This window comes from Petromyzon marinus, chromosome 70 (genome assembly GCF_048934315.1).
Source record: "Petromyzon marinus isolate PM22_M1 ecotype Great Lakes invasive population chromosome 70, UKy_Petmar_22M1.pri1.0, whole genome shotgun sequence".
Lineage (NCBI taxonomy): Eukaryota > Metazoa > Chordata > Hyperoartia > Petromyzontiformes > Petromyzontidae > Petromyzon > Petromyzon marinus.
Genome location: NC_133736.1, coordinates 2,517,570 through 2,661,748, shown reverse-complemented (window position 1 = coordinate 2,661,748; position 144,179 = coordinate 2,517,570). Strand labels below are relative to the sequence as shown.

The 144,179-nt window shown below is 50.0% G+C and overlaps 2 protein-coding genes across 2 annotated transcripts; both read right to left on the bottom strand.

The window, feature by feature from the left end:
• Window positions 1-7,005: 7,005 nt before the first annotated feature.
• LOC116957130 (cytoplasmic protein NCK2-like) lies at window positions 7,006-25,673 on the bottom strand. Its single transcript, XM_076055251.1, has 3 exons — window positions 25,167-25,673; window positions 17,287-17,586; window positions 7,006-13,744 (listed from the first exon to the last, which is right to left on the bottom strand). Exons 1-3 carry the CDS (start codon window positions 25,671-25,673, stop codon window positions 13,547-13,549), a joined length of 1,005 nt encoding a protein of 334 aa, XP_075911366.1. The 3' UTR covers window positions 7,006-13,546.
• Window positions 25,674-33,472: 7,799 nt separating this feature from the next.
• LOC116957165 (sodium- and chloride-dependent neutral and basic amino acid transporter B(0+)-like) lies at window positions 33,473-125,340 on the bottom strand. The gene is made up of 14 exons (XM_076055182.1): window positions 124,193-125,340; window positions 121,266-121,428; window positions 83,352-83,483; window positions 76,089-76,234; window positions 68,671-68,747; window positions 66,212-66,344; window positions 62,230-62,370; window positions 61,277-61,505; window positions 56,398-56,523; window positions 50,749-50,867; window positions 50,393-50,492; window positions 46,400-46,509; window positions 41,977-42,144; window positions 33,473-38,653 (listed from the first exon to the last, which is right to left on the bottom strand). The coding sequence occupies exons 1-14, from the start codon at window positions 124,268-124,270 to the stop codon at window positions 38,375-38,377; spliced, it is 2,001 nt and encodes a 666-aa protein (XP_075911297.1). The 5' UTR covers window positions 124,271-125,340; the 3' UTR covers window positions 33,473-38,374.
• Between the last annotated feature and the right edge of the window lie 18,839 nt (window positions 125,341-144,179).

Below are 144,179 nucleotides of genomic sequence, written 5' to 3'. Positions count from 1 at the left end.
GTCATTACCTCTCGTGGCCACCAGTCCCTTCACACTCACAACTGACTCCCCTGTCATTACCTCCCGTAGCCACCAGTCCCTTCACACTCACAACTGACTCCCCTGTCATTACCTACTGTGGTCACCAGTCCCTACACACTCACAGCTGACTCCCCTGTCATTACCTCTCGTGGCCACCAGTCCCTTCACACTCACAACTGACTCCCGTGTCATTACCTCCTGTGGCCACCAGTCCCTTCGTACTCACAGCTGACTCCCCTGTCATTACCTCCCGTGGCCACCAGTCTCTTCGCACTCACAACTGACTCCCCTGTCATTACCTGTGGCCACCAGTCCCTTCGCACTCACAGCTGACTCCCCTGTCATTACCTCCTGTGGCCACCAGTCCCTTCACACTCACAGCTGACTCCCCTGTCATTACCTCCCGTGGCCACCAGTCCCTTCGCACTCGCAACTGACTCCCCTGTCATTACCTCCCGTGGCCACCAGTCTCTTCGAACTCACAACTGACTCCCCTGTCATTACCTCCCTTGGCCACCAGTCCCTTCGCACTCACAGCTGACTCCCCTGTCATTACCTCTCGTAGCCACCAGTCCCTTCGCACTCACAACTGACTCCCCTGTCATTACCTCCCGTGGCCACCAGTCCCTTCGCACTCACAGCTGACTCCCCCGTCATTACCTCCCATAGCGACCAGTCCCTTCGCACTCGCAACTGACTCCCCTGTCATTACCTCCCGTGGCCACCAGTCCCTTCGCACTCACAGCTGACTCCCCCGTCATTACCTCCCATAGCGACCAGTCCCTTCGCACTCACAGCTGACTCCCCTGTTATCACCTCCCGTAGCCACCAGTCCCTTCACACTCACAACTGATACCCCTGTCATTCCCGTGGCCACCAGTCGATTAGTACTGTTGGCTGACTCCCCTGTCATTACCTCCTGTGGCCACTAGTCCACTCACAGTGCACGTCAGCTCTACTGTCAAATGCATTAATAAATATTTCCTGTACATTCCAGAATATTTACTGATACTAATAACAGCCTGTTGTTAACAACAGCATGCTAACAACAGCCTGTTGTTAACAGGAGAATGGTCGGTAAGTGAACACATTGGGCTTTGGAGGCACTACGTCACTATACACTACACTATACAATATACTACACACTACACTATACACTACACTATACACTACAATACTATACACTACACTACTATACACTACACTACTATACACTACACTACTATACACTACACTACTATACACTACACTACTATACACTACACGACTATATACTACAATACAGTACACTACTATCCACTGCACTACTATACGCTAGAAACTACTATACACTACGCTGGTATACACTACAATACAGTACACTACTATCCACTACACTACTATGCTACTATCCACTTCGCTGCTATACACTACTATACACTACACTACTATACACTACACTACCATACACTACATTACTATACACTACTATACACTACACACTACACTACTATACACTACACTACTATGCACTATATACACTACTGTACACTACACAACTCTACTATACACACGACACTACAATACACTACACTCCTATAGACTACACTATACAACGCTACTAAGCACTGCTACTATACACTACACAGCGCTACTATACACTTCACTACAATACACTAAACTATTCACTACACACGGGGCCCTATGGAGGCCCGTCGTCGCCTAGCGAGTCTTCACGAGCGGGGGGCTTCTCCTGCACGGCACACGAGTGGGGCCCTTGCCGTGGTGATGGGTCGGAGGTCGCGGTGATGGGTCGGAGGTCGCGGTGATGGGTCGGAGGTCGCGGTGATGGGGTCGCGGCATCACCGCAAGGCGGACGAGCGAGGCGGCTGACGAAGAGCTGAGCGGAGTGGAGTGGGAACGGCGAGCGAGCGTGGTGGTAGCGACGAGGAGGGTTGAAGAGGTGGAGTGGGAACAGCGAGCGTGGTGGTGGTGGTGACGAGGTTTGCGGAGCGAATCCGGTGCTGCGCTCAATCATCGCCGTGATGCCCCCAAACTTTGACAGCTGTCCGTGCGCCCATCACCGCGGGTTTGAATGAAGGATGCCAGCCGCAGGACGAATTAAAACCGCGCTTTTTCTCAACGGCTTTGCTTAAATTGATTCCCTCTGTTTGTCGTAATCAAATCTTGTAATCGAAATTTCGTCCACTTCCCGTCGTCCAACCAATTCCGCAATTTTGCACAGGTACCCAGATCCGGTGACAATGCACGCCTGCATCGAAATCGGCATCAATTCATCAATTAATTCGCTACTTTAAAGCAATTTACAGTTTGTATGGATGCCTTTTTATTTACATATATATTTGTGTGCAGGTCAAAAGCGCTGCGGTCCCTTGACTGTGGAATCGTCTCGCACAAAACGCAGGCGCCGCGTGTCTCGGGCGCCATTGATTTGCTTCTCGACCGCGAGTTAAGCGGAGTTTTGATTTAAAGCTTTCGTGACTGCAGGGATTCATAGTCTTGGTTCTTTCGGTAAAGTCACCACCGCGTAGAAGGGAAACAATAGATGGGCTCGTCCATCTGAACAAACTGCCAAATCGCTCTCCGTGGTGCTAACGGTAGAAAAAAAACCCGCCACTTTTTTCAAATTGTTCTTGCCGTGGTTTTCACACCTGATGAGTGCTTCTTGTGTTGCAGTCGAAACGTCGTGAGAATTGTATTGTTTTATATTTTTTCATTATTATTTTGTTGTTTCCCTTCTACGTGTTGGTGACTTTACCGAAAGAACCAAGAACATTAAACGAAGTTGTTAATAAAACCGTTGTTTAATTTAAAAAAACTTGTTTTATTCTTAACTCTTTCGGTAAAGTCACGTTGAAGGGAAACAATAAAATAATAAAATATTTATTTTATATATATTTGATTATTTTATTGTTTCCCTTCAACGTGACTTTACCGAAAGAGCTAAGAATATGAATTACTGCAGTCACGAAAGCTTTAAATTTAATTTAAAAAAAAAAAACTTTTTAAACGAGTTTCTTTTTCAACGGTTTTATTTAACTTCACTCGCGTTTGCCGCGGTCAAATCTTGTAATCAAAAGTTAGACTACTTCCTGTTCTTTGGTTCTTTCGGCTAAAGTCACGGAGGTAGAAAAATAAAACGAAATCAAAAAAATAATTTCGATTTAAAGCTTTCGTGACTGCAATGATTCATCTTCTTTGGTTCTTTCGGTAAAGTCACGTAGAATGAGAATAAAATAATAAATTGATAAAATAACACAATATTATTTTATTTTATCAATTTATTATTTTGTTCTCATTCTACGTGACTTTACCGAAAGAACCAAAGAAGAAAAAATAATTCATCACGACGTTGCGAACGCAGCACAAGCGGTACATCCTCAGGCGGGGGAAAAAAATAATAATTATTATCCGGTAGTGGAACCGTTGAACTCCACATTTCGCACACGCACTCAGATCCGGTGACAATGCATGCAATGTATCAACATCGGCGTCAATTAATCAATCAGTTGGCTCCTTTAAAGCAATTCACATTTCGTATGGACGGCTCATTAATTTAACATTGTGTGTAGGTCAAAAAAACGCCGTGTCTCTTGTGATCATGATGTCGTCCGCTTCCCATTGTCTAATCGAGTCATTTACTTTTTAGTGCACTTTAAAATAAGAAATATTTAAAAGGACTTAAAAAAAACACGCGTTTATGAAATGCACTAGTAATGGAAGAATTCCAAGAAGTGGGCCACGAAGCTCGCCATAACGTAAGGGGGACCGTGGGCAATTTTCAGCCAACGTCAGTTGAGCGTGGACAATTAGACCCAAGTAGAAACATAACATGTAAAAGTAAATAATGTTTAAAAAATATATATTTTTTACAAGAATTTCTTTTTTTTAATGAAAGAATTTAGCATTGTCATCAGTATGACATCAGTATACCAAGACTAGCAGTCGATACCAACTTGGAAAGTGGGTTTAAATTGAGTTACAATATTTGAGGATACAACAACAACAACAGCCATAGTGAGTTAATAGAAAGCGTGTAATAATAATAAAACCGTTATATCCTTAGCTCTTTCGGTAAAGTCACGTTGAAGGGAAACAATAAAATAATAAAATATATATAAAACAAAAAATCTCACGACGTTTCGACCATAACACAAACGGTCGTCATCAGGTGTGTCAGTTCGCATTAATTTATTTATTTTTAAACGGTGTATTTATTTATAAAAAAAAACGTTAGCGCCACGCGCAGCGATTTGGCAGTTTATTTAGAAGGACGAGTCCATCTATGTTCTGAAAAGAGGAGGGGGGAAACGAAAAAATTAATGCATGCTGTCTGAAAGCCACTGTAAGCGTGAACAATCAATTAAGACCTGAAATGGTTAATCAAATCTTTCCAATGATTGCTAAGCCAGAATCCATCTTCTCGGTTGAAATTGTCTGTGCTTGTATATGTGGATAGCCTCATGAACGAATCTCTCATGGTAGCCAGATGGCTTACAAAGAACTTATTTTCCAAGACAGAAGTTTTTTGTAGCAATCATTGGAAAGATTTGATTAACCATTTCAGGTCTTAATTGATTGTTCACGCTTACAGTGGCTTTCAGACAGCATACATTACATTTTTTCGTCTCCCCCTCCTCTTTTCAGAACATAGATGGACTAGTCCTTCTAAATAAACTGCCAAATCGCTGCGCGTGGCGCTAACGTTTTTTTTTATAAATAAGTAAGTACACCGTTTAAAAATAGATAAATTAATGCAAACCGACACACCTGATGACGACCGTTTGTGTTATGGTCAAAACGTCCTGAGAATTTGTATTGTTTTATATATATATTTTATTATTTTATTGTTTCCCCTCAACGTGACTTTACCGAAAGAGCTAAGAATATCAATTACTGCAGTCACGAAAGCTTTAAATCAAAATAAACCTGTTGTTTTTAAGACAAACTTTAAGGAGTTTATTGTTATAGAAATAGGTTGTACCCTTTTAACTGGCACAAAAAAACTGACACCTTTATTCAAGGCATCATGTTTGCAATAACCACAACACAAGCAGTCAAAATGCAAACAAAAGAGACAACTCTGATAATAATATTGGCACTGTCCTTGAATTTGATTGGTCCACACCCGAGACGGCTTTCTTTAGAGCCCCTTAGTCTCCACCGGTGTTGGACCAGAAGACGCCAAAAGGCGTACAACTCAAAAACAGCGCACTATCAGAGTATTGAGGGCTGGGGTGAGCATTTACATTATGAGACCTCCTTTGCCGGTAACAAGATATAGAAATAGGTTTTACCCTTTTAACTTCTTTAACGAAGTGCGTAGGGGCCCCGCTGAGCTGTCGCTTAGCTTTTATTTTGCAGAAGCCACCTGCCTGCCCCCTCCCCAAAGACAAAGATACCCCGTGTAGCCTCAGCAGACTGCAGGGGCAAGTGCTGTTAGCGAGCAGCACCTATGAAGGCCGGGACGGCACACGAGGTGGTGGGTGGACCAGCAACTACGCCCGGCCGCCTTTGTCTCTCCCCAGTGGCGATGTTTACTGAACACCTCACCAGGTTACTGATTTTGAGGCTGAGTCGACCTAGGGGAGGCCCGGGACCGGTTCAGATAATCGTCACCGGTGGTGGCAGTGAGCGGGAATCGAACCCGGGTCGCCGGGTTTCATAGCACAGCGTAGCGCTAACCACGATACTACCGCTCCCCACGAACACACAGACACACAGACACATACACACACACAGCCACACAAACACACAGCCACACAGACACACAGACACACACAGACACACAGCCACATAGACACACACAGCCACATAGACACACACAGACAGCCACATAGACATACACACACACAGACAACAACAACCGCCATTCGCCACGAAGTGGCGGTGACGTCACCACGACGCTTGTGCCAGGCCATGTGCACCTTGATGCCACGTGAAGTGTCGAACGCCCGCTGGCAGGAGGTCACGGGGCAGACCCAGGTGGGTCGACTGACTGAGATGACTGGCTGGTGCACCACCTGTGCCCCCTACTGTGCCAACCTGCTGTGCTTTAGCCACCGGGTGCTCCGCTCGTTGTTGTGAGCGTCGCTCCTCCGCCTTCCGTTGTTGTTGGAGGGCGACTGCCTCCAACTGCCCAGTAGCGTCCTTCACGAGCCTCCTCCACAGAGGCCGATCTTGACACCGCTGGTATCAGTCATCGGCACACACAGACACTCACACATAGCCACACACAGCCACACACAGCCACACACACAAATGATGAAGCTCACCGAAGTTGGCTTAACCAAGTACCCTGATGATGAGAGAGACACTCAAACTCCAATAATACAGCAGCAGGCATCGTCAGGGTCAGGATCGAACCAACGACCTCCTGCATACCAGGCGAGGTAGTTAATATATCCTGGCCACTGTGATGATGAGAGAGAGACACTCAAACTCCAATAATACAGCAGCAGGCATCGTCAGGGTCAGGATCGAACCCACGACCTCCTGTATAGCAGGCCAGGTAGTTAACATCTCCTAGCCACCGTGATGATGATGAGAGAGAGAGACGCAAACTCCAAATATACAGCAGCAGGCATCGTCAGGGTCGGGATCGAACCCACGACCTTCTGTATAGCAGGCGAGGTAGTTAACATCAAGACCGCGATCCGTATCCCAATAGACCGTTGCATGGTTAAATGAAGGCAAAGTGATTTAAAGCTTTCGTGACTGCAGTGATTCATATTCTTGGTTCTTTCGGTAAATATATATATTATTTTATTGTTTCCCTTCGACGTGACTTTACCGAAAGAACCAAGAATATGAAGGCAAAGTGGTCTTGGACTTTAACGTAACAAAAATCTGTTATTAATTGTTTTTTTATTAAATGTCCATAACAATTCACGAGACACTCGGTCAACGTCGCAGACGCCTCGCAAATGAACGAAGCACATCCATAACACGAGTGGTGTTTATGTATATTTTATTTTTGGGAGGGGGAGGGGGGTGTTAGATTGAGTAAATATAAATGTGTGTCGTTAAGCCCGCCACCACTCAATTAGTAACGGGGTTCGTCACGGGAACAGAACGTAGCCAATTCGTTACTAGCACAACACTAGTGTAGTGTATAGTAGTGTATTGTATAGTGGTGTAGTGTATAGTAGTGTAGTGTATAGTAGTGTATAGTGTAGTGTATAGAAGTGTAGTGTATAGTGGTGTAGTGTTTAGTAGTGTAGTGTATAGTAGTGTAGTGTATAGTAGTGTATAGTAGTGTAGTGTATAGTGGTGTAGTGTATAGTAGTGTAGTGTATAGTAGTGTATAGTGTAGTGTATAGAAGTGTAGTGTATAGTGGTGTAGTGTATAGTAGTGTAGTGTATAGTAGTGTAGTGTATAGTAGTGTAGTGTATAGTAGTGTAGTGTATAGTAGTGTAGTGTATAGTAGTGTATAGTGTAGTGTATAGTAGTGTAGTGTATAGTAGTGTGTAGTGTAGTATATAGTGTAGTGTATAGTAGTTTATAGTGTAGTGTATAGTGTAGTGTATAGTAGTGTAGTGTATAGTGTAGTGTATAGTGTAGTGTATAGTAGTGTCGTGTATAGTAGTGTGTAGTGTAGTATATAGTGTAGTGTATAGTAGTGTATAGTGTAGTGTATAGTGTCGTAGTGTATAGTAATGTATAGTGTAGTGTATAGTGTAGTATAGTAGTTCAGCACACCGGTTGTGTTGGAGAGCAAATCAACAACACTTACAATCCGAGCTACGACGTTTCGCCAGTCATTACAATCGGCATCACCGGCCGACCTGTTGGTTTGACGACACAATTGTACAAATTATTTGGGTCTTTCGCTAAAATCACGTAGATAGAACAATAAAATAACACAAGTGAAAAGTAAAAAAATATAAAAAATATCACGTTTCGATAGCAAAACAAGCAATCGTCATCAGGAGAACACACACACTATACAATGCCTTATACACTGCACTACTATACACTACACTACTATACACTACACTATACATTGCATTATACACCACTACTATACACTACTATACACTGCATTATAAACTGCACTACTATACACTACACTACTATACACTACTATACACTACACTACTATACACTACACTATACACTGCATTATACACGACACTACTATACACTACACTACTATGCACTACACTATACACTACACTACTATACACTACACTACTATACACTACTATACACTACACTATACATTGCATTATACACTACACTACTATACACTACACTACTATGCACGACACTACTATACACTACACTATACACTACACTACTATACACTACACTACAATATACACTACATTACTATACACTACACTATACACTGCATTATACACTACACTACTATACACTACACTACTATACGCTACACTATACACTACACTATACACTGCATTATACACTACACTACTATACACTACATTATACACTGCATTATACACTGCACTACTATACACTACACTACTATACGCTACACTATACACTACACTATACACTGCATTATACACTACACTACTATACACTACATTATACACTGCATTATACACTGCACTACTATACACTACACTACTATACACTACACTATACACTGCATTATACACTACACTACTATACACTACACTACTATACACTACACTACTATAGACTACACTATACACTGCACTATACACTACACTACTATACACAACACTACTATACACTACACTATACACTGCATTATACACTACACTACTATACACTACACTACTATACACTACACTATACACTGCATTATACATTACACTACTATACACTACACTACTATACACTACATTATACACTGCATTATACACTACACTACTATACACTACACTATACACTGCATTATACACTACACTACTATACACTACACTACTATACACTACACTACTATAGACTACACTATACACTGCATTATACACTACACTACTGACACTACACTGCTATACACTACACTATACACTACACTACTATCCACTACACTACTATACACTACACTACTATAGACTACACTATACACTGCATTATACACTACTACACTACACTACTCACACTAAACTACTATACACTATACATTACTATACACTTCACTACTATAGACTACACTATACACTGCATTATACACTACACTACTATACACTACACTATACACTACTATACACTACACTACTATACTACGCTATACACTACACGACTACACTATACACGAGTGCTGTACTAGTATACTACACTATACACTACACTATACACTACACTATACACTACACTACACACTACACTATACACTACACTATACACTACACTACTATATACTACACTATACACTACACTACTATACTACGCTATACACTACACTATACACTACACTACTATACACTACACTATACACTACACTACTATACACTACGCTATACACTACACTACTATACTACGCTATACACTACACGACTACACTATACACTACACTACTATACACTATACACTACGCTATACACTACACTATACACTACGCTATACACTACACTGCTATACAACGCTATACACTACACGACTATATACTACGCTATACACTACACTATACACTGCACTATATACTACACTACTATACACTACACTATTATACACTACACTATACACTACACTATACTACTATATACTACACTATACACTACACTATTATACTACGCTATACACTACACGACTACACTATACACTACACTACTATATACTATACACTACACTATACACTACACTACTATACACTACACTATACACGACACTATACACTACTATACTACGCTATACACTACACGACTACACTATACACTACACTACTATACACTATGCACTACACTATACACTATACTACTATACACTACACTATACACTACACTACTATACACTGCACTATACACTACACTATACACTACACTATACACTACACTATACTACTATAAACTATACACTACACTATACACTACACTACTATACACTACACTACTATACACTACACTACTATACACTACACTATACACTACTATACACTACTATACTACGCTATACACTACACGACTACACTATACACGAGTGCTGTACTACTATACTACACTATACACTACTATACACTACACTATACACTACACTATACACTACACTATACACTACTATACACTACACTATACACTACTATACACTACACTATACACTACACTACTATACACTACACTATACACTACTATACACTACACTACTATACACTACACTATACACTACACTATACACTACACTATACACGGGTGCTGTACTAGTAACGAATTGGCTACGTTCCGTTTACGTGACAAACCCCGGGTGGTGGCGGGTTTAACGACACAGCGTTTGTTATTTTTACGCGATCTAACCACCAAACACCCCCCTCTGTTATGGATGACATTGATCGCAAAACGCCCTACTCTGTGTTAACCTGACACACCACAGTTAGACACGAATTCGACACTATAAACAACATGAATCTCGCTCGACAACGTTGTGCTTCGAGCACTCCCGGCTCCCGCCCTGGGAACGTGGAATGTCCACCAGCAGCTGGGAGCGCCTCGCGTTTGCTCGTGTGCACCGGGAGACTTTGGAATCCGTGTTATTTATTTTTTTATTCGCAAATGAAAATACAAAAAAAACAAAATCACTCGAGCATTCTTCTTGAGAGATAATTTTCATGACCCAACAATCATCATCATCATCACCATTGGAACCTCCTTTGCCAGTAGCGAAATTTGAGAATTGTTTTTTGACCCTTTTTATCTTGCAACAAAACTGACACCTTTTTTTCCAATTTTAAAGGACAGTGCCAATACATTTTCAGAGTTGTGTTTTTTGTTTGCATTCCGACCGCAGGTATTGTGGTCAATGCAAACATGACTCCTTGTAAAATAAAGGTGTCAGTTTGTTGCCAGATAAAAGGGTAAAAAATACAATTAACAATCATCATCAGCAGCAGCTGCAGTCACCATATCACTCTCATTAATCTCATCAATCTCATCAATATCATCACTGGTATCAGCATCATCAGCTGCAGTCACCATATCAATCTCATCAATATCATCATCAGCTGCAGTCACCATATCACTCTCATCAATCTCATCAATATCATCTCTGCTATCATCATCAGCTGCAGTCACCAAATCACTCTCATCAATCTCATCAATATCATCTCTGCTATCATCATCAGATGCAGTCACCATATCACTCTCATTAATCTCATCAATATCATCTCTGCTATCATCATCAGCTGCAGTCAACATATCAATGTCATCAATATCATCAATATCATCATCAGCTGCAGTCACCATATCACTCTCATCACTCTCATCAATATCATCACTGGTATCAGCATCATCAGCTGCAGTCACCATATCACTCTCATCAATATCATCAATATCATCACAGCTATCATCATCAGCTGCAGTCACCATATCACTCTCATCAATCTCATCAATATCATCTCTTGTATCATCATCATCATCAGCTGCAGTCAAAATATCACTCTCATAAATATCATCAATATCACAGCTATCATCATCAGCTGCAGTCACCATATCGCTCTCATCAATCTCATCAATATCATCACTGGTATCAGCATCATCAGCTACAGTCACCATATATATGTGTCTGTGTATAGGCGCTGCTATTCGCTACTACTAACAGCACTTGCCCCAATAGTCTGCTAGAGGCTACACGGGGGATCTTTGTCTGTGTATAGGCGCTGCTACTCGCTACTACTAACAGCACTTGTCCCTGCAGTCTGTTAGAGACTACACGGGGGATCTTTGTCTGTGTATGGGTGCTGCTGCTACTCGCTACTACTAACAGCACTTGCCCCAACAGTCTGCTAGAGGCTACACGGGGGATCTTTGTCTGTGTATAGGCGCTGCTGCTACTTGCTACTACTAACAGCACTTGCCCCTGCAGTCTGCTAGAGGCTACACGGGGTATCTTTGTCTGTGTATAGGTGCTGCTACTCGCTACTACTAACAGCACTTGCCCCAGTAGTCTGCTAGAGGCTACACGGGGGATCTTTGTCTTTGTTTCCCTTTGACGACAGCGGTCCAACTTTGGCCGGCATTCGTTTTCCAGCCCCGTCTCTCCCTCTTCAAAACAGCCGTCTATCGCCTGAACCAACACGCGGCGAAGCTACCGCCCAGGGGCTTGCTATCACGCGCTGCTGGGACGCGGGAGACCTCAACGTCGCCGGGAAATCATCGCTAGCAAGCGTCACCCCACGCCCTGTACCCATCGCCCAATGTCAGTCCATTCATTGGCACCCCGAGAGACACCGTGCATCAATGCCACCGACTGCCCTTGGTTCGAAATTCTCAGTGACGAAGCTACCGCCCAGGGGCTTGCTATCACGCGCAGCTGGGACGCGGGAGACTTAACGTCGCCGGGAAATCATCGCTAGCAAGCGTCACCCCACGCCCCGGTACCCATCGCCCAGCGTCAGTCCATTCATTGGCACCCCGAGAGACACCGTGCATCAATGCCACCGACTGCCCTCGGTTCGAAATTCTCAAGTGACGAAGCTACCGCCCAGGGGCTTGCTATCACGCGCTGCTGGGACGCGGGAGACCTCAACGTCGCCGGGAAATCATCGCTAGCAAGCGTCACCCCACGCCCTGTACCCATCGCCCAATGTCAGTCCATTCATTGGCACCCCGAGAGACACCGTGCATCAATGCCACCGACTGCCCTCGGTTGGAAATTCTCAGTGACGAAGCAACTGCCCAGGGGCTTGCTATCACGCGCTGCTGGGACGCGGGAGACCTCAACGTCGCCGGGAAATCATCGCTAGCAAGCGTCACCCCACGCCCTGTACCCATCGCCCAATGTCAGTCCATTCATTGGCACCCCGAGAGACACCGTGCATCAATGCCACCGACTGCCCTTGGTTCGAAATTCTCAGTGACGAAGCTACCGCCCAGGGGCTTGCTATCACGCGCAGCTGGGACGCGGGAGACTTAACGTCGCCGGGAAATCATCGCTAGCAAGCGTCACCCCACGCCCCGGTACCCATCGCCCAGCGTCAGTCCATTCATTGGCACCCCGAGAGACACCGTGCATCAATGCCACCGACTGCCCTCGGTTCGAAATTCTCAAGTGACGAAGCTACCGCCCAGGGGCTTGCTATCACGCGCTGCTGGGACGCGGGAGACCTCAACGTCGCCGGGAAATCATCGCTAGCAAGCGTCACCCCACGCCCTGTACCCATCGCCCAATGTCAGTCCATTCATTGGCACCCCGAGAGACACCGTGCATCAATGCCACCGACTGCCCTCGGTTGGAAATTCTCAGTGACGAAGCAACTGCCCAGGGGCTTGCTATCACGCGCTGCTGGGACGCGGGAGACCTCAACGCCGCCGTGGAAATCATCGCTAGCAGGCGTCACCCCACGCCCCGTACCCATCGCCCAGCGTCAGTCGACGAGCATCACGGTAGCGGCCTGACGAGGTAGAACCTCTCGCCGCCGCCGCCCGTGAAGATGGGGGCGGCCCTGCCGTAGTGCTCGACGAGAGCGTCCATGGAGCCGAAGAGGCGCTGCCCGACGCCGAAGACGCCCCCCGCCGTGCCCACCCTGAAGTGGCGATTCCTGCCCGCCGCCCTCACAGACAGCGACAGGTCGCTGGGCTGGGGAGGGTGGGGAGGGAGGAGGGGGAGAGGTGGGGGGACAGGAGGGGAGGGAGGAGGGGGTGGGGGGATGAGAGGGGAGGGGCAGTGATTACCTCCTGGGCATCAGTGAAACAGATCTTGACGGCTCATGGCAATTCCTCCCCTATACATCAGCATGGCAGCAGCAGAAACAGCCCCATGGTGGTGGTGGTGATGATGGTGGTGATGATGGTGGTGGTGGTGGTGATGATGGTGGTGGTGATGGTGGTGGTGGTGGTGGTGATGGTGGTGATGATGGTGGTGGTGATGGTGGTGGTGATGATAGTGGTGGTGATGGTGGTGATGGTGGTGGTGGTGATGGTGGTGGTGGTGGTGATGGTGGTGGTGGTGATGGTGGTGATGGTGGTGGTGATGGTGGTGGTGATGGTGGTGGTGGTGATGGTGGTGATGGTGGTGATGGTGGTGGTGGTGATGGTGGTGATGGTGGTGATGGTGGTGGTGATGGTGATGGTGGTAGTGATGGTGATGGTGGTGGTGATGGTGGTGGTGATGGTGATGGTGGTGATGGTGGTGGTGATGGTGGTGATGGTGGTGATGGTGGTGGTGATGATGGTGGTGGTGATGGTGGTGGTGATGGTGGTGATGGTGATGGTGGTGGTGATGGTGATGGTGGTGATGGTGGTGGTGATGGTGATGGTGGTGATTCACGAATGGAAACATTAAAAAGTCTCCGGCAGGAGTGGTGGTGGCGGTCTGCGACTGTGGGTCACCCAGAGCAGAGACCCAGAGAGACTCATAGAGATCCATAGACTCATAGAGACCCATAGAGATCCATAGACTCATAGAGACTCATAGAGATCCATATAGACCCACAGCCTCATAGAGACCCATAGACTCATAGAGACTCATAGAGACCCATAGACTCATAGAGACCCAGAGAGATCCATAGAGACCCATAGACTCATAGAGACCCATAGACTCATAGAGACTCATAGAGATCCATAGACTCATAGATACCCAGAGAGATCTATAGAATCATAGAGACCCATAAAGATCCATAGACTCATAGAGACCCATAGAGATCCATAGACTCATAGAGACTCATAGAGATCCATAGAGACCCATAGACTCATAGAGCCCCATAGACTCATAGAGACTCATAGAGATCCATAGACTCATAGATACCCAGAGAGATCTATAGAATCATAGAGACCCATAGAGATCCATAGGCCCATAGAGACCCATAGAGATCCATAGACTCATAGAGACTCATAGAGATCCATAGAGACCCATAGACTCATAGAGACCCATAGACTCATAGAGACCCATAGAGATCCATATACTCATAGATACCCAGAGAGATCTATAGAATCATAGAGACCCATAGAGATCCATAGACTCATAGAGACCCATAGAGATCCCTAGATCCATAGAGACCCAGAGAGATCCATGGAATCATAGATACCCAGAGAGATCCATAGAATCATAGAGACCCATAGAGATCCATAGACTCATAGCGACCCATAGAGATCCGTAGACTCATAGAGACCCACAGCGATCCATAGACTCATAGAGACCCATAGAGATCCATAGACTTATAGAGACCCAGAGAGACCCATAGACTCATAGAGACCCATAGAGATCCATAGACTCATAGAGACCCATAGAGATCCATAGACTCATAGAGACCCACAGCGATCCATAGACTCATAGAGACCCATAGAGATCCATAGACTCATAGAGATCCATAGAATCATAGAGACCCAGAGAGATCCATAGACTCATAGAGGCCCATAGAGATCCATAGACTCATAGAGACCCATATACTCATAGAGACCCATAGAGATTCATAGAGACCCATAGAGACCCATAGACTCATAAAGACCCATAGACTCATAGAGACTCATAGAGATCCATAGACTCATAGATACCCAGAGATATATAGAATCATAGAGACCCATAGAGATCCATAGACTCATAGAGACCCATAGAGATCCCTAGATTCATAGAGACCCAGAGAGATCCATGGAATCATAGATACCCAGAGAGATCCATAGAATCATAGAGACCCATAGAGATCGATAGACTCATAGCCACCCATAGAGATCCATAGACTCATAGAGACCCACAGCGATCCATAGACTCATAGAGACCCATAGAGATCCATAGACTCATAGAGATCCATAGAATCATAGAGACCCAGAGAGATCCATAGACTCATAGAGACCCATAGAGATCCATAGACTCATAGCGACCCATATACTCATAGAGACCCATAGAGATTCATAGAGACCCATAGAGACCCATAGACTCTGATTCTGTTCTGATAATGCACGGAGCTATGAACCCCAGGCGATCCAAGTTCGATTCCCGCTCACGGCCAACACCAATTACGATGATTCAGAGCCTCTCCTGGGCCTCCCCTGCCGAGGCCGGCTCGAACTCAAATAATTGGTGCGGAGTGGACTGGGGAGACAAAGGCGGTCGGGCGCGGCTCTGGCAAACCCCACCCAACAACAACCGCCATTCGCGTGGTGACGTCACCACGCTCAGTGCTTCTGAGAGGGCCACCGTGAAAGCCGAGTCCTCCCACAACCCTCCACCTCCGACCACATTCATCGCAATCACAATCATCAACAACATTGATTCCAATGAGCTGCACAGCTCTTTGTTGTTGTTGTTGTTGTCGTCCAGAGACCAGCTCGCACCAACAACAACCGGCATTCGCCACTTAGGTGGCGGTGACTTCACCCACGGCGCCTGTGCCAGGCTAGGTGCACGTTGAGGCCACGTGAAGTGTCGAACGCCCGCTGGCAGGTCACGGGGCAGACCAAGGTGCCACGGGTCGACTGACTGAGATGAGTGGCCGATGCACCACCTGTGCCCCCTACTGTGGCAACTTGCTGTGATTTAGCCACCCGGCACTCCGCTCGTTGTTGTGAGCGTTGCTCCTCCGCCCTCCGTTGTTGTTAGAGGGCGACTACCTCCAACTGCTCAATAGCGTCCTTCACGAGCCTCCTCCACAGAGGCCGATCTTGACACTGCTGGTACCAGTCATCGTCAACTCCACTCAGCTCCACGTCCTCCTGCACCACCATCTCTTCTCTAGCCCGTGCCGCGCCCGTTTAGCCCCCTCGATCCGACTGAACAAAAGCTGTTTAGTAATGCAGTGGCTGGGCATGCGGGCTACCTGACCCAGCCAACGCAGCCTTGCACGCCGGAGGAGCTCACCGATGGGACCTTGCCCAGACCTTTCGAGAATTTGTGAGCTCCTCACACAATCCAGCCTGCAGGTTAAACCCAGAATGGATCGTAGGCAGTCCAGCCCAAATGTTTCTAACCGACGAAGATGTTCCATTAAGGGGGTCCACGTTTCGCAAGCGTAGAGAAGGGAGGGGCATGACCGTGGCCGAGAAGACCTGAAGCTTCGTGCGGAGCGACAGACCCCAGGTAGCTTCCGCGCAGATGACAGAGAAAGAAAGAGAGAGAGAGATAGAGAGACGAGACAGAGAGACGAGACAGAGAGAGGGACAAGACCGAGACGCCAGTCGCATGCCCACCGAGGACTCCGAGTTGCGGACGACAAAGTCTCCGTTCTCCCCCCGCTCGTTCAGCGCTGCCTCCGCCATGTGGCGACTCATGGAGGCCCGGTACCACGGCCGGCCCGGGAATCGGCTGACGGCACCCCGCGGGGGCGGCTGCTGCTGCTGCCGCCGCTGCTGTAGCTGCTGGTGGTGGTGCTGGTGGTTGTGGGTCCGCCCGGCATCCGTGCCATTGTGGGGGTCCCCGTGGAAGTGCGGCACCGCCGATTGTGTCGCCGATAGCAACCGTGTGGGGCCGGCGGAGGCGTCCCAGCCACCCTACCCACACACACACACACAAACATCGACTTACACAACAACAGCAACAACAACAGCCGCCATTCGCCACTAAGTGGCGGTGACGTCACCACGACGCTTGTGCCAGGCCATGTGCACCTTGAGGCCACACACACACACACGTACCCACACACCCACCCTAACCACCCACACACCCACACCCACCCTAACCACACGTTACCCACCCACACCCATCCACACCCACCCTACCCACACCCTACCCACCCAACCCACACCCTACCCATCCTACCCACATGTTACCCACCCACACCCACCCACACCCACCCTACCCACACCCTACCCACCCTACCCACACCCTACTCATCCTACCCACACGTTACCCACCCACACCCACCCACCCACACCCACCCTACCCACACCCTACCCACAGGATTGCCAGACAGGGTGAAGTACGGCGGCTGGTTACACCACCTGGGCCGCTCCAGTAACCGCGAGGGGCCTGTCCGGGCCCACCTGAAAACCGCGCTGGCCAACGGTGCTCTGGTTAGCCGCTCGGGCTCAGGGATCAAACCCCGATTAGAACCCCGGGTGGATACCAAGCAGGCCAACGGCACCCACGGCTCGGTGGGGCGTAACGAGCCACGGTTCCAGACGGCCAACGGTACGCGGCGGAGGAGCCACTGTGGATGCCCGGCGCCTCGGGACGAACCTTTCGATCGTCTCGGTTTCCTGCCTCGCCACCGGACCGGACCCGGGGCCTTGGTTCCTGGTTAAGTGACCGCGCGGGTTCACCGGGCGTGCAACAGACAGTGCACGATAAACGTGTTGACGAACGGGCACCCTCCGGGGAAGCTGTGGCCGTCGCACCGCCACACTGCACGCCCGAAGCCCCTGGGCGGTTGGGCAATAATTATCGAGCGGGGGGCAGGCCTACGCAGCTCGAAGCTCCAAGTCACGACCCAGGTGACCAAGGACGGCAGCTGTTGGAAGGTCGCCCATGCGTTTGCAGCTGTGACTGAGCAGCCCACAAGGATCCGCTCTGTTCACCCCAGATGGGGGAAGGGGGCTCGAGAAGTTGTCCTAAACATACCCTGCCCAGCAACACCCTGTCTGGCTTACGGCGACCAGAGGGGGCGTCAATAATCGCGGTCGAAGCAGAAATAAATTCAACCTGAACATTCTTCTTTGGTTCTTTCGGTAAAGTCACCACCACGTAGAATGAGAATAAAATAATGAATTGATAAAATAAAATAACACAATAATATTCTCACGACGTTTCGGCCACAACACAAGCGGCCTTCATCTTCAGCGGCCTACGTTTCGGCCTATTGTGGCCGAAACGTCGTGAGAATATTATTGTGTTATTTTATTTTATCAATTTATTATTTTATTCTCATTCTACGTGGTGGTGAATTTACCGAAAGAACCAAAGAAGATGAATCATTGCAGTCACGAGAGCTTTAAATCGAAATTTAACCTGAACATTGGTCCGTGGAATGAGCTTCCAATTGGTATCCATGAGTGTTTTATGACCCTACGCCTGAAATTCGCAATGGACAACGTGTCCATCGACAGCTTAAGTGAGCTCCCAATTGGTATCCATGAGTGTTTTATGACTATACGCCTGAAACTCGCAATGGACAACGTGTCCATCGACAGCTTAAGTGAGCTTCCAGTTGGTATCCACGAGTGTTTTATGACCCTACGCCTGAAACTCGCAATGGACAACGTGTCCATCGACAGCTTAAGTGAGCTTCCAATTGGTATCCATGAGTGTTTCATGACCCTACGCCTGAAACTCGCAAAAGACCAACATGTCCATCGACAGCTTAAGTGAGCTTCCAATTGGTATCCACGAGTGTTTTATGACCCTACGCCTGAAACTCGCAATGGACAACGTGTCCATCGACAGCTTAAGTGAGCTTCCAATTGGTATCCATGAGTGTTTTATGACCCTACGCCTGAAACTCGCAATGGACCAATATGCGACCATCATCGGTGCCTCCACACCAACGCTGCAACTCTGAAGAAGACACCAAGGCGACCTACTATAGCCAACTCAACCAAATCCTTCAGAGTTCGCCAAAAACTGACAAGCCGATTCTCCTCGGCGACTTCAAATGCAAGAGTTGGGAGAGACAATCGAATGTGGAAGGGTGTCATTGGTAAAGAGGGAGTTGGAAAGTCAAACTCCAATGGTCACCTTCTTCTTACAACCTGCTCTGAGCATGCCCTGACAATCACCAACAACCCTATTCGGGCAGAAGAATAAGCCTTAATACCTCCTGGTGCCACCCTCGATCACACCAATGGCATTTACTGGACTAACGTGATTGTCAGGAAGCTTGACAGCACAGATGTCCGCATCACTCGTGCCACGATCAATGCAGACGATTGCTGGACTGACCACAGACTAATTAGATCAGTGATAACTCTCAAACTAAACCACAAACACATCAGCCGACCGAAACTACAGAGGAAAAGACTCAATATAACCAGAGTAAAAAACCCAGCAGTACAGGCCCGACTGAAAGAGCGACTAGCTCAAAGACTCGGCACCAACCAACGCTTCAGGAAATGTTCATGAGTACTGGACACAACCGAAGACGGCGGTTATAACCAGGATGTGGAAACACCGTTGGCCACACGAGACGGAAAAAAAAACTGTGACTGGTTTTGATGACAACAGCCAGGAAATCACAGGCCTCATTGCCAAGACGCGAAAAATCATTCATCGCCTGGCAACAACACAAACAACTTGATTTGGTGCTTTCGTGACTGCAGGAATTACTCTTTGTTTTTTTCGGTAAAGTCACGGTAGAAATAAGAAATAATAATGAAATAAAGTTACATAATAGCATACGACGTTTCGATGGCAACGCAAGTAATCATCATCAGGTATAGAAGAGCTAAATTTAAGAGAGAGAGAGGAAACAAAGAGAGATGGAGAAGCACATCAAATTGAAACAAGATTTAGTAAAATTTTGGAAACAATATAATGCAGCACAGAGGGTCGGTCAAAACACAATTTACGCAAGGTCTGGCTGATTAAGTTATTTCAAAGATTGCTAAATTATAGGTTTCATCAATGCCGTCTCGGGAAAACACTAAACATCACCCTGGGGGAAAAAAAGACGAACTAATATCGGTGTCCTGGAGCGATCTAACTCATCCAGCACAGAGGCCATCATCATGAAGCATCAACTCAGATGGGGCGGGTCACCTCGTGAGGATGAACGACTCGAGGCTTCCAAGGCAAATCTTCCATTCCCAGCTCAGCGATGGATCACGTTGCGGAGGTCAAAGGGATGCCACGACAACCTGAACATGCACCCCAAGCGAAGCCACACACATTCCAAACAGCTGGCGGATCTGTGTGGCTTCGTGATGGACCATCACAGGAGGGCCAAAATCAACGATGGGACCCAGCATTTTGAGGTGGAACGAAGAGAGTTGAAGGCCAGGAGAAGAGGACGCCGCGAGGCGACACGCACCGGGGACAGTGGCAGCAGTGAGTGGGAGCTCCAGGATGGACCATTCCTTGCCACCTGCTGCGTCAAGATCTGCGGGTCACGGATTGGCCCGCTCAGCCATCTCTGGACCCGAGAGATGGCGCCGATGATGGCAGGCTCGGCCGGTTGGTGGGCCCTGTTTTGTTTCGCTTCTGTCTTGTTTTGCTTGGTCACCCGTGCTGGTGAGAGGGGCCTGCTGTTCAGCACACCCGTGCTGGTGAGAGGGGCCTGCTGTTCAGCACACCCGTGCTGGTGAGAGGGGCCTGCTGTTCAGCACACCCGTGCTGGTGAGAGAAGCCTGCTGTTCAGCACAACAGCACTAGTGAGAGAGGCCTGCTGTTCAGCACAACCGTGCTGGTGAGAGGGGACTGCTGTTCAGCACATCCGTGCTGGTGAAAGGGGCCTGCTGTTCAGTACACTCGTGCTGGTGAGAGAGGCCTGCTGTTGAGGGGCCTGCAGTTCAGCACACCCGTGCTGGTGAGAGGGGACTGATGTTCAGCACACACGTGCTGGTGAGAGAGGCCTGCTGTTCAGCACACCGGTACTGGTGAGAGGGGCCTGCTGTTCAGCACACGCGTGCTGGTTAGAGGGGCCTGCTGTTCAGCACACCCGTGCTGGTGAGAAGATGGCGCCGATGATGGTAGCCTCAGCCGGTCGGTGCGCCCTGTTTTGTCTTGTTTTGTCTGTTAATTCAGTGTTTTGCCAAGATTTTCGGAGTTCCCTACCAAGAGACGAACTTTTAAACATCAGGGAAACAACTCCTGTGGATTTATTTCCCACTTTTCTGCGTCCAGCGGCAGAATAAGTGGCCATTCCAGTCAAAGCTGCGCTAGGCTTTGCTCAAGCAGCGAAACGCCACCCAAGGGGTAAACGGTCGGGGGCTCTAGTACGGCTACACAGACGCGGGTTCCGAACAGTGCTTCCGAGCTTTTTCCCTCTGCAAAGTACGTTCACTGTGCAACAAAATAGACGAACTTCAGCTACTGATGGTGAAAAATAGAGACTTTCTTTCATCCTCTGTTTTGTGCTTCACGGAGACATGGCTGTGTGATTTGATTTCGGACACTGCGCTACAACTGGCAGGATTCCATCTTGTAAGATCGGATCGTGACATAGCACTCTCCGGCAAGACGAAAGGCGGTGGTATTTGTTTTTACATTAACAGTGGCTGGTGTGTAGATGTCACAGTGATTCTGCAACATTGTTCTCCACTCCTTGAATCAATTTTTATAACCTGTAAACCCTTTCTACTCGCCTCGCGAGTTCGCGTCGCTCATTTTGGTCGTAGTTTACTTGCCGCCTTGTCCTCAGGTTAAAGAGGCCCAACGCATGCTCGCCGACCAGATTCTGAGTGTGGAGCGAGCAAATCCAGATTCGTTGGTTATCGTACTTGGCGACTTTAACAAAGGTAATCTCAGCCACGAACACCCCAAATACATACGATTCATTAAATGCCCTACCAGAGAAGGGAACACTGGATCACTGCTACACTACAGTCAGTAGAGCCTACCACGCCATCCCCCGAGCAGCACTGGGACACTCTGACCATGCCATGGTCCACCTGATTCCTGCGTTCAGGCAGAAACTAAAGCTCTGTAAACCTGCTGTGAGGACATCTAAACAGTGGACCAGTGAGGCTGTGGAAGATTTGCGGGCGTGCTTAGACTGTACTGACTGGGATATGTTCACGACTGCTACCAATAGTCTGGATGAACTCACAGAGGCTGTGACGTCGTACATCAGCTTCTGTGAGGACTGCTGTATTCCAAAACGTGCCAGGGTGAACTTCAACAACAACAAGTCCTGGTTCTCAGCAAAGCTCAGAAGGTTGAGGTTGGAGAAGGAGGAAGCGTTTAGGAGTGTTGATAGAGACAGATTCAAGGAGTCTAAGAACAGGTTTAGCAAGGTGGTGAGAGAGGCTAAACGACTTTACTCAGCGAGACTAAAACACCAGTTCTCTGCTAACGACTCCGCTTCTGTCTGGAGAGGGCTCAGGCAGATCACCAGCTACAAGCCCAGAGCCCCCCACACCACTAACGACTCATGCCTGGCCAACGACCTGAACGAGTTCTACTGCAGATTTGAAAGACAATTGGACTGTCCTGAACTACCCCTTCCCACCCAAGAGGCCCCATCCCCCGCCCATACTACAGAGATGACTCTCTCCGTTAAGGAGGGAGAAATGAATAGACTTTTCAAGAGGCAGAACCCACGCAAAGCAGCTGGGCCGGACTCACCCTCAGGCACTGCGCTGACCAGCTGTCTCCGGTGTTCACCAACATCTTTAACACCTCCCTGGAGACATGCCATGTACCAGCCTGTCTCAAGTCCTCCACCATCATCCCTGTGCCCAAAAAGCTAAGGCCAACAAAACTAAATGACTATAGACCGGTCGCCCTTACATCTGTGGTAATGAAGTCTTTTGAGCGCCTGCTCCTGGCACACCTCAAAGCCATCACAGACCCTCTCCTGGACCCCCTTCAGTTTGCCTACAGAGCCAACAGGTCTGTGGACGATGCAGTTAACATGGCCCTCCCACTTTACCCTACAGCATCTGGACGCCCCAGCATCCTACGCCAGGATCCTGTTTGTGGACTTCAGCTCTGCCTTCAACACCATCATCTCTGCCCTGCTTCAGGACAAGCTCTTCCTAGCTGAACGTGCCCGACTCCACCTGCAGGTGGATCACAGACTTCCTGTCTGACAGGAAGCAGTGCGTTAAGCTGGGAACACAAGTCTCTGATTCCAGGTCCATCAGCACCGGAACTCCTCAGGGCTGCGTCCTTTCCCCACTGATCTTTTCCCTGTACACCAACAGCTGCACCTCCAATCATCTGTCCGTCAAACTCTTGAAGTTTGCGGACGACACCACCCTCATTGGGCTGATCTCTGGTGGGGATGAGTCTGACTATAGGTGGGAAGCTGACAACCTGGTGACCTGGTGTAGCCAGAACAACTTAGAGCTAAATGCTCTAAAGACAGTTGAGATGGTTGTGGACTTCAGGAAGAATACAGCCCCACTCACCCCCATCACCCTGTTAGACTCCCCAGTCAAAATTGTAGAGTCCTTCCGCTTCCTGGGCACTATTCTCTCCCGGGACCTCAAGTGGGAACTGAACATCAGCTCCCTCACCAAGAGAGCTCAACAGAGGATGTACTTCCTACGGCAGCTGATGAAATTCAACCTGCCAAAGACAATGATGGTGCACTTCTATACAGCAATCATTGAATCCATCCTCACCTCCTCCATAACCGTCTGGTACGCTGCTGCCACTGCCAAGGACAAGAGCAGACTGCAGCGTATCATCCACACTGCTAAGAAGGTGATTGGCTGCAATCTACCAACCCTCGAGGACCTGCACACCTCGAGGACCATGAGGGGAGCGAGGAAGATTGTGGCCGATTCCACCCACCCTGGACACTCTCTGTTCCAGCTACTCCCCTCCGACAGAAGGTTGCGGTCCATCAGGACCAAAACCTCACGCCACAAAAACAGTTTCTTCCCAGCCGCTGCTGGCCTCTTCAACAAGGCCAAGGGCTTACACTGACTTTAACATTTTATCTACAAAATGACACCTTGCCATATTTACACTATGTTACCCTATTTGTATTTCTTTGTATTTTTAGATTGTATCTTATAGCTACTTTATATTAAGATTTAAGATTCATATATGTTGAATGTATGCACCTTCCTGCCAAAGTAAATTCCTTGTCTGTGCGAACTTTCATGGCGAATAAAACCCTTTCTGATTCTGATGGCCAGCCAGGGCCCACCCTCACAACACGGACGAGTGACACCTGGAGGCAAATGACTACTCGACTTCGAGGGATCCCACCCGTACCATACCCACCCACCCTACCCATCCTACCCACGCACCCTAACAACCCTACTCACCCACCCTACCCACCCACACCCACCCGACCCACCCTACCCACCCACCCTAACAACCCACCCTACCCACTCTACCCACCCTACTCACCCACCCTAACAACCCTACTCACCCACCCTACCCACCCACACCCACCCGACCCACCCTCACCCACCCACCCTAACAACCCTACTCACCCACCCTACCCACCCACACCCACCCGCACGTAGTTGCGTGGAACCATCCCCGTGGCTCCATCGGCCCTCCGGCAGTGCCACCACTCTGGGTCGTCGAGAGGCTTGTCCAGCACCTCCAGGTGCTCGCCCAGCCCAAAGCTCAGCTCCTCGCTGCTGCTGGCGCTGAACGGGTACTTGGCCAGCACCACCTCCAGCACATTTCCTCCTCCTCCTCCTCTATCGCCACCACCACTACCACCACCTCCTCTCCAACCTCCTCCTCTTCCTCCTCTATCACCACCACGACCGCCGCTCCCGGTAGCCGCGGTGCCGGTGGCTGCGGCCGCGTCGTCCGCGGCGTCCGCGGCGTCCGCCGACGCGCTGTGAGCGACGTAGTTCCCGGGGAACCATCCCGTGGCGCCGCCGGGCAGGTGGCCGCGCCACCAGCCGTCGCTGCACTTGTCCGTCACGGCGATGCGCGCACCCCTGGCCAGCGACAGCTCGTCTGGGCGGCCGGCCGTGTAGTCGTAGCGAGCCACCACCACCGCCATCACCGGCGCCGCCGCCGGTGCCTGGGACGGTGCCAGGGACGGTGCCAGGGACGGTGCCGGTGGGGAAGCCGGCGACCACGACGGCGTTGGCGTGGCCGCGGTTGATTGCGACCAATGCCGCTGCTGCTGCTGCTGATGATGATGATGCTGATGCCGATTCTGCTGCTGAGTCTGCTGCTGATGATGATGACGACGATGGCTGGGAGTAATGGACGGCATCGTGTGGCAAGGCGGCAGATTCGTGGTGCCGCTGCTGCCGCCGCCGGTGTTGCTGGTGGCGGTGACGACGGTGGCGGTGTTGTTGGTGGTGGTGCCGGTGGTGGTGGTGGTGACGGCGGTGACGGTGGCGGTGACGGCGGCGGTGACGGTGGTGTTGCTGGTGACGGTCGGTGGTAGTGTTGTTGGCGGTGTTGCTGGCGGTGGTGACGGCGGCGGTGACGGCGGCGGTGTCGTTGTTGGTGGTGGTGGTGACGGTGATTGTGGCGGTGGTGTTGTTGGTGGTGGTGACGGTGGTGGTGACGGTGATTGTGGCGGTGGTGTTGTTGGTGGTGGTGACGGCGGTGGTGACGGTGACGGTGATTGTGGCGGTGGTGTTGTTGTTGGTGGTGGTGACGGTGGTGGTGACGGTGATTGTGGCGGTGGTGTTGTTGGTGGTGGTGATGGTGGTGGTGACGGTGATTGTGGCGGTGGTGTTGTTGGTGGTGGTGACAGTGGTGGTGACGGTGATTGTGGCGGTGGTGTTGTTGGTGGTGGTGACGGCGGTGGTGACGGTGATTGTGGCGGTGGTGTTGTTGGTGGTGGTGACGGTGGTGGTGACGGTGATTGTGGCGGTGGTGTTGTTGGTGGTGGTGACAGCGGTGGTGACGGTGATTGTGGCGGTGGTGTTGTTGGTGGTGGTGACAGTGGTGGTGACGGTGATTGTGGCGGTGGTGTTGTTGGTGGTGGTGACGGCGGTGGTGACGGTGATTGTGGCGGTGGTGTTGTTGGTGGTGGTGACGGCGGTGGTGACGGTGATTGTGGCGGTGGTGTTGTTGGTGGTGGTGGTGACGGTGACGGTGATTGTGGCGGTGTTGTTGTTGGTGGTGGTGACGGTGGTGGTGACGGCGGCGGTGTCGTTGTTGGTGGTGGTGTTGACGGTGACGGTGATTGTGGCGGTGGTGTTGTTGGTGGTGGTGGTGACGGCGGCGGTGGCGCCGATGTTTGCCCCACCGCCTCCGCCGACGAGGATCGCCGCCGCGGTCAGGCAAAGTGTCCTCAGAGTCGGCCGTGGACTTTGCTCTGCCCACACTTGGGGGATCGGTGGGGGCGGTGAGTGTGGGGGGGGTTGACGATGGTCAGTGGGGGGGGGGAGGGGGCGTGGGGGAGGGTTGACGATGGTCAGTGGGGGGGGGGGGCGTAGGGGAGGGGCGCGGGGGGGGGGTAACCAAAATAACAAGAGGCGTTATCTTCTTTGGTTCTTTCGGTAAAAGTCACCACGTAGAATGAGAATAAAATAATAAATTGATAAAATAAAATAACGCAATAATATGTATTTTATCAATTTATTATTTGATTCTCATTCTACGTGGTGGTGACTTTACCGAAAGAACCAAAGAAGATGAATCCTTGCAGTCACGAAAGCTTTAAATCGAAAGAGGTGTTATCTTTTTTTTACATGGCAAGTGTAGTGTAGTGTGTAGTGTAGTGTGTACCGTAGTGTGTAGTGTAGTGTGTCGTGTGCTGTAGTGTAGTGTGTAGTGCAGGGTAATGGAGTGTGTAGTGTAGGGGAGTGTAGTGTGTAGGGTAGTGTAGTGTGTAGGGTAGTGTGTAATGTAGTGTATAGTGCAGTGTGGAGTGTGTAATGTAGGGTAGTGTATAGTGTAGTGTGGAGTGCATAATGTATACAGGTGTAGTGCGTAGTTTATAGTGTATACAAGTGTAGTGTGTAGCGTATGTGTATGGTAATGTAGTGTCGCGTGTAGTCTATGAAGTTCAACACACACAAACATAGCAAGGTTGACATCCTTGGAGAGCTCTTTGGTCTTGGCCATGGTGGAGAGTTTGGAATCTGATTGATTGATTGCTTCTGTGGACAGGTGTCTTTTATACAGGTAACAAGCTGATACTAGGAGCACTCCCTTTAAGAGTGTGCTCCTAATCTCAGCTCGTTACCTGTATAAAAGACACCTGGGAGCCAGAAATCTTTCTGATTGAGAGGGGGTCATATACTTATTTCCCTCATTAAAATGCAAATCAATTTATAACATTTTTGACATGCGTTTTTTGGATTTTGTTCTTGTTATTCTTTCACTCACCGCTCAAATAAACCTGCCATTAAAATTAAAGACTGATCATTTCTTTGTAAGTGGGCAAACGTACAAAATCAGCATGGGATCAAATACTTATTTTTCCCCCCTCACTGTACGTGCGTGTGTACGTCTACGCTGCGTTCCGCTGACAGCAACCTCGTCTGAGTCCCGTTCAGAGGCGTAAAAGTGTCTGAAGGTCGGCTTACAGAGAGCAGCGCTCAAGAAACGTCGGGAGTGGGCGGCTAATTGATCAGACGCGGCTGGTGGGTGTGGTGGTAGTGGAGGTAGTGGTCTTGGGGTAGCGGTGGTGCAGCGGTTAGCGCTACGCTTCGCTACGAAACCTGGCGACCCGGGTTCGATTCCCGCTCGCGGCCAACGCCACCGGTGACGATTATCCTGAACCGGTCCTGGGCCTCCCCCGAGGTCGATTCAGCCTCAAATGAGTAACCTGGTGCGGTGTGCAGTTAAACATCGACACTAGAGAGACAAAGGCGGTCGGGCGTGGTGCTGGCACCCCACCCCCTCGTGTGCCGTGCCGGCCTTTAGAGGTGCTCGCTAACAGCACTTGCCCCTACAGCCTGTTAAGGCTATACGGGGGGTCTTTATCTTTGGGGGTGGTGGTGGCGGGGATGGTGGTAGTGCGATGGGTCAGATACACGACTTTGCCCTGCGTCTGTCTACGACGTCTTATCAGCCTGGGCCAATTGTTGTTTTGTTTAGCAGGTGCAATGCCCCATCATCATTATCATGGTCATGTAGAAATGTATAGCAGCCGAATACTCTAAACGCGTGCTTCCACAGACTCATAGAGACCCATAGACCCACAAAGACCCATACTCAGACACCATAGACCCACTGACCCACAGATACCCATACTCACAGAGACCATAGACCCACAGAGACCCATACCCATAGGCACCATAGACCCACAAAGACCCATACTCATAGGCACCATAGACCCACTGACCCACAGATACCCATACGCACAGAGACTATAGACCTACAGAGACCCATACTCAGAGACCCATAGACCCACAGAGACCCATACTCAGAGACCCATAGACCCACAGAGACCCATACTCAGAGACCCATAGACCCACAAAGACCCACAGAGACACAGAGACCCACAGAGACCCATACTCATAGACACCATAGACCCACAGAGACCCATAGAGACCCATAGACCCACAAAGACCCATAGAGACCCATACTCATACACACCATAGACCCACAGAGACACAGAGACCCACATAGACCCATACTCATAGACACCATAGACCCACAGAGACCCATAGAGACCCATAGACCCACAAAGACCCATAGAGACCCATACTCATAGACACCATAGACCCACAGAGACACAGAGACCCACAGAGACCCATACTCATAGACACCATAGACCCACAGAGACCCATAGAGACCCATAGACCCACAAAGACCCACAGAGACCCATACTCATAGACACCATAGACCCACAGAGACACAGAGACCCACAGAGACCCATACTCATAGACACCATAGACCCACAGAAACCCATACTCAGAGACCCATAGACCGACAAAGACCCATAGACCCACAAAGACCCATAGAGACCCATACTCATAGACACCATAGACCCACAAAGACACAGAGACCCACAGAGACCCATACTCATAGACATTATAGACCCACAGAGACCCATACTCAGAGAACCATAGACCCACAAAGACCCAGAGAGACCCATAGACCCACAAAAACCCACAGAGACCCATACTCATAGACACCATAGACCCACAGAGACCCATAGAGACCCATAGACCCACAAAGACCCATAGAGACCCATACTCATAGACACCATAGACCCACAAAGACCCATAGAGACCCATAGACCCACAGAGACCCATACTCAGACACCATAGACCCACTGACCCACAGATACCCATACTCATAGACACCATAGACCCACAGAGACACAGAGACCCACAGAGACCCATACTCATAGACACCATAGACCCACAGAGACCCAAAGAGACCCATAGACCCACAAAGACCCATAGAGACCCATACTCATAGACACCATAGACCCACAGAGACACAGAGACCCACATAGACCCACACTCATAGACACCATAGACCCACAGATACCCATAGAGACCCATAGACCCACAAAGACCCATAGAGACTCATACTCATAGACACCATAGACCCACTGACCCACAGATACCCATACTCAGAGAGACCATAGACCCACAGAGACCCATACTCATAGACACCATAGACCCACAGAGACACATACTCAGAGACCCATAGACCAACAAAGACCCATAGACCCACAAAGACCCATAGAGACCCATACTCATAGACACCATAGACCCACAGAGACACAGAGACCCACAGAGACCCATACTCATAGACACCATAGACCCACAGAAACCCATACTCATAGACACCATAGACCCACAGAGACACAGAGACCCACAGAGACCCATACTCATAGACACCATAGACCCACAGAGACCCATAGAGACCCATAGACCCGCAAAGACCCATAGAGACCCATACTCATAGACACCATAGACCCACAGAGACCCACAGAGACCCATACTCATAGACACCATAGACCCACAGAGACCCTAGAGACCCATAGACCCGCAAAGATCCACAGAGACCCATACTCATAGACACCATAGACCCACAGAGACACAGAGACCCACAGAGACCCATACTCATAGACACCATAGACCCACAGAAACCCATACTCATAGACACCATAGACCCACGAAGACGCTCGAGAAAAAAAGACTTCTGGGAGACGTAGAAGTGGCCGGTCCCAGATCGGCTAGCTGGTTCGCTGCTCCCCGTGTCCGCGTTGAAGTTGAAGAAGCAACTCCGCCCACGGTGGTGAAGCCACCGCGCGTCCACCAGATCGGAGCCGCCCAGGTGGTCCTGGGCGGCTCTCCCCGGAGCTTAGCGTTGCCGGTGCTCCTTCCCCGTGCAGTTCAGAGCTGCAGTCACCTCCCATGACCAGCACAGTCAGTACCCTGGCATGCGACCGAGGTGGTTGCAGGAACCCGCGTCTACTCGCCGTCAGCTGGTGGGAGCGTTACCACGTTGACGAGGTGGATTGAGGCGTCGCCGACCTGCACCTGTGACGTCCAGGACCCCCTCCTCTTGATCACTGCCAGCTAGGCTGACGGTGTCGGGAGGTGGTGGGGGTGGAGGGGTGAAGTTTGGTAACAGCGCGGTTCTAGATTTGAAGCTTTCGTGACTGCAAGGATCCATACTCTTTGGTTCTATTGGGTAAAGTCACGTAGGTAAAAAAATAATAATAATAATAACAAAAATCACGACGTTTCGACCACAACACAAGTGGCCTTCATCAGGTGAAGGGACCAACCTGTCCGGAGGACAGCGTTGGAGTGAAAAAAGTCAAGCGCAGGTCGCCTCCTTTAAGCTGTGAGTGGGTAAACAGAAAAGACGAAAGCGATGGGTTCGACCTGCGCTTGACTTTTTTCACTCCAACGCTGTCCTCCGGACAGGTTGGTCCCTTCACCTGATGAAGGCCACTTGTGTTGTGGTCGAAGCGTCGTGATTTTTGTCGTTTTATTTTTTTTACCTACGTGACTTTACCCAATAGAACCAAGGAGATCAGCGCGGTTGCCACTCCCGAGGGAGGCGTTGCTGAAGTGGTTGAAAAACGACTCCCCAACCACCCCCTCCTCTCCACTCCGTCCTCCAGGCAGCCTCGCCGGCCCGCGGCGAGATGGGTCCTCCTCCACGAACACAACACGGAGACCTTATTCCGCTTTGCAAGGGCCTGCTGCGTAGAAGAATATTCTCAGCGTCCCCTCTGGCGCCCAATCGTGTGCAGGGAGGCGACCGGCGCTGCGTCATTGCGAGCTGGCGGCCCGCCTCGTTCCAATCAGTCACCTTGCTGATGAGGCTCCTTACCCTGGAACCTCTCCCTACGTCTCTTGATTTTGTTTATTTTTGTCTCCTCCCGCTGGAGCTACGGCAAGGATGCATCCTCTCCTCTCTCCCCCCCCAACCCGCCCCAGCTTCGCCACCTGCACCTGGACCTCCCCGCCCGGGATGTAGGGCGGCACGTTTGAGAGCACCGCCAGCCAGCGCCGCAGGGAACGGCAGCGGCAGCGGCTCCAGACGGACGCAATAGAGAGGGGTTGTTGTTGTTGTTGTTTTGGTGGGGGTTAGATCTACGTAGGTCGTTAAAAACCCGCCACCACCCAACGCAGACGACTGGTAAAGGGGTTAATAAAGAATTAAAGCTTTCGTGACTGCATAAAATTACCCATTTTTTTCTTTTTCTTCCGGTAAAGGTCACGCGTGTAGAAATGCCGTGAAAATTATATTGAAATTAATCGATCACGACGTTTCGACACGCAACACAGGCGATCCTCATCAGGCGTAAGGAACAAATCACGGAGGTAAATACAACTCTGCGGAAATTCGTGGTCCGCCAGGTTAGTGCCTTAACTGTGTTGTTGGCCTGACTGGTTGTGCTTCACTTAATGTTTTTCTTCGGTGTGTTGAATTCTCGTCTCTCATCTTCTTGTTGTATTTATCTCCGCGATTTGTTCTTTACGCCTGATGAGGGTCGCCTGTGTTGCGTGTCGAAACGTCGTGATGGATTTATTTCAATATAATTTCATGGCATTTCTACACGCGTGACCTTTACCGAAAAAAAAAAAACGAGCAGTAAAAGGGTTGTCACGTAAAACAGAACGTGCCAATTCGTCACTAGTACAGCGCTCGCGTATAGTAGTGCAGGGTGTAGTGCATGGTGTAGTGCAGTGTACTAGCACAGCACTGGTGTGCTGGAGGGCCAAGCCACAACATTTCTGCCTGTCTCCGTTTGGCGTGGTGGTGGCCGCAGCTGCCAGAGTGGCAGCGTCGATTACGGGACGATTTGTTTCTCAAGCGAGCAGGAGGATTCCGGGGTCGATCAACAACCTCCTCAGGAGGTTAAGGGCTCCGTTCACGTTGTGGTGCGTGGGGGGGGGAGGGGGCGGCTGTGGATTTAGGAGGCTTATTCATTCAACCACTCACCCACTAAAGCAGGGGTGGGCACATTTTTTGACTCGCGGGCCACAATGGGTTCTAAAATTTGACAAGAGGGCGCCGGGCCAGGAACAGATGGATGGAGTGTTTGTGTGAACTATTAATAAATGACGTGTTAAAAATCATTACATGAAAGGATTTGGCCTTTAACAGGTAGCAAAGCATTTATTTGCAAGGCAAAGTGCGCCATCTAATGGGGAAATGGGGGCATTACAGGAGAAAGGTAACATTTAATTGAATAATAATAATATTTGGACAAGTTCGACTGCACTGAACCATTCACTCACCCAGCTATTCACCTACTCACCCACTCCCTCATGCACCAACTTATCCACCCAACCAATCACCAGGACCCTATTATCCAATAGGCCACAGTCGGAACTGTGGCTAGGGGCTCCCCCTCTTCCCCCCCCCCCCCTCTCTCCTCTCCCAACTTAACAAACGGATGTCCGATTCAAGTTTCATATTTATTTATTTATTTTAGCTTGGAACAATTCGAAAAAAAGTAAAAACCGCAAATCACGACGAGGGGCAGGAGAGATTGGCTCTCATCATAATCATCAATGGAACAGCAACAACAACAACAACGGACGGTTAATCGTTTGAACAATAACAAATGTTAAATCGGCGTGCATGGTCATCCAACGCGCTTGAAAACCGGTTACAGGTGGCCCCTCCCCTCCCCCCCCAACCGCTATGACGTCACAATGCGTTCCTGGAAATGGAGAGAGAGAGAGAGAGGATCGAGCAGAAGGTGGAGAGAGCGCAGAGAGGGGGAGCTTGAAATGAACCAAAGGAGGAGCGAGAAAGAGAGGGAGTGGATTGAGGTGGAGAGAGAGAGAGAATGGGAGAAAGCATGGATTGAACCAACGGAGATGGAGCAAGAGAGAGCGAGAGAGAGTGTGGATTGAGAATACTCAACAACTAACTCTTGTTTTAAAACCCTTCTAGGTTTGCCATGGACTACCAAAGTGCCCAAGCTACGGGCAAGTACTTCACATTCAGGGGTCCCTGGAGTTGGACCAGCTGGAACACCTGGGAGGTGAGGGGCACCGAATGGACCTCGAGGAGGCCAAGCGGGGGGGGGGGGACCCACCACTCCCAAAAAAAAAAGATTGACAATATTGGAAAGGCTCCTGGAGCTAATAAAAAAAATGTCACGGGCACGCTCCGAAAGAATCCAGCCGGCCTATCGGGTCAGATTGAAGATGGGAGGGGAACATATTTTCCTGAGGAGGCGATCCATCAAAACTCGTAGCGCCCGATGGATCAGATGTGTTACAGCACGACAGAACTGGCCTTGATTTAAAAAGAAGACGGAAGCTTGTGTCGCCTCCGAAACGTCGTGATTTAATTTAGTTGTTTTTTATTTTCATTATACCTACGTGACTTTACCGAAAAAAACCCCCAAAAAGTATAAAGCATTGACAGATAACGTACTCTGGTTCTTTCGGTAAAGTCACGCAGATAGAAAAAAATACAAAAGAAAACGCGTTTTGGTCGCAACACAAGCGTCCGTCTTCAGGTGAGAAAAATGATCTGCTGTCGTGTGTCGTGGCTTTCTATTAGGCACGGGGGGGGGGGGTGGGGGTGGTTGTGGCGTGCATGGACGGGTGGGGCTGGAGAAAATAGCAAGTAAATGGACTTGGATTAGTAAAATAGTAAAATCGGACAACAGGACAACGGGTGGACGAGCAAAGATCACGGCAGTTAAAACGCGACGCGGTTTATTATTGCATCCTTCCAACGATTGCTCAGTCTGAATCCATGTTCTTGATTAAAGTTTTGTCTGCGTTGATACATCCGGACGGCTTCATGAACAAATCTCACAGTGGCCCGAGTGTTTGCAGAGCAACTTGGTCTCGGAGACAACAATGCCACGCGGTGCCCACAGCGCTGAGACAGTGATGATCCGCCACCGCCGAGGGAGGAGTTGGTTCTGCCGTGTTTAAAAACTCTGCTTTGTGTTCGCGAACCCGGTCCGAGACACGTCGCTTCGTTTCAATGCAACCGCTGCCGCGGACGCAACTCGGCTTCTAGACACCGGGAGACACTGCATGCCCGGAATCGCATCCTTCACCGATGGGATAAAAAAAAATTACGGCTTTTGCGTACCGTATTGAACCGAACTTGGATCTTGTGTTTACGATTTTGGCAATCCTTTCGGTAAACCCTGCTATGTATGGACACCGGGTCGCAGCTGGGGTCCTGGCTCTGCCACTTGGACGAGGGCAGTCACGGGCCGGTGCTCGTGCGAGGTCGGCTGGCCACCGTCCGACTTTCAGGACGTGCAAAAGTTCCTGAACGTCAATCCTGCACCGGCCAGGCGCGTCATGGCACCCTTCCTCCTGAAACAGCACAGGGGGTCTGCAGTGCTCCAAACAACTATTCTACTGGGACCTCTGCAGGGCCTCCTACCCGAGACAGCTGCCACCTTTCTACCAGGACGTGGAGCTCCCTCGCGCGGTCAGGAGGCCGGACCAGCCGCGATCGGCTGAGGATCTGGTCTTCGAACCGATTCTCACGAACCCGCAGACAAAAGCTGCCATCCACCACCACCACCACCACCATTGCCCCCCCCCCCCCGGCATGGAGAGGCGCCTTGCCAACGCGCATCTCACCAGGATCGGGGAGCAGCTGGGGCATCAGCAGCGGCTGGGACTAAGATACCAGGTGGGCCAAGCCCAGGCCCTGTGGGAAAAGGCTGCATCCCTCCTACCGCAGGGCCCTGGTGCCCAAACGACGTAGCGACAGAACGCGGCAGAACTCTGCCCCCCCCACCCCTCCCTCTTGAACGCGCTGCACCGCGTTCTGGGAGACGGTGGGGGGCAGGCTGCGGGGGGGGGGGGGGGGGGAGGGGGCATCAAGATGGCAGCCGGCCACTTTGGCAGCGGCACAGTTAGAGGGGGTCGCCGATGGAGCCCTGCCATCCTCCTCCACATATGCCAGCAGCACCACCACCACGGAGAGTCGACGGACCAAAAGACGTTGTGGTGGTGATGGCGGTATTACCGGTAGGAAACGTAGGTTGACTGGAAGCCCAACCGGGGTTAATTCTCACAGGAGGCAGGGGATTAATTGTGGATGTCTGTGGATGTCTGTCCACGTCGGAGGGGAGGGTGGGTAGGGGCGGGTAGGGAGGGGCTGGTCACCCCGTGGTGCCCTTATATGGACTGGAAGCCCAACCGGGATTAATTCTCACAGGAGGCAGGGGATTGTAACCCTGCACTGTCTGGTGCGACCTCTTTTTACACGGCAACTTTATGGCGTCGTTTTGTAATTTCCGCTCACTTTTCATTTTGCCTTCTTCTGCGCACGACCCCTAACAAGTTTGGCCTAAATATCCGTACATAATTGCTTCAAAGTTTCATACCAGCCCCCTCCGCAGGAATGTGTTACTGGTGGTGGCCGTGGCGATGGTGGTGGGATGTAGCGGCGAGCGACCGAGTGAGCCCATGACTGTGGTAGAAAATTGATTTGCGGTCGTAAAAAAATCACATTACAGAGTCTTTAAAACGTGAGAGGGAGAAGCGGATAGAGAGATGAAGAGAGGAGGGAGTGGCAGCTCGTTAAGTGTGGGTAGGGGTGGGGGTTAGAGTAACAATTCCCTTAGCCAATCAGCGACGTCCATCACCCCCCCCCCCCCACACACACACACACCTGCGAGACGTCTTAAGACATCGGCTGGGCCCTCTGTCTAACTTAATAAATTAATTACGTAATCATCAAACCGCACGCGATTCTGATATTTGATCGACGGCGACTTTGTCGGCGGACTTATTTATTTACCTCCCCCACTCCTCCTCCCTCCCTTTGCAGTGAGACTGGGTTAAACACGCGTTGACCCGAAGGGACTTAGTGCACATCTCTGTAGGATGCGTTGTGATTCCAGTTGCGTGGGGTGGAGGGGAATGGATGGCGTGCGAGGGAAGGCGATGGGAGGGAGAGCGGAAGGGAGAGGATGGTGAGAGTGGCTGAGCACGAGAGCAAGTGACTGAGCGTGCGAGTGAATGAGCATGAAAGTGAATGAGTGGATGAGCGTGCGAGTGAATGAGTGACTGAGCGTGCGAGTGAATGATGATTAAAGTGAATGAGTGAATGAGCGTGCGAGTGAATGATGATTAAAGTGAATGAGTGACTGAGCGTGCGAGTGAATGAGCATGAAAGTGAATGAGTGAATGAGCGTGTGAGTGAATGATGATTAAAGTGAATGAGTGACTGAGCGTGCGAGTGAATGATCATTAAAGTGAATGAGTGAATGAGCGTGCGAGTGAATGATCATTAAAGTGAATGAGGGCATGAGCGTGCGAGTGAATGATCATTAAAGTGAATGAGTGGATGAGCGTGCGAGTGAATGATCATTAAAGTGAATGAGTGGATGAGTGTGCGAGTGAATGATCATTAAAGTGAATGAGTGGATGAGGGTGCGATTGAATGATCATTAAAGTGAATGAGTGGATGAGCGTGCGAGTGAATGAGCATGAAAGTGAATGAGTGAATGAGCGTGCGAGTGAATGAGCATGAAAGTGAATGAGTGGATAAGCGTGCGAGTGAATGATCATTAAAGTGAATGAGTGACTGAGCGTGCGAGTGAATGAGCATGAAAGTGAATGAGTGGATGAGCGTGCGAGTGAATGAGCATGAAAGTGAATGAGTGACTGAGCGTGCGAGTGAATGATCATTAAAGTGAATGAGTGAATGAGCGTGCGAGTGAATGAGCATGAAAGTGAATGAGTGAATGAGCGTGTGAGTGAATGATGATTAAAGTGAATGAGTGAATGAGCGTGCGAGTGAATGATCATGAAAGTGGATGAGTGAATGTGCGAGTGAATGATCATTAAAGTGAATGAGTGAATGAGCGTGCGAGTGAATGATGATTAAAGTGAATGAGTGACTGAGCGTGCGAGTGAATGAGCATGAACGCGAATGAGTGAATGAGCGTGCGAGTGAATGAGCATGAAAGCGAATGAGGGAATGAGCGTGCGAGTGAATGAGCATGAAAGCGAATGAGGGAATGAGCATGCGGGTGAATGAGCAAATGACTGTGAGAGCATGAGGGTGAATGAGCGCGCGAGCAAATGAGTGTAAGAGTGAATGAGCACACGAGTGAATGAGTGAATGAGCGTGCGAGTGAATGAGCATGAAAGTGAACGAGGGGGCGAGCGAATGAGCACGCGAGTGGATGACCAAATGACTGTGAGAGCATGAGAGTGAATGAGCGCGCGAGCGAATGAGCACGCGAGCGAATGAGCGAATGAGTGCAAGAGTGAATGAGCGAGCGAGCGGACGAGTAGGCGAACGGGCGAGCGAGCGGGCGAGCGGGCGAGCGGGCGAGCGGGCGAACGAGCGGGCGGCTCATAGCGCCGTGGTGAAGCCCTCGTCCCGACTCCGCTTCGTCGGCGACGATGCAGCCGCAGCCGCTGCCGCCGGCGAGGAGGAGGAGGAGGAGACGCTCCCAGTCCGAGCCGCTCCCTTGACCCCATCGCTGGGCTCGGCGGCGGAGGAGGAGGAGGAGGAGTTGGAGTTGCCGTAGACCGGGACGGCGGTGGCGCCGAGGGGAGCGTAGCGTCCCGTGCGGTGTTCGGCAAGCCGGGGACCCCAGCCTGGCTCGCTCCTGCAGATGGCTTTCAATCGCTGACACGCACACACGAGCAAACACACAAACAAACAGATGCGAAGATCGGCCCGCATAGCCTCAAGAGACTGTTGGGGCGCCTGTGGAAGACGGCACGGCACACGAGAGGGGGTGGGTGGCCAGCGCCACGCCCGGCCGCACTTTTGCCGTCTCCACGTGGCACCAGGTGCCTAATTTGAGGCCGAGTCGACCTAGGGGGAGGCCCAGGACCGGTTCAAATGACCGCCACCGGTGTTGGCCGCGAGGGGGGAATCGAAGCCGGGTGGCCCGGTTCAACAGCGCATCGCTAACCGCCAATGGCGGAGCCAGAATTGTCAGGTGGAGGGGGAAGGTGGGCCAGCCCCTCTCCAGCAATGAAACATCAGAGGAGTTGTTAGTGAGTAAGGAGTTGTTAGCAAGGAGTTGTTAGTAAGGAGTTGTTAGTAAGTAAGGAGTTGTTAGTAAGTTGTTGGTAAGGAGTTGTTAGTAAGGAGTTGTTAGTAAGGAGTTGTTAGTAAGGAGTTGTTAGTAAGGAGTTGTTAGTAAGGAGTTGTTAGTAAGGAGTTGTTAGCGAGTAAGGAGTTGTTAGTAAGGAGTTGTTAGTAAGGAGTTGTTAGTAAGGAGTTGCTAGTAAGTAAGGAGTTGTTAGTAAGGAGTTGTTGGTAAGGAGTTGTTAGTAAGGAGGTGTTAGTAAGGAGTTGTTAGTGAGGAGTTGATAGTGAGCAAGGAGTTGTTAGTAAGGAGTTGTTAGTAAGGAGTTGTTAGTGAGCAAGGAGTTGTTGGTAAGGAGTTGTTAGTAAGGAGTTGTTAGTAAGGAGTTGTTAGCGAGTAAGAGGTTGTTAGTAAGGAGTTGTTAGTAAGGAGTTGTTAGTGAGTAAGGAGTTGTTAGTAAGGAGTTGTTAGTAATGAGTTGTTAGTGAGTAAGGAGTTGTTAGTAAGGAGTTGTTAGTAAGGAGTTGTTAGTAAGGAGTTGTTAGTAAGGAGTTGTTAGTGAGTAAGGAGTTGTTAGTAAGGAGTTGTTAGTAAGGAGTTGTTAGTGAGTAAGGAGTTGTTAGTAAGGAGTTGTTAGTGAGTAAGGAGTTGTTAGTAAGGAGTTGTTAGTAAGGAGTTATTAGTAAGGAGTTGTTAGTAAGGAGTTGTTAGTGAGTAAGGAGTTGTTAGTAAGGAGTTGTTAGTAAGGAGTTGCTAGTAAGGAGTTGTTAGTGAGTAAGGAGTTGTTAGTAAGGAGTTGTTAGTGAGTAATGAGTTGTTAGTGAGTAAGGAGTTGTTAGTAAGGAGTTATTAGTAAGGAGTTGTTAGTAAGGAGTTGTTAGTGAGTAAGGAGTTGTTAGTAAGGAGTTGTTAGCAAGGAGTTGTTAGTAAGGAGTTGTTAGCAAGGAGTTGTTAGTAAGGAGTTGCTAGTGAGTAAGGAGTTGTTAGTGAGTAAGGAGTTGTTAGTAAGGAGTTGTTAGTAAGGAGTCGTTAGTAAGGAGTTGTTAGCGAGTAAAAAGTTGTTAGTAAGGCGTTGTTAGTAAGGAGTTGTTAGTAAGGAGTTGTTAGTAAGGAGTTGTTAGTAAGGAGTTGTTAGCGAGTAAGGAGTTGTTAGTAAAGAGTTGTTAGCAAGGAGTTGTTAGTAAGGAGTTGTTAGTGAGTAAGGAGTTGTTAGTAAGGAGTTGTTAGTAAGGAGTTGCTAGTAAGGAGTTGTTAGTGAGTAAGGAGTTGTTAGTAAGTTGTTGGTAAGGAGTTGTTAGTAAGGAGTTGTTAGTAAGGAGTTGTTAGTAAGGAGTTGTTAGTAAGGAGTTGTTAGTAAGGAGTTGTTAGTAAGGAGTTGTTAGTAAGGAGTTGTTAGTAAGGAGTTGTTAGCGAGTAAGGGGTTGTTAGTAAGGAGTTGTTAGTAAGGAGTTGTTAGTAAGGAGTTGCTAGTAAGTAAGGAGTTGTTAGTAAGGAGTTGTTGGTAAGGAGTTGTTAGTAAGGAGGTGTTAGTAAGGAGTTGTTAGTGAGGAGTTGTTGGTAAGGAGTTGATAGTGAGCAAGGAGTTGTTAGTAAGGAGTTGTTAGTAAGGAGTTGTTAGTGAGCAAGGAGTTGTTAGTAAGGAGTTGTTGGTAAGGAGTTGTTAGTAAGGAGTTGTTAGTAAGGAGTTGTTAGCGAGTAAGAGGTTGTTAGTAAGGAGTTGTTAGTAAGGAGTTGTTAGTGAGTAAGGAGTTGTTAGTAAGGAGTTGTTAGTAAGGAGTTGTTAGTGAGTAAGGAGTTGTTAGTAAGGAGTTGTTAGTAATGAGTTGTTAGTGAGTAAGGAGTTGTTAGTAAGGAGTTGTTAGTAAGGAGTTGTTAGTAAGGAGTTGTTAGTAAGGAGTTGTTAGTGAGTAAGGAGTTGTTAGTAAGGAGTTGTTAGTAAGGAGTTGTTAGTGAGTAAGGAGTTGTTAGTAAGGAGTTGTTAGTGAGTAAGGAGTTGTTAGTAAGGAGTTGTTAGTAAGGAGTTGTTAGTAAGGAGTTGTTAGCGAGTAAGGAGTTGTTAGTAAGTAAGGAGTTTTTAGTATTTTATTATTTTGTTGTTTCTCTTCAACGTGACTTTACCGAAAAAACTAAGAATATGATTAAGGAGTTGTTAGTGAGTAAGGAGTTGTTAGTGAGTAAGGAGTTGTTAGTGAGTAAGGAGTTGTTAGTGAGTAAGGAGTTGTTAGTAAGTAAGGAGTTGTTAGTGAGTAAGGAGTTGTTAGTGAGTAAGGAGTTGTTAGTGAGTAAGGAGTTGTTAGTGAGTAAGGAGTTGTTAGTAAAGAGTTGTTAGTAAGTAAGGAGTTGCTAGTGAGTAAGGAGTTGTTAGTGAGTAAGGAGTTGTTAGTGAGTAAGGAGTTGTTAGTGAGTAAGGAGTTGCTAGTGAGTAAGGAGTTGTTAGTGAGTAAGGAGTTGCTAGTGAGTAAGGAGTTGTTAGTGAGTAAGGAGTTGTTAGTAAGTAAGGAGTTGTTAGTAAGGAGTTGTTAGTAAGGAGTTTTTAGTGAGTAAGGAGTTGTTAGTGAGTAAGGAGTTGTTAGTGAGTAAGGAGTTGCTAGTGAGTAAGGAGTTGTTAGTAAAACAATGAAAAAAATTCTCACGACGTTTCGACCATAACACAAACGGTCATCATCACCTGATGACGACCGTTTGTGTTATGGTCGAAACGTCGTGAGAATTTTTGTTATTGTTTTATATATATATTTTATTATTTTATTGTTTCCCTTCAACGTGACTTTACCGAAAGAGCTAAGAATATGAATCACTGCAGTCACGAAAGCTTTAAATCGAAGTTTGGTAGCTTTTGGTGCTTCTCATGTGAAAACTAAAAATCGTTAAACAATTTTTTCAGCCCCCAACCCCCCATCACTTCCTGTACCTCCCAAGGCCCCCCAGTGGCCCGTGTCATCTTCCAGGCGGCGATGACGGGGATCCACACGAGGCTGAAGGAGATCATGCACCAGCCGAGTGCCACCGACCAGCCCGGGTAGATGACGTCGCCGTAGCTGGGCGCCGTGAAGGTGACCAGCGACCACACCAGGATGGCCTGCGTGGTGATGGGATGGGTGGGAGGGAGGGGTGAGTGTTGTCTAAGGCTCCGAGAGGATTGTCGTTGGGGAATGGTGGGTCGCTTCATCGTGCGGGGGAAAGAGGCACAGTCGGTGGGTTGCTGGGTGTGTCGGTGGGCGGGCGAGTCGATGGGTGGGTGGATGGATTGGTGAGTGGGCGAGTCGATGGGTGGGTGAATTTGGTGAGTGGGTAAGCCGATGGGTGGGTGGATGAATTGGTGAGTGGGTGAGTCGATGGGTGGGTGGATGGATTGGTGGGTGGGCGAGTCGATGGGTGGGTGGATGAATTGGTGAGTTTGCGAGTCGATGGGTGGGTGGATGGATTGGTGAGTGGGTGAGACGATGGGTGGGTGGATGGATTGGTGAGTGGGCGAGTCGATGGGTGGGTGAATTTGGTGAGTGGGTAAGCCGATGGGTGGGTGGATGAATTGGTGAGTGGGCGAGTCGATGGGTGGGTGGATGAATTGGTGAGTGGGCGAGTCGATGGGTGGGTGGATGAATTGGTGAGTGGGCGAGTCGATGGGTGGGTGAATTTGGTGAGTGGGTAAGCCGATGGGTGGGTGGATGAATTGGTGAGTGGGTGAGTCGATGGGTGGGTGGATGGATTGGTGGGTGGGTGAGTCGATGGGTGGGTGGATGAATTGGTGAGTGGGCGAGTCGATGGGTGGGTGGATGGATTGATTAGTGGGCGAGTCGAAGGGTGGGTGGATGAATTGGTTAGTGGGCGAGTCGAAGGGTGGGGGGATGAATTGATTAGTGGCCGAGTCGATGGGTGGGTGAATTGGTGAGTGGGCGAGTCGATGGGTGGGTGGATGAATTGGTGAGTGGGTGAGCCGATGGTTGGGTGGGTGAGTCGATGGGTGGGTGGATGAATTGGTGAGTGGGCGAGTCGATGGGTGGGTGGATGAATTGATTAGTGGGTGAGTCGATGAGTGGGTGGATGGATTGGTGAGTGGGCGAGTCGATGGGTGGGTGGATGGATTGGTGAGTGGGTGAGTCGATGGGTGGGTGGATGGATTGGTGAGTGGGTGAGTCGATGGGTGGGTGGATGGATTGGTGAGTGGGCGAGTCGATGGGTGGGTGGATGGATTGGTGAGTGGGTGAGTCGATGGGTGGGTGGATGGATTGGTGAGTGGGTGAGTCAATGGGTGGGTGGATGGATTGGTTAGTGGGCGAGTCGATGGCTGGGTGGATGAATTGGTGAGTGGGTGAGTCGATGGGTGGGTGGATGGATTGGTGGGTGGGTGAGTCGATGGGTGGGTGGATGAATTGGTGAGTGGGCGAGTCGATGGGTGGGTGGATGGATTGATTAGTGGGCGAGTCGAAGGGTGGGTGGATGAATTGGTTAGTGGGCGAGTCGAAGGGTGGGGGGATGAATTGATTAGTGGCCGAGTCGATGGGTGGGTGAATTGGTGAGTGGGCGAGTCGATGGGTGGGTGGATGAATTGGTGAGTGGGTGAGCCGATGGTTGGGTGGGTGAGTCGATGGGTGGGTGGATGAATTGGTGAGTGGGCGAGTCGATGGGTGGGTGGATGAATTGATTAGTGGGTGAGTCGATGAGTGGGTGGATGGATTGGTGAGTGGGCGAGTCGATGGGTGGGTGGATGGATTGGTGAGTGGGTGAGTCGATGGGTGGGTGGATGGATTGGTGAGTGGGTGAGTCGATGGGTGGGTGGATGGATTGGTGAGTGGGCGAGTCGATGGGTGGGTGGATGGATTGGTGAGTGGGTGAGTCGATGGGTGGGTGGATGGATTGGTGAGTGGGTGAGTCAATGGGTGGGTGGATGGATTGGTTAGTGGGCGAGTCAATGGGTGGGTGGATGAATTGGTTAGTGGGCGAGTCGATGGGTGGGTGGATGAATTGGTGAGTGGGCGAGTCGATGGGTGGGTGGATGAATTGGTGAGTGGGCGAGTCGATGGGTGGGTGGATGAATTGGTGAGTTGGGTGAGCCGATGGGTGGGTGGGCGAGTCGATGGCTGGGTGGATGAATTGGTTAGTGGGCGAGCCGATGGGTGGGTGGATGAATTGGTGAGTGGGCGAGTCGATGGGTGGGTGGATGAATTGATTAGTGGGTGAGTCGATGGGTGGGTGGATGGATTGGTGAGTGGGCGAGTCGATGGGTGGGTGGATGGATTGGTGAGTGGGTGAGTCGATGGGTGGGTGGATGGATTGGTGAGTGGGTGAGTCGATGGGTGGGTGGATGGATTGGTGAGTGGGCGAGTCGATGGGTGGGTGGATGGATTGGTGAGTGGGTGAGTCGATGGGTGGGTGGATGGATTGGTGAGTGGGTGAGTCGATGGGTGGGTGGATGGATTGGTTAGTGGGCGAGTCAATGGGTGGGTGGATGAATTGGTTAGTGGGCGAGTCGATGGGTGGGTGGATGAATTGGTGAGTGGGCGAGTCGATGGGTGGGTGGATGAATTGGTGAGTGGGTGAGCCGATGGTTGGGTGGGCGAGTCGATGGGTGGGTGGATGAATTGGTGAGTGGGCGAGTCGATGGGTGGGTGGATGAATTGATTAGTGGGTGAGTCGATGGGTGGGTGGATGGATTGGTGAGTGGGCGAGTCGATGGGTGGGTGGATGGATTGGTGAGTGGGTGAGTCGATGGGTGGGTGGATGGATTGGTGAGTGGGTGAGTCGATGGGTGGGTGGATGGATTGGTGAGTGGGCGAGTCGATGGGTGGGTGGATGGATTGGTGAGTGGGTGAGTCGATGGGTGGGTGGATGGATTGGTGAGTGGGTGAGTCGATGGGTGGGTGGATGGATTGGTTAGTGGGCGAGTCAATGGGTGGGTGGATGAATTGGTTAGTGGGCGAGTCGATGGGTGGGTGGATGAATTGGTGAGTGGGCGAGTCGATGGGTGGGTGGATGAATTGGTGAGTTGGGTGAGCCGATGGGTGGGTGGGCGAGTCGATGGGTGGGTGGATGAATTGGTTAGTGGGCGAGCCGATGGGTGGGTGGATGAATTGGTGAGTGGGCGAGTCGATGGGTGGGTGGATGAATTGATTAGTGGGTGAGTCGATGGGTGGGTGGATGGATTGGTGAGTGGGCGAGTCGATGGGTGGGTGGATGGATTGGTGAGTGGGTGAGTCGATGGGTGGGTGGATGGATTGGTGGGTGGGTGAGTCGATGGGTGGGTGGATGGATTGGTGAGTGGGCGAGTCGATGGGTGGGTGGATGGATTGGTGAGTGGGTGAGTCGATGGGTGGGTGGATGGATTGGTGAGTGGGTGAGTCGATGGGTGGGTGGATGGATTGGTTAGTGGGCGAGTCAATGGGTGGGTGGATGAATTGGTTAGTGGGCGAGTCGATGGGTGGGTGGATGAATTGGTGAGTGGGCGAGTCGATGGGTGGGTGGATGAATTGGTGAGTGGGCGAGTCGATGGGTGGGTGGATGGATTGGTGAGTGGGTGAGCCGATGGGTGGGTGGGCGAGTCGATGGGTGGGTGGATGAATTGGTTAGTGGGTGAGTCGATGGGTGGGTGGGCCAGTCGATGGGTGGGTGGATGAATTGGTGAGTGGGCGAGTCGATGGGTGGGTGGATGAATTTGTTAGTGGGCCAGTCGGTGGGCAAGTTAGAGGGTGGGCGAGTCGGTAAGTGGGTGGGTCGGTGGGCAAGTTGGTGGGTACCTCTCTGGGTGGATGCATGTGCTGTGTGCACGTGTGTGTTGTGTTGTGTGCGTTGTGTTGTGTGCACGTGTGTGTTGTGTTGTGTGCACGTGTGTTGTGTTGTGTGCACGTGTGTGTTGTGTTGTGTTGTGTGCACGTGTGTTGTGTTGTGTGCACGTGTGTGTTGTGTTGTGTGCGTTGTGTTGTGTTGTGTGCACGTGTGTGTTGTGTTGTGTGCACGTGTGTGTGTGTGTTGTGTTGTGTGCACGTGTGCGTTGTGTTATGTGCACGTGTGCGTTGTGTTGTGTGCGTTGTGTTGTGTGCACGTGTGCGTTGTGTGCACGTGTGTGTTGTGTTGTGTGCACGTGTGTGTTGTGTTGTGTGCACGTGTGCGTTGTGTGTGTTGTGTTGTGTGCACGTGTGCGTTGTGTTGTGTGCACGTGTGCGTTGTGTTGTGTGTGTTGTGTGCACGTGTGTGTTGTGTTGTGTGCACGTGTGTGTTGTGTGTGTTGTGTTGTGTGCACGTGTGCGTTGTGTGCACGTGTGCGTTGTGTTGTGTTGTGTGCACGTGTGCGTTGTGTGCACGTGTGCGTTGTGCGACGAGCGCCGTGCCGTTGGACGTACGATGAGCAGCAGGGGCGAGATGACGAACCAGCAGGCGCGCCACCAGAGCCAGAAGAGGAACGACTTCTTGCCGATCATCATCTCGATGTCGCTGATGAATCTATTCCCTCCTGGAGGGAGGGGAGTGGGGGGGGGGGAGATTTGGGGCAGCGGTGGTGACGGGAGTCAAGGGTGGGGGGGGTCTCATCTGGTGATGTGTCGCCATGACGACAACAATGACGGCGACGTTAAGTGACAATGATGCAGCTCCTCGCCACCCACCAACAGGTAAAAGGGAGTGAGATGGAACAAATGGAGATTAGTCCACACACGGGCAGAAGGGAGCGAGATGGAACAGATGGAGATTAGTCCACACTGCTGTAGGAGGGAGCGAGATGGAACAGATGGAGATTAGTCCACACACGCTCTGCTGTAGGAGCGAGCGAGATGGAACAGATGGAGATTAGTCCACACTGCTGTAGGAGGGAGCGAGATGGAACAGATTGAGATTGGTCCACACTGCTGTAGGAGGGAGCGAGATGGCACAGATGGAGATTAGTCCACACACTCTCTGCTGTAGGATGGAGCGAGATTGAACAGATGGAGATTAGTCCACACACGCTCTGCTGTAGGAGGGAGCGAGATGGAACAGATGGAGATTAGTCCACACACGCTCTGCTGTAGGAGCGAGCGAGATGGAACAGATGGAGATTAGTCCACACACTCTCTGCTGTAGGAGGGAGCGAGATGGAACAGATGGAGATTAGTCCACACTGCTGTAGGAGGGAACGAGAAGGAACAGATGGAGATTAATCCACACTGCTGTAGGAGGGAGCGAGATGGAACAGATTGAGATTGGTCCACAATGCTGTAGGAGGGAGTGAGAAGGAACAGATGGAAATTAGTCCACACTGCTGTAGTAGGTAGCGAGATGGAACAGATGGAGATTAGTCCACACTGCTGTAGGAGGGAGCGAGATGGAACAGATGGAGATTAGTCCACACTGCTGTAGGAGGGAGCGAGATGAAACAGATGGAGATCAGTCCACACACTCTCTGCTGTAGTAGGTAGCAAGATGGAACAGATGGAGATCAGTCCACACACTCTCTGCTGGAGTAGGTAGCGAGATGGAACAGATGGAAATCAGTCCACACTGCTGTCGTTGGTAGCGAGATGGAACAGATGGAGATTAGTCCACACTGCTGTAGTAGGTAGCGAGATGGAACAGATGGAGATCAGTCCACACTAGCTGTAGTTGGTAGCGAGATGGAACAGATGGAGATTAGTCCACCTTGGTAGCGAGATGGAACAGATGGAGATTAGTCCACACTGCTGTAGTAGGGAGCGAGATGGAACAGATGGAGATCAGTCCACACTAGCTGTAGTTGGTAGCGAGATGGAACAGATGGAGATCAGTCCACACTGCTGTAGTAGGTAGCAAGATGGAACAGATGGAGTTTAGTCCACACACTCTCTGCTGTAGGAGGGAGCGAGATGGAACAGATGGAGATCAGTCCACACTGCTGTAGTAGGTAGCGAGATGGAACAGATGGAGATTAGTCCACACTGCTGTAGTTGGTAGCGAGATGGAACAGATGGAGATTAGTCCACACACACTGCTGTAGTAGGTAGCGAGATGGAACAGATGGAGATTAGTCCACACTGCTGTAGTAGGTAGCGAGATGGAACAGATGGAGATCAGTCCACACTGCTGTACTTGGTAGCGAGATGGAACAGATGGAGATTAGTCCACACTGCTGTAGTAGGGAGCGAGATGGAACAGATGGAGATCAGTCCACACTAGCTGTAGTAGGTAGCGAGATGGAACAGATGGAGATCAGTCCACACTAGCTGTAGTTGGTAGCGAGATGGAACAGATGGAGATCAGTCCACACTAGCTGTAGTTGGTAGCGAGATGGAACAGATGGAGATCAGTCCACACTGCTGTAGTTGGTAGCGAGATGGAACAGATGGAGATCAGTCCACACTAGCTGTAGTTGGTAGCGAGATGGAACAGATGGAGATTAGTCCACACTAGCTGTAGTTGGTAGCGAGATGGAACAGATGGAAATTAGTCCACACTGCTGTAGTTGGTAGCGAGATCGAACAGATGGAGATCAGTCCACACACACTGCTGTAGTAGGTAGCGAGATGGAACAGATGGAGATTAGTCCACACACACTGCTGTAGTTGGTAGCAAGATGGAACAGATGGAGATCAGTCCACACTAGCTGTAGTTGGTAGCGAGATGGAACAGATGGAGATTAGTCCACACTGCTGTAGTAGGTAGCGAGATGGAACAGATGGAGATCAGTCCACACTAGCTGTAGTTGGTGGCGAGATGGAACAGATGGAGATTAGTCCACACTGCTGTAGTAGGTAGCGAGATGGAACAGATGGAGATTAGTCCACACTGCTGTAGTTGGTAGCGAGATGGAACAGATGGAAATCAGTCCACACTAGCTGTAGTTGGTAGCGAGATGGAACAGATGGAGATTAGTCGACACTAGCTGTAGTTGGTAGCGAGATGGAACAGATGGAGATTAGTCCACACTGCTGTAGTTGGTAGTGAGATGAAACAGATGGAGATTAGTCCACACTGCTGTAGTTGGTAGCGAGATGGAACAGATGGAGATTAGTCCACACTGCTGTAGTTGGTAGCGAGATGGAACAGATGGAGATTAGTCCACACTGCTGTAGTTGGTAGCGAGATGGAACAGATGGAGATCAGTCCACACACACTGCTGTAGTTGGTAGCGAGATGGAACAGATGGAGATCAGTCCACACTGCTGTAGTTGGTAACGAGATGGAACAGATGGAGATTAGTCCACACTGCTGTAGTTGGTAGCGAGATGGAACAGATGGAGATTAGTCCACACTGCTGTGGGAGGGAGCGAGATGGAACAGATGGAGATCAGTCCACACTAGCTGTAGTTGGTAGCGAGATGGAACAGATGGAGATTAGTCCACACTGCTGTAGTAGGTAGCGAGATGGAACAGATGGAGATCAGTCCACACTAGCTGTAGTTGGTGGCGAGATGGAACAGATGGAGATTAGTCCACACTGCTGTAGTAGGTAGCGAGATGGAACAGATGGAGATTAGTCCACACTAGCTGTAGTTGGTAGCGAGATGGAACAGATGGAGATTAGTCCACACTGCTGTAGTAGGTAGCGAGATGGAACAGATGGAGATCAGTCCACACTGCTGTAGTTGGTAGCGAGATGGAACAGATGGAGATTAGTCCACACTGCTGTAGTTGGTAGCGAGATGGAACAGATGGAGATCAGTCCACACTGCTGTAGTAGGTAGCGAGATGGAACAGATGGAGATCATTCCACACTAGCTGTAGTTGGTAGCGAGATGGAACAGATGGAGATTAGTCCACACTGCTGTAGTAGGTAGCGAGATGGAACAGATGGAGATCAGTCCACACTAGCTGTACTTGGTAGCGAGATGGAACAGATGGAGATTAGACCACACTGCTGTAGTTGGTAGCGACATGGAACAGATGGAGATCAGTCCACACTAGCTGTAGTTGGTAGCGAGATGGAACAGATGGAGATCAGTCCACACACACTGCTGTAGTTGGTAGCGAGATGGAACAGATGGAGATCAGTCCACACTAGCTGTAGTAGGTAGCGAGATGGAACAGATGGAGATTAGTCCACACTGCTGTAGTTGGTAGCGAGATGGAACAGATGGAGATCAGTCCACACTGCTGTAGTTGGTAGCGAGATGGAACAGATGGAGATCAGTCCACACTCTCTCTGCTGTAGTAGGTAGCGAGATGGAACAGATGGAGATCAGTCCACACTGCTGTAGTAGGTAGCGAGATGGAACAGATGGAGATCAGTCCACACACTCTCTGCTGTAGTAGGTAGCGAGATGGAACAGATGGAGATCAGTCCACACTAGCTGTAGTTGGTAGCGAGATGGAACAGATGGAGATCAGTCCACACACACTGCTGTAGTTGGTAGCGAGATGGAACAGATGGAGATTAGACCACGCACCGTAGATCCAGTTGATGCCAATGAGCTCCAGGATGGCGGCAACGAGCAGAGCCCAGCCACTGCAGAAGTGGTCGATCAGATTCACCCAGTAGATACCAGCCTGCAGCGGGGGGGAGGCAGACACAGACAAAGGTCCCCCGTGTAGCCTGCAGCAGAGCTGCTGGGGCAAGTCCTCTCAGCGAGTAACTATTCAGGGGCCGTGCGCTGTGGCCAGCACCACGCACGGCCGCCTTTGTCTCTCCCACCCCCCCCCCCCCCCCGCAATGGCGATGTCGACTACACCACCGCTACAGGGATAGTCGCTGGAGTTGGTAGCGGGGGGCGAGTGGCGAGGGGCGGCGAGGCGAGTAGCTCACTTGAGTGGTGCAGGTGAGACCCAGGAGGAAGAGGAGGATGCAGAGTGTGAAGAGGAGTTGGAGCCGCCGCTTCCCAAACAATTTTGGGAACTCGTCCAGCAGAGCGGTGGTCACCGTCTCTGGAGTCGTGAGGGCGACAGGGCCACTGTGAGCCTCCCACGGGAGAGAGACACACAGAGAGTGACAGAGAGACACACACACACAGACAGAGAGAGAGAGACAGAGAGACACAGACAGAGAGACACACACACAGACAGAGAGAGACACACAGAGAGACAGAGAGACACACAGAGAGAGAGAGAGACACACACAGAGAGACACACACACACAGACAGACAGAGAGAGAGACAGAGAGACACACACACACAGACACAGACAGAGAGAGACACACACACAGACAGAGAGAGACACACACACAGACAGAGAGAGAGAGAGAGACAGAGAGACACACACACAGAGAGAGAGACACACACACAGACAGAGACACACACACACAGACAGACAGAGAGAGAGACAGAGAGACACAGAGAGACACACACACAGACAGAGAGACACACACACACAGGCACAGACAGAGAGACACACACACAGACAGAGAGACACACACAGACACAGAGAGACACACAGACAGACAGACACACAGACAGACAGAGAGACACACAGACAGAGAGACACACACAGACAGACAGAGAGACACACAGACAGAGAGACACACACACAGACACAGACAGAGAGACACACAAACAGAGACACACACACGCAGACAGAGAGACGCACACACGCAGACAGAGAAACACACACACGCAGGCAGAGAGACACACACACAGACAGAGAAACACACACACAGACAGAGAGACACACACACAGACAGACACACACACAGACACAGAGACACAAACACACACACAGAGACACACACACACAGACACCCACACACAACAACAACCGCCATTCGCCACCAAGTTGGCGTTGACGTCACCCCGACGCTTGTGCCAGGCCATGTGCACCTTGAGGCCACGTGAAGTGTCGAACGCCCACTGGCAGGAGGTCACGGGGCAGACCCAAGTGCCACGGGTCGACTGACTGAGATGACTGAGACGACTGGCTGATGCACCACCTGTGCCCCCTACTGCGCCAACCTGCTGTGCTTTAGCCACCCGGCGCCCCGCTCGTTGTTGTGAGCGTCGGCTCCTCCGCCCTCCGTTGTTATTGGAGGGCGACTGCCTCCAACTCACCAGCAGCGTCCTTCACGAGCCTCCTCCACAGAGGCCGATCTTGACACCGCTGGTACCAGTCATCGGCAAGTCCACTCAGCTCCACGTCCTCCTGTACCACATCACTCCATCTCTTCTCTAGCCCGTGCCGCGCCCGCTTACCCCCCTCAATCCAGCCGAACAAAAGCTGTTTCGGCATGCGGTGGCTGGGCATGCGGGCTACATGACCCAGCCATCGCAGCCTTCCCCGCCGGAGGAGCTCACCGATGGGACCTTGCCCAGATCTTTCAAGGATTTGTGAGCTCCTCACACAATCCAGTCTGATTAAGCCCAGGATGGATCGTAGGCAGGCCAGCCTAAATGTTTCTAACCGGCGAAGATGTTCCATTAGGGGGGTTCACATTTCGCAAGCGTAGAGAAGGAGGGAATGACCGTTGGCGAGAAGACCTGAAGCTTAGTGCGGAGCGACAGACCAGGTAGCTTCCACACAGCGTTACGCAACCGATGAAAAGATATTGCCGCTTGACTGATTCGGAGTGAGACCTCTGCTGTTAAACTGGAGCCGGTCATAAGCACACTGCCCAGGTATGGGAAACTCTCCACTCTCTCCACAACAGCCCCATCACCGATTGGGAGTTGTGGGGATGGAGTGTCCGATGGTACAAAATACCCAGGCAGGTGCTTAGTTTTGGTGGGGCTGATGGTAAGGCCCCACCTCTTAGTGGCACGCTCCAGTCTCAGCAGCAGCGTCTCCAACTCCTCCTCTGAATGAGCAGCTATTACCAAATCATCAGCATACATAACGTGGTTGAGCAATAGGGAGCCATCCCTTGACCACACCCGGACATCGATCAGCCTCCCATTATATCTGTACCATATGGAGATTCCCCTGGTACAGCTATTGAAGGATTCACGAACTACGTCGTCAAAATAGATGTTAAATAATGTGGGAGCCAGAGGACATCCCTGTCGCACCCCAAGGTGTACAGGGAATGGCTCTGACTCCCGGCCACATAGTTTTACCCGGGCCCGCTCACCATCATGAATGTCCTTAATGATCGTGAGCAGAGGGTCAGGTACTCCAAAAGCACGAAGAACAACCCAGAGCCCAGGCCTACTGATGGTATCATAGGCCTTGACCAGGTCAATAAAGCAGAGATGTAGGTCTTGTTGGAATTCCCTACACCTTTGGTGTAGCAGACGGACAGAAAATATGGCATCTGTGCAGGACCGCCATTTCCTGAAACCGCATTGGGGCTCCGCAAGCCTCTCCTCAGCGTGCCTGGCAAGGCAATGTTGAATAATCCTTGCCAGGACCTTTCCCGGCACACTGAGGAGTGAGACGCCCCTGTAGTTGTTACAGTCTATGCGGTCCCCCTTCTTAAAAAGGGGGACCACCAGGGCATCCTTCCAATCCTGCGGAACCCGTCCAGTGGTCCCGACTGTTGTTATGATGTCATATAGGGCAGTTTGTGCACAAACGCCGCCCTCCCTCAGCATTTCACTTGGGAGATCGTCTCTGCCCGCTGCCTTTCCTGGTCTCATACTCCGGATCGCCTTCAGTACTTCCTCAACAGATGGCACCTCAGCCAGCCACTCACAGGGGGTGACTTCTTTCAATTTTTGAGGCACTGCAGCCTCTGCAGGGTCATCCTCACTTTGTGCCACGATGTTTTCCAGGCTGAGGGATTCCTTCTCCCCCAGGACCTCACAGAAATGCACAGAAAATCTATAAACCTGTTCCTGGGGTTCTGAGATTGGATCACCATTCTTTCCCCTATTGATGGTAATAGGTGTGGTGTTGCAAGTTACCTTTTTTATGGAGATCATGAGCGATTTGTGATCGCGGGCCACTGAGGCAGACTCCATATTCTCAGCAACCTTCGACCACCAACCATCCTAGCAGCACCTCATGGCTCTCCAAACCTCTGATCGAAGGCTGTGGTAAGCCTCCTCATTCTCTGATGTGGGATGCTGTAGATGATGAGAGTGGGCCTGTCGCTTTTTCTCAGCCAGCCTGAACACCTCCTCTGTCAGCCAGGGTCTCTGGGGAGGTCTTGACGGGGCAGCTGCATGAGCCACAGTCCTAAACCTCGCCAATTTCCCTTCGACATCAGGAGGAGTGGGGGACGATGAAACCCCAGCCGAAAGTGATGATGAAATTTTCGCTTTCGACTTTCATGAGCTAGCTGAGACCATGCCACTTTTGGTTTGAACGGGGTCCTGGGTGTACACCCACCACCGGAGTGGAAGAATGGCAGGCGCATTTTACAGATGAGAAGTGGATGGTCAGTGGGCAGATCAGCTCCATGGTAGGTCCTGGTGTCAAGGACTTGGGCCCGTATCTGCTGTTCCGTCACTATGTAGTCCAGCAGATGTTCTTGCTTGGATCCGGCATGCATCCATGATGTCGTGTGGATGCGCCGATGCCAGAACAGCGTGTTGGTAATTACAAGCCCATGGGCTGCACAAAAATCTAGCAGCCTCCTACCGTTGTTATTGAGCTGATCTGGCCCATGTTTTCCAAACACTCCAGACCAGGTGCCAGCATCATGACCAACTCGGGCATTGAAGTCACCCAACAAGATGACTCTATCCCGAGGGGCCACTTTAGCCAGCACTTATGACAGGAGGTCATAGAAGGCATCTGACTCATCGGCCTTGCCTGTATCCCTCCATGGATGTTCGTCTTCAGTGGGGGCATAAGTAACCACAACCACCGCTCCTTGCTTTTGGTTGAAGGGAACTCGAGCCCAAAGTAGTCTAGGGCTTACAGCTTCCCACACCTCACCATCACGCTCCCACACCCCCTTCATTATTTTGTTCAGAAGAAGAACCACTCCCTGTTGTTTGGCAGTCTCCTGCTCTGGGTAGAGGACTGTCCACCCCTAATGGTGGCAGGAGCCAGAGCCGGTCTACCAGAGCTCATGATTACCACAGAGATCCAGGCGGTACCGGTCCACCTCCCGACAGAGGAGTAGCAGCCTCTTCTCCGCGGTGAGCATTCTAACATTCTACGTCGCCTTCTGTAAAGGCTTTTTGTTGCTTCTAGAGGAGCCCCGAGTGTAAGTATTCAGTTTCCTGGCTCCGCCAAATGGGGTTTGGCCAGGAGACGTCATAGACGCCTGTCCCGCCGGGGTCTCCGGCACAAGCGTAATACATTTTATCGTAGTTTGGTAGTAGTTAATTGAAGGTGGAGGGGTTTCCAGCCCCTCGCACAAAACCAGAGCCCCCATTTGCCCGCTGTGGTGGTTACAGAGGCCATGAAGGGAAAGGCCAATCTAAATTGGCCCTCCCCCCATGGCACTGCCCACCACAGCGTTGCCGTCCAGCCCCGCAAGGCAGAGATACACAAGATAAAAACAAAGATCCCCCATATAGCCTTAACAGACTGTAAGGTCAAGTGCTGTTAGCGAGCACCTTTGAAGGCTGGAACGGTACACGAGGGGGTGGGTGGCCAGCACCACGCTCGACCGCCTTTGTCTCCCCAGTGGCGATGTTTACACACCGCACCAGGTACTCATTTGAGGCTGAGTCGACCTAGGGGAGGCTCGGGACCGGTTCAGATAATCGTCACTGGTGTTGGCCGTGAGCGGGAATCGAACCCGGATCGCCAGGTTCATAGCACAACGTGCTAACCGCTACACTACAGCTCCCCACACACAGAGACACACACAGAGACACACACAGAGACACACACAGAGAGAGACACACACAGAGACACACACAGAGACACACACAGAGAGACACATACAGAGAGAGACACAGACACACACACAGAGACACACACAGAGACACACAGAGAGAGACACACACAGAGAGAGACACACAGAGAGAGACACACAGAGACACACACAGAGACACACACAGAGACACACACACAGAGACACAGACACAGAGAGACAGACACACATAGAGACACACACAGAGACACACACACACAGAGACACACACAGAGACACACACAGAGACACACACAGAGAGAAACACACACAGAGAGAGACACACACAGAGAGAGACACCCAGAGAGAGAGACACCCAGAGACACACACAGAAACACACACACACAGAGACACACACAAAGACACACACAGAGAGAGACACACACACAGAGTGAGACACATACAGAGAGAGACACACAGAGACACACAGAGACACACACAGACACAAACACACAGAGACACACACAGAGACACAGAGACACACACAGAGACACACACAGAGAGAGAGACAGACACACACACAGAGACACACACAGAGACACACACAGAGACACAGAGACACACACACACAGACACACACACACACAGAGACAGACACACACAGAGACACACACAGACACACACACAGAGACACACACACACAGAGAGAGAGACACACACAGAGACACACACAGAGAGAGAGAGACCGTAGTGGTGGTGGTGGTGGTACCCACCGAGGATAGTGAACTGGCTGTCCAGGCCCAGCGTGAGCAGCATGAGGAAGAAGAGGATGGACCACAGAGGAGAGATGGGAAGCTGGGCCAGCGCCTCGGGGTATGCAATGAAGGCGAGGGCAAAGCCTACAGCCACATCATCAGCAGCAGCCGCAGCATCAGTAGTAGCAGCATCATCAGTAGTAGCAGCATCATGAGTAGTAGCATCATCATCAGTCGTAGTAGCATTACCATCATCATCATCAGTCGTAGCATCATCATTATCGTCAGTAGCAGTATCATAATCAGCAGCATCATCAGCAGCAGCAGCATCATCATCATTAGCAGTATCATCATCATCATCAGGCTCAGTGCTTCTGAGAGGGCCACCGTGAAAGCTGAATCGCCCACAACCCTCCACCTCCGACCACATTCATCGCAATCACAATCATCAACAACATTGATTCCAATGAGCTACACAGCTCTTTGTTGTTGTTGTTGTCGTCCAGAGACCAGCTCGCACCAACAACAACCGGCAATCGCCACTTAGGTGGCGGTGACTTCACCCACGGCACCTGTGCCAGACTAGGTGCACGTTAAGGCCACGTGAAGTGTCGAACGCCCGCTGGCAGGAGGTCACGGGGCAGACCCAGGTGCCGCGGGTCGACTGACTGAGATGAGTGGCCGATGCACCACCTGTGCCCCCTACTGTGGCAACTTGCTGTGCTTTAGCCACACGGCACTCTGCTCGTTGTTGTGATCGTCGCTCCTCTGCCTTCCGTTGTTGCTGGAGGGCGACTGCCTCCAACTGCCCAGCAGCATCCTTCACGAGCCTCCTCCACAGAGGCCGATATTGACACCGCTGGTACCAGTCATCGTCAAGTCCACTCAGCTGCACGTCCTCCTGTACCACATCACTCCATCTCTTCTCTAGCCCGTGCCGCGCCCGTTTAGCCCCCTCGATCCGACTGAACAAAAGCTGTTTAGTAATGCAGTGGCTGGGCATGCGGGCTACCTGACCCAGCCAACGCAGCCTTGCCTGCCGGAGGAGCTCACCGATGGGACTTTGTCCAGACCTTTCAAGGATTTGTGAGCTCTTCACACAATCCAGCCTGCAGGTTAAACCCAGGATGGATCGTAGGGAGAACAGCCTAAATGTTTCTAACCGGCAAAGATGTTCCATTACGGGGATCCACGTTTCGAAAGCATAGAGAAGAGAGGGCATGACCGTGGCCGAGAAGACCCGAAGCTTCGCACGGAGCAACATACCAGGTAGCTTCCACACAGCGTTAAGCAGCCGATGAAAAGATAATATCGTTCTACTGATTCGGAGTGAGACCTCTGCTGTCAAACCGGAGCTGATCATGAGCACACTGCCCAGGTATGGGAAACTCTCCACTCTCTCCACAACTGCCCCATTACCAATTGCGAGCTGAGGGGGTGGAGTGTCCGATGGTACAAAATACCCAGCCAGGTGCTTAGTTTTGGTGGGGCTGATAGTAAGGCCCCACCTCTTAGTTGCATGCTCCAGATGCAGCAGCAGCGCCTCCAACTCCTGCTCTGAGTGAGCAGCAATTACCAGATTATCAGCAACCATAACATGGTTGATCAATAGGAAGCCATCCCTTGACTGCACACAGGCATCGATCAGCCTCCCCTTATATCTTTACCAGATGGAGATTCCTACCGTACAGCCATGGTAGGCTTCACGAACTACGTGGTCGAAAAAAATTGTTAAATAATGTGGGAGCCAGAGGACATCCCTGTAGCACCACGAGGTGAACAGGGAATGGCTCCAACTCCCGGCCACGTAGTTTTGCCCGGGCCCGCTCACCATCATGAAGGTCCTTAACGATTGTGAGCAGAGAATTAGCGACTCCAAAAGCAGGATGAACAATCCAGAGCTGAGGACTATTCATGATATCACCGTTAATAAAAGTCAATAAAGCAGAGATGTCGGTCTGTCATGAGTACAGCACACACCGGTTTGCTGTACTAGTGACGAGCTGCCACGTTCTGTTTACGTGACAACCCTTACTAGTTGGCCTTGTCGGGTGGTGGCGGGTTTTCACGACACATTTATATATTTATCCGATCTAACCCAAAAAAACTCCCTTTATTATGGATGTCGGTCCTGTTGGAAGTCCCGACACCTCTGATGTAGCAAACGGATAGAGAATATGGCATCTGTGCAGGACCACCCCGGCCTGAAACCATTTTGGGGCTCCGCAAGCCTCTCCTCAGCGTGCTGCCTTGAAAGTCGATGTTGAATAATCCTTGCCAGGACCTTTCCCAGCACACTGAGGAGGGAGATGCCTCTGCAGTGGTTACAGCCTGTGCGGACCCCTTCTTAAAGAGTGGGACCACCAGGGCATCCTTCCCCTGCTGTGTAACCCGTACAGTGATCCAGACTGTTTTGTGATTTCACGTATGGCAGTCTGCACACAAACACCACCCTCCCTCAGCATTTCGGTTGGGAGATCATCTCTGCCCGGCGCTTTTCCTGGTCTCAAACTCTGGATCGCCTTCCATACTTCCTCAACAGATGGCACCTCAGCCAGCCACTCACAGGGGGTGACTTCTTTCAATATTTGAGGCACCGCAGCCTCAGCAGGGTCATCCCCACTTTGCCCCATGATGTTTTCCAGGCTGAAGGATTTCCCCTCCCCCCAAGACCGCACAGAAATGCTCAACAAATCTGCAAAACCTGCTCCTGGGAGTCTGATATCGGATTACTTTTCTTTTCCATAGGATCGTGATAGATGTTGTGCTGCAAGTTACTTTTTCGATGGAGTTAAAGAGTGATATTTGATCAAGGGCGACTGAGGCAGACTCCATCTCCTCAGCAACCCGCGACTACCACCCATCCTAGCAGCGCCTCACGGCTCTCCGAACCTCCGAGCGAAGGCTGCGGTAAGCCTCCTCATTCTCCGACGTGCAATGCTGTAGCTGATGAGAGTGGGCCTGTCGCTTTTTCTCAGCCAGCCTGAACACCTCATCTGTCAGCCAGGGTCTCTGGGGAGGTCTGGACCGCATTCCCAAAGCAGCCATTGCAGCTGCATGAGTGACAGTCCTAAACCTCGCCCATTTATCCTCGACATCAGGAGGAGTGGGGGACGATGCCAACCCCAGCCGTAAGCTGGGTTCTGGGTGCACACCCACCACTGGAGTGGAAGAATGGCAGGCGCATCTTACAGATGACAACCTCATGGTCAGAGGGCAGATCAGCTCAATGGAAGGTCCTGGTGTCAAGGACATGGGCTCGCATCCGCTGGTCCGTCACTATGTAGTCCAGCAGCTGTTCTTGCTTGAACCCGGAGTGCATCCATGATGTTGTGTGGATGCGCCGATGCCGGAACAGCGTGTTGGTAATTACAAGCCCATGGGCTGCACAGAAGTCTAGCAGCCTCCGACCGTTGCTATTGAGCTGATCTGGTCCATGTCTTCCAATCACTCCAGCCCAGGTGCCAGCATCATGACCAACTCGGGCATTAAAGTCACCTAACAGGATGACTCTATCCCGAGGGGCCACGTTAGCTAGCACCTGTGACAGGAGGTCATAGAAGGCATCTGACTCATCGGCCTTGCCTGCAACCCTCCACTGATGTTTATCTTCGGTGGTGGGCATAAGTAACCACGACCACCACTTCTCGCTTTTGGTTGAAGGGAAGGCGAGCCCCAAGTAGCCTGGGGATTACAGCTTCCCGCACCTCACCGCCACGCTCCCACCCCCCCTTCGTTCTTTTGTTCAGGAGAAGAGCCACTCCCTGCTGTTTGAAAGTATCCTTCCGAGTATAGGACTGCCCGCCCCTCATAGTGACAGGAGCGAGAGTCGGTCCACCGGACGCCCTGAATACCGCAGAGATCCAGACGGTAATGTTCCCGCTCCCGACGGTTGAGGGGCAGCCTCTCCTTCGCAGTTGAGCATTACGACATTCCACGTGGCCACACGTAGTGGTTTTTTTCCGTTTCCACAGGAACCCCAAGGGAAAGGATTCGGTCTCCTGGCCCCGCCAAATGGGGCTATCCAGGAGACTTCATAGACGCCTATCCCGCCGTGGTTTTGTGGGATATAATTGAAAGTGGAGGGGTTACCAGCCCCTCCCTCTTCTCCCTTTCTCCCTCCTCCCCTTTCCATCCCCCCCCCATCCCGCCCCTCCCCCCATCTCCATCCCTCCTCCGTTCCCCCACTACATCCGTCCCTCTCCATCCCTCTTCATCCCTCCCCTCCCCCCCTCTCCATCCCTCCCCTCCCCCCCTCTCCATCCCTCTCCCCCCTCTCCATCCCTCCCCTCCCTCCCTCTCCATCCCTCCCCTCCCCCCCTCTCCATCCCTCCCCCTCTCTCCATCCCTCCCTCCCTCCCTCTCCATCTCTCCCCTCCCCCCTCTCCATCCCTCCCCCCTCTCTCCATCCCTCCCCTCCCCCCTCTCAATCCCTCCCCTCCTCCCCTCTCAATCCCTCCCCTGACCCCCTCTCCATCCCTCCCCCCCACTCTCCATCCCTCCCTCCCCCTCTCCATTCCTCCCCCCCTCCCCTCCCCCCTCTCCATCCCTCCCTCCCCCTCTCCATCTCTCCCCTCCCCCCCTCCATCCCTCTCCATCCCTCCCCTCGCCCCCTCTTCATCCCTCCCCTCCCCCCTCTCCATCCCTCCCCTGCCCCCTCCCCTCTCCCCTCACCATCCCTCCCCTCCCCCCTCTCCATCCCTCCCTTCCCCCCTCTCCATCCCTCCCCTCCCCCCTCCCTTCCCCCTCTCCATCCCTCCCTCCCTTTCAATCCCTCTCCATCTCTCCCTTCCTCTCCATCCCTCCCCTCCCTCCCTTCCCCCCACCCCCCCACCCCCCTCAGCCCCCACCCCCTCAGCCCCGCCCCGCCCCGCCCCCCGCCCAACGACGGCCTCACCTGCGTCGGCCACCTGCGACACTTCCCTCCCGGTGGTGTGTGCCATGTGGCCGAGGATGCTGAAGATGACGAATCCGGCGAAGACGCTCGTGGTGCAGTTGGTGACGGTGACGACGAGGGCGTCCTGGAAGCAGTTGTTGTGGAACTTGTTGTAGGACGTGAGGGCGATGAGGCCACCCCACGCCGTGGAGAGCGAGAAGAAAATCTGCGTCGCCGCGTCCTTCCACACCTTGGTGACGACGGTGACGGTGATGGTGACGGGAGCCGTGGTGGTGGTGGGGGTGGTGGGGGTGGAGGTGGGGGGAGGGGATGGAGGGGGGGAGGGGGGAGAGGAGGGGGGGGTAGAGGAGGTGGTAGTCGTCATCGTCGTGGTTACTGATTGTCACTACCACTAGGATGTCAACTGGTCCCCTCCCTTCCCTCTCCTCCCTCCTCCCCCCCTCCCTCCCTCCCCTCCCTCCCTCCATCCCTCCCTCCCCTCCCTCCCCTCCTCTCCCTCCTCCCCCCCCTCCCTCCCCTCCCTCCCTCCCCTCCCTCCCTCCCTCCCCCCCTCCCTCCCTCCCTCCTCTCCTTCCTCCCCCCTCCCTCCTCCGCCCCCTCCTCCCTCCCTACCTCCTTCCCTCCCTCCCTCCCTCCTCTCCCTCCTCCCCCCCATCCCTCCTCCCCCCCCTCCTCTTTCCCTCCCTCCCCTCCCTCCCTCCCTTCCCTCCCTTCCTTTCCTTCTCTCCCCCCTCCCTCCTCCCCCTCCCTCCCTCCCTCCCTCCCTCCCTCCCCCCCATCCCTCCTCCCCCTCCTCCTCTCTCCCCCCCTCCTCCCTCCCTCCATCTCCCTCCCTCCACCTCTCTCCCTCCCTCCCCTCCCTCCCCTCCCTCCCCTCCCTCCCTCCCTCTCTCCCCCCTCCCCCCTCCTCCCCCCCCCTCCCCTCCCTCCCCTCCCCTCCCCGCCTGCCCCACCTCCGCCGAGCTCAGCTTGGACAAGTCAGACTGGGCCCCGATGTAGAACTCGATCCCCAGCATGGCGCCCGGGAGCGTGACCCCACGCACCAGAAGGATGAACAGCACCACGTAGGGGAACGTGGCCGTGAAGTAGACCACCTGCAGGCGGGGGGGGGGGAGGGGGCAAAGGTCATGAGGGTCAGGGGTCACCCCCACCCCCCACACCTCCCACCCCGTCAATGTTAAAGGGCCCCCGTGGCCACGTGGGGGAGGGGGAAAGCGGCCTTCTGGGTTCACACCCGATGGGCGAGCGGGAATGTTGACGACCTCTCCCGGCACACGCGACGTCGGCGCGGGGGCTCGCTTCCGTCTCCATCCCTACCCCTCTCACTCCACATCCCCTCCCTCCCTCCCTCCCCCCTCTCCACCCTCCCTCCCTCCCTCCCTCTCCATCCCTCCCTCCCTCTCTCCTCCCTCTCCACCCTCCCTCTCTCCTCCGTCTCCATCCCTACCCCCCTCACTCTACATCCCTCCCTCCCTCCCCCCTCTCCACCCTCCCTCCCTCCCTTCCTCTCCATCCCTCTCCATCACTCCCTCTCCACCCTCTCCACCGTTTTCCTCCCTCTCCATTCCTCCGTCTCCATCCTCCCCTCTCCATCCCTCCCTCCCCCCTCTCCATCCCTCCCCCCTCTCCATCCCTCCCTCCCCCCTCTCCATCCCTCCCTCCCTCTCCATCCCTACCCCCCCTCCCTCCACCCTCCCTCTCCATCCCTCCCTCCATCCTCCCCTCTCCATCCTCTCCACCCTTCCTCTCCATCCCTCCCTCCCCCCCTCTCCACCCTCCCTCCCTCCCCTCTCTGCACCCTCCCCGCCTCTCCCTCCCTCCCTCTACATCCTCTCCACCCTCCTTCCCCCCCTCTCCATCCCTCCATCCATCATCCCCTCTCCATCCTCTCCACCCTCCTTCCCCCCCTCTCCATCCCACCTCCCTCCCTCATCATCATCACGGTGGCTAGGAGATGTTGACTACCTAGCCTGGTCTACAGGAGGTCCAGGGTTCGATCCCGACCCTGACGATGCCTGCTGCTGCTGTATATTTGGAGTGTGTATCTCTCTCTCTCTCATCATCATTATCACGGTGGCTAGGAGATGTTAACTACCTCGCCTGGTATACAGGAGGTCCAGGGTTCGATGCCGAACTCCTGACACCTGCTGTATATTTGCAGTTTGCGGTGTTTCTCACTCTCTCCATGTGTTCCTGCGGTGGGTTTTCCCCTCCACAATCATAAGCAACGGCCACGCGTTTAGAGCATTTGGCCGCTGTGAATTTCCACGTGGTGCTGCTGCTGATGATGATGATAAGCCACTTCGTGAGGCAATCATTCTGTGATAAGCCAGGGGCGGCTTCTTGATAAAATTTGAGCTGCGTACAAGCAGCACAGTGGTACCTTATAGCTGTTAAAATAGCAGCGAGGCGAGAGAAACGGATGCCGGAAATGTGGCACACACACACAGAGGGCGTGCATGGGTGGCCAGGGGCACGCACGCCGAGGCCCCATAGGCCCATCACACAGAGCCATCGACTACTTGCAGGGATATCCATAGATTAATCGCACATAAACCCATAGACTACTCACACAGAGACCCACGAATTCACACAGAGACGCACAGACTCACACAGAGACCCACAGACACACACAGAGACGCACAGATTCACACATAGATCCATAGACTCGCACAGAGACCCACAGACTCATACAGAGACCCGTAGAGTCACACAGAGATTCGGAGACTCACACAGAGACCCGTAGACTCACACAGAGACCCGTAGACTCACCACACAGAGACCCACAGACTCATCACACAGAGACCCACAGACTCATCACACAGAGACCCACAGACTCACCACACAGAGACCCACAGACTCATCACACAAAGACCCACAGACTCATCACACAGAAACCCATAGACTCACCACACAGAGACCCACAGACTCATCACACAGAGACACACAGACTCACACAGAGACCCGTAGACTCACACAGATCCATAGACTCACACAGAGATCCACAGACTCACATAGAGACGCGTAGACTCACATAGAGACCCGTAGACTCACACAGAGATCCACAGACTCACACAGAGGCCCGTAGACTCACACAGAGACACAGACTCACACAGAGATCCGTAGACTCACACAGATCCATAGACACACACAGAGATCCATATACTCACACAGAGACCTGTAGACTCACACAGAAACCCGTAGACTCACACAGAGACACAGACTCACACAGAGACCCGTAGACTCGCACAGAGACACAGACTCACACAGAGACCCACAGACTCACCCCACAGAGACCCACAGACTCACACAGAGACGCGGAGACTCACACAGAGACACAGACTCACACAGAGATCCGTAGACTCACACAGAGACACAGACTCACACAGAGACCCGTAGACTCAAACAGAGACCCGTAGACTCACACAGAGACCGGTAGAATCACACAGAGACCCGTAGACTCGCACAGAGATCCATAGACTCACACAGAGATCCATGTACTCACACAGAGAGACCCGTTAACTCACACAGAGCCCCGTAGACTCACACAGAGACCCGTAGACTCACACAGAGACCGGTAGACTCACACAGAGACCCACAGACTCCTCACACAGAGACCCGTAGACTCGCACAGAGACACAGAATCACACAGAGACCCGTAGACTCACACAGAGACACAGATTCACACAGAGACCCGTAGACTCACACAGAGACCCGTATACTTGCACAGAGACCCGTAGATAATACACAGAGATCCATATACTCACACCGAGACCCGTAGAATCACACAAAGATCCGTTGACTCACACAGAGACCCGTAAACTCACACAGAGACACAGACTCACACAGAGACCCATAGACTCACACAGAGACACAGACTCACACAGAGACCCACAGACTCCTCACACAGAGACCCACAGACTCACACAGAGACCCACAGACTCACACAGAGACCCATAGACTCACACAGAGACACAGACTCACACATAGACCCACAGACTCACACAGAGACACAGACTCACACAGAGACCCACAGACTCCTCACACAGAGACCCACAGACTCACACAGAGACCCACAGACTCACACAGAGACACGTAGAATCACACAGAGACCCGCAGACTCACACAGATCTATAGACTCACACAGAGATCTATATACTCACACAGAAACCGGTAGACTCACACAGAGACCCGTAGACTCACACAGAGACCCGTAGACTCACACAGAGACCCGTAGACTCACACAGAGACTCGTAGACTCACACAGAGACACAGACTCACACAGAGACCCATAGACTCACACAGAGACACAGACTCACACAGAGACCCACAGACTCCTCACACAGAGACCCACAGACTCACACAGAGACCCACAGACTCACACAGAGACACGTAGAATCACACAGAGACCCGCAGACTCACACAGATCTATAGACTCACACAGAGATCTATATACTCACACAGAAACCGGTAGACTCACACAGAGACCCGTAGACTCACACAGAGACCCGTAGACTCGCACAGAGACCCGTAGATAACACACAGAGATCCATATACTCACACAGAGACCCGTAGACTCACACAGAGACCCGTAGATTCACACAGAGACCCACGGACTCACACAGAGACCCATAGACTCACACAGACCCATAGACTCACACAGAGACCCGTAGACTCACACAGAGCCCCGTAGACTCACACAGAGACCCGTAGACTCACACAGAGACCCGTAGACTCACACAGAGACCTGTAGAATCACACAGAGACCTGTAGACTCACACAGAGACCGGTAGACTCACACAGAGACCCATAGACTCACACAGAGACCCGTAGACTCACACAGAGACCCGTAGAATCACACAGAGACCCGTAGACTCACACAGAGACCCGTAGACTCACACAGAGAGACCCGTAGACTCCCCAGGTCCCACTGACCTTGCCAGATGAGCGAATGCCCTTGATGAGGGCGCCCCCGACAATGACCCAGGCGAGGAGCAGGGTGAGGGCGAGGTGCCACACCACGGGGCCCGTCTCGTCCATGGACGGGGAGCGCTGCAGCGCGTACTTACTGTTGGGGGAGACACGCAGAGAGACACGCGGAGTTAGACAGAGAGACACGCGGAGTTACACAGAGAGACACGCGGAGTTATACACAGAGAGACACACGGAGAGACGCGCGGAGTTACACAGAGAGACACGCGGAGTTACACAGAAAGACACGCGGAGTTACACGGAGAGACACGCGGAGTTACACAGAGAGACACGCGGAGTTATACACAGAGAGACACGCGGAGAGACGCGCGGAGTTACACAGAGAGACACGCGGAGTTATACACAGAGAGACACGCGGAGTTACACGGAGAGACACGCGGAGTTACACAGAGAGATACGGAGTGACAAGCGGAGTTACACAGAGAGACACGGAGACACGCGGCGTTACACGGAGAGACACGCGGAGTTACACAGAGAGACACGCGGAGTTACACAGAGACACGCGGAGTTGCACAGAGAGACACGCAGAGTTACAAAGAGAGACACAGAGAGTTACACAGAGAGACACGCGGAGTTATACACAGAGAGACACGCAGAGTTGCACAGAGAGACACAGAGAGACACGCGGAGTTACACAGAGAGACACGCGGAGTTACACAGAGAGACACGTGGAGCTACACAGAGAGACACAGAGAGACACGTGGAGTTACACAGAGAGACACGCCGAGTTACACAGAGAGACACACGGAGTTACACAGAGAGACACGCGGAGTTACACAGAGAGACACGCGGAGTTACACAGAGAGACACGTGGAGTTACACAGAGAGACACGTGGAGTTACACAGAGAGACACAGAGAGACACGCGGAGTTACACAGAGAGACACGCGGAGATACGCAGAGAGACATGCAGAGTTATACAGAGAGACACGTGGAGTTACACAGAGAGACACGCGGAGTTACACAGAGAGACACGCGGAGATACACAGAGAGACACGCGGAGTTACACAGAGACACGCGGAGTTACACAGAGAGACACGGAGACACGCGGAGTTACACAGAGAGACACGCGGAGATACACGGAGAGACACACGGAGTTACACAGAGATACACGCAGAGTTACACAGAGAGACACGCGGAGTTACACAGAGAGACACGGAGACACGCGGAGTTATACAGAGAGACACACGGAGTTACACAGAGTTACACAGAGAGACACGCGGAGATACACAGAGAGACACACGGAGTTACACAGAAAGACACGCGGAGTTACACAGAGAGACACGCAGAGTTACACAGAGAGACACACGGAGTTACACGGAGAGACACGCGGAGTTACACAGAAAGACACAGAGAGACACGCGGAGTTACACAGAGAGACACGCGGAATTACAGAGAGACACGCAGAGAGACACGCGGAGTTAGACAGAGAGACACGCGGAGTTATACACAGAGAGACACGCAGAGAGACACGCGGAGTTAGACAGAGAGACACGCGGAGTTACACAGAGAGACACGCGGAGTTACACGGAGAGACACACGGAGTTACACAGAGAGACACGCGGAGTGACAAGCGGGGTTACACAGAGAGACACGCGGAGACACGCGGAGTTACACAGAGAGACGCGGAGTCACGCGGAGTTAGACAGAGAGACACGCGGAGTTATACAGAGAGACACGCGGAGTGACAAGCGGAGTTACACAGAGAGACACGGAGACACGCGGCGTTACACGGAGAGACACGCGGAGTTACACAGAGACACGCGGAGTTGCACAGAGAGACACGCAGAGTTACAAAGAGAGACACAGAGAGTTACACAGAGAGACACGCGGAGTTACACAGAGACACGCGGAGTTGCACAGAGAGACACGCAGAGTTACAAAGAGAGACACAGAGAGTTACACAGAGAGACACGCGGAGTTATACACAGAGACACAGAGAGACACGCGGAGTTACACAGAGACACGCGGAGTTACACACAGAGACACGCAGAGTTACACAGAGAGACACAGAGAGACACGCGGAGTTACACACAGGGAGACACGCCGAGTTACACAGAGAGACACGTGGAGACACTCAGAGAGACACGCGGAGTTACATAGAGAGACACGCGGAGTTACACAGAGAGACACGCGGAGATACACGGAGAGACACGTGGAGTTACACAGAGAGACACACGGAGTTACACAGAGAGACACACGGAGTTACAGAGAGAGACACGCGGAGTTACACAGAGACACGCAGAGTTACACAGAGAGACACGCCGAGATACACAGAGAGACACGTGGAGACACTCAGAGACACGCGGAGACACTCAGAGACACGTGGAGACATACAGAGACACGTGGATACGCACAGAGAGACAGGCGGAGACACCGGGGTGATGAGCGGTGAGCACTCACTTCCAGTACTGCTCGCTGGGGGATTGGGATGCGTTGTCGCTGTTGGAAGTGTTGCAGCTGACCATGGTGGAGTTGCACTCTGGGGAGGGAGACAGCAGAAGCAGCAGCAGCAGCAGAGACAGAATCAGTAAGCGAGTAAACTGGTTTATATTAGTAAGTGCTTAGTAAGTGTATTCATCTATATGTAGTGACAGCTGGATGTCAGCGTGCTGTAGCTGCAGTACCGGCCCTAGATGACATGGTGTTGTGTGTAGTGACATCACTGGATGTCACCACCCTAGAGGGGCAAGGTGTTGTGTGTAGTGACATCACTGGATGTCACCACCCTAGAGGACACGGTGTGTGTGTAGTGACATCACTGGATGTCACCACCCTAGAGGGGCACGGTGTGTGTGTAGTGACATCACTGGATGTCACCACCCTAGAGGGGCACGGTGTTGTGTGTAGTGACATCACTGGATGTCACCACCCTAGAGGACATGGTGTTGTGTGTAGTGACACCGCTGGATGTCACCACCCTAGAGGACACGGTGTGGGTGTAGTGACATCACTGGATGTCACCACCCTAGAAGGACACGGTGTGTGTGTAGTGACACCGCTGGATGTTACCACCCTAGAGGACACGGTGTGTGTGTAGTGATATCACTGGATGTCACCACCCTAGAGGGCACGGTGTTGTGTGTAGTGACATCACTGGATGTCACCACCCTAGAGGACACGGTGTCTGTGTAGTGACACCACTGGATGTCACCACCCTAGAGGGCAGGGTGTTGTGTGTAGTGACATCGCTGGATGTCACCACCCTAGAGGGACACGGTGTTGTGTGTAGTGACATCACTGGATGTCACCACCCTAGAGGGACACGGTGTGTGTGTAGTGACATCACTGGATGTCACCACCCTAGAGGACACGGTGTGTTGTGTGTAGTGACATCACTGGATGTCACCACCCTAGAGGACACGGTGTTGTGTGTAGTGACATCACTGGATGTCACCACCCTAGAAGGACACGGTGTGTGTGTAGTGACATCACTGGATGTCACCACCCTAGAGGACACGGTGTTGTGTGTAGTGACATCACTGGATGTCACCACCCTAGAGGACACGGTGTTGTGTGTAGTGACATCACTGGATGTCACCACCCTAGAGGACACGGTGTTGTGTGTAGTGACATCACTGGATGTCACCACCCTAGAGGACACGGTGTGGGTGTAGTGACATCACTGGATGTCACCACCCTAGAGGGGCACGGTGTTGTGTGTAGTGACATCACTGGATGTCACCACCCTAGAGGGGCACGGTGTTGTGTGTAGTGACATCACTGGATGTCACCACCCTAGAGGGCACGGTGTGGGTGTAGTGACATCACTGGATGTCACCACCCTAGAAGGACACGGTGTGTGTGTAGTGACACAGCTGGATGTCAGCACCCTAGAGGGACACGGTGTTGTGTGTAGTGACATCACTGGATGTCACCACCCTAGAGGGACACGGTGTGTGTGTAGTGACATCACTGGATGTCACCACCCTAGAGGGACACGGTGTGTGTGTAGTGACATCACTGGATGTTACCACCCTAGAGGGACACGGTGTGTGTGTAGTGACATCACTGGATGTCACCACCCTAGAGGACACGGTGTGTGTGTAGTGACATCACTGGATGTCACCACCCTAGAGGACACGGTGTTGTGTGTAGTGACATCACTGGATGTCACCACCCTAGAGGGACACGGTGTTGTGTGTAGTGACATCACTGGATGTCACCACCCTAGAGGGACACGGTGTTGTGTGTAGTGACATCACTGGATGTCACCACCCTAGAGGGACACGGTGTTGTGTGTAGTGACATCACTGGATGTCACCACCCTAGAGGGACACGGTGTTGTGTGTAGTGACATCGCTGGATGTCACCACCCTAGAGGACACGGTGTTGTGTGTAGTGACATCACTGGATGTCACCACCCTAGAGGACACGGTGTGGGTGTAGTGACATCACTGGATGTCACCACCCTAGAGGACACGGTGTGTGTGTAGTGACATCACTGGATGTCACCACCCTAGAGGGGCACGGTGTTGTGTGTAGTGACATCACTGGATGTCACCACTCTAGAGGACATGGTGTTGTGTGTAGTGACATCACTGGATGTCACCACCCTAGAGGACACGGTGTGTGTGTAGTGACACCGCTGGATGTCACCACCCTAGAGGGGCACGGTGTTGTGTGTAGTGACATCACTGGATGTCACCACTCTAGAGGACATGGTGTTGTGTGTAGTGACATCACTGGATGTCACCACCCTAGAGGACACGGTGTCTGTGTAGTGACATCACTGGATGTCACCACCCTAGAGGACACGGTGTGTGTGTAGTGACATCACTGGATGTCACCACCCTAGAGGGACACGGTGTTGTGTGTAGTGACATCACTGGATGTCACCACCCTAGAGGACACGGTGTGTGTGTAGTGACATCACTGGATGTCACCACCCTAGAGGGACACGGTGTTGTGTGTAGTGACATCACTGGATGTCACCACCCTAGAGGACACGGTGTGTGTGTAGTGACATCACTGGATGTCACCACCCTAGAGGACACGGTGTGTGTGTAGTGACATCACTGGATGTCACCACCCTAGAGGGACACGGTGTTGTGTGTAGTGACATCACTGGATGTCACCACCCTAGAGGGACACGGTGTGTGTGTAGTGACATCACTGGATGTCACCACCCTAGAGGGACACGGTGTGTGTGTAGTGACATCACTGGATGTCACCACCCTAGAGGGACACGGTGTTGTGTGTAGTGACATCACTGGATGTCACCACCCTAGAGGGACACGGTGTTGTGTGTAGTGACACAGCTGGATGTCAGCACCCTAGAGGGACACGGTGTTGTGTGTAGTGACATCACTGGATGTCACCACCCTAGAGGGACACGGTGTGTGTGTAGTGACATCACTGGATGTCACCACCCTAGAGGGACACGGTGTTGTGTGTAGTGACATCACTGGATGTCACCACCCTAGAGGGACACGGTGTTGTGTGTAGTGACACAGCTGGATGTCAGCACCCTAGAGGGACACGGTGTTGTGTGTAGTGACATCACTGGATGTCACCACCCTAGAGGGACACGGTGTGTGTGTAGTGACACCGCTGGATGTCACCACCCTAGAGGGACACGGTGTGTGTGTAGTGACACCGCTGGATGTCACCACCCTAGAGGGACACGGTGCGTTGTGTGTAGTGACATCACTGGATGTCAGCACCCTAGAGGGACACGGTGTGTGTGTAGTGACATCACTGGATGTCACCACCCTAGAGGGACACGGTGTGTGTGTAGTGACACCGCTGGATGTCAGCACCCTAGAGGGACACGGTGTTGTGTGTAGTGACATCACTGGATGTCACCACCCTAGAGGGACACGGTGTGTGTGTAGTGACATCACTGGATGTCACCACCCTAGAGGGACACGGTGTGTGTGTAGTGACATCACTGGATGTTACCACCCTAGAGGGACACGGTGTGTGTGTAGTGACATCACTGGATGTCACCACCCTAGAGGACACGGTGTGTGTGTAGTGACATCACTGGATGTCACCACCCTAGAGGACACGGTGTTGTGTGTAGTGACATCACTGGATGTCACCACCCTAGAGGGACACGGTGTTGTGTGTAGTGACATCACTGGATGTCACCACCCTAGAGGGACACGGTGTTGTGTGTAGTGACATCACTGGATGTCACCACCCTAGAGGGACACGGTGTTGTGTGTAGTGACATCACTGGATGTCACCACCCTAGAGGGACACGGTGTTGTGTGTAGTGACATCGCTGGATGTCACCACCCTAGAGGACACGGTGTTGTGTGTAGTGACATCACTGAATGTCACCACCCTAGAGGACACGGTGTGGGTGTAGTGACATCACTGGATGTCACCACCCTAGAGGACACGGTGTGTGTGTAGTGACATCACTGGATGTCACCACCCTAGAGGGGCACGGTGTTGTGTGTAGTGACATCACTGGATGTCACCACTCTAGAGGACATGGTGTTGTGTGTAGTGACATCACTGGATGTCACCACCCTAGAGGACACGGTGTGTGTGTAGTGACACCGCTGGATGTCACCACCCTAGAGGGGCACGGTGTTGTGTGTAGTGACATCACTGGATGTCACCACTCTAGAGGACATGGTGTTGTGTGTAGTGACATCACTGGATGTCACCACCCTAGAGGACACGGTGTCTGTGTAGTGACATCACTGGATGTCACCACCCTAGAGGACACGGTGTGTGTGTAGTGACATCACTGGATGTCACCACCCTAGAGGGACACGGTGTTGTGTGTAGTGACATCACTGGATGTCACCACCCTAGAGGACACGGTGTGTGTGTAGTGACATCACTGGATGTCACCACCCTAGAGGGACACGGTGTTGTGTGTAGTGACATCACTGGATGTCACCACCCTAGAGGACACGGTGTGTGTGTAGTGACATCACTGGATGTCACCACCCTAGAGGACACGGTGTGTGTGTAGTGACATCACTGGATGTCACCACCCTAGAGGGACACGGTGTTGTGTGTAGTGACATCACTGGATGTCACCACCCTAGAGGGACACGGTGTGTGTGTAGTGACATCACTGGATGTCACCACCCTAGAGGGACACGGTGTGTGTGTAGTGACATCACTGGATGTCACCACCCTAGAGGGACACGGTGTTGTGTGTAGTGACATCACTGGATGTCACCACCCTAGAGGGACACGGTGTTGTGTGTAGTGACACAGCTGGATGTCAGCACCCTAGAGGGACACGGTGTTGTGTGTAGTGACATCACTGGATGTCACCACCCTAGAGGGACACGGTGTGTGTGTAGTGACATCACTGGATGTCACCACCCTAGAGGGACACGGTGTTGTGTGTAGTGACATCACTGGATGTCACCACCCTAGAGGGACACGGTGTTGTGTGTAGTGACACAGCTGGATGTCAGCACCCTAGAGGGACACGGTGTTGTGTGTAGTGACATCACTGGATGTCACCACCCTAGAGGGACACGGTGTGTGTGTAGTGACACCGCTGGATGTCACCACCCTAGAGGGACACGGTGTGTGTGTAGTGACACCGCTGGATGTCACCACCCTAGAGGGACACGGTGCGTTGTGTGTAGTGACATCACTGGATGTCAGCACCCTAGAGGGACACGGTGTGTGTGTAGTGACATCACTGGATGTCACCACCCTAGAGGGACACGGTGTGTGTGTAGTGACATCACTGGATGTCACCACCCTAGAGGGACACGGTGTTGTGTGTAGTGACATCGCTGGATGTCACCACCCTAGAGGGACACGGTGTTGTGTGTAGTGACATCACTGGATGTCACCACCCTAGAGGGACACGGTGTTGTGTGTAGTGACATCGCTGGATGTCACCACCCTAGAGGGACACGGTGTTGTGTGTAGTGACATCACTGGATGTCACCACCCTAGAGGGCACGGTGTTGTGTGTAGTGACATCACTGGATGTCACCACCCTAGAGGACACGGTGTGTGTGTAGTGACACCACTGGATGTCACCACCCTAGAGGACACGGTGTTGTGTGTAGTGACATCGCTGGATGTCACCACCCTAGAGGACACGGTGTGTGTGTAGTGACATCACTGGATGTCACCACCCTAGAGGGGCAAGGTGTTGTGTGTAGTGACATCACTGGATGTCACCACCCTAGAGGGACACGGTGTTGTGTGTAGTGACATCACTGGATGTCACCACCCTAGAGGGACACGGTGTTGTGTGTAGTGACATCACTGGATGTCACCACCCTAGAGGGGCACGGTGTTGTGTGTAGTGACATCACTGGATGTCAGCACCCTAGAGGGACACGGTGTGTGTAGTAGTGACATCACTGGATGTCACCACCCTAGAGGGGCACGGTGTTGTGTGTAGTGACATCACTGGATGTCACCACCCCTAGAGGACACGGTGTTGTGTGTAGTGACATCACTGGATGTCACCACCCTAGAGGGGGGCTCGGAGGGGCACGTGATTGGGACCCAGGTTCGTCCAGGGGAAGGAACCCCTTCGTCTTCTCCTCTCCGTCCTGCGAGTCTTCCAGCACGCGGACCCGGGGCAGTACGTTGTCGATTGTTGGTCCCGGTTCCGGAGTTAATGGTGACCCAGTAACCGGTGAAGTTAACGGGGGAAGGTCAACCCCGTTGTGTTGGAACTAAATGGTTAGCGCTGCGTCCGAGCCTAAGAGTGCGAGGCAGTTGAACCCGCCACATTTATATATATATTACCACGTGCTAATACGTAAGTAAATATATTGCTGAGTGTGTTACGTGGTTCAGAAGTGCATTGATATTAGTGCGTATCTTACTAAGTACGTTACTAAGTAAGCGAGTATATGAATTGATCGCACGTGATATTTTAATTAATATATAGCTACAATATGAATTGAATTGGTTGATTAATATATCATGAATACTAATATTTTAGTAATATATAATTGCTATTGATTGTTAATTAATGTATAAGAAATTTCAATCGAATTTTGATTGAAAGCTTTCGTTACTGCAGGGATTCATATTCTTTGTTCTTTTGGTAAAGTCACCACGTAGAAGGAAACAATAAAATAATAAAAATATATTATTATAAATATCAGTCGGTTATTCATTCATAATATAAATAATATAAAGGGATTCATATTCTTGGTTCTTTCGGTAAAGTCACGTAGAAGGGAAACAATAAAATAATAAAAATATTATTATAAACATCAGTCGGTCATCCATTCATAATATAAATAATATAAAGGGATTCATATTCTTGGTCCTTTCGGTAAAGTCACGTAGAAGGGAAACAATACAATTTTTCGATTTAAAGCTTTCGTGACTGCAGGGATTCATCTTAACGAAATAAAATAACCTTACGTTTCATTGCCATTATTGTATTTCCATTCCACGTGACTTCACCGAAAGAACCAAGAAGAAAAATATCATTATTATCATTATTCTAAATATCAACCGGTTATTCATTCGCGATATAAATATCGATCGGTCATTCATTCGTGAATTCGCACGTTTTGCGGCGGACGTCACTGCATGGTGCCTTTCGATGCCTTTCTCTACATCGTGGAAACAGCACCGCGTGGGTAGGCTGTGTGTGTAGCAGCCAGCCCCTAGCGGGACTTGGCAAGGCGCGCCGGTATCGTGCAGGATACCACGCACTGCGCGTATGGTTCGAGCTACCACGAGAAGTGGGGGGGGAGAGAGAGAGAGAGTCAGGCTAGAGGCCGTGGCACTCTGGCTGACCCCGTAGGCACGTGATCACAACCATCTCCCCCCTCCATCTGCCCCTCCATCACCCACCCATCACCCACCACCCACCCAAACCATCTCACTTGCACGCGCGAAGCAACGATCGTCGGCTCCCACCAGTCCTGGCACTCCGCCCACGGCAGCTCGGAGGTGAAGCTTGCGAAGAGGTAGAAGAGGCTGTAGGCGATGATGCAGTTGTAGTAGATGCCGACCAGAGCCGAGGTGATCACCATCGTCCAGCCCACGCCTGCAAGCGTCAGGGTCGGAGTGGACGCAGAGGTCTTGAGGTCATCATCATCATTGTCATCGTCATCGTCATCATCACGACGATGATGATGATGATGATGATCATCATCATCATCATCATCACAACGATCGTCACCATCGTGACGATCATCATCAGCTTCAGCACGACCATCATCATCATCATAACCATCGCCACCATCATCACCATCATGATCACAATCATCATCACCACCATCATCATCAACGTCATCATCACCATGACCACGACCATCATCACCATCATCACCGTCATCATCACGACCATCACCACCATCATCATCATCATCATAACGATCATCATCATCATCATCACGACCATCATCATCACCATGACCATCATCACCACCAGCAAGATCATCAACACCATCATCATCATCATCTACATTATCATCATGACCATTGTCATCATCACCATCACCATCATAATCACAATCATCATCACCACCACCATCATCATCAACGTCATCATCACCACCACCACGACCATCATCACCATCACCATCATCACCGTCATCATCACCACCATCACAACCATCATCATTATGACGATCATCATCATCACGACCATCATCATCATCTACATTATCATCATGACCAACACCATCATCATCACCATCATCATCATAACCATCGTCATCATCATTACCATAATCACCATCATCACCATCATAATCACTATCATCATCACCACCATCATCATCAACGTCATCATCACCATCACCACGACCATCATCACCATCACCATCATCAACGTCATCATCACCACCATCACCACCATCATCATCACAACGATCATCATCATCATCACCACGACCATCGTCACCACCAGCAAGATCATCAACACCATCATCATCATCTATATTATCATCATGACCAACACCATCATCATAACCATCGTCATCATTATCACCATCATCATAACCATCGTCATCATCACCATCACCATCATCACCATCATAATCACAATAATCATCACCACCATCATCATTAACGTCATCATCACCACCACCACGACCATCAACACCATCATCAACACCATCATCATCATCTACATTATCATCATGACCAACACCATCATCATCACCACCACCATCATCATAACCATCGTCATCATTATCACCGTCATCATCACCATCACCATCATCACCATCATCATCACCACCACCATCACCACCATCATCATCACCACTAATTTAGGGATGTTTCTTGTTGTGTTTGTTGACCTTCCACCCGCCAATTCCGATTATCCAGGGTTGGCTACGTACGGTGCGAAAGAAGTTCAACACTCACTCACCCACTCACCAACTCACTCACCCACTCACCCACTAACTCACCCACTCACTCACTCACCCACTCACCCACTCTCTCACGCTACTCTCTCACTCATCCACTCACTTACCCACTCACCACCCACCCACTCACTCATTCACCCACCCACTCACTCAACCACCCACTCACTCACTCGCCCACCCACTCACTCACTCACCCACTCACTCACCCACTCACCCGCTCACTCACCCACTCACTCACACCACCACCCACTCACCTCACTCACTCACTCACCACCCACTCACTCACCCAACCCACTCACCCACTCACTCACTCACTCACCTCACTCACTCACTCACAACACCCCACTCACACACACCACACCACTCACTCACCCACTCACCACACTCACCACTCACTCACCCACTTACCCCACTCACTCACCACTCACTCACTCCACCTCACTCACTCCAACTCACTCACCCACTCTCCACTCACTCACTTCACACCCACCTCTCCTCCAGCACTCACCCCCTCACTCGTCCTCTCCTACCACCTTGATCTCTCTCTCACCTCTACCCCCCCTCTCTCCCCCCTCCTCCCCCCCTCTCTCTCCCTCCCCCTCCCTCCCTCCCTTCTCTCCACCTCTCTCTCCACCTCTTCTCCCACTCCCCCTCTCTCCCTCCTCTCTCTCCCCCCCCTCTCTCCCTTCCCCCCTCTCTCTCCCTCTCTCCACACCTCCCCCTCCTCTCTCCCTTCCCCCTCTCTCTCTCTCACCTCTCTCCCACCACCCCTCTCTCTCCTCCCCCCTCTCTCTCCCACCTCTCTCACCTCTCCCACCCACCCCTCTCTCTCCCTCCCCCCCTCTCTCTCCCCCTCTCTCTACCTCTCTCCCACCCACCTCTCTCTCCCCTCCCCCCTCTCTCTCCACCTCTCTCGCCTCTCTCCCACCCACCCTCTCTCTCCCTCCCCCCTCTCTCTCCCACCTCTCTCCCACCTCTCTCTCCCCTCTCTCTCTCCCCCCTCTCTCCCTTCCCCCTCTCTCTCCACCCTCTCCCCCCTCTCTCTCCCACCTCTCTCCCACCCCGACACTACCCCCCTTGTATCGGCAGCCACCTGCAGCTACCCAGCCCCTCCCGCACATGCCCTGGGACAGAGGGAGGGGCAGACGGGGGAGGGGATCGGTGTCATTCCACCGACTCGTTTACTCGAGTACCGCTCCATCTCCCTGGCGACCATCACCACTTGGCACGATAATCTCTCTCTCTGTGTGTCTCTCTCTGTGTGTCTCTCTCTGTGTCTCTCTCTGTCTCTCTCTGTGTGTCTCTCTGTGTGTCTCTCTCTGTCTCTCTCTGTGTGTGTCTCTCTGTGTGTCTCTGTGTGTGTGTGTGTCTCTCTGTGTGTATCTGTGTGTGTGTGTCTCTCTCTCTGTGTGTGTCTTTCTCTCTGTGTGTCTCTCTCTCTCTCTCTGTGTCTCTCTCTCTGTGTGTGTCTCTGTGTGTGTCTCTCTCTCTCTGTGTGTGTCTCTCTCTCTGTGTGTCTCTCTCTCTGTGTGTCTCTCTCTGTGTGTCTCTCTGTGTGTGTGTGTCTCTCTGTGTGTGTCTCTCTCTGTGTGTCTCTCTCTCTCTGTGTGTCTCTCTGTGTGTGTCTCTCTCTCTCTGTGTGTGTCTCTCTCTCTCTCTCTGTCTCTGTGTGTGTGTCTCTCTGTGTGTGTGTGTCTCTCTCTCTCTGTGTGTGTCTCTCTCTCTCTCTGTGTGTCTCTCTCTCTGTGTCTCTGTGTGTGTGTGTGTGTTTCTGTGTGTGTCTCTCTCTGTGTGTCTCTCTTTGTGTGTCTCTCTCTGTGTGTGTCTCTCTCTGTGTGTCTCTCTGTGTGTCTCTCTCTGTGTGTGTCTCTCTCTGTGTGTGTCTCTCTCTGTGTGTCTCTGTGTGTGTGTGTGTGTCTCTGTGTGTGTCTCTCTGTGTGTGTCTCTCTCTGTGTCTCTCTCTGTGTGTGTCTCTCTCTGTGTGTCTCTCTGTGTCTCTCTGTCTCTCTCTCTGTGTCTCTCTCTGTGTCTCTCTCTGTGTGTGTCTATCTGTGTGTGTCTCTCTGTGTGTGTCTCTCTCTGTGTGTCTCTCCTCTCTCTCTGTGTCTCTCTCTGTGTCTCTCTCTCTGTGTGTCTCTCTGTGTGTCTCTCTCTGTGTGTGTCTCTCTCTGTGTGTCTCTCTCTCTCTGTGCGTCTCTGTGTGTGTGCCTCTCTGTGTGTGTCTCTCTGTGTGTGTCTCTCTGTGTGTGTCTCTCTCTCTGTGTCTCTCTCTGTGTGTCTCTCTCTCTCTGTGTGTCTCTCTGTGTCTCTCTCTGTGTGTCTCTCTCTCTCTCTCTGTGGGTCTCTCTCTGTGTCTCTCTCTGTGTGTGTCTCTCTGTGTGTGTCTCTCTGTGTCTCTCTCTCTCTCTCTGTCTCTCTCTCTGTGTCTCTGTGTGTGTGTCTCTCTGTGTCTCTCTGTGTGTGTCTCTCTCTCTGTGTCTCTCTCTCTGTGTGTCTCTGTGTGTGTCTCTCTCTGTCTCTCTCTCTCTCTGTGTCTCTCTCTGTGTGTGTCTCTCTCTGTGTGTCTCTCTGTGTGTGTCTCTCTCTCTGTGTGTCTCTCTCTGTGTGTGTCTCTCTCTGTGTGTCTCTCTCTCTCTCTGTGTCTCTCTGTGTGTGTGTCTCTGTGTGTGTCTCTCTCTGTGTGTGTCTCTCTCTCTCTCTGTGTCTCTCTCTCTGTGTCTCTCTCTCTGTGCGTCTCTCTGTGTGTGTGTCTCTCTCTCTCTGTGTCTCTCTCTGTGTCTCTCTCTGTGTCTCTCTCTGTGTGTCTCTCTGTGTGTCTCTCTCTCTGTGTGTGTCTCTCTCTGTCTCTCTCTGTGGGTCTCTCTCTGTGTGTGTCTCTCTCTCTCTCTTGTATGTCTCTCTCTGTGTGTCTCTGTGTGTCTCTGTGTGTCTCTCTCTGTGTGTCTCTCTCTCTCTGTGTCTCTCTGTCTCTCTGTGTGTGTGTCTCTCTCTCTGTGTGTCTCTCTCTGTGTGTCTCTCTCTATGTCTCTCTCTGTGTGTCTCTCTCTCTGTGTGTCTCTCTGTGTGTCTCTCTCTGTGTGTCTCTCTCTGTGTGTCTCTCTCTGTGTGTCTCTCTGTGTGTCTCTGTCTCTCTCTGTGTCTCTCTGTGTTTCTCTCTCTGCGTGTCTCTCTGTGTGTCTCTCTCTTTGTCTCTCTCTCTGTCTCTCTGTGTGTCTCTCTCTGTGGGTCTCTCTCTCCATCTCTGTGTCTTTTTCTGGGTGTGTCTATCTGTGTGTGTCTCTCTCTGTGTGTGTCTCTCTCTCTGTGTATCTCTCTCTCTGTGTCTCTGTGTGTGTGTGTGTGTTTCTGTGTGTGTCTCTCTCTGTGTGTCTCTCTTTGTGTGTCTCTCTCTGTGTGTGTCTCTCTCTGTGTGTCTCTCTGTGTGTCTCTCTCTGTGTGTGTCTCTCTCTGTGTGTGTCTCTCTCTGTGTGTCTCTGTGTGTGTGTGTGTGTCTCTGTGTGTGTCTCTCTGTGTGTGTCTCTCTCTGTGTCTCTCTCTGTGTGTGTCTCTCTCTGTGTGTCTCTCTGTGTCTCTCTGTCTCTCTCTCTGTGTCTCTCTCTGTGTCTCTCTCTGTGTGTGTCTATCTGTGTGTGTCTCTCTGTGTGTGTCTCTCTCTGTGTGTCTCTCTCTCTCTGTGTCTCTCTCTGTGTCTCTCTCTCTGTGTGTCTCTCTGTGTGTCTCTCTCTGTGTGTGTCTCTCTCTGTGTGTCTCTCTCTCTCTGTGCGTCTCATGGTGTGCGTCTCTGTGTGTGTGCCTCTCTGTGTGTGTCTCTCTGTGTGTGTCTCTCTCTCTGTGTCTCTCTCTGTGTGTCTCTCTCTCTCTGTGTGTCTCTCTGTGTCTCTCTCTGTGTGTCTCTCTCTCTCTCTCTGTGGGTCTCTCTCTGTGTCTCTCTCTGTGTGTGTCTCTCTGTGTGTGTCTCTCTGTGTCTCTCTCTCTCTCTCTGTCTCTCTCTCTGTGTCTCTGTGTGTGTGTCTCTCTGTGTCTCTCTGTGTGTGTCTCTCTCTCTGTGTCTCTCTCTCTCTGTGTGTCTCTGTGTGTGTCTCTCTCTGTCTCTCTCTCTCTCTCTGTGTCTCTCTCTGTGTGTGTCTCTCTCTGTGTGTCTCTCTGTGTGTGTCTCTCTCTCTGTGTGTCTCTCTCTGTGTGTGTCTCTCTCTGTGTGTCTCTCTCTCTCTGTGTCTCTCTGTGTGTGTGTCTCTGTGTGTGTCTCTCTCTGTGTGTGTCTCTCTCTCTCTCTCTGTGTCTCTCTCTCTGTGTCTCTCTCTCTGTGCGTCTCTCTGTGTGTGTGTCTCTCTCTCTCTGTGTCTCTCTCTGTGTCTCTCTCTGTGTCTCTCTCTGTGTGTCTCTCTGTGTGTCTCTCTCTCTCTGTGTGTGTCTCTCTCTGTCTCTCTCTGTGGGTCTCTCTCTGTGTGTGTCTCTCTCTCTCTTTGTATGTCTCTCTCTGTGTGTCTCTGTGTGTCTCTGTGTGTCTCTCTCTGTGTGTCCTCTCTCTCTGTGTCTCTCTGTCTCTCTGTGTGTGTGTCTCTCTCTCTGTGTGTCTCTCTCTGTGTGTCTCTCTCTATGTCTCTCTCTGTGTGTCTCTCTCTTGTGTGTCTCTCTGTGTGTCTCTCTCTGTGTGTCTCTCTCTGTGTGTCTCTCTCTGTGTGTCTCTCTGTGTGTCTCTGTCTCTCTCTGTGTCTCTCTGTGTTTCTCTCTCTGCGTGTCTCTCTGTGTGTCTCTCTCTTTGTCTCTCTCTCTGTCTCTCTGTGTGTCTCTCTCTGTGGGTCTCTCTCTCCATCTCTGTGTCTTTTTCTGGGTGTGTCTATCTGTGTGTGTCTCTCTCTGTGTGTGTCTCTCTCTCTGTGTATCTCTCTCTGGGTGGGTAAGTGGGTGGGTAAGTGGGTGGGTGGCTAAGTGGGTGGGTGGATAAGTGGGTGGGTAAGTGGGTGGGTAAGTGGGTGGGTAAGTGGGGTGGGTGGGTAAGTGGGTGGGTGGGTAAGTGGGTTGGTGGGTAAGTGGGTGGGTGGGTGGGTAAGTGGGTGGTGAGTAAGTGGGTAAGTGGGTGGGTGGGTAAGTGGGTGGTTAAGTGGGTGGGTGGGTAAGTGGGTGGGTAAGTTAGTGGGTGGGTAAGTGGGTGGGTAAGTGGGTGGGTGGGTAAGTTGGTGGGTAAGTGGGTGGGTGGGTAAGTGGGTGGGTAAGTTAGTGGGTGGGTAAGTGGTGGGTAACTGGGGGGTGGGTAACTGGGTGGGTGGGTAAATGAGTGGGTAACTGGGTGGGTGTGTTAGTGGGTGGGTAAGTGGGTGGGTGGGTAAGTTGGTGGGTAAATGGGTGGGTGGGTAAGTGGGTGGGTAAGTGGGTGGGTGGGTATTTGGGTGGGTAAGTGGGTGGGTGGGTGGGTAAGTGGGTGGGTAAGTGGGTGGGTACGTTGGTGGGTAAGTGGGGTGGGTAAATGGTTGGGTAAGTGGGTGGGTAAGTAGGTGGGTAAGTGTGTGGGTGGGTAAGTGTGTGGGTAAGTGGGTGGGTAAGTAGGTGGATAAGTGGCGGGTGGGCAAGTGTGTGGGTGGGTAAGTGGGTGGGTGGGTAAGTTGGTGGGTAAGTGGGTGGGTAAGTGGGTGGGTAAGTGAGTGGGTGGGTAAGTGGGTGGGTAAGTGGGTGGGCAAGTGGGTGGGTAAGTGGGTGGGTGGGTAAGTGGGTGGTAAGTGTGTGGGTGGGTAGCGCGCGTGCGTGGGTAGCGCGCGGGGCATGGAGGGTTCCGGCGTCTCCCTCACGAACCTTTCACGATGGGTACGGACTTCCAGATGGTGATTGGCCCCATGCTGGCGAACTGCCCGAAGGCGCACTCGAGGAAGAAGAGTGGCAGGCCGGCGAACGCGAGCATCACAGTGTAGGGGATGAGGAACGCGCCTGGAGGGGTCACAGCGGTGGGGGTCAAGGCGGTGGGTCAGCGTTGGAGGGACTGAGTGAGTGGGTGTATTAGTGAGTGTATTAGTGAGTGTATTAGTGAGTGAGTGTGTGAGTGTGTGAGTGTATTAGTGAGTGTATTAGTGAGTGAGTGTGTGAGTGTATTAGTGAGTGTATTAGTGAGTGTATTAGTGAGTGAGTGAGTGTATTAGTAGGTGAATGAGTGTGTGAGTGTATTAGTGGGTGTATTAGTGGGTGAGTGAGTGTATTAGTGGGTGTATTAGTGGGTGAGTGAGTGTATTAGTGAGTGTATTAGTGGGTGAGTGTGTGAGTGTATTAGTGAGTGTATTAGTGGGTGTGTGAGTGTATTAGTGGGTGTATTAGTGGGTGAGTGTGTGAGTGTATTAGTGAGTATATTAGTGGGTGAGTGTATTAGTGAGTGTATTAGTGAGTGAGTGTGTGAGTGTATTAGTGAGTGTATTAGTGGGTGTGTGAGTGTATTAGTGGGTGTGCGAGTGTATTAGTAGGTGAATGAGTGTGTGAGTGTATTAGTGGGTGAGTGTGTGAGTGTATTAGTGAGTATATTAGTGGGTGAGTGTATTAGTGAGTGAGTGTATTAGTGGGTGTATTAGTGAGTGAGTGAGTGTATTAGTGGGTGAGTGAGTGTGTGAGTGTATTAGTGAGTATATTATTGGGTGAGTGAGTGTATTAGTGGGTGTATTAGTGGGTGAGTGTGTGAGTGTATTAGTGAGTGTATTAGTGAGTGAGTGAGTGTGTGAGTGTATTAGTGAGTGTATTAGTGAGTGAGTGTCTGAGTGTATTAGTGGGTGAGTGTATTAGTGGGTTAGTGAGTGTATTAGTGGGTGAGTGTGTGAGTGTATTAGTGGGTGTATTAGTGAGTGTATTAGTGGGTGAGTGAGTGTATTAGTGGGTGTATTAGTGGGTGAGTGAGTGTATTAGTGGGTGAGTGTGTGAGTGTATTAGTGAGTATATTAGTGGGTGAGTGAGTGTATTAGTGGGTGTATTAGTGAGTGAGTGAGTGTATTAGTGGGTGAGTGTGTGAGTGTATTTATGGGTGTATTAGTGGGTGAGTGAGTGTGTGAGTGTATTAGTGGGTGTATTAGTGGGTGAGTGAGTGTGTGAGTGTATTAGTGGGTGTATTAGTGGGTGAGTGAGTGTGTGAGTGTATTAGTGAGTGTTTTAGTGGGTGAGTGAGTGTATGATTGAGTGAATTAGTGGGTGAGTGAGTGTGTGAGTGTATTAGTGGGTGTATTAGTGGGTGAGTGAGTGTGTGAGTGTATCAGTGAGTGTATTAGTGGGTGAGTGAGTGTGTGAGTGTATTAGTGGGTGAGTGAGTGTGTAAGTGTATTAGTGAGTGTTTTAGTGGGTGAGTGGGTGTGTGAGTGTATTAGTGGGTGAGTGAGTGTGTGAGTGTATTAGTGAGTGAATTAGTGGGTGAGTGAGTGTGTGAGTGTATTAGTGGGTGTATTAGTGGGTTAGTGAGTGTGTGAGTGTATTAGTTAGTGTATTAGTGGGTGTGTGAGTGTATTAGTGGGTGAGTGAGTGTATTAGTGAGTGTATTAGTGGGTGAGTGAGTGTGTGAGTGTATTAGTGAGTGTATTAGTGGGTGAGTGAGTGTGTGAGTGTATTCGTGAGTGTATTAGTGGGTGAGTGAGTGTGTGAGTGTATTAGTGAGTGTATTAGTCGGTGAGTGTATTAGTGAATGAGTGAGTGTATTAGTGAGTGTATTAGTGGGTGAGTGAGTGTGTGAGCGTATTAGTGAGTATATTAGTGGGTGAGTGTATTAGTGAGTGAGTGTATTAGTGGGTGTATTAGTGAGTGAGTGAGTGAGTGTATTAGTGGGTGAGTGAGTGTGTGAGTGTATTAGTGAGTGTATTAGTGGGTGAGTGAGTGTGTGAGTGTATTAGTGAGTATATTAGTGGGTGAGTGTATTAGTGAGTGAGTGTATTAGTGGGTGTATTAGTGAGTGAGTGAGTGTATTAGTGGGTGAGTGAGTGTGTGAGTGTATTAGTGAGTATATTAGTGGGTGAGTGAGTGTATTAGTGGGTGAGTGTGTGAGTGTATTAGTGAGTATATTAGTGGGTGAGTGAGTGTATTAGTGGGTGTATTAGTGAGTGAGTGAGTGTATTAGTGGGTGAGTGTGTGAGTGTATTAGTGGGTGTATTAGTGGGTGAGTGAGTGTATTAGTGGGTGTATTAGTGAGTGAGTGTATTAGTGGGTGAGTGTGTGAGTGTATTTATGGGTGTATTAGTGGGTGAGTGAGTGTGTGAGTGTATTAGTGGGTGTATTAGTGGGTGAGTGAGTGTGTGAGTGTATTAGTGGGTGTATTAGTGGGTGAGTGAGTGTGTGAGTGTATTAGTGAGTGTTTTAGTGGGTGAGTGAGTGTGTGAGTGTATTAGTGAGTGAATTAGTGGGTGAGTGAGTGTGTGAGTGTATTAGTGGGTGTATTAGTGGGTGAGTGAGTGTGTGAGTGTATCAGTGAGTGTATTAGTGGGTGAGTGAGTGTGTGAGTGTATTAGTGGGTGAGTGAGTGTGTGAGTGTATTAGTGAGTGTTTTAGTGGGTGAGTGGGTGTGTGAGTGTATTAGTGGGTGAGTGAGTCTGTGAGTGTATTAGTGAGTGAATTAGTGGGTGAGTGAGTGTGTGAGTGTATTAGTGGGTGTATTAGTGGGTTAGTGAGTGTGTGAGTGTATTAGTGAGTGTATTAGTGGGTGTGTGAGTGTATTAGTGGGTGAGTGAGTGTATTAGTGAGTGTATTAGTGGGTGAGTGAGTGTGTGAGTGTATTAGTGAGTGTATTAGTGGGTGAGTGAGTGTGTGAGTGTATTCGTGAGTGTATTAGTGGGTGAGTGAGTGTGTGAGTGTATTAGTGAGTGTATTAGTCGGTGAGTGTATTAGTGAATGAGTGAGTGTATTAGTCAGTGTATTAGTGGGTGAGTGAGTGTGTGAGCGTATTAGTGAGTATATTAGTGGGTGAGTGTATTAGTGAGTGAGTGTATTAGTGGGTGTATTAGTGAGTGAGTGAGTGTATTAGTGGGTGAGTGAGTGTGTGAGTGTATTAGTGAGTGTATTAGTGGGTGAGTGAGTGTGTGAGTGTATTAGTGAGTATATTAGTGGGTGAGTGTATTAGTGAGTGAGTGTATTAGTGGGTGTATTAGTGAGTGAGTGTATTAGTGGGTGAGTGAGTGTGTGAGTGTATTAGTGAGTATATTAGTGGGTGAGTGAGTGTATTAGTGGGTGTATTAGTGGGTGAGTGTGTGAGTGTATTAGTGAGTGTATTAGTGGGTGAGTGTGTGAGTGTATTAGTGAGTGTATTAGTGAGTGAGTGTGTGAGTGTATTAGTGGGTGAGTGTATTAGTGGGTTAGTGAGTGTATTAGTGGGTGAGTGTGTGAGTGTATTAGTGGGTGTATTAGTGAGTGTATTAGTGGGTGAGTGAGTGTATTAGTGGGTGTATTAGTGGGTGAGTGAGTATATTAGTGGGTGAGTGTGTGAGTGTATTAGTGAGTATATTAGTGGGTGAGTGAGTGTATTAGTGGGTGTATTAGTGAGTGAGTGAGTGTATTAGTGGGTGAGTGTGTGAGTGTATTAGTGGGTGTATTAGTGGGTGAGTGAGTGTATTAGTGGGTGTATTAGTGAGTGAGTGAGTGTATTAGTGGGTGAGTGTGTGAGTGTATTAGTGGGTGTATTAGTGGGTGAGTGAGTGTGTGAGTGTATTAGTGGGTGTATTAGTGGGTGAGTGAGTGTGTGAGTGTATTAGTCGGTGTATTAGTGGGTGAGTGAGTGTGTGAGTGTATTAGTGAGTGTTTTAGTGGGTGAGTGAGTGTGTGAGTGTATTAGTGAGTGAATTAGTGGGTGAGTGAGTGTGTGAGTGTATTAGTGGGTGTATTAGTGGGTGAGTGAGTGTGTGAGTGTATCAGTGAGTGTATTAGTGGGTGAGTGAGTGTGTGAGTGTATTAGTGGGTGAGTGAGTGTGTGAGTGTATTAGTGAGTGTTTTAGTGGGTGAGTGGGTGTGTGAGTGTATTAGTGGGTGAGTGAGTGTGTGAGTGTATTAGTGAGTGAATTAGTGGGTGAGTGAGTGTGTGAGTGTATTAGTGGGTGTATTAGTGGGTTAGTGAGTGTGTGAGTGTATTAGTGAGTGTATTAGTGGGTGAGTGGGTGTGTGAGTGTATTAGTGGGTGAGTGAGTGTGTGAGTGTATTATTGAGTGTATTAGTGGGTGAGTGAGTGTGTGAGTGTATTAGTGAGTGTATTAGTGGGTGAGTGAGTGTGTGAGTGTATTCGTGAGTATATTAGTGGGTGAGTGAGTGTGTGAGTGTATTAGTGAGTGTATTAGTCGGTGAGTGTATTAGTGAATGAGTGAGTGTATTAGTGAGTGTATTTCGTGGGTGAGTGAGTGTGTGAGCGTATTAGTGAGTATATTAGTGGGTGAGTGAGTGTATTAATGGGTGTATTAGTGGGTTAATGTATTAGAGGGTGAGTGTGTGAGTGTATTAGTGAGTATATTAGTGGGTGAGTGAGTGTATTAGTGGGTGTATTAGTGGGTGAGTGTGTGAGTGTATTAGTGGGTGAGTGTGTGAGTGTATTAGTGAGTATATTAGTGGGTGAGTGAGTGTATTAGTGGGTGTATTAGTGGGTGAGTGAGTGTATTAGTGAGTGTATTAGTGGGTGAGTGAGTGTATTAGTGGGTGAGTGTGTGAGTGTATTAGTGAGTATATTAGTGGGTGAGTGAGTGTGTGAGCGTATTAGTGAGTATATTAGTTGGTGAGTGAGTGTATTAGTGGGTTTCTTAGTGGGTGAGTGAGTATATTAGTGGGTGAGTGAGTGTATTAGTGGGTGTATTAGTGGGTGAGTGTGTGAGTGTATTAGTGAGTATATTAGTGGGTGAGTGAGTGTATTAGTGGGTGTATTAGTGGGTGAGTGAGTATATTAGTGGGTGAGTGAGTGTATTAGTGGGTGTATTAGTGGGTGAGAGTGTGAGTGTATTAGTGAGTATATTAGTGGGTGAGTGAGTGTATTAGTGGGTGTATTAGTGGGTGTGTGAGTGTATTAGTGGGTGAGTGTGTGAGTGTATTAGTGAGTATATTAGTGGGTGAGTGAGTGTATTAGTGGGTGTATTAGTGGGTGAGTGTGTGAGTGTATTAGTGAGTGTATTAGTGGGTGAGTGAGTGTGTGAGTGTATTAGTGAGTGTATTAGTGAGTGTATTAGTGGGTGAGTGTGTGAGTGTATTAGTGGGTGAGTGAGTGTATTAGTGGGTGAATGAGTGTGTGAGTGTATTAGTGGGTGAATGAGTGTGTGAGTGTATTAGTGGGTGAATGAGTGTGTGAGTGTATTAGTGGGTGTATTAGTGAGTGTATTAGTGAGTGAGTGAGTGTGTGAGTGTATTAGTGAGTGTATTAGTGGGTGAGTGTGTGAGTGTATTAGTTAGTGAGTGTATTAGTGGGTGAATGAGTGTGTGAGTGTATTAGTGAGTGAGTGTGTGAGTGTATTAGTGGGTGAGTGTGTGAGTGTATTAGTGAGTGTATTAGTGGGTGAGTGTATTAGTGAGTGAGTGCATTAGTGGGTGTATTAGTGAGTGTATTAGTGGGTGAGTGTGTGAGTGTATTAGTGAGTGTATTAATGGGTGAGTTTATTAGTGTATGAGTGCATTAGTGAGTGTATTAGTGAGTGTGTGAGTGTATTAGTGAGTGAGTGAGTGTGCGAGGGAGGGAGTGAGTGGGTGAGTGTGTTAGTGTATTAGTGAGTGAGTGTGTGAGTGTATTAGTGAGTGAGTGTGTGAGTGTGGGAGGGAGGGAGTGAGTCGCTGAGTGTGTGAGTGTATTAGTGAGTGAGTGTGTGAGTGTATTAGTTAGTGAGTGTATTAGTGGGTGAGTGAGTGTGTGAGTGTATTAGTGAGTGAGTGTGTGAGTGTATTAGTGAGTGAGTGAATTAGTGAGTGAGTGTGTGAGTGTATTAGTTAGTGAGTGTATTAGTGTGTGAATGAGTGTGTGAGTGTATTAGTGAGTGAGTGTGTGAGTGTATTAGTGGGTGAGTGTGTGAGTGTATTAGTGAGTGTATTAGTGGGTGAGTGTATTAGTGAGTGAGTGAGTGCATTAGTGGGTGAGTTTATTAGTGTGTGAGTGCATTAGTGAGTGTATTAGTGAGTGAGTGTGTGAGTGTATTAGTGAGTGAGTGAGTGTGCGAGGGAGGGAGTGAGTGGGTGAGTGTGTTAGTGTATTAGTGAGTGAGTGTGTGAGTGTATTAGTGAGTGAGTGTATTAGTGAGTGAGTGTGTGAGTATGGGAGGGAGGTAGTGAGTCGCTGAGTGTGTGAGTGTATTAGTGAGTGAGTGTATCAGTGAGTGTATTAGTGAGTGTGTGAGTGTATTAGTGAGTGTATTAGTAAGTGAGTGTGTGAGTGTATTAGTGAGTGAGTGTGTGAGTGTGGGAGGGAGGGAATGAGTGGGTGAGTGTGTGAATGTATTAGTGAGTGAGTTAGTGAGTTTATTAGTGAGTGTATTGGTGAGTGAGTGTATTTGTGAGTGAGTGTATTAGTGAGTGAGTGTGTGTGTCTATTAGTGAGTGAGTGTGGGAGGGAGGGAGTGAGTCGGTGAGTGTGTGAGTGTATTTGTGAGTGTGTGAGTGGATTAGTGAGTGAGTGTGTGAGTGTGGGAAGGAGGGAGTGAGTGTGTGTGTGAATGTATTAGTGAGTGAGTGTGTGACTGTATTAGTGAGTGTATTAGTGGGTGAGTGTATTAGGGAGTGAGTGTGTGAGTGTATTAGTAAGTGAGTTTATTAGTGAATGAGTGTATTAGTGAGTGTGTGTGTGTGTGTATTAGTGATTGAGTTTGTGAGTGTGGGATGGAGGGAGTGAGTCGGTGATTGTGTGATTGTATTAGTGAGTGAGTGTGTGAGTGTATCAGTGAGTGTATTAGTGAGTGTGTGAGTGTACTAGTGAGTGTATTAGTGGGTGAGTGTATCAGTGAGTGAGTGTGCGAGGGAGGGAGTGAGTGGGTGATTGTGTGAATGTATTAGTGAGTGAGTGTGTGAGTGTATTAGTGAGTGTATTAGTGAGTGAGTGTGTGAGTGTATTAGTAAGTGAGTGTGTGAGTGTGGGAGGGAGGGAGTGAGTGTGTGAGTGTGTGAATGTATTAGTGAGTGAGTGTGTGAGTGTATTAGTGAGTGTATTAGTGGATGAGTGTATTAGGGAGTGAGTGTGTGATTGTATTAGTGAGTGAGTGTATTAGTGTGTGTGTGTGTATTAGTGAGTGAGTGTGTGAGTGTGGGAGGGAGTGAGTGGGTGAATGCGTGAGTGTATTAATGAGTGTGTGAGTGTATTAGTGAGTGTGTGAGTGTGTGTGTATTAGTGAGTGTGTGAGTGTATTAGTGAGTGAGTGAGTGTATGAGTGAGTGAGTTAGTGGGTGAGTGTGTAAGTGGGTGAGTGTATTAGTGTGTGTGTATTAGTGAGTGAGTGTATTAGTGAGTGAGTGAGTGGGGGAGTGAGTGTGTGAGTGTATTAGTGAGTGAGTGTGTGAGTGTATCATTGAGTGAGTGAGTGGGGGAGTGAGTGAGCGTGCGAGTGTATTAGTGTGTGAGTGTGTGTGTATTAGTGAGTGTGTGAGTGTATTTGTGCATGAGTGAGTGTTTGAGTGTATTAGTGAGTGTGTGAGTGTATGAGTGAGTGAGTGTGTGAGTGTATTAGTGAGTGAGTGTATGAGTGAGTGAGTTAGTGGGTGAGTGGTTGAGTGAGTGAGTGGGTGATTGTGTAAGTGGGTGAGTGTATTAGTGTGTGTGTATTAGTGAGTCAGTGTATTAGTGAGTGAGTGGGGGAGTGAGTGTATTAGTGAGTGGGGGAGTGAGTGTGTGAGTGTATTAGTGAGTCATTGTGTGAGTGTATTAGTGAGTGAGTGAGTGGTGGAGTGAGTGAGTGTGTGAGTGAGTGTATTAGTGAGTGAGTGTGTGAGTGTATTATTGAGTGTGTGAGTGTATGAGTGAGTGAGTGTGTGAGTGTATTATTGAGAGTGTGAGTGTATGAGTGAGTGAGTGTATGAGTGTATGAGTGAGTGAGTGTGTGAGTGTATTAGTGAGTGTGTGAGTGTATTATTGAGTGTGTGAGTGTATGAGTGAGTGAGTGTGTGAGTGTATTAGTATGTGAGTGAGTGTATTAGTGAGTGAGTGTGTGAGTGTATTAGTGAGTGAGTGTGTGAGTGTATTAGTGTGTGAGTGAGTGTATTAGTGAGTGAGTGTGTGAGTGTATGAGTGAGTGAGTGTGTGAGTGTATTAGTGAGTGAGTGTATGAGTGAGTGAATGTATTATTGAGTGTGTGAGTGTATGAGTGAGTGAGTGAGTGTGTGAGTGTATTAGTGAGTGAGTGAGTGGGGGAGTGAGTGAGTGTGTGAGTGTATTAGTGAGTGAGTGTATTAGTGAGTGTGTGAGTGCATGAGTGAGTGAGTGTGTGAGTGGATTAGTGTGTGAGTGTATTAGTGAGTGAGTGAGTGGGGGAGTGAGTGAGTGTGTGAGTGTATTCGTGAGTGAGTGTATTAGTGAGTGTGTGAGTGTATGAGTGAGTGAGTGTGTGAGTGTATTATTGAGTGAGTGTATTAGTGAGTGAGTGTATTAGTGAGTGAGTGTGTGAGTGTATTAGTGAGTGAGTGTGTGAGTGTATTAGTGGGTGAGTGTGTGAGTGTATTAGTGAGTGTATTAGTGTGTGAGTGAGTGTATTAGTGAGTGTGTGAGTGTATGAGTGAGTGAGTGTGTGAGTGTATGAGTGAGTGAGTGTGTGAGTGTATGAGTGAGTGAGTGTGTGAGTGAGTGTATGAGTGAGTGAGTGTGTGAGTGTATTATTGAGTGTGTGAGTGTATTAGTGAGTGTGTGAGTGAGTGAGTGTGTGAGTGTATTAGTGTGTGAGTGTATTAGTGAGTGTGTGAGTGGATTAGTGTGTGAGTGTATTAGTGAGTGAGTGACTGAGTGGGGGAGTGAGTGAGTGTGTGAGTGTATTAGTGTGTGAGTGTATTAGTGAGTGGGGGAGTGAGCATGCCGTAATCCACCGTCCCTTTTCTCCGCAACTAATAAAAACTCCACTCGAAATTCCTGTGGCTGCGTGCAATTCGCTTGTAGTTTAAACCCAGACCCACTGATCGGAGCCTCAATGCATTAGCCCTGTCCGTCTGTTTGCCTGTATCCAAGGCCGTAGCTATGGAGTCAAAATTGGGGGGGGGACCAAATCTTCCAGGGGGTCTGAAAACATAAAAAAATATCTAAATTCGAAAACGAATTTCCTGCCATTTCCTGCTTAAATTTTTTTTTCACACGTAGGCGGGACTTTTGATTTATTTTTTTTAACAATAATGTCTAATAGTGTTATTGTATTTACATTGCTCTGTTTTTTGTTTAAAAAAAAAAACTTTTTTAAAACTTTTCTCGTTTCATTGTATGTCATGGGGAGAGATTGGGGATTCCATAGAGTAACAACCATAACCACAGTCACATGAACAGAAATCTACGCTCTCTTTAACACGTAGGCTTTCGCGACCAATATTATTCATAATAAAGGTTTTTGGGTTAGATCGCGTTTATTTATAAATGTGTCGTAACCCTCCACCACCCGACACGGCCAATCAGCAATAAAAAAAGTGTCACGTTGACAAAAGACAAATAATTCACTACTTTAGCCCACCGGTGTGTTGAAGAGTGAATCCACATTTACAGTTTGAGTACGACGTTTCGCTGGTAAATACATCCAGCATCATCGGGCAATTCGCCAAAATGATGATGCTGGATGTATTTACCAGCGAAACGTCGTACTCAAACTGTAAATGTTGTGGATTCACTCTTCAACACACCGGTGGGCTAAAGTAGTGAACTATTTATGTCTTTTTGTCAACGTGACACTTTTTTTGCTGATTGGCCGTGTCGGGTGGTGGAGGGTTACGACACATTTATAAATAAACGCGAATCTAACCCAAAAACCTTCATGATGAAGAAATCTACGCTGTCGATTTATACGAAGACAGGTCCAGCTATTGTGGCTAAGGTTGAGCAAAGTCACCACCACGTAGAATGAGAATAAAATAATAAATTGATAAAATAAAATAACACAATAATATTCTCACGACGTTTCGGCCACAACACAAGCGGCCTTCATCAGGTGAAGGGACGAGACTGTCCTCCAGACAGCGCTGTCCTACCAGACAGTCTCGTCCCTTCACCTGATGAAGGCCGCTTGTGTTGTGGCCGAAACGTCGTGAGAATTTTATCGCGTTATTTTATTTTATTAATTTATTATTTCATTCTCATTCTACGTGGGTGGTGACTTTACCGAAAGAACCAAAGAAGATGAATCATTGCAGTCACGAAATCTTTAAATCGAAATTTAAGGTTGAGCAAAACTGTTGTTTTTTTGTACATAGCGTAGCAATTATTTTTATAGCAATATATTGGGGGGGGAGGGGGGGCATTTTGAGCATATTTGAATATTGGGGGGTTTGGGGGGGGTAATGTGTCCACCACCCACCACCCACCACCCACCCCCCCCCCCCCCCCCCAAATTTATATTACAATCACAACTTTAAATTCTAGATTTGTAGCTTTCGTGACTGCAAGGGGGTTCAAACTCTTTGGTGTTTTTTTTTCGGGCAAAAGTCACTTAGGTCAAATAAAAAAATGTGAAATGAAGGGAAACAACGAGATCGAATCACGACGTTTCGAGAGGCAACGGAAGCTTCCGCCTTTCAAGTTGGAAACAGTCACGGCACATGGACGCAGCTATCTTGCTGTATCACTTGACGCAGCTGTCTTGCTGTATCACTTGACGCAGCTATCTTGCTGTATCACTTGACGCAGCTGTCTTGCTGTATCACTTGACACAGCTGTCTTGCTGTATCACTTGACGCAGCTGTCTTGCTGTATCACTTGACGCAGCTGTCTTGCTGTATCATTTGACGCAGCTGTCTTGCTGTATCACTTGACACAGCTATCTTGCTGTGTCACTTGACGCAGCTATCTTGCTGTATCACTTGACGCAGCTGTCTTGCTGTATCACTTGACGCAGCTGTCTTGCTGTATCACTTGACGCAGCTATTTTGCTGTATCACTTGACGCAGCTGTCTTGCTGTGTCACTTGACGCAGCTATCTTGCTGTATCACTTGACGCAGCTATCTTGCTGTATCACTTGACGCAGCTATCTTGCTGTATCACTTGACGCAGCTGTCTTGCTGTATCACTTGACGCAGCTGTCTTGCTGTATCACTTGACGCAGCTATTTTGCTGTATCACTTGACGCAGCTGTCTTGCTGTATCACTTGACACAGCTGTCTTGCTGTATCACTTGACGCAGCTGTCTTGCTGTATCACTTGACGCAGCTGTCTTGCTGTATCACTTGACGCAGCTGTCTTGCTGTATCACTTGACGCAGCTGTCTTGCTGTATCACTTGACGCAGCTGTCTTGCTGTATCATTTGACGCAGCTATCTTGCTGTATCACTTGACGCAGCTGTCTTGCTGTATCACTTGACGCAGCTGTCTTGCTGTATCACTTGACGCAGCTATCTTGCTGTATCACTTGACGCAGCTGTCTTGCTGTATCACTTGACGCAGCTGTCTTGCTGTATCACTTGACGCAGCTGTCTTGCTGTATCACTTGACGCAGCTATCTTGCCGTATCACTTGACGCAGCTGTCTTGCCGTATCACTTGACGCAGCTGTCTTGCTGTATCACTTGACGCAGCTGTCTTGCTGTATCACTTGACGCAGCTGTCTTGCTGTATCACTTGACGCAGCTGTCTTGCTGTATCACTTGACGCAGCTATCTTGCTGTATCACTTGACGCAGCTGGCTTGCTGTATCACTTGACGCAGCTATCTTGCTGTATCACTTGACGCAGCTATCTTGCCGTATCACTTGACGCAGCTATCTTGCCGTATCACTTGACGCAGCTATCTTGCTGTATCACTTGACGCAGCTGTCTTGCTGTATCACGTGACGCAGCTGTCTTGCTGTATCATTTGACGCAGCTATCTTGCTGTATCACTTGACGCAGCTGTCTTGCTGTATCACGTGACGCAGCTGTCTTGCTGTATCATTTGACGCAGCTATCTTGTTGTATCACTTGACGCAGCTGTCTTGCTGTATCACTTGACGCAGCTATCTTGCTGTATCACTTGACGCAGCTGTCTTGCCGTATCACTTGACGCAGCTGTCTTGCTGTATCATTTGACGCAGCTATCTTGCTGTATAACTTGACGCAGCTGTCTTGCTGTATCACTTGACGCAGCTGTCTTGCTGTATCATTTGACGCAGCTATCTTGCTGTATCACTTGACGCAGCTGTATTGCTGTATCACTTGACGCAGCTGTCTTGCTGTATCACTTGACGCAGCTATCTTGCTGTATCACTTGACGCAGCTATCTTGCTGTATCACTTGACGCAGCTATCTTGCTGTATCACTTGACGCAGCTGTCGTGCTGTATCACTTGACGCAGCTATCTTGCTGTATCACTTGACGCAGCTGTATTGATGTATCACTTGACGCAGCTGTCTTGCTGTATCACTTGACGCAGCTGTATTGATGTATCACTTGACGCAGCTATCTTGCTGTATCACTTGACGCAGCTGTCTTGCTGTATCACTTGACGCAGCTGTCTTGCTGTATCACTTGACGCAGCTGTCTTGCTGTATCACTTGACGCAGCTGTCTTGCTGTATCACTTGACGCAGCTATCTTGCTGTATCATTTGATGCAGCTGTATTGATGTATCACTTGACACAGCTATCTTGCTGTATCACTTGACGCAGCTATCTTGCTGTATCACTTGACGCAGCTTTCTTGCTGTATCACTTGACGCAGCTGTCTTGCTGTATCACTTGACGCAACTATCTTGCTGTATCACTTGACGCAGCTGTCTTGCTGTATCACTTGACACAGCTGTCTTGCTGTATCACTTGACGCAGCTGTCTTGCTGTATCACTTGACGCAGCTGTCTTGCTGTATCATTTGACGCAGCTGTCTTGCTGTATCACTTGACACAGCTATCTTGCTGTGTCACTTGACGCAGCTATCTTGCTGTATCACTTGACGCAGCTGTCTTGCTGTATCACTTGACGCAGCTGTCTTGCTGTATCACTTGACGCAGCTATTTTGCTGTATCACTTGACGCAGCTGTCTTGCTGTGTCACTTGACGCAGCTATCTTGCTGTATCACTTGACGCAGCTATCTTGCTGTATCACTTGACGCAGCTATCTTGCTGTATCACTTGACGCAGCTGTCTTGCTGTATCACTTGACGCAGCTGTCTTGCTGTATCACTTGACGCAGCTATTTTGCTGTATCACTTGACGCAGCTGTCTTGCTGTATCACTTGACACAGCTGTCTTGCTGTATCACTTGACGCAGCTGTCTTGCTGTATCACTTGACGCAGCTGTCTTGCTGTATCACTTGACGCAGCTGTCTTGCTGTATCACTTGACGCAGCTGTCTTGCTGTATCACTTGACGCAGCTGTCTTGCTGTATCACTTGACGCAGCTATCTTGCTGTATCACTTGACGCAGCTGTCTTGCTGTATCACTTGACGCAGCTGTCTTGCTGTATCACTTGACGCAGCTGTCTTGCTGTATCACTTGACGCAGCTGTCTTGCTGTATCACTTGACGCAGCTATCTTGCTGTATCACTTGACGCAGCTGGCTTGCTGTATCACTTGACGCAGCTGTCTTGCTGTATCACGTGACGCAGCTGTCTTGCTGTATCATTTGACGCAGCTATCTTGCTGTATCACTTGACGCAGCTGTCTTGCTGTATCACGTGACGCAGCTGTCTTGCTGTATCATTTGACGCAGCTATCTTGCTGTATCACTTGACGCAGCTGTCTTGCTGTATCACTTGACGCAGCTATCTTGCTGTATCACTTGACGCAGCTGTCTTGCCGTATCACTTGACGCAGCTGTCTTGCTGTATCATTTGACGCAGCTATCTTGCTGTATAACTTGACGCAGCTGTCTTGCTGTATCACTTGACGCAGCTGTCTTGCTGTATCATTTGACGCAGCTATCTTGCTGTATCACTTGACGCAGCTGTATTGCTGTATCACTTGACGCAGCTGTCTTGCTGTATCACTTGACGCAGCTATCTTGCTGTATCACTTGACGCAGCTATCTTGCTGTATCACTTGACGCAGCTATCTTGCTGTATCACTTGACGCAGCTGTCGTGCTGTATCACTTGACGCAGCTATCTTGCTGTATCACTTGACGCAGCTGTATTGATGTATCACTTGACGCAGCTGTCTTGCTGTATCACTTGACGCAGCTGTATTGATGTATCACTTGACGCAGCTATCTTGCTGTATCACTTGACGCAGCTGTCTTGCTGTATCACTTGACGCAGCTGTCTTGCTGTATCACTTGACGCAGCTGTCTTGCTGTATCACTTGACGCAGCTGTCTTGCTGTATCACTTGACGCAGCTATCTTGCTGTATCATTTGATGCAGCTGTATTGATGTATCACTTGACACAGCTATCTTGCTGTATCACTTGACGCAGCTATCTTGCTGTATCACTTGACGCAGCTTTCTTGCTGTATCACTTGACGCAGCTGTCTTGCTGTATCACTTGACGCAACTATCTTGCTGTATCACTTGACGCAGCTGTCTTGCTGTATCACTTGACGCAGCTATCTTGCTGTGTCACTTGACGCAGCTGTCTTGCTGTATCACTTGACGCAGCTATCTTCCTGTATCACTTGACGCAGCTGTCTTGCTGTATCACTTGACGCAGCTATCTTGCTGTATCACTTGACACAGCTATCTTGCTGTATCACGGGACGCAGCTGTCTTTCTGTATCACTTGACGCAGCTATCTTGCTGTATCATTTGATGCAGCTGTATTGATGTATCACTTGACACAGCTATCTTGCTGTATCACTTGACGCAGCTATCTTGCTGTATCACTTGACGCAGCTTTCTTGCTGTATCACTTGACGCAGCTGTCTTGCTGTATCACTTGACGCAACTATCTTGCTGTATCACTTGACGCAGCTGTCTTGCTGTATCACTTGACGCAGCTATTTTGCTGTGTCACCTGACGCAGCTGTCTTGCTGTATCACTTGACGCAGCTATCTTCCTGTATCACTTGACGCAGCTGTCTTGCTGTATCACTTGACGCAGCTATCTTGCTGTATCACTTGACGCAGCTGTCTTGCCGCATCACTTGACGCAGCTGTCTTGCTGTATCACTTGACGCAGCTGGCTTGCTGTATCACTTGACGCAGCTGTCTTGCTGTATCACTTGACGCAGCTGTCTTGCTGTATCACTTGACGCAGCTGTCTTGCTGTATCACTTGACGCAGCTGTCTTGCTGTATCACTTGACGCAGCTATCTTGCTGTATCACTTGACGCAGCTGTCTTGCTGTATCACTTGACGCAGCTGTCTTGCTGTATCACTTGACGCAGCTATCTTGCTGTATCACTTGACGCAGCTGTCTTGCTGTATCACTTGACGCAGCTGTCCTGCTGTATCACTTGACGCAGCTGTCTTGCTGTATCACTTGACGCAGCTATCTTGCCGTATCACTTGACGCAGCTGGCTTGCTGTATCACTTGACGCAGCTATCTTGCTGTATCACTTGAAGCAGCTGTCTTGCCGTATCACTTGACGCAGCTGTCTTGCTGTATCATTTGACGCAGCTATCTTGCTGTATCACTTGACGCAGCTGTCTTGCTGTATCACGTGACGCAGCTGTCTTGCTGTATCATTTGACGCAGCTATCTTGCTGTATCACTTGACGCAGCTGTCTTGCTGTATCACTTGACGCAGCTATCTTGCTGTATCACTTGACGCAGCTGTCTTGCCGTATCACTTGACGCAGCTGTCTTGCTGTATCATTTGACGCAGCTATCTTGCTGTATAACTTGACGCAGCTGTCTTGCTGTATCACTTGACGCAGCTGTCTTGCTGTATCACTTGACGCAGCTATCTTGCTGTATCACTTGACGCAGCTATCTTGCTGTATCACTTGACGCAGCTATCTTGCTGTATCACTTGACGCAGCTGTATTGCTGTATCACTTGACGCAGCTGTCTTGCTGTATCACTTGACGCAGCTATCTTGCTGTATCACTTGACGCAGCTATCTTGCTGTATCACTTGACGCAGCTATCTTGCTGTATCACTTGACGCAGCTGTCGTGCTGTATCACTTGACGCAGCTATCTTGCTGTATCACTTGACGCAGCTGTATTGATGTATCACTTGACGCAGCTGTCTTGCTGTATCACTTGACGCAGCTGTATTGATGTATCACTTGACGCAGCTATCTTGCTGTATCACTTGACGCAGCTGTCTTGCTGTATCACTTGACGCAGCTGTCTTGCTGTATCACTTGACGCAGCTGTCTTGCTGTATCACTTGACGCAGCTGTCTTGCTGTATCACTTGACGCAGCTATCTTGCTGTATCATTTGATGCAGCTGTATTGATGTATCACTTGACACAGCTATCTTGCTGTATCACTTGACGCAGCTATCTTGCTGTATCACTTGACGCAGCTTTCTTGCTGTATCACTTGACGCAGCTGTCTTGCTGTATCACTTGACGCAACTATCTTGCTGTATCACTTGACGCAGCTGTCTTGCTGTATCACTTGACGCAGCTATCTTGCTGTGTCACTTGACGCAGCTGTCTTGCTGTATCACTTGACGCAGCTATCTTCCTGTATAACTTGACGCAGCTGTCTTGCTGTATCACTTGACGCAGCTATCTTGCTGTATCACTTGACACAGCTATCTTGCTGTATCACGTGACGCAGCTGTCTTTCTGTATCACTTGACGCAGCTATCTTGCTGTATCATTTGATGCAGCTGTATTGATGTATCACTTGACACAGCTATCTTGCTGTATCACTTGACGCAGCTATCTTGCTGTATCACTTGACGCAGCTTTCTTGCTGTATCACTTGACGCAGCTGTCTTGCTGTATCACTTGACGCAACTATCTTGCTGTATCACTTGACGCAGCTGTCTTGCTGTATCACTTGACGCAGCTATTTTGCTGTGTCACCTGACGCAGCTGTCTTGCTGTATCACTTGACGCAGCTATCTTCCTGTATCACTTGACGCAGCTGTCTTGCTGTATCACTTGACGCAGCTATCTTGCTGTATCACTTGACGCAGCTGTCTTGCCGCATCACTTGACGCAGCTGTCTTGCTGTATCACTTGACGCAGCTGTCTTGCTGTATCACTTGACGCAGCTGTCTTGCTGTATCACTTGACGCAGCTATCTTTCTGTATCACTTGACGCAGCTATCTTGCTGTATCACTTGACGCAGCTATCTTGCTGTATCACTTGACGCAGCTGTCTTGCTGTATCACTTGACGCAGCTGTCTTGCTGTATCACTTGACGCAGCTATCTTGCCGTATCACTTGACGCAGCTATCTTGCTGTATCACTTGACTCAGCTATCTTGCTGTATCACTTGACGCAGCTATCTTGCTGTATCACTTGACGCAGCTATCTTGCTGTTACTGTTTACAACCTGAAGACTGAAGCTTGGTGTTGCCTCCGAAACGTCGTGATTTAATTAAGTTGTTTTTTTTTCTTTCCGTCGGTAAAGTCACCACGTGGAATGGAAACAATTAAATATTTTTTTTAAAAAATGTATACATGTGTATTAAAAAAAAATCTCAATGAAATTATCACGACGTTCCGACTGCAACAGAGCAGAGTGGCTGCATTGAGTCTCCACGTGGTGATGATGATGATGATGACGACGATGATGACGATGACGTAATCCGCCACTGCGTTGAGAGTGATATCACTTCATCATCATTAGACCTCCTTTGGCAGTACCAAAATGTAATAATGGGGTTTTTTACCATTTTTGTTTTTACTGGCAACGAAACTGAAACTTTTTTTTATGAAGAGGGGAAAAACCCTATTATTATTATTTTGGTACTGGCAAAGGAGATCTAATGATGTAGATGCTCACCCCGAGCCCTCATTACTTTAATAGTGGCATTGTCTTTGAGCTGTGTGACGCCTTTGGGAGTCATCTGGTCGAGCACCAATTGGGTCGAGGGGCTCAACAGAAAGCCGTCCCTTGGTGTGGACCAATCAGTTTCAAGGACAATGCATCATCATATTATCATAGTTTGTTTTTTGTTTGCATTTTTGACTGCAGGTATTGTGGTTAATGCAGTGAACATGGATCCATGTAAAAAAAAGGTTTCAGTTGTGTTGCCAGAAAAAAGGAGAAAAACCCTTTTATTATTATTTAGGTACTGGCAAAGGAGATCTAATGATATAGGAATAGGTTTTACCCTTTTAACTGGCACAAAAACTGACACCTTTATTCAAGGCATCATGTTTGCAATGATGTAGATGTTCACCCCGAGCCCTCATTACTTTGCTAGTGGCATTGTCTTTGAGCTGTGTGACGCCTTTGAGAGTCATCTGGTCGAGCACCAATTGGGTCGAGGCTCAATAGAAAGCCGTCCCTTGGTGTGGACCAATCAGTTTCAAGGACAATGCATCATATATTAAAATAATATGTTTTTTGTTTGCATTTTTGACTGCAGGTATTGTGGTTAATGCAGTAACATGGATCCTTGTAAAAAAAAGGTTTCAGATTTGTTGCCAGAAAAAGGGGAAAAAAACCCCCATTATTATTATTGTTGTGCTATCACTAGTTTGCAAAAGAGCTTCTGACGTTAGAATGTTAGCTTAAGATAAGAGGCCCTTGTGCAAACCTTTTAAAAGCAGTCTGCCTCGGCAAAAGGCAAGCCATTGCTCTCCCACCTGATTTTGGACCATTGTTTTGCGCCCGAAACGTCGTGATTTATTTCATTTGATACCTACAGTGACGTTACCCAACGAACCAAAAGAGCATGGCCAAAGAGAGCTTCACTAAAGTTACGAAGGCGTAACGAGATAACAAACGGCGTTAGGCAAAAAACATTCCGGAAGGCATCAACAAAACTAAACTGTCTTCTTTGATTCTTTCGGTAAAGTCACGTAGAATGGGAATAAAATAATAAATTGATAAAATAAGACGATAATTATTCTCATTCTACGTGGTGGTGACTTTACCGAAAGAACCAAAAGAAGATTAAATCCTTGCAGTCACGAAAGCTTTAAATCGAAATAAAGTTAAACTGTATTTATATGTTTTATATATATATATTTTTTCTTCATAATTCTACCGGGTAAGGGACCGTCCATAAATGACGTCACGCGATGTTTGACGATTTTTGACCCCTCCCCCTTCCTCCTCCTCATCCTCCTCTTCGTCACGCGGCGTTACAAAAAGTCAGACCCACCCGCCCCCCTCAAATATGACTTCACAAAGCTCTGCCCCCACACCCCCCCCCCCAAAAAAAAAGAAAAACATATAAAACATGCTTCAAATCGCATTAAATTATTGTCATTGTAATTGTGAATTTAATGTGGTGCTACACTCCGATGTTGTACGAGAAAACATTTATTAAAAAGTCAATTTAACTAAGCGGAATGTGACGTCACATTTCTCAACCCCCCCCCTCCCACCCCCCATCGTCACACATCGTCACAAATGTCTGACCCCCCCCCCCAGGGCGATCTTGAATGATAGCGGATCCTAATGATGGCTTATCATCAACAACATCATCATCATCACGTGGAAACTTGGCGCAGCCAAAGACTCCAAACGCATGATTCTACAGACTCATAGAGACCCATAGACCCATAGAGACCCATACTCATAGAGACTCATAGACCCACATAGATCCAGAGAACCATAGAGATCCATACTCATAGAGACCCATAGAACCATAGAGACCCATACTCATAGAGACTCATAGACCCACATAGATCCAGAGACCCATAGAGACCCATAATCATAGGGACCCATAGACCCATAGAGACCCATACTCATAGAGACTCATAGACCCACATATATCCAGAGATCCATAGAGACCCATAGTCAGAGAGACCCATAGACCCATAGAGACCCATACTCATATAGACTCACAGACCTACATAGATCCAGAGACCCATAGTGACCCATACTCATAGAGACCCATAGACCCACATTGATCCAGAGACCCATAGAGACCCATACTCATAGAGACTCATAGACCCACATAGATCCAGAGAACCATAGAGACCCATACTCATAGAGAGAGAACCCTAGAGACCCATACTCATAGAGACTCATAGACCCACATTGATCCAGAGACCCATAGAGACCCATACTCATAGAGACCCATAGGCCCACATAGATCCAGAGACCCATAGAGACCCAAACTCATAGAGACTCATAGACCCACATTGATCCAGAGACCCATAGAGACCCATACTCATAGAGACTCATAGACCCACATATATCCAGAGATCCATGGAGACCCATACTCAGAGAGACCCATAGACCCATAGAGACCCATACTCATATAGACTCACAGACCTACGTAGATCCAGAGACCCATAGAGACCCATACTCATAGAGACACATAGACCCACATTGATCCAGAGACCCATAGAGACCCATACTCATAGAGACTCATAGACCCACATAGATCCAGAGACCCATAGATACCCATACTCATAGAGACTCATAGACCCACGTAGATCCAGAGACCCATAGAGACCCATACTCATAGAGACTCATAGACCCACATAGATCCAGAGACCCATAGATACCCATACTCATAGAGACTCATAGACCCACATAGATCCAGAGACCCATAGAGACCCATACTCATAGAGACTCATAGACCCACATAGATCCAGAGACCCATAGAGACCCATACTCATAGAGACCCATAGACCCATAGAGACCCATACTCATAGAGACCCATAGACCCACATAGATCCAGAGACCCATAGAGACCCATACTCATAGAGACTCAAAGACCCACATAGATCCAGAGACCCATAGAGACCCATACTCATAGAGACTCATAGACCCACATAGATCCAGAGACCCATAGATACCCATACTCATAGAGACTCATAGACCCACATAGATCCAGAGACCCATAGAGACCCATACTCATAGAGACTCATAGACCCACATAGATCCAGAGACCCATAGAGACCCATACTCATAGAGACCCATAGACCCATAGAGACCCATACTCATAGAGACCCATAGACCCACATAGATCCAGAGACCCATAGAGACCCATACTCATAGAGACTCAAAGACCCACATAGATCCAGAGACCCATAGAGACCCATACTAATAGAGACCCATAGACCCACATAGATCCAGAGACCCATAGAGACGCATACTCATAGAGACTCATAGACCCACATAGATCCAGACTCATAGAGACCCATACTCATAGAGACCCATAGACCCATAGAGACCCATACTTATAGAGACTCATAGACCTACAAAGATCCAGAGACCCATAGAGACCCATACTCATAGAGACCCATAGACCCACATTGATCCAGAGACCCATAGAGACCCATACTCATAGAGACCCATAGACCCATAGAGACCCATACTCATAGAGACTCATAGATCTACAGAGATCCAGAGACCCATAGAGACCCATACTCATAGAGACCCATAGACCCACATTGATCCAGAGACCCATAGAGACCCATACTCATAGAGACTCATAGACCCACATAGATCCAGAGACCCATAGAGACCCATACTCATAGAGACTCATAGACCCACATAGATCCAGAGAACCATAGAGACCCATACTCATAGAGACTCATAGACCCACATAGATCCAGAGACCCATAGAGACCCATACTCATAGAGACCAATAGACTCATAGAGACCCATACTCATAGAGACTCATAGACCCACATAGATCCAGAGACCCATAGAGACCCATACTCATAGAGACCCATAGAGACCCATACTCAAAAAGACTCATAGACTCACGTAGATCCAGATACCCATAGAGACCCATACTCATAGAGACTCAAAGACCCACATAGATCCAGAGACCCATAGAGACCCATACTCATAGAGACTCATAGACCCACATAGATCCAGATACCCATAGAGACCCATATTCATAGAGACTCATAGACCAACATAGTTCCAGAGACACATAGAGACCCATACTCATAGAGATTCATAGACCCACATAGATCCAGAGACCCATAGAGACCCATACTCATAGAGACCCATAGACCCACAGATCCAGAGACCCATAGAGACCCATACTCATAGAGACTCATAGACCCACATAGATCCAGAGACCCATAGAGACCCATACTCATAGAGACCCATACACCCATAGAGACGCATACTCATAGAGACTCATAGACCCACACAGATCCAGAGACCCATAGAGACCCATAGTCATATAAACCCATAGACCCATTGAGACCCATACTCATAGAGACCCATACTCATAGAGACTCATAGACCCACATAGATCCAGAGACCCATAGAGACCCATACTCATATAGACGCATAGACCCACAGATCGAGAGACCCATAGAGACCCATACTCATAGCGACTCATAGACCCACATAGATCCACAGACCGATAGAGACCCATACTCATAGAGACCCATAGACCCATAGAGACCCATACTCATAGAGACTCATAGACCCACATAGATCCAGAGACCCATAGAGACCCATACTCATAGAGACCCATAGACCCATAGAGACCCATACTCATAGAGACTCATAGATCTACAGAGATCCAGAGACCCATAGAGACCGATACTCATAGAGACCCATAGACCCACATTGATCCAGAGACCCATAGAGACCCATACTCATAGAGACTCATAGACCCACATAGATCCAGAGACCCATAGAGACCCATACTCATAGAGACTCATAAACCCACATAGATCCAGAGACCCATAGAGACCCGTACTCATAGAGACTCATAGACCCACATAGATCCAGAGACCCATAGAGACCCATACTCATAGAGACCAATAGTCTCATAGAGACCCATACTCATAGAGACTCATAGACCCACATAGATCCAGAGACCCATAGAGACCCATACTCATAGAGACCCATAGAGACCCATACTCAAAAAGACTCATAGACTCACGTAGATCCAGATACCCATAGAGACCCATACTCATAGAGACTCAAAGACCCACATAGATCCAGAGACCCATAGAGACCCATACTCATAGAGACTCATAGACCCACATAGATCCAGATACCCATAGAGACCCATACTCATAGAGACGCATAGACCAACATAGTTCCAGAGACACATAGAGACCCATACTCATAGAGATTCATAGACCCACATAGATCCAGAGACCCATAGAGACCCATACTCATAGAGACTCATAGACCCACAGATCCAGAGACCCATAGAGACCCATACTCATAGAGACTCATAGACCCACTTAGATCCAGAGAACCATAGAGACCCATACTCATAGAGACCCATACACCCATAGAGACGCATACTCATAGAGACTCATAGACCCACACAGATGCAGAGACCCATAGAGACCCATAGTCATAGAAACCCATAGACCCATTGAGACCCATACTCATAGAGACCCTTACTCATAGAGACTCATAGACCCACATAGATCCAGAGACCCATAGAGACCCATACTCATAGAGACCCATAGACCCACAGATCGAGAGACCCATAGAGACCCATACTCATAGAGACTCATAGACCCACATAGATCCACAGACCTATATAGACCCATACTCATAGAGACCCATAGAGACCCATACTCATAGAGACCCATAGACCCACATAGATCCAGAGACCCATATAAACCCATACTCATAGAGACTCATAGACCCACATAGATCCAGAGACCCATAGAGACCCATTCTCATAGAGACCCATAGACACATAGAGACCTATACTCATAGAGACTCATAGAACCACATTGATCCAGAGACCTATAGAGACCCATACTCAGAGAGACCCATAGACCCATAGAGACCCATACTCATAGAGACTCATAGACCCACATAGATCCAGATACCCATAGAGACCCATACTGATAGAGACCCATAGACCCATAGAGACCCATAGTCATAGAGTCTCATAGACCCACATAGATCCAGAGAACAATAGAGACCCATACTCATAGAGACCCATAGACCCACATAGATCCAGAGACCCATAGAGACCCATACTCAGAGAGACGCATAGACCCAAATAGATCCAGAGACACATAGAGACCCATACATATAGAGACCCATAGACCCACATTGATCCAGAGACCCATACTCACAGAGACTCATACTCATAGAGACTTATAGACCCACTGATCAGGAGACCCATAGAGACCCATACTCATAGAGACTCATAGACCCACTGATTAAGAGACCCATAGAGACCCATACTCAAAGAGACTCATAGACCCACAGATCCAGATACCCATAGAGACCCATACTCAAAGAGACTCATAGACCCACAGATCCAGATACCCATAGAGACCCATACTCAAAGAGACTCATAGACCCACAGATCCATAGACCCATAGAGACCCACACTCACAGAGACCCATAGACCCACATAGATCCAGAGACCCATCGAGACCCATACTTATATAGACCCATAGACCCATAGAGACCCATACTCAGAGAGACTCATTGACCCACATAGATCCAGATACCCATAGAGACCCATACTCATAGAGACCCATAGACCCATAGAGACCCATACTCATAGAGACTCATAGACCCACTGATCCAGAGACCCATAGAGACCCATACTCATAGAGACCCATACTCATAGAGACTCATAGACCCACAGATCCAGATATCCAGAGAGACCCATACTCATAGAGACTCATAGACCCATATAGATCCAGAGACCTATAGAGACCCATACTCAGAGAGACGCATAGACCCACAGATCCAGAGACCCATAGAGACCCATACTCATAGAGCCTCATTGACCCACAGATCCAGAGACCCATAGAGACCCATACTCATAGAGACCCATACTCATAGAGACTCATTGACCCACAGATCCAGAGACCCATAGAGACCCATACTCATAGAGACCCATAAACCCATAGAGACCCATACTGCCAGAGACCCATAGACCCACATAGATCCAGAGACCCATAGGCCAATGGAGATCCATACTCACGGAGATTCATAGAACCAAAGAGACCCATAGACCCATAGAGACCCATACTCACAGAGACTTATGACCCACATAGATCCAGATACCCATAGAGACCCATACTTATAGGACCCATTGACCCATAGAGACCCATAGTCATAGAGACTCATAGACCCACATAGATCCAGGGAACCATAGAGACCCATGCTCATAGAGACCCATACACCCCACATAGATCCAGAGACCCATAGAGACCCATGCTCACAGAGACCCATAGACCCACATAGATCCAGAGACCCACAGAGACCCATACTCACAGAGACGCATAGACCCACATAGATCCAGAGACACATAGAGATCCATACTCATAGAGACCCATCGACCCACATAGATCCAGAGACCCATAGAGACCCATTCACATAGAGACCCATAGACCCACATAGATCCAGAGACCCATACTCACAGAGACTCATACTCATAGAGACTCATAGACCCACAGATCCAGATACCCATAGAGACCCATACTCATAGAGACCCATACTCATAGAGACTCATAGACCCACAGATCCAGAGACCCATAGAGACCCATACTCATAGAGACTCATAGACCCATATAGATCCAGAGACCTATAGAGACCCATACTCATAGAGACTCATAGACCCACAGATCCAGAGACCCTTAGAGACCCATACTCATAGAGACTCATAGACCCACAGATCCAGAGACCCATAGAGACCCATACTCATAAAGACCCATAGAACCATAGAGACCATTACTCACAGAGACCCATAGACCCACATATATCCAGAGACCCATAGGCCAATGGAGATCCATACTCACGGAGATTAATAGACCCAAAGAGACCCATAGAGACCCGTAGAGTCACACAGCGACCCAATGAACTAAAACTCAACCGTATATTTACTTTGATCATTGTACAAGTGGACGAACCCCACTGAGCCGCTATGTGTCGACTCCTCATCATCGTCATCATCATCGTCATCGTAATAGTCATCATCGCCACGTGGAGATGGAGAGTGGGAGCGAAATTCTCTAAAACGCGTGTTTCTAAATGCGGAGAGGGGGTGGCGGAAACATCAGAGGAGTTGAATTAAAAACTACACGCGACCACAGGGAAAGCGTGGAAATGAGCAAACATTTGGACAGGCTTCGTCATAAGTGTCAGGATGGAACCCACGACTTCCTGCATACCAGGCGAGGGAGTTGACATCTCACCACGCGGTGAGAGAGAGAGAGAGACACGCAGACTCCAAATATACAGCAGCAGCAGCAGGCGTGACAAGGGTCAGGATGGAACCCACGACTTCCTGCATACCAGGCGAGGGAGTTGACATCAAGGTACTCCCCTTGCCTGCGTTGCCTTGAAACGTTTTACTAACCATTACGTGTGCCGGCCTTGATGAACCAACCCCATTTCCTCCCTCCCCACCAACCCCCCACACCTTCCCCACCAACCCCTCCTCTCTCCCCACCAACCCCCCACACCCTCTCTCCCCACCAACCCCCCACACCCTCCCCACCAACTCACCTCCCTCCCCACCAACCCCACCACAACCTCACCACCAACCCTCCCTCTCTCCCCACCAACCCCCCCCCCCTCTCTACCAACCCCCCCCTCTCTCCTCATTAACCCCCCCTCTCTCCCCACCCCCCTCTCTACCCCCCTCCTCTCTCTCCCCACCCCCCTCTCTACCCCCTACCCCCTCTCTCCCCACCATGCTAATGAAGCCATTCACATTCCTTTTGCCGCTCAGGGCTATCGCGTTCACTGAACCGCGACCTTCAGCGTGAACTCATTAACCCGTAGCAGGAGCCTGGGTCGAATCTCCATCTGTTCCATCTCAATCCCTTCTACACGCGTGTGTGGACTAACATCCATCTGTTCCATCTCGCAGGGTCGGGATTGAACCCACGACCTCCTGCGTACCGGGCGAGGTAGTTAACATCTCACCACGGGGAGACAGAGAGAGAGAAAGACACGCAGACTCCAAATATACAGCAGCAGGCGTCAGGGTCGGGATTGAACCCACAACCTCCTGTACACCAGGCGAGGTAGTTAACATCTCACCACCGGGAGAGAGACACACACAAACTCCACAATTATACAGCAGCAGGCGTCAGGGTCGGGATTGAACCCATGACCTCCTGTACACCAGGCGAGGTAGTTAACATCTCACCACGTGGAGAGAGAGAGTCACGTTCTAATGTAGGCGACCGGCCTCACTAAAATGTGGACCGACTTAAACTTGGCAGCGTTTTACAAGAGCTCAATAAAACATCGTAAACATATATATCTTTTTTCTTTAATGACGCCTCTCAAACCGCGTGGGGTTCAATCATCAACTCGAGACGATAGGGGCCGCCGTCCATAAATGACGTCACGCACCTAGGGGAGGGGGGGGGTCAGACATTTGTGACGATGTGTGACGTGGAGGGGGGGGGTGAGAAATGTGACGTCACATCAAAATGCCTAACTTTAAATAAATATAGAATTATATTCTTGGTTCTTTCGGTAAAGTCACGTTGAAGGGAAACAATAAAATAATAATATATATAAATACATATGTGTATAAAAAACAATATTATTTTATTGTTTCCCTTCAAAGTGACTTTACCGAAAGAACCAAGAATATGAATAACTGCAGTCACGAAAGCTATAAATCAAAATATATAATTGTTATAACAACACTAATTGTTATAACCACACTAATTATTACAACAACACTAATTGTTACAACAACACTTATTGTTATAACAACACTAATTGTTATAACAACCCTAATTATTGTAACAACACTAATTATTATAACAACACTAATTGTTACAACAGCACTAATTGTTTTAACAACACTAATTGTTATAATAGCACTTATTGTTACAACAACACTAATTGTTATAACAACACTAATTGTTATAACAACACTAATTGTTATAACAACACTAATTGTTATAACAACACTAATTGTTATAACAGCACTGATTATTTCAACAACACCTATTGTTACACCAACAGTAATTGCTATAATAACACTAACTGTTATAACAACACTAATTATTATACAACACTAATTATTGTAACAACACTAAATGTTATAACAGCACTTATTGTTACAACAACACTAATTGTTACAACAGCACTTATTGTTACAACAACACTAATTGTTACAACAACACTAATTGTTATAACAACACTAATTTTTATAACAGCACTAATTGTTTTAATAACACTAATTGTTATAACAGCACTAATTCTTATAACAACACTAATTGTTATAACACTAATTATTATAACAACACTAATTGTTATAACAACACTAATTGTTACAATAACACTAAATGTTACAACAACACTAAATGTTATAACAACACTAATTGTTATAACAACACTAATTATTATAACAACACTAATTGTTATAACAACACTAATTCTTATAACAAACTAATTGTTATAACAACACTAATTGTTATACCAACACTAATTGTTACAACAACACTAATTATTACAACAACACTAATTGTTACAACAACAATAATTGTTATAACAACACTAATTATTACAACAACACTAATTGTTATAACAACATTAATTGTTATAACAATATTAATTGTTATAACAACACTAACTGTTACAACAACACTTATTGTTATAACAACACTAACTGTTATAACAGCACTAATAATTACAACAACACTAATTGTTATAACAACATTAATTGTTATAACAACACTAATTGTTACAACAACACTAAATGTTATAACAACACTAATTGTTATAACAGCCCTAATTATTACAACAACATGAATTGTTATAACAACACTAATTGTTATAACAACACTAATTATTAAAACAACACTAATTGTTACAACACTAATTATTTCAACAACACTAACTGTTATAACAACACTAATTGTTATAACAACACTAATTGTTATAACAACACTAATTGTTATAATAACACTCCCTACAACATCAGAGTGCAGCGCCACATTAAACACGCACTACTACAATGACTAATAGTTTAAAGCGATTTCAAGCACGTTTCATTTTCAAAATGGAGATATGGTTTGTGGGGGGGTAGAGCTTTGTGACGTCATATTTGAGGGGGGGAGGGGTCTAACTTTTCGTGACGCCATGCGACGAGGTGGTGACGTCATTTATGAACGCCCCCCCCACTCCCCAAGGCAGCCTGGAACCGGTCACTTTCAATCGCAACAAAAGTTTCGACTGCGACATCGGGAAGGCAAAGTTTGGAAGTCTCCAACAAAATGACTGCTCAGGCTGCAGAGACCACCAGATCCTAGCGTGATTACCGAGCGAGCAGCAAACAACTGTGGAGCGATGTGCGTCCGAGTTTGTCTCCATAGCGGCAGGTGCCGTATTGTTAGATAGGTCGAGGTACTGTGGCTTAGGTCATGTTCACTCACACAATTGCCAACCTGCTCACTCACTCACTCACCCATCCACTCACTCACTCACTCATCCACCCACTCACTCACTCACTCACCCACTCACCCAGCGACACACTCACTCACCCACCCACTCACTCACTCCCAAATCACTCACTCGCTCACTCACCCATCCACACACTCACTCACCCATCCACACACTCACCCACTCACTCACACGCTCACTCACTCACTCACTCCTTTACCCACTCACCCAGCGACACACTCACTCACTCCCCAATCACTCACTCACTCACCCATTCATAAACACACTCACTCACCCATCCACACACTCACTCACTCACCCACCAACCCACCCACTCACTCACTCCTTTACCCACTCACCCACCCACCCACTCACTCATTCCTTTACCCACTCACCCACCCACTCACTCACCCACCCACTCACTCATTAATTTACCAACTCACCCACCCACCCACTCACTCACCCACCCACCCACTCACTCCTTTACCCACTAACCCACCCACCCACCCACTCACTCATTCCTTTACCCACTCACCCACCCACCCACTCACTCACCCACCCACCCACTCACTCCTTTACCCACTCACCGAACGACACACTCGCTCACTCCCCAATCACTCACTCACTCACCCACCCACCCACTCACCCACTCACTCACCCAGCCACCCACTCACTCACCCATTCACCCAGCCACCAAGTCACCCAGCCACCCACTCACTCATTAATGCACTCACTCCGTCACTCACTCACCCAGCCACCCACCCACTCACCCAGCCACTCACCCACCCACTCACCCACCCACTTACTCACCCACTCACCCACCCACTCACCCAGCCACTCACCTACCCACTCACTCACCCAACCACTCACTCACCTACCCACTCACTCACCTACCCACTCACCCACTCATCCAGCCATTCACCTACCCACTCACCCACTCACCCACTCACCTACCCACTCACCCAGCCACCCACTCACCCAGCAACCCACTCACTCACCCACCCACTCACCTACCCACTCACCCACCCACTCACCCACCCACTCACCCACTCACCCACTCACTCACCCAGCGACCCACTAACCCACTCACCAAGCAACCCACTCACCCACTCACCCACCCACTCACTCACCCTTTCACAAACTCACCTACCCACTCACCCACTCACCCAGCCAGCAACTCACCCAACAACCCACTCACTCACCCACCCACTCACCTACCCACTCATCCACCCACCCACCCACCCACTTACCCAGCAACCCACTCACTCACCCACCCAGCCACCCATAAATCCACTCACTCACCCGCTTACCCACTCACCCACCCACTCACTCAACCACTCATCCAGCAACCCATTGCCTCACCCACTCACTCATCCACCCACCCACTCACCCTCCCACTCACCGATCCACTCACTCACCACTCACTGAGGGCGCCACAGTGGCTATGAGATGTTAACTACCTCGCCTGGTATACAGAAGGTCGTGGGTTCGATCCTTACCCTAACGATGCCTCCTGTGTATTTGGAGTTTGTGGTCGATATATATATCTCTCTCTCCATATCTCTATCCCTCTCTCTCTGCAGGTCGCTATAGTTCTATAAGAGTTTCTCTATCTACGTGGGTGTTAATGAGTATGGGTCTCTATGGGTATCTGTGGGTCTATGGGTCTCTGTGCGTCTCTATAGTTCTATATGAGTTTCTGGATCGATGTGGGATTGTGGGTCTCTGCGAGTATGGGTCTCTCTGTGTCTATGGGGTTTTCATGGGAATGGGTCTGTGTGGGTCTGTGGATCTCTGTGGGTCTCTATGGTTCTCTTTGAGTCTCTGGTTCTCTGTGAGTCTATGGTTCTCTACGAGTATGATTCTCTATGCGGGTCTCAATGGGTATCTGTGTGTCTATGGGTTTTTCATGAGTATGGGTCTCTATAGGTATGTGTGGATCTCTATGGGTCTCTGTGTGTCTATGGTTCTCTACGAGTATCGGTCTCTATAGGTATCTGCGGGTCTTTATGGTTTTCTATGAGTCTCTGGATCTATGTGGTCTATGGTTCTCTACGAGTATGGGTCTCTATAGGTATCTGCGGGTCTCTATGGTTTTCTATGAGTCTCTGCATCTATGTGGTCTATGGTTCTCTACGAGTATGGGTCTCTATAGGATATATGTGGGTCTCTATGGGTCTCTGTGTGTCTATGGGTTTTTCATGAGTATGGGTCTCTGTAGGTCTCTGCGAGTCTCTCTGGGTCTCTATGGTTCTCTATGTGTCTCTGGATCTATGTGGTCTATGGGTCTCTACGAGTATGGGTCTCTATAGGTATCTGTGGGTCTCTATGGGTCTCTGTGTGTCTATGGGTTTTTCATGAGTATCGGTCTCTGTGGGTCTCTGCGAGTCTCTCTGGGTCTCTATGGTTCTCTATGTGTCTCTGAATCTACGTGGGTCTATTGGTCTCTACGAGTATGGGTCTCTGTAGGTATCTGTGGGTCTCTATGGGTCTCTGTGTGTCGATGGGTTTTTCATGAGTATGGGTCTCTGTGGGTCTCTGCGAGTCTCTCTGGGTCTCTATGGTTCTCTATGTGTCTCTGAATCTATGTGGGCCTATGGGTCTCTACGAGTATGGGTCTCTATAGGTATATGTGGGTCTCTATGGGTCTCTGTGTGTCTATGGTTCTCTACGAGTATGGGTCTCTATAGGTATCTGCGGGTCTCTATGGTTTTCTATGAGTCTCTGGATCTATGTGGTCTATGGTTCTCTACGAGTATGGGTCTCTATAGGATATATGTGGGTCTCTATGGGTCTCTGTGTGTCTATGGGTTTTTCATGAGTATGGGTCTCTGCGAGTCTCTCTGGGTCTCTATGGTTCTCTATGTGTCTCTGAATCTATGTGGGCCTATTGGTCTCTACGAGTATGGGTCTCTATAGGTATCTGTGGGTCTCTATGGGTCTCTGTGTGTCTGTGGGTTTTTCATGAGTATGGGTCTCTGTGGGTCTCTGTGGGTCTCTCTGGGTCTCTATGGTTCTCTATGAGTCTCTGGATCTATGTGATCTATGGGTCTCTACGAGTATGGGTCTCTATAGGTATATGTGGGTCTCTATGGGTCTCTGTGTGTCTATGGGTTTTTCATGAGTATGGGTCTCTGTGGGTCTCTGCGAGTCTCTCTGGGTCTCTATGGTTCTCTATGAGTCTCTGAATCTACGTGGGCCTATTGGTCTCTACGAGTATGGGTCTCTATAGGTATCTGTGGGTCTCTATGGGTCTCTGTGGGTCTGTGGGTCTCTGCGGGTCTCTATGGTTCTCTATGAGTCCCTGGCTCTACGTGGGTCTATGGGTCTCTGTGGGGCATTTGCCGGCATCTTTACATTACTACTACGACGATGATTTCAGCCACTGAGCTTTCATTCCTGATAAGTCAGTGGGGTGGCTTCGGTAAAACAAAGCGCTACTGCATGGCCACTCAGCTGTGGGGGGGGGGGGGGGGCTTACACTCCGCGTGCGTGGTTCTTTCGGTAAAGTACATAGAACATAAATGAAAAAAATATATATTAAAAAACTAATACAAAAAATTAAGTGAAAATAATAAAAGCAAAATAAGCCACAGTGGTGGTGGTTTTTTTTGCTTTTATTATTTTCAACATATACTTTTTATCAATATTGTTTTTTTTTTACAATTGATAAAATTTAATTTTTCTATTATTTTTCCATTTTTTTTTAAATTTTCTTTCCACGCGACTTCACCGACAGAAGCAAGGCTACGGATGCCTGCAGTCGCGAAACGTTTCAAGTAAAACACAAAACTTAAAATAAAAAAAAACCCGCAAAAAACCTTACACCCCTTCAACTTTCAAAGAATGCCGTCCCGTTGACGTGCCACCAATGAACCTTCCAACAACTTCACGTGGCCACGTGACGTTGTGGAGGGCTTTTCCACTGCCACTGGAAAGCGTCTGGGCTCGTACGGTATCGATCTTTAAAGGTGCATTGGAAAATGTGGACGCTCCGACTGATGCTCCTGTTGTTGTGGAGTGACTCGTGCATGCCGGCTGTGGCTCTAGGGTTTTGGTGTGGTACATGTTGTTCACGTCGTTTATTGTTTAAAAAAAAAACAATTCGGTCACGGTCCCTATGATCGCTGTTGCATCGCTTTTACGGCTTTTATTTTAGGTGATTTCGAAAGCGGTTTTTTTTTATTGGTTTGGCCCTGTTTCTGTTTGTCGTAGCACGGAGTTGGACTGACGGACTTAATCTAAGTTGGCTTCTAGGGTTGTTGTTGTTGTTGTTTGATTGACTTGAATCCCACTGGGATTTTTTGCACACAGTGTTGGTGTACACGGTGCTTTTTTCAGGAATATTTAGTTGTTATTTTTTTTTCCCCCCCTGGATTTTCTGTTTGCACAGTCACACACATAGTCACTTTAAGATGTTTTTCTTGGTCGTGTTTTTTGGTTTTTTTTGTTTGTTTGTTGTGGGTGCACCCGATTCAAGAGCCGAATGGCTCACAGGGTTATACCCAATAACTGAAAACTGAAACTGAGCTTGAACGATGCAGTCGGTAGAGGAGGGTGACCGCTCGAGTGAGAGCACTCGACGTGGGAAAAATCCAATAATACATTACAGACGGTGCATGCGGCTTTGCTTCTGTGCCTGCGCGTGCCTGCGTGGTGTCTGTGTGTGTCTGTGTGTGTGTGTCTGTGTGTGTCTGTGTGTGTCTGTGTGTGTGTGTGTGTCTGCGTGTCTGTGTGTGTGTCTGTGTGTGTCTGTGTGTGTCTGCGTGTCTGTGTGTGTCTGCGTGTCTGTGTGTGTCTGCGAGTCTGTGTGTGTCTGTGTGTGTCTGCGTGTGTCTGCGTGTCTGTGTGTGTCTGCGTGTCTGTGTGTGTCTATGCGTGTTTGTGTGTGTCTGCGTGTCTGTGTGTGTCTGCGTGTCTGTGTGTGTCTGTGTGTCTGTGCGTGTCTGTGCGTGTGTGCCTGCGTGTATCTGTGTGTCTGCGTGTCTGTGTGTGTCTGCGTGCCTGTGTGTGTCTGTGTGTCTGTGTGTGTGTGTCTGTGTGTCTGTGTGTGTGTCTGCGTGTCTGTGTGTGTCTGCGTGGCTGTGTGTCTGCGTGCCTGTGTGTGTCTGCGTGTCTGTGTGTGTGTCTGCGTGTCTGTGTGTGTCTGCGTGTCTGTGTGTGTGTGTCTGCGTGTCTGTGTGTGTGTCTGTGTATGTCTGTGTGTGTCTGCGTGTCTGTGTGTGTGTGTCTGCGTGTCTGTGTGTCTGCGTGTCTGTGTGTGTGTCTGTGTATGTCTGTGTGTGTCTGCGTGTCTGTGTGTGTGTCTGCGTGTCTGTGTGTGTGTGTCTGCGTGTCTGTGTGTGTCTGCGTGTCTGCGTGTGTCTGCGTGTGTCTGTGGTCGACTCAGCCTCAAATGAGTAGCTGGTGTAGCGGTGTGTAGTAAACATCGCCACTGGGGGAGACAAAGGCGGCCGGGCGTGGTGCTGTCCACCCACCCCCTCGTGTGCCGTGCCGGCCTTCATAGGTGCTGATCGCTAACAGCACTTGCCCCTACAGTCTGTTAAGGCGACACGGGGGTCTTTGTATCTGTGTGCGTGTGTGTGCGTGTGTCTGTAGTGTTGAGGGAGCGGTTAAATTTCGATTTAAAGCTTTCGTGGCTGCAATGATTCATCTTCTTTGGTTCTTTCGGTAAAGTCACGTAGAATGAGAATAAAATAATAAATTGATAAAATAAAATAACACAATAATATTCTCACGACGTTTCGGCCACAACACAAGCGGCCTTCATCAGGTGAAGGGGGCGAGACTGTCTGGTAGGACAGCGCTGGAGTGAGAGAGCCACGTTTAGATCACGGCTTTTAAGCTGTGTGAGAGGAACAAAGAGCCTTGACACAGGAATTAGCATAAAATTTAGCATTGAAATGGCTGAAGCTAATCATTCAGCCATTTCAATGCTAAATTTTATGCTAATTCCTGTGTCAAGGCTCTTTGTTCCTCTCACACAGCTTAAAAGCCGTGATCTGAACGTGGCTCTCTCACTCCAGCGCTGTCCTACCAGACAGTCTCGCCCCCTTCACCTGATGAAGGCCGCTTGTGTTGTGGCCGAAACGTCGTGAGAATATTATTGTGTTATTTTATTTTATCAATTTATTATTTTATTCTCATTCTACGTGACTTTACCGAAAGAACCAAAGAAGTTGAGGGAGCGGTGTTTGCGTGTTTGTGTGTGCGTGTCTGTGTCTGTGTGTGCTCGTCTCTTTGTGTGCGTGTCTCTGTGTGCGTGTCTGTGCGCGTATCTGTGTGCGTGTCTCTGTGTGTGTCTGTGTATGCTTGTCTCTGTGTGTGCGCGTCTCTGTGTGCGTGTGTGCGTGCCTTGACACAGTGTGTGCGTGCCTTGACACAGTGTGCGTATCTGTGGGCGTGTGTGTGCGTGTCTGTGTGTGTGCGTGTCTGTGTGTGTTTGTCTGTGTGCGTCTGTCTGTCTGTGTGTGTGCGCGTGTCTGTGTGTGTCTATGTGTGTGCGTGTCTCTGTGTGCGTGCTTGTGTGTGTGTCTCTGTGTGTGTGTCTATGTGTGTGTGTGTCTCTGTGTGTGCGTGTCTCTGTTTGTGTGTGTCTCTGTGTGCGTGTGTCTATGTGTGTGTGTCTCTGTGTGTGCGTGTCTCTGTGTTTGTGTGTGTCTCTGTGTGCGTGTGTGCGTGTGTGTGTGTCTGTGTGTGTGTGTCTATGTGTGTGTGTCTGTGTGTGCGTGTCTCTGTGTTTGTGTGTGTGTCTGTGTGTGTGTGTTTATGTGTGTCTCTGTGTGTGCGTGTCTCTGTGTTTGTGTGTGTGTCTGTGTGTGTGTTTATGTGTGTCTCTGTGTGTGCGTGTCTCTGTGTTTGTGTGTGTGTCTGTGTGTGTGTATGTGTGTCCATGTGCGTGTGCCTGTCTGTGTACGTGTGTCTCTCTGTGTGCGTGTCTCTGTGTTTGTGTGTGTCTCTGTGTGCGTGTGTGCGTGCGTGTGTGTGTGTCTGTGTGTGTGTCTATGTGTGTGTGGCTATGTGTGTGTGTCTCTGTGTGTGCGTGTCTCTGTGTTTGTGTGTGTGTCTGTGTGTGTGTGTTTATGTGTGTGTGTCTCTGTGTTTGTGTGTCTGTGTGTGTCTGTGTGCGTATGCCTGTCTGAGTGCGTGTGCCTGTCTGTGTGCGTGTGTGTCTGCGTCTTTGTTGCACGCCTGCCTATAGCGAGTTGCCTTCCTGCTGGTCCACGAGACTCAAGCAGTGTTTGTGTGACGTACGCGCCCATCAGTCATTGGGAATTTTGTTTCTTCCATGTTTGGTGCGTGACGTATCTCGTCCTCCTTCTCTCTCTCTCTCGCCTCAAGTATGCGATTACTCCACGGGGGAGTCTCGGGGGTTGGAGTGTTTGGTGATCTGTGTGTGTGTGTGCGTGTGTGTGGAGGAGGCTCGCGAAGGACGCTGCTGCTGCTGTTGCTGCTGGGGCAGTCCGAGGCAGTCGCCCTCCAGCAACAATCACGGAGGGCAGAGGAGCGACGCTCTCACAACAACGAGCGGATCGACCGGGGCGGGTAAAATACGGCAAGTCGGCGCAGTTAGGGGGGTACAGCTGGTGGTGCATCTACCGGTGGTCATCTCAGTCGGCCGACCCATGTCACCTGCTGGGTCTGTCCCGAGACCTCGTGCACCTAGACTGGCACAGTAGGGGGGTACAGCTGGTGGTGCATCTACCAGTAATCTCAGTCAGCCAAACCATGGCACTTGGGTCTGGTCCCGACACCTCCTGCACCTAGCCTGGCACAGTGGTTAACCCATGGCACCTGCTGGGTCTGTCCCGAGACCTCCTGCACCTAGCCTGGCACAGTAGTGGGGTACAGCTGGTGGTGCATCTACCGGTCATCTCATTTGGTCGACCCATGGCACCTGCTGGGTCTGTCCCGAGACCTCCTGCACCTAGCCTGGCACAGCAGGGGGGTACAGCTGGTGGTGCATCTACCGGTCATCTCATTCAGTCAACCCATGGCACATGCTGGGTCTGTCCCGACACCTCCTGCACCTAGCCTGGCACCGTAGGGCGGTACAGCTGGTGGTGAATCTACCGGTAATCTCAGTCGGTCAACCCATGGCACCTGTCGGGTCTGTCCCGACACCTCCTGCACCTAGCCTGGCACAGTGGTTAACCCGTGGCACCTGCTGGCTCTGGACCCGACAACCTCCTGCACCTAGCCTGGCACCGTAGGGCGGTACAGCTGTTCTGTCCGCGAGGGTACGCGCGAGCACGTGCCCGCGGGCGGCGCGTGGCGGTCTGTGCGACGAGGTGACGTGTGTCCATCACCTCCTCCGTTCTTGTAGGCCAGGTAGGGGAAGCGCCACACGTTGCCCAACCCCACGGCGTAGCCCACCATGGAGAGGAGGTACTCGGCCTTGGAGTTCCACGTCCCGCGCTCCGGCAGTGCCCCCGGGGAATCCGCAGCGGCCTGGGATGTCGCCCCAGAGGCCTGGGTGGAACAGGAGAACGAATGAACGGACGGGCGGACGGACGGACGGGGCGAACGAGCGGACGAATGAATGGATGGACGAATGAATGAACGGGCGAATGAACGGAAAGAAGAAGTAACGAATGAACGGACGAATGAACGGACCAATGAACCGACGAATGAATGAACGGGGGAATGAACGGAAGAACGAAGGGGCGAATGGATGAACGCGTGAATGAACGGACGGGCGAACGAGCGGACGAATGAATGGATGGACGAATGAATGAGCGGGCGAATGAACGGAAGAGCAATTAACGAATGAACGGACCAATGAACGGACGAATGAATGAACGGACGAATGAATGAACGGATGAACGAACCGACGAATGAATGAACGGGCGAATGAACGGAAGAACGAAGGGGCGAATGGATGGACGCGTGAATGAATGGACGAATGAATGGACGAGCGGACAAACGAATAGAACGGACGGACGGGCCGAACGAGCGGACGAATGAATGAATGGACGAATGAATGAACGGGCGAATGAACGGTAGAACAATTAACGAATGAACGGACGAAGGAACGGATCAATGGACGGACGACTGAATGAACGGATGGAATGAACGGTTGAACGAACCGACGAATGAATGAACGGAAGAACGAAGGGGCGAATGGATGAACGCGTGAATGAATGGACGAATGAATGGACGAGCGGACAAACGAATGAACGGACGGACGAATGAATGAACGGGTGAATGAATGGAAGAACAATTAACGAATGAACGGACGAATGAACGGACCAATGAACGGGCGAATGAATGAACGTATGGAATGAACGGATGGACGAACCGACGAATGAATGAACGGGCGAATGAACGGAGGAACGAAGGGGCGAATGGATGAACGCGTGAATGAATGGACGAATGAATGGACGAGCGGACAAACGAATAGAACGGACGGACGGGCCGAACGAGCGGACGAATGAATGAATGGACGAATGAATGAACGGGCGAATGAACGGAAGAACAATTAACGAATGAACGGAAGGAGGAACGTACCAATGGACGGACGACTGAATGAACGGATGGAATGAACGGATGGACGAACCGACGAATGAATGAACGGAAGAACGAAGGGGCGAATGGATGAACGCGTGAATGAATGGACGAGTGGACAAACGAATGAACGGACGGACGAATGAATGTACGAATGAACGAACCAACGGACGGGAGTGGTTGCATTTGTTGTTGATATGCGCACGCGATTTATCCACACGGTAGAAGACAATTTTTGCAGCATCTATTATATATATGAAAACATTATAGCCATACATTTTATATACGTTAAAAATGTAATATATAAATAGTTATACATGAATGATCGAATATATAATTATATATATCTGCATATATTTCGGGCAATGCCCCCTTTACTTTGTAAAAGATAACGAACCTTAATGGGGCTATCGGATTGTTAAATACAGGGACACCAATCACTGCGCTGTATAGATAACGAATCTCAATAGGGCTATCAGATGATTAAATACAGGAACACCAATCGATATGGGGTATAGATAGCGAATCTCAACGGGGTCATCGTATGGCTGAATAGAGGATCACTACGGGGTATAGATAGCGAATCTCAACGGAGTCATCATATGGTTAAATAAAGGATTACTACGGTTTATAGATAGCGAATCTCAACGGGGTCATCGGATGGTTGAATAGAGGATCACTACGGGGTATAGATAGCGAATCTCAGCGGGGTCATCGAATGGTTACATAAAGGATCACTACGGTTTATAGATAGCGATTCTCAACGGGGTCATCGAGTGGTTGAATAGAGGATCACTGCGGGGTATAGATAGCGAATCTCAACGGGGCCATCGGATGGTCACATAAAGGATCACTACGGGGTATAGATAGCGAATCTCAACGGGGTCATCGGATGGTAAATAAAGGATCGCTACGGGGTATAGATAGCGAATCTCAGCGGGGTCATTGGGTGGTTGAAAAGAGGATCACTACGGGGTATAGATAGCGAATCTCAACGGGGTCATCGGATGGTTACATAAAGGATCACTACGGGGTATAGATAGCGAATCTCAACGGGGTCATTGGGTGGTTGAAAAGAGGATCACTACGGGGTATAGATAGCGAATCTCAACGGGGCCATCGGATGGTCACATAAAGGATCACTACCGGGTATAGATAGTGAATCTCAACGGGGTCATCGGATGGTAAATAAAGGATCGCTACGGGGTACAGATAGCGAATCTCAACGGGGTCATCGGATGGTTGATTAAAGAATCGCTACGGGGTACAGATAGCGAATCTCAACGGGGCCATCGGGTGGTAAATAAAGTATCACTACGGGGTACAGATAGCGAATCTCAACGGGGCCATCGGATGGTTGATTAAAGGATCACTACAGTGTATAGATAGCGAATCTCAGCGGGGTCATCGCATGGTTGAATAGAGGATCACTACGGTGTATAGATAGCGATTCTCAACGGGGTCATCGGATGGTAAATAAAGGATCGCTACGGGGTACAGATAGTGAATCTCTACGGGGCCATCGGATGGTTGATTAAAGGATCACTACGGTGTATAGATAGCGAATCTCAACGGGGTCATCGAATGGTTGATTAAAGGATCACTATGGGGTACAGATAGCGAATCTCAACGGGGCCATCGTATGGTTGAACAAAGGATCGCTACGGGGTATAGATAGCGAATCTCAACGGGGCCATCAGATGTTTGAATAAACAGCGACGCCGCTTACCTCCCCTTTCTCTTCATCTTGGAGGTAGGCCATGTTGTCACCACCGACTCCGTTCAGATCTTGAGACTTTTTCCCCATTGTTTTCACGTTAATATATTGTCGCGTTTTTATATGTGTACATAGGTGTGTTCGCGCGTGTAAGTTAAACACGGCGGCTTGCTGAGAGATAAAAGTTTAAGACGCTCGGAAAAAAAATAATCCGCACCGCCTACCTGCCTATAACGATCACTACAAAGATAAAGGTCCCCCGTGTAGCCTCTATCAGGACTGTTGGGGCAAGTGCTGTTAGTAGTAGCGAGTAGCAGCAGCGCCTACACACAGACAAAGATCCCCCGTGTAGCCTCTAACAGGCTGTTGGGGCAAGTGGCTGTGAGTAGTAGCGAGTAACAGCAGCGCCTATACACAGACAAACATCCCCCTTGTAGCCTCTAACAGACTGCTGGGGCAAGTGGCTGTGAGTAGCGAGTGGCAGCAGCAGCAGCACCTATTAGGGCACTGTGGCACACACGGGAGAGAGATGGAGGGGTGGGTAGGCAGCAAACCACCAGGCACGACCCTGCCGCCTTTGTCTCTCCCGTGGTGGTGCTGTTCACTGGAAGATTCGCGGATGAGTGGACCTTAGAACGCGCCTACACTTAAACCTACCTACTTACCAACCTACCCAACCAACCTACCTACGAACCTACCTACCTACCAACCACCCGGCTGCCCGAACTTTTCCCCCGTTTTGAAGTCCAGCTGGACAAAAAAAAATAAAATCATCAGCGCATCGTCACGCGGGAGAGAGCGAAACGGAGCTCGATCTTCACGCGTCGCCCGGATGAATAATGCGAAAAAATAATAGGAAATAATCTGATCCGCCTCCCGATCAAAATCTATTGCAGCTGCCTTAACGCCGAATCAAAATCGCCCGATGGTGAATTACTGCGAGATCCGACTGAGATCTTCGATACGTGCTGAAGATGCTGTGGTGATGTGAATAGCAGCAGCGGTGTTGGTGGTATATCTACGAGTGCTACGTGTAAAACCTATAATGGTTATTAATCACTCGCCAAGTCGACTTTCAACTGAGCCCAACATTCCATAGGTGCCTCCTTTAAATACCCCCGGGCTGCCCGCGCGCTCATTGGCTGAGAGGGCCCGTTAGTGCGTGACGTCAACAGGTTAATTACCTCACCGGGTGGAAATACCGCGGTCACCCCCCACCCCGCATCAATTCATTCACTGGGAAACCCGTAGACTCACACAGAGACTCACACAGAGACCCATAGACTCACATAAAGACTCACACAGAGACCCATAGACTCACATAGAGACTTACACAGAGACCCATAGACTCACATAGAGACTCACACAGAGACCCATAGACCCACATAGAGACTCACACAGAGACCCGTAGACTCACACAGAGACTCACACAGAGACCCATAGACTCACATAGAAACTCACACAGAGACCCATAGACTCACACAGAGACCAATAGACTCACACAGAGACTCACACAGAGACCCATAGACTCACATAAAGACTCACACAGAGACCCATAGACTCGCACAGAGACCCGTAGACTCGCACAGAGACCCATAGACCCACATAGAGACTCACACAGAGACCCATAGACTCACACAGAGACTCACACAGAGACCCATAGACTCACACAGAGACCCATAGACTCGCACAGAGACCCATAGACTCACACAGAGACTCACACAAAGACACAGACTCACACAGAGACCCACAGACTCACACAGAGACCCATAGACTCACCCAGATACACATAGACTCACACAGAGACCCATAGCCTCACACAGAGACTCGCACAGAGACCCATAGACTCACACAGAGACCCACAAAGACCCATATATTCACACAGAGACTCACACAGAGACCCACAGACTCGCACAGAGACCCATAGACTCACACAGGGACTCACACAGAGACACATAGACTCACACAGAGACCCACAGACACACACAGAGACCCACAGACTCACACAGAGACCCATAAACTCACACTGAGACGCACAGACTCACACAGAGACCCATAGACTCGCACAGAGACCCGTAGACTCACACAGAGACCCATAGACTCACACAGAGACCCATAGACCCACATAGAGACTCACACAGAGACCCATAGACTCACACAGAGACTCACACAGAGACCCGTAGACTCACACAGAGACCCATAGACTCGCACAGAGGCCCATAGACTCACACAGAGACTCACACAGAGACCCATAGACTCACCCAGATACACATAGACTCACACAGTGACCCATAGCCTCACACAGAGACCCATAGACGCACACAGAGACTCACACAGAGACCCATAGACTCACACAGAAACCCATAGACTCACAAAGAGACTCATAAACTCACACAGATACCCATAGACTCACACAGAGACCCATAGTCTCACACAGAGACCCAAAAAGACCCATATATTTACACAGGGACTCACACAGAGGCCCATAGACTCACACAGAGACCCATATACTCGCACAGAGACTCACACAGAGACACATAGACTCAAACAGAGACCCACCGACTCACACAGAGACCCATAGACTCACACAGAGACTCACACAGAGACCCATAGACTCACACAGAAGACAGAAACCCATACACTCACACAGAGACTCACATAGAGACCCATAGACTCACACAGAGACCCATAGACTCACGCAGAGACACATAGACTCACACAGAGACCCATAGACTCACACAGAGACCCATAGACTCACACAGAGACTCACACAGAGACCCATAGACTCACACAGAGACCCATAGACTCACACAGAGACTCACACAGAGACCCATAGACTCACACTTAGACCCATAGACTCACACAGAGACCCATAGACTCACACAGAGACCCATAGTCTCACGCAGAGACACGTAGACAACCAGTCCGTCTTAGTTAATGGTTATCTTTTCTAAATTCATATAGCAGAGCCATTATCCAAAGGTGCTTTATAGCTGATTATAAACCAGTATACGAGGAGATTGCGGCAGAGATAATACAGCGTGATGGGGTCGTTATTACTAATAAAAGTGGTGGTGGTAGTGGTGGTGGTGATGGTGGTGGTGATGGTGGTGGTGATGGTGGTGGTGATGGTGATGGTAGTGATGGTGGTGGCGATAGGGGTAGTGATAAGGGTAGTGATGGGGGTAGTGATAGGGGGTAGTGATAGGGGTAGTGGTAGGGGTAGTGATAGGGGTAGTGGTAGGGGTAGTGATAGAGGTAGTGGTAGGGGTAGTGATAGGGGTAGCGGTAGAGGTAGTGATATGGGTAGTGGTAGTGATGGGGGGTAGTGATAGTGGTAGTGATAGAGGTAGTGATAGGGTTAGTGATAGGGTTAGTGATAGGGGTAGTGGTAGGGGTAGTGGTAGGGGTAGTGATAGGGGCTAGTGATAGGGGCTAGTGATAGGAGTAGTGATAGGGGTATTGATAGGGGTAGTGGTAGGGGTAGTGGTAGGGGTAGTGATAGGGGTAGTGATAGGGGGTAGTGATAGGGGCTAGTGATAGGGGTAGTGATAGGGGTAGTGATAGGGGCTAGTGATAGGGGGTAGTGATAGGGGTAGTGATAGGGGTAGTGATAGGGGGTAGTGATAGGGGTAGTGATAGGGGTAGTGGTAGGGGTAGTGGTGGGGGTTGTACAATGAAAAACCCCTCCCACAGTATCGTTTGAAATAATACACATTGCTTAGGTCGCATTCGCATTAATCATTGCTAGCGGTGGGCGCGTGTGTATTGTCAAAGTGTGGGTTTGCGTGGACTCGACAGAACCATGCGTGTTAAGGAGATGAGATCTTCCCGGAAAGGATGATGAGGGTGGTGGTGATGGTGGTGATGACCTCCCCTGGCTAGGTGTTTGTTGACAGAGCTGAGCCTGGTCATAAGCGCCACGGTTTGCCATTAACCCGTCTGGGTGACCCATTAATTTGGGCTTTAGCGATGATAACCAGCTCATTTGACTAAGTGTGTGTGTGCGCGCGTGTGTGTACGTGTGCGTGTACGTGTGTGTGCGTGTGTGCGCGTACGTGTGTGTGCGTGCGTGTGTATGCGTGTGTGTGTGTGTGCGTGTGTGTGTGCGCGTCTGTGTGCGTGTGTATGTGTGCGTGTGTATGTGTGTGCGTGTGTGTGTGTACGTGTGTGTACGTGTGTGTACGCGTGTACGTGTGTGTACGTGTGTGTGTACGTATGCGTGTGTGTGCGCGCATGCGTTTGTGTACGTGTGTGTGTGTGTGCGTACGTGTGTGTGTGTACGTGTGCGTGTGCACGTATGAGTGCGTGTGTGTATTGTACGTGTGTGTATGTGTACGTGTGTGTGCGCTTGTGTCCGTGTGTGTGCGTGTGTGTGTGCGTTTGTGTGTGTATGCGTGTGTGTATGCGCGTCTGTGTGTGCGTGTGTACGTGTGTGCGTGTGTGTGTGTATGCGTGTGTGTGTGCGCGTGTGTGTGTGTGTGGGGAGCGGTAGTGTAGCGGTTAGCGCGCTGCGCTATGAACCTGGCGACCAGGGTTCGATTCCCACTCACGGCCAACACCAGTGACGATTATCTGAACCGGTCCCGGGCCTCCCCTAGGTCGACTCAGCCTCAAATGAGTACCTGGTGCGGTGTGTAAACATCGCCACTAGGGAGACAAAGGCGGTCGGGCGTGGTGCTGGCCACCCACCCCCTCGTGTACCGTTCCGGCCTTCATAGGTGCTCGCTAACAGCACTTGCTCCTACAGTCTGTTAAGGCTATATGGGGGATCTTTGTGTGTGTGCGTGTGTGCGTGTGCGTGTGTGCGTGTGTGTGTGCGTGCGTGTGTGTGTGTGTGCGTGTGTGTGTGTGTGCGTGTGTGTGTGTGCGTGCGTGTGTGTGTGTGCGTGCGTGTGTGTGTGTGTCTGTGTGTGCGTGTCTGTGTGTGCGTGTCTGTGCGTGTGTGTCTGTGCGTGTGTGTCTGTGCGTGTGTGTGTGCGTGTGTGTGTGGTGAGCGGTAGTGTAGCGGTTTATCCGTACTCTGCGCTACGAACCCGGGCCAACACCACCAGTGACGATTATCTGAACCGGTCCTGGGCCTCCCTTGGGTCGACTCAGCCTCAAATGAGTAACCTGGTGCCGTGGAGAGACACGGTTCGACCGGGCGTGGTGCTGGCCACCCACCCCCTCGCGTGCCACAGCCAGTCTGTTAGATGCTCTACAATGGGGCTCTTTGTCTCTTTGTGTGTCTGTTTGCGATAATTTGTTCGCCTCAGCTTTAACGTCACCAGTGTGGAGAGAGACAAAGGCGGCCGGGCGTGGTCCTGGCCATTAGCGGGTGCGCTCCCTGGCTGTGGGAACTTTTTTCACAAGCTACACGAGGCTATCACGAACGGTAGCAAGGTCAAACCAAAGTGGCTTCATCATCATCATCATCACGTGGACATTCACAGGAGCAGGCAAATACTCTAAATATCATCTATAATAGAGGTTGTTTGTTGGGGTTAGATCGCCACGTAAATGTATGAAGCTGTACTAGTATACTACACTATACACTACTATACACTATAATATACACTACACTATACACTACACTACTATACACTACACTATACACTACACCACACTATACACTACACTATACACTATTATACACTACTATACACTACTATACACTACACTATACACTACTGTACACTACACTACTGTACACTACACTACTATACACTACTATACACTATACTATACACTACACTATACACTACACTACTATACACTACACTATACACTACACTACTATACACTACACTATACACTACACCACACTATACACTACACTATACACTACTATACACTACTATACACTACTATACACTACACTATACACTACTGTACACTACACTACTGTACACTACACTACTATACACTACTATACACTACACTAGTATACACTACACTATACATTACACCATACACTACTATACACTACACTATACGCTACTATACACTACACTATACACTACTATACACTACACTATACGCTACTATACACTACACTACGATACACTACACTATACACAACACTATACACTCCACTAATATACACTACACTATATACTACACAGCTACACACTACACTATACACAACTATACAGTACCGTATACACTACTATACACTACACTATACACTACACTATATACTACACTACTACACACTACACTATACACTACTATACACTATACACTACACTACTACACACTACTATACACTACACTATATACTACACTACTATCCACTACACACTACACTATACACTACACTACTATACACTACACTACACACTACACTACTATACACTACACTACACACTACACTGCTACACACTTCACTATACAATACACTACACTACTATACACTGCACTACTATACACTACACTACTACACACTAGTGCTGTACTAGTGACGAATTGGCCAACGTTCTGTTTACGTGACGACCCTTACTAGTTGGCCGTGTCGGGTGGCGGCGGGTTTTCACGACACAGCGCTCATACATTTGCAGTGTTGACAGAGGAGGCAGAGACTTACATTCGTAGGCAACGCTGTTTATTTACTCTAACGTCAGACAGAGAACGTCGCTGTCACAGAGAGGTAACGGGCCTGCCCCACCCACCCGATAGCCCTAGAGGATGATACGTCCTCACACTTAGTGTGTCCTCACGCTCTCCTCTGCTTAACGGGTTACCGTCACTGGGCACATTCGGACCTGGCACTGGCAAGCCTCAGAGGTCGGAAGATCAGTTCAGTTTTTCATCTTCTTTTTGTTCTTTCGGTGAAGTCACCACGTAGAATGAGAATAAAAATAATAAATTGATAAAATAAAATAACGCAATAATATTCTCGCGACGTTTCGGCCACAACACAAGCGGCCTTCATCAGGCGAAGGGACGAGACTGTCTGGTAGGACAGCGCTGGAGTGAAAAAGCCACGCTCAGATCACGACCTTTAAGCTGTGTGAGAAGAAACAAAGCGCCTTGACAAAAGGAATTAGCATATAATTTAGCATTGAAATAGCTGAGTGATTAGCTTGTGACTGGTCACAGAAATGGATATGTTAAAGTTAAAGCATACACATCCGCAGAGGCACCCCTTGACAAAGGAATTAGCATAGAATTTAGCATTGAAATAGCTGAGTGATTAGCTTGTAACTGGTCACAGAAATAGCTATGTTAAAGTCAGAGCATACACATTCACCGAGGCACCTAGTACAAATCAAACAGGAGAATTTAGCATTGAAATAACTAGGCGAATTTATGCATTGAAATAACTGAGTGATTAGCTATTGTGTTATTTTATTTCATCAATTTATTATTTCATTCTCATTCTACGTGACTTTACCGAAAGAACCAAAGAAGGTGAATCCTTGCAGTCACGAAAGCTTTAAATCGGAAGTTCACTTTCAGTTGTGTTTTGGTATAGCCCTGTGAGCCGTTCGGCTCTTGAATCGGGTGCAAAACCACAACAAACATAAAAAACGAACAAGAAAAACATCTTAAAGTGACTACCTGTGACTTTGTGCAAACAGAAAATCCATGGGGGGAAGAAAAAAACCAGCAAAAATATTCCTGAAAAAAGCACCGCGTGCACCATCAACACTGTGTGTAAAAAAAAAATCCCAGTGGGATGCAAGTCAAACCAACAACAACCACAAGAAAACTTAGATGAAAGGCCGTCAGTCAAACTCCGTTCTTACAACAAAACAAACATGTCCAAACCCAAAAAAAGTTTTCCAAATCACCAAAAAATAAAGCCATAATTGCAACGTAACAGTGATCGCAGGGACTGCGACCGAATTTTTTTGTTACAATAAACTACATAAATAACATGTAACACCAAAACCCTGGCTGCATGGGTTACTCCACAACAACAGCAGAAGCAGCATCGGTCGGAGTATCAAATTTTTCAATGCACCTTCAAGATCAGCACGCTAAATCAAAATAGAGTCTTGAGGTGAGTGCGGACTGACTCACTCTGGGATAGCTGCTGCTGCCCCTCGATATCCTTCCCTCTCTCCCAAGCGTCCTGTCTCTCTCTCTCTCTCGAGGGGGGGTCTGGGTCCAGACGTTGCCCCCCCCCCCAAGACCCCCATCCCTCAGTGGGATCTGTCCCCCTTACCCATTGGTCAACGATTTATTGTAGTCGTGACTCATGCAATACTGCTACGCAGGTCAAGTATTATACACGCTGCGCGTAACAATGCCGCTACAGGTGCACCACGAGGTCACGGGGCAGACCCAGCAGGTGTCATGGATTCACTAACCTGTGCCCCCCTACACAAAGATCAAAGATCCCCCCCCCCCGTGTAGCCTCTAACAGACTGTAGGGGCAAGTGCTGTTAGCGAGTAGCAGCAGCACCTATACACAGACAAAGGTCCCCCGTGTAGCCTCTAACAGGCTGTAGGGGCAAGTGCTGTTAGCGAGTAGCAGCAGCACCTATACACAGACAAAGATCCCCCGTGTAGCCTCTAACAGACTGTAGGGGCAAGTGCTGTTAGCGAGTAGCAGCAGCACATATACACAGACAAAGATCCCCAGTGTAGCCTCTAACAGGCTGTAGGGGCAAGTGCTGTTAGCGAGCAGCACCTGTGAAGGCCGGCACGGCACACGAGGGGGTGGGTGGTCCAGCAACCACGCCCGGCCGCCTTTGTCTCTCCCCCAGTGGCGATCTTTACTACACACCGCACCAGGTTACTCATTTGAGGCTGAGTCGACCTAGGGGAGGCCCAGGGACCGGTTCAGATAATCGCAACCGGTGGTGTTGGCCGTGAGCGGGAATCGAACCCGGGTCGCCGGGTTTCATAGCGCAGCGTAGCGCTAACCGCTACAGGTGTCACGATACTGCCCTTAATAGGTGCTCGCTAACAGCGGGCGTCCTCTCTTTATCTCTCTGTGTGTGTTGGGGCAGACGACGGCGATGTGCATGGAGTTCGGCTTAGTTGGTAAGCTGATGCCGGCTACGGAGATGTTGACTACCTCGCCGATCAAATGCTGGATGAAGATCACTGTGGTGGTGATGGTGGTGGTGATGTCTCTACCCTTCGTGCGTACTCTAATCCACGTGTTCCTCTCCCTCTCTCTCTCTCAGTGCAATCATCATCATCATCATGATATATCTATGTGTGGTGTCTGGTCTAGCCTAGGGGCACCCCCAGCGGCAGCTGTCCCTGTGCATCAGTCTGCTGCCAGTAGGGGTAGCGATGATTGCTGCTGCTGCTGTGTGAGTCTAGCCTAGGGGTACCCCCGGTGGCAGCTGTCTGTCCGTGCGCATCAGTCTGCTGTCGATGCGATGGGCGTGATGATCGCCGTTAAACTTCAAGCCGATCGAGTTTATTGTGCGGTGTGAGTAATCGCTTATCTAAATATATATATTTATTTATTTTAGTTTTTTCTTCCGCTGGTTTTCTGCCAAACGTTTTTATATTTCTACGGTGATCCCTATGCGTCACGAGCGTTGGCTGCGGTCGACCGTGGAAACTCCGCGCGTCACTCACCCCCCTCCCTCTCTGCTTCCTTCACAGATGAGGAAAGCTATATCATCTCAGAGTCAGTGTCTAGAGTAGAGACCGGGTCTCAGGGTCAGTGTCTAGAGTAGAGACCGGGTCTCAGGGTCAACGTCTTGAGTCGAAACCGGGTCTCAGGGTCAACGTCTAGAGTACAGACCGGGTCTCAGGGTCAGCGTCTTGAGTTGAGACCGGGTCTCAGGGTCAGTGTCTAGAGTAGAGACCGGGTCTCAGGGTCAGCGTCTTGAGTCTAGACCGGGTCTCAGGGTCAGTGTCTAGAGTAGAGACCGGGTCTCAGGGTCAGTGTCTTGAGTTGAGACCGGGTATCAGGATCAGCGTCTTGAGTCGAGACCGGGTCTCAGGGTCAGTGTCTAGAGTAGAGACCGGGTCTCAGGGTCAATGTCTAGAGTTGAGACCGGGTCTCAGGGTCAGTGTCTAGAGTAGAGACCGGGTCTCAGGGTCAGTGTCTAGAGTAGAGACCGGGTCTCAGGGTCAGTGTCTAGAGTTGAGACCGGGTCTCAGGGTCAGTGTCTAGAGTAGAGACCGGGTCTCAGGGTCAGTGTCTAGAGTAGAGACCGGGTCTCAGGATCAGCATCTTGAGTTGAGACCGGGTCTCAGGGTCAGTGTCTAGAGTCGAGACCGGGTCTCAGTGTCAGTGTCTTGAGTTGAGACCGGGTCTCAGGGTCAGTGTCTAGAGAAGAGACCGGGTCTCAGGGTCAGTGTCTAGAGTCGAGACCGGGTCTCAGCATCAGTGTCTAGAGTCGAGACCGGGTCTCAGGGTCAGTGTCTAGAGTAGAGACCGGGTCTCAGGGTCAGTGTCTAGACTAGAGACCGGGTCTCAGGGTCAGCATCTTGAGTTGAGACTGGGTCTCAGGGTCAGTGTCTAGAGTAGAGACCGGGTCTCAGGATCAGTGTCTAGAGTAGAGACCGGGTCTCAGGATCAGTGTCTAGAGTAGAGACCGGATCTCAGGGTCAGAGTCTAGAGTTGAGACCGGGTCTCAGGGTCAGTGTCTAGAGTAGAGACCGGGTCTCAGGGTCAGTGTCTAGAGTAGAGACCGGGTCTCAGGATTCAGTGTCTTGAGTAGAGACCGGGTCTTAAGGTCAGTGTCTAGAGTAGAGACCGGGTCTCAGGGTCAGTGTCTAGAGTAGAGACCGGCTCTCAGGGTCAGTGTCTAGAGTAGAGACCGGGTCTCAGGATCAACGTCTTGAGTCGAGACCGGGTCTCAGAGTCAGTGTCTAGAGTAGAGACTGGGTCTCAGGATCAGTGTCTTGAGTTGAGACCGGGTCTCAGGGTCAGTGTCTAGAGTAGAGACCGGGTCTCAGGGTCAGTGTCTAGAGTAGAGACCGGGTCTCAGGGTTAGTGTCTAGAGTAGAGACCGGGTCTCAGGATCAGCGTCTTGAGTCGAGACCGGGTCTCAGGGTCAGTGTCTAGAGTAGAGACCGGGTCTCAGGGTTAGTGTCTAGAGTAGAGACCGGGTCTCAGGGTCAGTGTCTAGAGTTGAGACCGGGCCTCAGAGTCAGTGTCTAGAGTAGAGACCGGGTCTCAGGATCAGTGTCTTGAGTTGAGACCGGGTCTCAGGGTCAGTGTCTAGAGTGGAGACCGGGTCTCAGGATCAGTGTCTAGAGTCGAGACCTGGTCTCAGGGTCAGTGTATAAAGTAGAGACCGGGTCTCAGGGTCAGTGTTTAGATTAGAGACCGGGTCTCAGGATCAGTGTCTTGAGTTGAGACCGGGTCTCAGGGTCAGTGTATAGAGTAGAGACCGGGTCTCAGGGTCAGTGTCTAGATTAGAGACCGGGTCTCAGGATCAGCGTCTTGAGTTGAGACCGGGTCTTAGGGTCAATGTATAGAGTAGAAACCGGGTCTCAGGGTCAGTGTCTAGATTAGAGACCGGGTCTCAGGATCAGTATCTTGAGTTGAGACCGGGTCTCAGGGTCAGTGTCTAGAGTAGAGACCGGGTCTCAGGGTCAGTGTCTAGAGTAGAGACCGGGTCTCAGGGTCAGTGTCTAGAGTAGAGACCGGGTCTCAGGGTTAGTGTCTAGAGTAGAGACCGGGTCTCAGGATCAGCGTCTTGAGTCGAGACCGGGTCTCAGGGTCAGTGTCTAGAGTAGAGACCGGGTCTCAGGGTTAGTGTCTAGAGTAGAGACCGGGTCTCAGGGTCAGTGTCTAGAGTTGAGACCGGGCCTCAGAGTCAGTGTCTAGAGTAGAGACCGGGTCTCAGGATCAGTGTCTTGAGTTGAGACCGGGTCTCAGGGTCAGTGTCTAGAGTGGAGACCGGGTCTCAGGATCAGTGTCTAGAGTCGAGACCTGGTCTCAGGGTCAGTGTATAAAGTAGAGACCGGGTCTCAGGGTCAGTGTTTAGATTAGAGACCGGGTCTCAGGATCAGTGTCTTGAGTTGAGACCGGGTCTCAGGGTCAGTGTATAGAGTAGAGACCGGGTCTCAGGGTCAGTGTCTAGATTAGAGACCGGGTCTCAGGATCAGCGTCTTGAGTTGAGACCGGGTCTTAGGGTCAGTGTATAGAGTAGAAACCGGGTCTCAGGGTCAGTGTCTAGATTAGAGACCGGGTCTCAGGATCAGTATCTTGAGTTGAGACCGGGTCTCAGGGTCAGTGTCTAGAGTAGAGACCGGGTCTCAGGGTCAGTGTCTAGAGTAGAGACCGGGTCTCAGGGTCAGTGTCTAGAGTAGAGACCGGGTCTCAGGGTCAGTGTCTAGAGTAGAGACCGGGTCTCAGGGTCAGTGTCTAGAGTAGAGACCGGGTCTCAGGGTTAGTGTCTAGAGTAGAGACCAGGTCTCAGAGTCAGTGTCTAGAGTAGAGACCGGGTCTCAGGGTCAGTGTCTAGAGTAGAGACCGGGTCTCAGGGTCAGTGTCTAGATTAGAGACCGGGTCTCAGGATCAGTGTCTAGAGTAGAGACCGGATCTCAGGGTCAGAGTCTAGAGTTGAGACCGGGTCTCAGGGTCAGTGTCTAGAGTAGAGACCGGGTCTCACGGTCAGTGTCTAGAGTAGAGACCGGGTCTCAGGGTTAGTGTCTAGAGTAGAGACCGGGTCTCAGGGTCAGTGTCTAGAGTAGAGACCGGGTCTCAGGGTCAGTGTCTAGAATAGAGACCAGGTCTCAGGGTCAGTGTCTAGAGTAGAGACCGGGTCTCAGGGTCAGTGTCTAGAGTAGAGACCGGGTCTCAGAGTCAGTGTCTAGAGTAGAGACCGGGTCTCAGGGTCAGTGTCTAGATTAGAGACCGGGTCTCAGGGTCAGTGTCTAGAGTTGAGACCGGGTCTTAGGATTCAGTGTTTTGAGTTGTGACCGGGTCTCAGGGTCAGTGTCTAGAGTAGAGACCGGATCTCAGGGTCAGAGTCTAGAGTTGAGACCGGGTCTCAGGGTCAGAGTCTAGAGTTGAGACCGGGTCTCAGGGTCAGTGTCTAGAGTAGAGACCGGATCTCAGGGTCAGAGTCTAGAGTTGAGACCGGGTCTCAGGGTCAGTGTCTAGATTAGAGAACAGGTCTCAGAGTCAGTGTCTAGAGTAGAGACCGGGTCTCAGGGTCAGTGTCTAGAGTTGAGACCGGGTCTCAGAGTCAGTGTCTAGAGTAGAGACCGGGTCTCAGGGTCAGTGTCTAGAGTAGAGACCGGGTCTCAGGGTCAGTGTCTAGAGTTAAGACCGGGTCTCACGGTCAGTGTCTAGAGTAGAGACCGGGTCTCAGGGTTAGTGTCTAGAGTAGAGACCGGGTCTCAGGGTCAGTGTCTAGAGTAGAGACCGGGTCTCAGGGTCAGTGTCTAGAATAGAGACCAGGTCTCAGGGTCAGTGTCTAGAGTAGAGACCGGGTCTCAGGGTCAGTGTCTAGAGTAGAGACCGGGTCTCAGAGTCAGTGTCTAGAGTAGAGACCGGGTCTCAGGGTCAGTGTCTAGATTAGAGACCGGGTCTCAGGGTCAGTGTCTAGAGTTGAGACCGGGTCTCAGGATTCAGTGTCTTGAGTTGAGACCGGGTCTCAGGGTCAGTGTCTAGAGTAGAGACCGGATCTCAGGGTCAGAGTCTAGAGTTGAGACCGGGTCTCAGGGTCAGTGTCTAGAGTAGAGACCGGATCTCAGGGTCAGAGTCTAGAGTTGAGACCGGGTCTCAGGGTCAGTGTCTAGATTAGAGACCAGGTCTCAGAGTCAGTGTCTAGAGTAGAGACCGGGTCTCAGGGTCAGTGTCTAGAGTTGAGACCGGGTCTCAGAGTCAGTGTCTAGAGTAGAGACCGGGTCTCAGGGTCAGTGTCTAGATTAGAGACCGGGTCTCAGGATCAGCGTCTTGAGTTGAGACCGGGTCTTAGGGTCAGTGTATAGAGTAGAAACCGGGTCTCAGGGTCAGTGTCTAGATTAGAGACCGGGTCTCAGGATCAGTATCTTGAGTTGAGACCGGGTCTCAGGGTCAGTGTCTAGAGTAGAGACCGGGTCTCAGGGTCAGTGTCTAGAGTAGAGACCGGGTCTCAGGGTCAGTGTCTAGAGTAGAGACAGGGTCTCAGGGTTAGTGTCTAGAGTAGAGACCGGGTCTCAGGATCAGCGTCTTGAGTCGAGACCGGGTCTCAGGGTCAGTGTCTAGAGTAGAGACCGGGTCTCAGGGTTAGTGTCTAGAGTAGAGACCGGGTCTCAGGGTCAGTGTCTAGAGTTGAGACCGGGCCTCAGAGTCAGTGTCTAGAGTAGAGACCGGGTCTCAGGATCAGTGTCTTGAGTTGAGACCGGGTCTCAGGGTCAGTGTCTAGAGTGGAGACCGGGTCTCAGGATCAGTGTCTAGAGTCGAGACCTGGTCTCAGGGTCAGTGTATAAAGTAGAGACCGGGTCTCAGGGTCAGTGTTTAGATTAGAGACCGGGTCTCAGGATCAGTGTCTTGAGTTGAGACCGGGTCTCAGGGTCAGTGTATAGAGTAGAGACCGGGTCTCAGGGTCAGTGTCTAGATTAGAGACCGGGTCTCAGGATCAGCGTCTTGAGTTGAGACCGGGTCTTAGGGTCAGTGTATAGAGTAGAAACCGGGTCTCAGGGTCAGTGTCTAGATTAGAGACCGGGTCTCAGGATCAGTATCTTGAGTTGAGACCGGGTCTCAGGGTCAGTGTCTAGAGTAGAGACCGGGTCTCAGGGTCAGTGTCTAGAGTAGAGACCGGGTCTCAGGGTCAGTGTCTAGAGTAGAGACCGGGTCTCAGGGTCAGTGTCTAGAGTAGAGACCGGGTCTCAGGGTCAGTGTCTAGAGTAGAGACCGGGTCTCAGGGTTAGTGTCTAGAGTAGAGACCAGGTCTCAGAGTCAGTGTCTAGAGTAGAGACCGGGTCTCAGGGTCAGTGTCTAGAGTAGAGACCGGGTCTCAGGGTCAGTGTCTAGATTAGAGACCGGGTCTCAGGATCAGTGTCTAGAGTAGAGACCGGATCTCAGGGTCAGAGTCTAGAGTTGCGACCGGGTCTCAGGGTCAGTGTCTAGAGTAGAGACCGGGTCTCACGGTCAGTGTCTAGAGTAGAGACCGGGTCTCAGGGTTAGTGTCTAGAGTAGAGACCGGGTCTCAGGGTCCGTGTCTAGAGTAGAGACCGGGTCTCAGGGTCAGTGTCTAGAATAGAGACCAGGTCTCAGGGTCAGTGTCTAGAGTAGAGACCGGGTCTCAGGGTCAGTGTCTAGAGTAGAGACCGGGTCTCAGAGTCAGTGTCTAGAGTAGAGACCGGGTCTCAGGGTCAGTGTCTAGATTAGAGACCGGGTCTCAGGGTCAGTGTCTAGAGTTGAGACCGGGTCTTAGGATTCAGTGTTTTGAGTTGTGACCGGGTCTCAGGGTCAGTGTCTAGAGTAGAGACCGGATCTCAGGGTCAGAGTCTAGAGTTGAGACCGGGTCTCAGGGTCAGAGTCTAGAGTTGAGACCGGGTCTCAGGGTCAGTGTCTAGAGTAGAGACCGGATCTCAGGGTCAGTGTCTAGAGTAGAGACCGGGTCTCAGGGTCAGTGTCTAGAGTTGAGACCGGGTCTCAGAGTCAGTGTCTAGAGTAGAGACCGGGTCTCAGGGTCAGTGTCTAGAGTAGAGACCGGGTCTCAGGGTCAGTGTCTAGAGTTAAGACCGGGTCTCACGGTCAGTGTCTAGAGTAGAGACCGGGTCTCAGGGTTAGTGTCTAGAGTAGAGACCGGGTCTCAGGGTCAGTGTCTAGAGTAGAGACCGGGTCTCAGGGTCAGTGTCTAGAATAGAGACCAGGTCTCAGGGTCAGTGTCTAGAGTAGAAACCGGGTCTCAGGGTCAGTGTCTAGAGTAGAGACCGGGTCTCAGAGTCAGTGTCTAGAGTAGAGACCGGGTCTCAGGGTCAGTGTCTAGATTAGAGACCGGGTCTCAGGGTCAGTGTCTAGAGTTGAGACCGGGTCTCAGGATTCAGTGTCTTGAGTTGAGACCGGGTCTCAGGGTCAGTGTCTAGAGTAGAGACCGGATCTCAGGGTCAGAGTCTAGAGTTGAGACCGGGTCTCAGGGTCAGAGTCTAGAGTTGAGACCGGGTCTCAGGGTCAGTGTCTAGAGTAGAGACCGGATCTCAGGGTCAGAGTCTAGAGTTGAGACCGGGTCTCAGGGTCAGTGTCTAGATTAGAGACCAGGTCTCAGAGTCAGTGTCTAGAGTAGAGACCGGGTCTCAGGGTCAGTGTCTAGAGTTGAGACCGGGTCTCAGAGTCAGTGTCTAGAGTAGAGACCGGGTCTCAGGGTCAGTGTCTAGAGTAGAGACCGGGTCTCAGGGTCAGTGTCTAGAGTTAAGACCGGGTCTCACGGTCAGTGTCTAGAGTAGAGACCGGGTCTCAGGGTTAGTGTCTAGAGTAGAGACCGGGTCTCAGGGTCAGTGTCTAGAGTTGAGACCGGGTCTCAGGATTCAGTGTCTTGAGTTGAGACCGGGTCTCAGGGTCAGTGTCTAGAGTAGAGACCGGATCTCAGGGTCAGAGTCTAGAGTTGAGACCGGGTCTCAGGGTCAGAGTCTAGAGTTGAGACCGGGTCTCAGGGTCAGTGTCTAGAGTAGAGACCGGATCTCAGGGTCAGAGTCTAGAGTTGAGACCGGGTCTCAGGGTCAGTGTCTAGATTAGAGACCAGGTCTCAGAGTCAGTGTCTAGAGTAGAGACCGGGTCTCAGGGTCAGTGTCTAGAGTTGAGACCGGGTCTCAGAGTCAGTGTCTAGAGTAGAGACCGGGTCTCAGGGTCAGTGTCTAGAGTAGAGACCGGGTCTCAGGGTCAGTGTCTAGAGTTAAGACCGGGTCTCACGGTCAGTGTCTAGAGTAGAGACCGGGTCTCAGGGTTAGTGTCTAGAGTAGAGACCGGGTCTCAGGGTCAGTGTCTAGAGTAGAGACCGGGTCTCAGGGTCAGTGTCTAGAATAGAGACCAGGTCTCACGGTCAGTGTCTAGAGTAGAGACTGGGTCTCAGGGTCAGTGTCTAGAGTAGAGACCGGGTCTCAGAGTCAGTGTCTAGAGTAGAGACCGGGTCTCAGGGTCAGTGTCTAGATTAGAGACCGGGTCTCAGGGTCAGTGTCTAGAGTTGAGACCGGGTCTCAGGATTCAGTGTCTTGAGTTGAGACCGGGTCTCAGGGTCAGTGTCTAGAGTAGAGACCGGATCTCAGGGTCAGAGTCTAGAGTTGAGACCGGGTCTCAGGGTCAGAGTCTAGAGTTGAGACCGGGTCTCAGGGTCAGTGTCTAGAGTAGAGACCGGATCTCAGGGTCAGAGTCTAGAGTTGAGACCGGGTCTCAGGGTCAGTGTCTAGATTAGAGACCAGGTCTCAGAGTCAGTGTCTAGAGTAGAGACCGGGTCTCAGGGTCAGTGTCTAGAGTTGAGACCGGGTCTCAGGGTCAGTGTCTAGATTAGAGACCAGGTCTCAGAGTCAGTGTCTAGAGTAGAGACCGGATCTCAGGGTCAGAGTCTAGAGTTGAGACCGGGTCTCAGGGTCAGTGTCTAGATTAGAGACCAGGTCTCAGAGTCAGTGTCTAGAGTAGAGACCGGGTCTCAGGGTCAGTGTCTAGAGTTGAGACCGGGTCTCAGGGTCAGTGTCTAGAGTAGAGACCGGGTCTCAGGGTCAGTGTCTAGAGTTGAGACCGGGTCTCAGAGTCAGTGTCTAGAGTAGAGACCGGGTCTCAGGGTCAGTGTCTAGAGTTGAGACCGGGTCTCAGAGTCAGTGTCTAGAGTAGAGACCGGGTCTCAGGGTCAGTGTCTAGAGTAGAGACCGGGTCTCAGGGTCAGTGTCTAGAGTAGAGACCGGGTCTCAGGATCAGCGTCTTGAGTCGAGACCGGGTCTCAAGGTCAGTGTCTAGAGTAGAGACCGGGTCTCAGGGTCAGTGTCTAGAGTAGAGACCGGGTCTTAAGGTCAGTGTCTAGAGTAGAGACCAGGTCTCAGGGTCAGTGTCTAGAGTAGAGACCGGGTCTCAGAGTCAGTGTCTAGAGTACAGACCGGGTCTCAGGGTCAGTGTCTAGAGTAGAGACCGGGTCTCAGGGTCAGTGTCTAGAGTAGAGACCGGGTCTTAAGGTCAGTGTCTAGAGTAGAGACCGGGTCTCAGGGTCAGTGTCTAGAGTTGAGACCGGGTCTCAGAGTCAGTGTCTAGAGTACAGACCGGGTCTCAGGGTCAGTGTCTAGAGTAGAGACTGGGTCTCAGGATCAGTGGCTAGAGTAGAGACCGGGTCTCAGGATCAGTGTCTAGAGTAGAGACCGGGTCTCAGGGTCAGTGTCTAGAGTAGAGACCGGGTCTCATGATCAGCGTCTTGAGTTGAGACCGAGTCTCAAGGTCAGTGTCTAGAGTAGAGACCGGATCTCAAGGTCAGTGTCTAGAGTTGAGACCGGGTCTCAGGGTCAGTGTCTAGAGTAGAGACCGGGTCTCAGGATCAGTGTCTAGAGTAGAGACCGGGTCTCAGGGTCAGTGTCTAGAGTAGAGACCGGGGCAAAATAAGTGGCCAAGGTGGGCGACTTAATTCTTTGACGCGGCTGGCGGTGGACCGTCCGTTTGCTTAAACGCGTTATTATTATTCTTAATCCTTCATCCTTTCTGCATGGATTAATTATAATTATCGGCTGTTCTATAGGATTCGGGGGCGGGGGGGTGGGTAGTTGGGTGCGTCAAGCGTGCGTACGGAGGTGGGGGGAGGGGTGGGGGTGTAAAGAGTCCGCGTTCTTACAGGGACGGGGGTAGGGGATCAAGTTTAACAGAATTTTTGCGTAACCAATAAATGGATGGCCGCTAAAGCGTCGTAAAAGCCAGATCGTCGTAAACCGGGTTTGGGTACGGGGGGGACCCGCCCCGCCCCGGCCCCCATCCCCGTAATTAATTTATTCAGAGGCGCGGAATTTCCGCCAATCGCTGCGTCGCCGCTGGGTGGCGCTGTGACATCAAAATTCAACCCTACACCAGCAGCGCCTTGCGCGGATGGGCAGCCACACGTGGAGCGGGGAGGGGAGTGGGGAGAGGGGGGGCGGGGGCTGAGGGGATGGTAGAGTTGGGGGGGGTGGTTGGAGGGGTGTGTGTGGGGGGGGGGTGTGTGGGAGGGGGGGAGTGGGGGGTGGGATTTGGGGGGGAGTGGGGGAGGGGTTTGGGGGGGGGGACTAAGGGGTTCGCGACCTCGCCCTGCAGCATCACCGCCGGTGGAAGAACCTCCGGCCCACGTGATCTTTGTTTCTCATTCGGCCCCTTCCAACTCGTCGAGACCATTTTTTGTTGTGTTCGTTTCTCTTTTTCGCTGCTGCGAATTTTCCAAACGATCATGGGGAGGGCCCAACTTCGCTTGTGAGCGGCTATCGGTTGCGGCTAGTCAAGGTAGCGCTTCTGAAACATTAAGTTTGGGGCTTTGCCCTGGTGAGGATTGGGGGGGGTGGGGGTGGATGGTTTAGTGTTGTAAGCGTGCTGAGCGACTGTGTTTACTCTAGAAGGGATGGAGTGCTGTGGCTGGAGAAGAGATGGAGCGGTGTGGTACAGGAGGACGTGGAGCCGAGTGGACTTGCCGATGAGCGGTACCAGCGGTGTCAGGATCGGCCTCTGTGGAGGAGGCTCGTGAAGGACGCTACTGGGCAGTTGGAGGTAGTCGCCCTCCAACAACAACGGAGGGCGGAGGAGCGACGCTCACAACAACGAGCGGAGCGCCGGGTGGCTAAAGCACAGCAAGTTGGCACAGTAGGGGGCACAGGTGGTGCATCAGCCAGTCATCTCACTCAGTTGACCCCGTGGCACCTGCTGGGTCTGTCCCGTGACCTCCTGGTGCACCTAGCCTGGCACAGTAGGGGGGCACAGGTGGTGCATCTGCCCAATTATCTCACTCAGTTGACCCCGTGGGCACCTGCTGGGTCTGTCCCGTGACCTCCTGGTGCACCTAGCCTGGCACAGTAGGGGGGCACAGGTGGTGCATCTGCCCAATCATCTCACTCAATTGACCCCCTGGGCACCTGCTGGGTCTGTCCCGTGACCTCCTGGTGCACCTAGCCTGGCACAGTAGGGGGGCACAGGTGGTGCATCTGCCCAATAATCTCACTCAGT

What these genes read in the sequence shown, in the direction of transcription:
- LOC116957130 (XM_076055251.1), bottom strand. Translation starts at nt 25,673, where the DNA reads ATGGCGGTGGTGGTGGCTCGCTACGACTACACGGCCGGCCGCCCAGAC. An exon ending in TTCCACGCAACTACGTGCGG is followed by an intron (nt 17,587 to 25,166) that starts GTGGGTGTGGGT and finishes GTGTGTGGGTAG; the next exon opens with GGTGGCTGGGACGCCTCCGC. An exon ending in TCCGCAACTCGGAGTCCTCG is followed by an intron (nt 13,745 to 17,286) that starts GTGGGCATGCGA and finishes CACCCTCCCCAG; the next exon opens with CCCAGCGACCTGTCGCTGTC.
- LOC116957165 (XM_076055182.1), bottom strand. Translation starts at nt 124,270, where the DNA reads ATGGGGAAAAAGTCTCAAGATCTGAACGGAGTCGGTGGTGACAACATG. An exon ending in CCCAGCGAGCAGTACTGGAA is followed by an intron (nt 66,345 to 68,670) that starts GTGAGTGCTCAC and finishes CTCCCCCAACAG; the next exon opens with TAAGTACGCGCTGCAGCGCT. An exon ending in GTCGCAGGTGGCCGACGCAG is followed by an intron (nt 56,524 to 61,276) that starts GTGAGGCCGTCG and finishes ATGTGGCTGTAG; the next exon opens with GCTTTGCCCTCGCCTTCATT.